Source organism: Podarcis vaucheri (assembly GCF_965113315.1).
Source record: "Podarcis vaucheri genome assembly, chromosome: 6".
Lineage (NCBI taxonomy): Eukaryota > Metazoa > Chordata > Lepidosauria > Squamata > Lacertidae > Podarcis > Podarcis vaucheri.
Window position 1 is genome coordinate 25,079,044 of NC_138764.1, and position 137,402 is coordinate 25,216,445.

The 137,402-nt window shown below is 42.1% G+C and overlaps 1 long non-coding RNA gene across 1 annotated transcript; it reads right to left on the reverse strand.

Annotated features, from left to right (window-relative positions):
* Positions 1-3,898: 3,898 nt before the first annotated feature.
* LOC309533931 lies at positions 3,899-101,018 on the reverse strand. The gene is made up of 4 exons (XR_014220542.1): positions 100,741-101,018; positions 54,207-54,365; positions 16,880-16,979; positions 3,899-5,533 (listed from the first exon to the last, which is right to left on the reverse strand). It is a non-coding gene; the product is annotated as an uncharacterized lncRNA (long non-coding RNA).
* Between the last annotated feature and the right edge of the window lie 36,384 nt (positions 101,019-137,402).

A 137,402-nucleotide genomic window follows, 5' to 3' on the forward strand; every position in this document is an offset into this window, starting at 1 on the left:
CCATACTCCTGAATGAGTTTTATGAAGGGGGTAATTTACACAGTGCTACAGAGCTGGTTCTGCCATTAGGCAAGCTGAGGCAGTTGCCTCAGCAGGCAGAAGCCCCCAAGACGACAGCTCTGTGGGCATCTCACCTGCCCTGCCGCTTCTGCTGCTGGCCCAAAGTGGCACCACTATCGGTGCCTTTCGGTGAATTGCATCCAAAATCATACGAGATTTGATTTGGGCAAGATCTCACCTGAAATTGGCACTGATGCCAATAGCGCTTCTCCACTAGCAGTGGAGGTGGCAGGGTGGGAAATGACAATGACAATGACAGTAGCAGGTATGGTGGGGGTGGCAGGGCTAGGCTAACTATGGTATTTTATTTTGCTGCAGCTGTTAGTGACCTTGGCTTCCAGTCCAAATTCTGGTTGGGGACAGACTCATCCCTACACCCTTACCTTATTTGAATTTGCTTAGTGACAAGAAGATATATAGAAGCGACTGCTGATGAGCTAGGTCTGGTAAGTAGAATATTAGCATTGTAGATTCACTTCTAGACAACAAGAAGAATCTTTGTTCAAAGCTACTGAAGCCAGTTTGTACCTTACCTGTGATAGAACTTCAACTGTTTGTGGATTCCTCACTCCACAATCCGCCACAACTTCCAGAGAGTATTGCTACCCTGAAACCTTTTTGAGCCTTCATCCACCTGAGAATGTGCATATATTGAGTTGTTTCCAGTCCACCCCCAGTAGGAAAATGTGACCACCAGCTGTTATGAACTTCAATGCAGGAAGGATTTTAGTATAATTTTTCAGATGTAAATGTTTAAGAATGGTTTGGACTTGCTGGAATACAGCAAAGGGGAATATGTAGAAAGCTTCCTATTTATACTTACTTTTTGCCAGTTCTGTGGGAATACTTCTGCACCTGGCTGAAGAACACCAGAGGCTATTCACCTCAGTGAGGGCGTTTAAATGTGACAATTTTTTATTTTGAGAAATCTTTTACACACCATACTGACCAAAATTTCAGAGTAGAGAGAAATGAGTGAATTGTGTGTCAAGGCCCCCAAACCACCTGCGGGAGAATAAAAGACACAAGGACACAGAATTTCGCCTGGCAAACTGAGGTGGCCGGGGTCTTCCCCAGCGGGATGTGGGATGCCATCCTGCCCCAATGCTGAGGGGAGTGGCTAGGCAGCCGGGCCACAACCCGGCCCCACCAGGAAGTGGACCCAATTTTTTTGAAGGCCGTTTCAAGACTGTTGTCATTTTGAAAGTGGGATTCAACTGCCTCCTGGAAAATTCAGGCGGTGCATTAAAGTGGGTTTGGTTCCCTTGTACAACAAACCCCAACTGGATTTTTGTGGTAAATTATGGAATGTGTAGCATAACAATTGCTAGATGTGACTTTATATAACCTCTGCACAAGCAAATTGAAATGAACGCTCAGTAAGCAGTAGTTGTTGTACAACCTCCTCATAAACCTTGCAGATTGAGGTTGATTCCGCAAAAGCCTGCACCGTATTTCAAATATATTGGACTCCACAATATGTCTCTAGGAACGCACTTTCTAATACAGACAGATGCCGGATAAACGCTCAGTAAACAGGTCATCTGGAAGCGACCTAATTCCTTGAACTTTTTGCCTGTATCATGTCACTAGTACGGGGGGGGGGCAGAAATACTTGTACAATGTGTAACAATTGCAAACAGAACCATGGTAAGTGTACGATTAAAGACTTTGGTTCTGTATTTACTAATACTGCAAGAGGTGCTAGCTTGTTTCTGTGTCTTGAGACATACTCTGTCTCTACATTTTTCCAAATCCTATAACAATAGTTGCCGTTTGGGTTTCTATCTCTCTCTATTTTACTCTTTTCTTTGAACATGCTACTTTGAAAAGAGATAGAGAAAATACCAATGCAAATTCATTTACCATATTGCACCAAAATCTGGTACGAATTATTTTTGAAATAGCTTCATGATTGAAAAATGTTTATCATCAATTATCCTTATTTATTTAAACACACACACACACACACACACACACACTCTCCCAAACCATTAATCCTGTATCCAGAATTATGTGCACAAAGCGTACAGTTAATGAGTTCAATTTAAAAAATAATACATCAAGAATATTTTGCTGTACTCTGTCTAGAAAGTGTGACCTCAATTTTGAAATATCTGTGATGTATCTATGTGGCATGATATTCTCATAAATTCCTGTATCTCACTAAAAATGGTCTATAAAATAAAGGCGGGGTGGAATCCTAAGGCAAGGAGAAGGTAGACCCTTGGTAACATACGATGCACTGAGGATGGGTGAATTTGTCATTTTCTGTTTTTACCAATTTTCTACATTTCCATCATATACATTTTTGCAAAGCAAATTCCCCTGTTTCACTGATACATTCATTTTGGTTTCTTCAGATTCAGTGTGATTTATTAACAGTGGCTGTAAGTGGCAAATAACAAGGATGAAATAGTGATACAAGCTGGAGATCTGATGCTGGAGTAGTTGCAATATATATATGAAAGAACACACACACACAACCCACACTCTCCATCCTCAAATATTACTAGAATATGGGAGCAGCCAATGAAGTTGATTGGCAACAGGTTCGGGACTGAGTGTGAACTAAAGACCTACACTGGCTCCCAGTACGTTTCCGAGCACAATTCAAAATGTTGGTTCTGACCTTTAAACCCCTAAACGGCCCCAGTCCAGTATACCTGAAGTCTCATCTCCACCCCCATCATTCTGCCCGGACACTGAGGTCCAGCGCTGAGGACCTTCTGGCAGTTCCCTCGCTGCGAGAAGCCAAGTTACAGGGAACCAGGCAGAGGGCCTTTTTGGTAGTGGCGCCCGCCCTGTGGAACGTCCTCCCACCAGATATTAAAGAGAAAAACAACTACCAGACTTTTAGAAGACATCTGAAGGCAGCCCTGTTTAGGGAAGCTTTTAATGTTTAATAGAGAGTTGTATTTTAATATTCTGTTGGAAGCCGCCCACAGTAGCTGGGGAAACCCGGCCAGATGGGCGGGGTATAAATAATAAATTATCATCATCATCATCATCATTATTAATGCTTCTTCACAAAGTGAACTTAGTAACTTATGGAATCCAAAGTTGTGGTGATATCTGAGCTGACTTTAAAAAAAGGATTGTGCAAATCCACAGTGGAAGATATGTTTATCAGTGGTTAACTCATTATAGCTAAATGCCACCTGCATATTCAGAAGCATTGTCTTAAGGAAGTGATTCTGAGAATTGTTTTCATATATGCATGATACTGATTGAAGGAGGAGGTATAACCTCCAGAAGTTCTGTGATTTGTAGTTATTGTGTATGACAGCAGACTGTTCCTTTTTTGCTTGCGTAGGCCACAGGGCAACTGGTAGTTGTGGCAGACTTCTCTTTGGGAGGGAAGAAGGCAACCAGATCTTCCTTTTGTTGGGAAGAGTTTGCATGTACGCATGTACAACTTCTCAACAGACATTGGTCTTCTGGCCAGTGTGCCTGTGGCCAGCTTGCCTTTTCTCTTGCTTCTTTAATAATGCATATTTATTAAAACTTTTCAAACACTGTGAGAAAAGCAGCACAACTCCGAAATGAATTACTTGAAATAGTGATAATTTTAAATACTTAGACAACCAAATATTATAAAAGAACAGGCAACTAATATAACACTTTTCATCATAAAAGAAATTCGTTTTCATCTGGAGCTGTCGTTCTGATGCATTAACCAATTACTGCTAAATACCAATGATGCATTCATTAAAAATTCCACTTAAACAGCAGGATATTTGTCTTCTCAATACCTGACATTCTTCATTCCGGTAAGTATCAAAAATATTTGAAAAGAATGTAATACATAATGAAAATAATTCTCAACACTTGAAAATGCAACAGAGTTAAGCAATTTATAATAACAGGCTCAAAAATCAAGTTGTTACAATTATTTGAACAGCACCTTCTGCAATGGATCGCTCTTTCCATCTGGAAAATATTACCTGAATTCTTTTAAAAATAAAAATACCTAGTGATGCTTTTTTTATGAGGAGGGAGTGGCTTACAATACTTTTGAAAAAGGGAGTGTTGGTGTCAATTGTATAGAACCTTACTGTCAGGAAACTACCCTTAAAACAAATTATGTACAAATAAAAATATCCATCTGATATAAAAAGAAAACACCCAGACACAAGCTTCTGAAGCATAACATATGCAAATTAAAACACGAAATCACAAGAATACTCTTGTTCTAGGACAAAATTAAAATGAGCTGTTGTCACAGTAGCACACGTGGATTGCCTTTCACCTCTAAAGTAGTTTAGGGATATGAGACAACCTCCTGGAAGAAAACAAAGACTCCTTCCTCCCTTCTGTTTTGATGTAAACTGTGCATGAATGTGTATCTAGGAGAGGACCAAAGCTTCATGGTAAAGCACAGATTTGAATGTAAAAGGGTTGAGGTTGAATCCCTGGCATTTTCAGGTAGGACCAGGAAACAAGCTATACTGAGCTACACATAGATGTACTAGTGTCTGTTTTGTTATAAAGCAGTATGTTTCTACTTTTTCTCAGGGGCTTAGGCAAGACCTCCATAGGAGGGATAAGCTCCTCCCTAATCCCTCCCGTCATGTGTCCTGATTGGTCATTGTGATCCTACGTTAGGTCCAATCAGCACAATAAAGAAAGTTGTGTTCATTCGTTCACTGAATTTTCCTTTGTGCCCCCCTTCCACCACACATCTTAAAACATGGTACGTTCCCTTGGGGTCCTGTTCCTCCTTCTTTTGTTTGACCTTCTTTTTCCGAGGTAAGGGCAGTAATGAGTTTTGCTGTGAGTGTTACTAGCCTTAATTACATTGAAGGTCCTTTAGGACAGCAAATCAGTGTTGTTGTTGTTTTTTAAAAAATATTCATGGTAAAACAAGGTCAAGAACCTCCAATCTAGGTAATAAACAGTAGATAAAAAGCAAAGACTTTTATTTGACATAATCATGAAATTCAATGAAGTGACATCCTCGGAGGTCTTCCTGGCCCTACACGACACAGACAAGCGACCAATTTGAAATTATCTGAGCCTCTTGATTTAAGAAGTGTAGGTTTTCAGCCAAAGAGATCCACCTTGGGTGCTAGTTTCAAAGGCAATATTCCTCTTGACTGCGATTGTAAAAAGTGGGGCCACAGTTGCATTCATTGTTCAGTGAGCTTGTCCACATAGTTAAACCCACCGACAGCAATGAATGTTAATTGTGACCTTTTGTGTTTGCAAAACCCTGCAAGGGAAGATGGGCTCCCTCATCTCTTCCCCTCCCCCACCGAGAAACCCAAATATCTTGTGTGCTGGTTTTGTGGCTGTCTTCAGCGAAAGGTCTGCACGCATGAAGCAAAGAGGAGGATGGTTAGCTGGAGGGTACAATCAACGGTCGATGGTTTTCACTTTAATCCCAAACTCACCGACAGCGTTGAATGTTCACTGAAGCAACCACAAGAAGCAGAACTCCACAGACTTCACAGTATCCATCCGCAAATGTCTGAAAGTAGGGGAGGGGGGAAAGAGACATTTTAAGAAAACGCAATGATTCCAGTTCCATAGAAAACTCAGTTTTAATTTGGTGGTCCCGCAACACTTGACCATTGGCCCACCCCGTTAAATTGTTCCGTCAAACAATTCTCAGTAAACAATTCCTGTGAGCCATTTAATGTAATTTCAGGGACTGCGGGTACCGGAATAGTGGGCGACACAGCCCTCAAATCCTGGGAGGAAAGTCTAACATCAGATCAAAACGTCCCCCCTGGTTTATCTTTTCTTCAAAACAAAACAAAATCTGGGAAGGAAATTGTGCAGAATAGTATCAGCTTTAGTCCATTGTTCAGATCCAAAAATGCCTAGCATTTATATAGCACTTTGCTGTTCTAAGAGCATAACATACATGATCTAATAGACCCTTACAACAACCGTATAAGGCAGGTCATTATTATTTTTCCCAAGTTAGAGAACTGAGCTTGCCTCAGGCTACTGAATGAAGTCAGGATAGAGACAGAGACAGAGATTTGGAATGGGGACATCCCTGTGCACAACTCAGTCTCTCAGCTTCCGAGTTCCCAACTGTGTTATCTCTCCCCCCTTCCCCATACTCCTATCCTGGAGTTTCAGGCAATTCATTGCATCGTTTGTGCTCCCAAATGTAACAATAATTCTTTAAATATCCCATATAAAATAGCACAATTTCAATGTTAAACATTAAATATATATCAATATTAATTTGAGATACACATGGCCCCAACTGCCTCAGTTCAGACTTATCCCTGATCACAAAAAAAAAACAACATAATAGAAAGCATAACATCTTTCAGCAAATCTCCAGGCTTGGTCTGAGATGAGTTTCTAAGTGAAGGAATTCCATAATTGTGGGAAACATAATTGAATACTTTCTACCTTCTGGTCCCTGCCTTCATACGTCCCTGTTTCCTCCATTGTGTTGATATTTGGATTGTAAGCGCATTAAGGGTGTAAACCTGTCCTCTCATGTTGTTGTTGTTAAGAACTATTTATATGGAGGGGACTATCTTACTAATTATACTTGGTTGTTGTATGCAAGGATAGGGTGATGAAGATTAGCTTCTCAAGTAGTTTTCGATCACAATGGGTCATGGGAGAAGAGGAGCAGCCCAATTCCACACCTGGTTATTTAAGTCCTGTTGAGTTTATTGGGACTTACTCCCAAGCAAGCACGCCTAGGTTTTGACCAAAGTTTCCTACAAATGTTGGGAAGTTTAAGCAAGAGCTGTTTTTAATGCCTCAGGGCATTATTTCAATTTTGGACTTTCTGAGTTAGTTCGCATTTATTTTTAATTTATAAAGTGATTTATGTGCTGTCCTTTGGGGCATAGCCCACCCAAGCCTACAACTTTATAAAAATAATGCAGTATAAAAACTAACAATGGCAGGGGTGTTAACAGTTTTCTGAAAAACAAAGGCCAGTTAAAACAAATAACCACCAAATGTATAAGCTGAAGCCCAAATAGCTTCAACAATAACATTCTTAATAAAATAATGCATGCTACTACACACAAGAAGGTGATTCAAGCAGCAAAGGAACTGCTCCTAGTATGTCCTTCCCATACGGCTACATTGGATTATTGCTTTTAATTCTATTTCTAAGCCAAAACTTTAGTAGACATCTCGGCCTAACTAGAAGAATAAAACAACTGTAGACTGCTCGGCATAGACCAGGTTCAAATACTCAGCCATTAAGTCACTGGTGGCAGTGTTTCTCACCCTAACCTACATCACACGATTGTTATGAGAATCAAATGGGTTAGGGGGCTATTGTAAATTAACCACAAGTGTCATGTGAACAGTTCAGTCATCTGACTCCACTCATTGAGCTGGGGTGGTATGGCTGGTGTGGGAAATGCTGCTGAAAATTGCCTTCTTGTTGAAGCCATCTCCAGCCCTGCTGCAACGTATAGGATTGTTACCAGAGAGAATTTGTTGCTGTTCTGAGTAGATTAAGACATACCTTTCCTCGTCAAAATAAAACAAAACAAAACCGTGCTGGTAGCTTTTCCTCTTTCTGGTTGCTTGAGACTTCTGAGTAGTTTCAGCTCAGCCAGACTTATTCAGTATTCACATCACTGCAAGTCTTTTGTGCCTTATAGCCTTTTGAACGCATCTGCATGTGTTCACCATTGTCCCAATAAAGAGAGCAGACTTCATAGTTTGGGACCAGTCATGTTTAACGTCTTCCAGTTATTCCCTTCCTTTCTGTATTTATTTTTCAGTAGCTGTCTTCTTCCTGTGACTCTATTCCCCACCACCACCTAATTCTGTATCTTACTTCCTTGGTATCAAACAGGCAAATGTGTCCCTTAGTTATGTCGGTTCCATTTCATTCAGTCTTCAAACAATAGAGCTTCACATTTCCATTTTGCCTCCCCAATAAAGTACTGGAAAGCTCAGTACTACCATTCATTCTCCTGTTATTTCTCACCTTGAGTGCAATTCGAAAATCCCTATTCTCTCCTAAACTTTCAGTTCTGTGGTCTGCCTTTCACATTATGCACTGGGTAACAATGACTTCTCCCCCTGCCTCTTCCATCATCTGGTTTCCATCTTCTTCTTTTTAAGAAACCCTGTGGATTGGCCATGTGTGCCTTTGCTGGTCTGCACTACAAATGCCAGATTTATTTTATGTTCATTTCATATCTCCGGGCTTCTGAGAACATTCAGATTGGCTGAAACTTTTTTTTTTGTTCTTTATTTAAGGTTAGTAGGTCATAAATAAACCAAAACACTTTTCCTTGCTCTGAGCAATATGGTCATAAGCGTACATGAAATATCACTTCTAAAAAAGAAGGAACCTAACATGACTTGACAGGAGTACACGAGGAAGTAGTTCATTGTGTTGCTTTAAAGGCCATGGGGATTTCGGCTGTGGAAGTTGTCTGTCTTAGGAATAGATAAAATATCTTGTCTGATGACCTGTACTTAATTTAAGTGGCTGCTTTTGCCAGCTCTTCCAGAGGGCGAATATGTGAAATAGAGCATCTCATCTTCCGTCTTCAATCCTTTGCATCGCCTTTGATGGCTTGACCTAAATTGAAAATATGGGCGCTGTGTTGCAGAGAACATTTGCTTTACTGCTAGGCCAAGCGACATCTTTTAAATGGTTAATTAAAATGAAACAATGTTGTTCATTCATTCATCTATCTATCTGGAGGCCAAGAAGAACTTAAGGCCATTAATTTACTCAAATATATGTTTTGTGTTTACTTTAATAAGCAGATCCTATGCATAATATATATAATGAAAACCTTTCTCCAACGAATTGGGGTGGGGTGCTGTCAACCTTGGGTGTACTTTTCACTGTAGAACTGACACAAAAGTAGACCTAAAACATAATCCTTTATATGCTACTGGCACTCTCACAGTAGTAAACATAATCTTCCCGATTTCAGTCATTTCCCCCTCCCCAAGTAGATAAAAAGCACCTGAGACATAATAAGTCCATCAATCAAATCCTGGGTTCGGGGTCTTTCTTTTGTCCCAAGTGGTATGATATGTTGGGGTAAAAAAAAATCCAACTGGCATAAAATATATCCAGAAAATCCCAATTGATTCTTGTGTTTTGGGTTCCCTTTTTTTGCCCCAGGTGGTGAAATGTCTTAGGCAAAAGAATGTTCCACATGGCTTTTCAAACAAAAACTGATCTAGAGAAGTAAAATTAAGTGTCCTTCTTCTGAAACAACACATTGCTTTTTTGCAGGGGGAGGGGCATATTTGCCACCCCAATAGGTATGGGAATTTGCCTTGGGAGAGTAAAATTGTCTGACAAACCATCTAGGTAGGTTTATTTGTTCCTGTAGAAGAAATCAAATAAAACAGGACACTGATGACACCATAATTTCCAGAAATCAGGAGCTCCTTTGCTTATCATGAAAAGTACCAGGTACATGAATGCATAGCACTGTTTACATAAAAATAATTGGCATGACTCAGGCAACGTTAAGCACTATCAAGCCTTGCTGATTTCAAGGGCAATGACATGCATGTAATTGAATCACTCAAGTTGAAATAAATTAGACGTAAAGGTGGTTAGCAATGGCTGCAATGGGCCTACCGTTTTGGAGAGATCTAATAGTTTCTCTGGCTATAAAGAAATAATCATGAAGGATTTGCTCTATCAAGAGTTAATTGCGGTGATTGTTGACATTAATGACTTTCACAGTGAAGCTGATTCCCAGAGGACACTACCAATTAGCACTGTTATCTCTGACACTATTGGGTTTCCACATGCAGACTTTGCTTCGTAACTGAACATGATAGCTTCTGCAGAGAAGGAAACTATTTCATTATTACTTCTGTAAGTTTGGGATGTTTCACACCCCGTCTTTTTTCTTTGCTTTCTCACCTCTATGTAATTCACTTGTAGAAAGATTAATAAGTTATGTTAACAGAGCGCTGGACCACACATTGTTCTTTCCATGGGAATGCTACCCAAAATAGGATAGCTGTGACAAGTTCTCCACTTCCTCGCTCTGCTGCCTGTTTATACGCAATTACTCACTTATGATGGTTACACCCCATGTGAAATCTCAGCACCACATTCCTGTTGGCTGCTAGAAGGGTGGAGAATATACTGGGTGATAGCTGTACTCCACACAGTAAAAACTTGCAAATGTAACTGTGAAAGGTTTAGACGGCATCCCTGAGGCAACAGTAATTTAAGCTTAGCTCTTAAGTTACAATTCCACAAAACCCAAACTTGGCAAATTCAGAGCACATTACAGCTGCCCACGAGGTAATGTGAGTGTTGAGCTTCCTTCGTTGCATGGCTAGATGAATAGTTTTTGATCGACCGGATGATTGCATTTGTATTCCACCTTGCTCAAGGTGGCAAACATGGTTCACCCGCTCCATTTAATTCTCATAGGAACCGTCTGAGGTAGGGCAGGCTGAGAGACAAAGTCTGGGCCAAGGTCACCCAGTGATCACCCTGGAACTTTGCTGCTAATGGTGGCTAGACTAAAGCAGGCCATCAAAGCTAATGACGTTCACTTGCTCAGCACGAAGCATTCAACACTAGTGTACAATTTAGTAGTTCCATTTCGCTAAATGCCCATCCTTCACGAATTTGTCTACTCCTTCATAAAAGGCATCTCAGCTAGTGGCCATAATAACTTGTGGTAATGAATTCTGTATGTTAATTAAATGTTGTTTGAATAACTGCTTCATTTTGTCCATGCTGAACTTTGTGCCAATCCATTACATTTGGTGACACTAACTACTACTATTAGAAAGGCAGGAGATTTTTCCTCCGTCCAAAATTCTGTCATACTCTAATATGACCATGAAATAAATCTCAGACCAGAGCTATACTGGTGAAGAGGCTGGGTATTTAAAACAGGAGAATTATTTTTCAAAGCTGGGATCATCAGGCAGAGTAAGTAGGATTATCTTCATCCCAATTGTTTTCCATGCAAGTGAATGGCTGCCACATGGCTGAAATATGTTCTCCAACAGTTTGCGTGGGAGCAAAAAAATAAAATCAGCAGAAAATTTCTAAGAACTATCACATCAAAAACTCATCCGTACCAACACCAGTCACCAACATGGTTAACAAACAGTTAACCAGTTAAGCTTATTACAGGTAGTGGGAAATGGGGAGGAAGCTTCCTTTAGAAAATGTAAGTCTTGCCTGAGATTAAGGGTCTCATGCTCTACGGACTGAACTAAAGAACTGGGCCAAAGCATACCACAGAGGGGAGGATTCAGGGACACCCCACCCCCGGCAAAGGAATTAATCAGATAATTTATCAGAATATTATTTTCCAAGAAATTTCAACTCAACCCTAAAATTAATTTCCATCCATATGTTTGCGGCAGTTATTCACAGTACTTAAACTAACTATTGGAAATGCAGTGCTTTCAGGTTTTAGAGTCGGTGGTTTGGTGGTTTCTTCCTACACTTTAATATAAATATGCTATTAAACTTAATACTTTTGTGGCTGAGGGAAAGACATAACAAAGTATAACTTCATAAATGCAACTGCCCATGCTGTGCTTCAAACAGTCGATTTGCACAAGAAATAGCACCCAAAGCAACTGTCTGCTGCACATCAAAGATGGAAGTTAATTTGCAACCAGTAGAAGTATTGGGATTTGGTTCAAATGTAGCTTTCTGCCTGCTGATGACAAATTGGCATAGAATCAATTCTAATTTATAACAGCTTTGCTGATATTTATTGCATTGGTTTTATATTATTCATTTCAAAGTGCTTGGTTTCTTAATTATTATTAATTTATTTGCAATTTTAGTTTGTGATTAAATTAGTGTTTTTAATTAGTAGGCAATGTTAGTCGATCTTCAAGGTTCCCTTTTCTGACGTAAGGGGTCAAAGTTAAACGGACAAAAGCACTGAGGTTCAATCTTAAATATCGAGTCTGAAAGGTTATGACAGAGTTGAGGGTACAGATGGACAAATATGCCATTGCCAATTTCTCTCGTTTTCTCATTTTGCCAACCTCAAGTACAGTTCACTGCATTAGCTTGTGATTTTCTTTAAAGCCCTCATGAAAATCACCAGCATTTTAGTACACTTTTCTCCTAATATGTACACTTTTGCATGCTGTTTTGCCTGATATGCACATTTTGGAAAACAATTTCCCCTGATATAATGCACTTTATATGTTATCTTCACTAACACATGTATTTTATCTATCACTTTCTCCTCTAATATAACATTTTTTTTCCAGCATTGCATTTACTCCCCACCTAGCTGAGGGACATCAAAGTTCCCATCAGGTTGGAATTAGTGGCAAATCGTGCCATTTATCATCTTGTCTGCATTACAAAATTCTATAGAGATGTCATACGTCTCAAACAATGGACACAGAAATGGCACTTTATGTGGCCAGTCTTGGGGGGGGGGGAGTCCAGTTCAAAGAACAAGGTGTGGACAGGATAAGCAACTACAATGCTATGTATTACAAGAATAAACTAATTTCAATTATTCCTGGTTTGCTGCACAGTTTCAAATATGGTATGTGTTCTTGGTATCTGTGATATTGGGGAAACAATCTCAAACGTGTGTGTGAACAGGAAGCCCGGCATCTAGCAGAAACTGAAAAAAACAGTGTGTTGTGATGCTTGTCCAAAACTCCTTTAGTGATCCATTTTTACTAGCCTCCTCTAAGCAGGTGTGTTCCAAATATAATTGGAAGTCAACTTCCATCTTTCCTGACGTTGGTGGTTGGGGCTGATGGGAGTTTCAGCTGCAGCACAAAGCACCACCAAGTTGGGGAAAGATGATTTATACCAGACTGTGGAAATACACTGTATTCACAGCTCTCATAGAGATGGCTTTGTAAGGCGTGAGTAGTATCACAGACGATGCTTCTTGGTGTTCAGCATTCATCATTTTGCAGTGCCTATGATTCAACTGTGCGATGCAGAGAAAGCACAGCAGCGTCGCGTCTGAAGTTGCATCAATAGAGGCAAGTGGTGGTTTATCTAACAATGAAACCAGTGTGGTGTAGTGGTTAAGAGCGGTAGACTCGTAATCTGGGGAACCGGGTTCGCGTCTCCGCTCCTCCACATGCAGCTGCTGGGTGACCTTGGGCCAGTCACACTTCTTTGAAGTCTCTCAGCCCCACTCACCTCACAGCGTGTTTGTTGTGGGGGAGGAAGGGAAAGGAGAATGTTAGCCGCTTTGAGACTCCTTCAGGGGAGTGAAAGGCGGGATATCAAGTCCAAACTCTTCTTCTTATCTAACAATGAAACCTTGTACCAAAATAAGAAACCACAAACCGATTGATATAACGAGCATTCACACTTTACATTGTGGGTGCCCTTTGCGGGATTGCGCATGGTGCTACAGTTCCCAGGGAGCTTACTGGCAAACGGGGGCTGGCTTGCCTCTCAGTGTTAATTTTTGGAGGTTCACGCCCAGCCTCAGTAATCAAGTTTCTTGCTGGGAGGTGGGGCCAGCCCCATTTATAAATAGGGGGTGGAGCCAACAATAGCCAGGCAGTTGACTCTGGAGATTCCTCCTCCCTACCTTACCTTTGTTTAATGTTTCTTGTTTGCAGGTTAACTTTTTCTTCCTGTTTAGCAGGCGCTGCTATGGTCTTTGACTGGTTGCTGTTGAAGGACCAGGAAGAAATTTTCCTGCATTGGCAGCTTTTGTCTGCCCCGTAGCAATTCGTCACAACTTTGGCAGTTATGGCCTTGGGTGGAATCCTTCAGTCTTTTCTTCCCTATAGGGGGGGCATGAAGTGGAGACTCACCCCCCAGCGGCGGCGATTCCAGGGTCCCCTTCTTAAAGGGGTTATATATATATATTGGTGTCACTGGCCATACACTGAAAGATCATCAGTGAACTACCTTGGCTGCCTGCTATACTTACATTTTGCAGAGCACTCCCATATCCCATTTACCCTGTTGAGCCCCAGCAGTCATTGACAAGTCATGGAAAGAATATGCAATTACCAGTAAAGACAGCAGAGATCACCACCTATTTTAGTATTTGGAGAACTCAAGTTTAGGCTGATGGTAAAGTGTCTTTGTTTTTCAAACATGGATAACACTTGCCCTGATGTTAATGCAGTAGCTATTGATGGTCCTGGATAGATAAGTGTACTCAATGCTGGGACTGCTCTTCAGTGTCAGGGGTATGATGAACTGGTTTTCTAGTCATGCATACTAGTCAACCGATGTTGCATGGAATGTGATGCGAGTATGAGACACCTCTGTCCATCAACTGCTATGGATTTTGAAAACAAGACTGAATTGTTCAAAGTTCTTGTAGAGATTATCTCAAGGCGTATCTACAAAATAATCTTGATTAGCCAGCAATTTCCACCATCCATCATTTTGACATTAGTACTGTCACCCCATACAACCATGAAGAAATCAAGAATAATGTTCCTCATGTAAGATGCTGCTTTCACTGATAATTGCTTGAGAAAACAGATCAGGACTCTTGAATCTTACACTGAAGCCCTCACCATTTTATTCTTTTTGCAGATTTCTGTTAAACTGTGGCTTTGGTCTGGCAAAGCACTTTACACACAGAGATGTTTGTGATATGGCTATGAAACTTGGTGAGAAGATGACCAAGGCATTGATTCTCTTTCATGAATCCATAGTTTGAGACGCCACGTCATCATTTGCAGGAAGCAGGACCTCACAGCATGGGACATGTAGTCAGTCTTCAGGATTTCAGACACACTCAGATTTTCAGTGTTGAAACTCATGGAGTTCAATACATATTTTTAGGTAGGATTGAAAGGTACTTTGCACTGATGTACAACTGTGTTGAATATATATCACTGAATGAAGAGAGGCAAGTGCTGCTTTTTACATGGTAAAAAAGGTAAAGGACCCCTGACCATTAGGTCCAGTCGTGGCCGACTCTGGGGTCATCTCGCTTTATTGGCCGAGGGAGCCGGCGTACAGCTTCCGGGTCATGTGGCCAGCAGGACTAAGCCGCTTCTGGTGAACCAGAGCAGCGCACAGAAACGCCGTTTGCCTTCCCGCTGAAGCGGTACCTATTTATCTACTTGCACTTTGACGTGCTTTCGAACTGCTAGGTTGGCAGGAGCAGGGACCGAGCAACAGGAGCTCACCCCGTCGCAGGGATTCGAACCGCCGACCTTCTGATCAGCAAGTCCTAGGCTCTGTGGTTTAACCCACAGCGCCACCCGCGTCCCTTTTCACATGGTAGTTCCATCAAATACATTCAATCAATAAAAGAAATGTTGCAATAACATATCATGCACTGCCGTCTACTAGGCTATTCATGTATGGGCATAGCTGTCAACTTTTCCCTTTTCTTGCGAGGAATCCTATTTGGAATAAGGGAATTTCCCTTAAAAAGGGGGGAATGTTGACAGCTATGTGTATGGGGGTGAAGACGTGGTTACTTGCAGCCCCTGTCAGCACAGGGGTTATAATTGGAGCAACGGGATGGAAACCACATTGGATTACTCTTTCACAGGTTTAGGATTACTGTGGATGTAAAACAGACTGTTCTGGAAAATGTCCGTGTCAGAAGAATGAATTGCAATGAAGACATCTGTGGTCATGTACATGTCAATGTCACTGATGAAATTTTGGTATGCAGTGCACTCATGCGAATACACCCTCAAAGCATAAAGCACCAAAAGAACATATGTTATTATTCTACATCTTGTTACATCTGAAAGCTGGTATTACATTGGAATAACTTCATTTATAAATTTTACATGTTTTTAGATGCTCCTAATGTCTTTATATTATTATAAAATGTATTGTTTTGCTAGTTTGTTGTTTGCCGCCCCGGGGCTCTTTTATATATATAGCATTTTTGCAGTTTCCATCACTGAAGCAGCCATTTTGGAAAAAGGCCACTGCTGCCCAGCAAGGCTGAAACTGGGTTGCTCCTAAATATTATTTTGATCAGTTTGGAAACCATGCACTTGAACTATTTTTGTTTGTTTAAAGGTAAAGGTAAAGGGACCCCTGACCATTAGGTCCAGTCGCGGACGACTCTGGGGTTGCAATGCTCATCTCGCTTTATTGGTCGAGGGAGCCAGCGTATAGCTTCCGGATCATGTGGCCAGCATGACTAAGTCGCTTCTGGCGAACCAGAGCAGCGCACGGAAACGCCGTTTACCTTCCCGCCGGAGCGGTACCTATTTATCTACTTGCACTTTGACGTGCTTTCGAACTGCTAGGTTGGCAGGAGCAGGGACCGAGTAACGGGAGCTCACCCCGTTGCGGGGATTCGAACTGCCGATCTTCTGATCGGCAAGTCCTAGGCTCTGTAGTTTAACCCACAGCGCCACCCATGTCCCCTTTTCTTTGTTTCTATTACAATGTGTAAGACTCTCCCAGTTGCTGGGAATCACAGGTGAGGAGGGTGATGTTGAGCTCATGTCCTGCTTCTGTACTTCCCATGGGCATCTGGTTGGCTTCCATGAGAACAAGATGGTGGACTCAAAGGACCATTGGCCTGACCCAGCAGTGCTTTTCTTATGTTTATATTCTCGCACAAAAACCCCCAACAACATTAACATCTGCACTACTACAACTGGTTTCAAAATTTCCATTCACTCAGTTACACATCTCTTTTTCAAGAATGGTGTCTATTCTGTTCTACATATCAGATTGATTTGTTGTTGGCTGCTGCGTTCAGTTTTCAAAGATGCCGATGAAAAATCCAGGTATCGGATATTGCCAAGGTTTTGACCAAGTGAATGGCCATAGGCAAATGTAGGAATAGGTAGAAAAGTAAAAGAGAATGGAAAGTGTTTTGCAAGCCCTTTTGTTTTTCATTCAGCTGACATCAGTCTACACCAACCTCACCTTTAGTGGCAGGTAGAGACGTACCTCAGATTTTCCTTATTTAATATTTGCCATTTTTCCTGGTTTCAACTTCATGCCGTCTTGAAGATTCTCTTGCACTGCACATTCATCATATTGCTGCAATCTGAGAAAATAAATGCAACTTGTTATATCAGCAACCAAAGGACCAAATAATTACACCTGCCATTTCCTAATTTGCAAACAGTGTAGGATTTTGCAAATAAAATCTTTTGTAAGAAATTTTGTTATCCAAATGTAATATGTAATATTCTGCAGGGAAGACCATAGGTAGGAAGATGGTGCATTTCAATATGAAATACCACTGTATCTCACTGGATGAATTCTATGTCCCCAGTACATTTCCAAGCACAATTCAAAGTGTTGGTGCTGACCTTTAAAGCCCCAAACGACCTCAGTCCTGTATATCTGAAGGAACTTCTCCACCCCCATCGTCCAGTTTGGACACTGAGGTTCAGCTCCGAGGGCCTTCTGGCAGTTCCCCCTTGTGAGAAACAAAGCTACAGGGAAGAAGACCTTTTTGGTAGTGGCGTCCACCCTGTGGAATGCCTTCCCATCAGATGTCAAGGAGATAAACAACAATTTGACTTTTACAAGGCATCTGAAGGCAGCCCTGTACAGGGAAGTTTTGAATGGTTAATGTTTTATTGTGCTTTTAATATTTTATTGGGAGCCGTCCAGAACGGCTGGAACAACCCAGTCAGATGGGTGGCATATTATTATTATTATTATTAATTATTATTATTATTATTATTATTATTATTATTATTATTTGTTGTTGTTGTTGTTGTTGTTGTTAAGCAATAAATAAAATGTGTAGAAGAGCAGTGCAGTTTAGTCGCATTAACTCTTTATGTTGTTACCACCATTAATTTTTTAAAAAAATCTGAATTCTGAAGGAAGCTGGCAATTGTGCACCAGATGTGAAAGTGCTTGACATGAATATGCACTGATCAAGTAGGATCAGCAAATCAGTATGCATGTTCATCGTTTCCTACTGCCGGGGAGCCTATTATTGACCCAAAAGATTATTCTGGTGGCACTTGAAGTACGTTTACTTGCTCTCTGAAAATGGAGTGCACTGTTGAAATAAAGCTCTCCAACTAATAATGCACGTGTGCACGGCAATCCTACAGAGATGGGATGCTGGGGATCCATGCTAATTTCAGAGCAAGCACATGCGTGGGGGCTACTGCTAACCAACCTGCCCGAGGAAGTGCAAAGATTGCAAACAGAACAAAATTATCCACAGAGATTCCAGTGGGTCTGGCTGATCTAATCTTGCATCCCGGAGGAATTTTCTCTAACGAGCAATTCCAAATGGGCAGTACAGTATATAAATAATGATTATCCTCTTATCTCTTCTAGGTCACAAACTCCAATGCATGCACAGAAGTTTATTGTTTGCGACATCTTTCGCGTTAATTTCAGCAGACATGCCAGAGCACACATGCCTCTCTAGCTTAATTCATTAAACAATATATGTATTCTGCCTTTTATCGCAGGGTAGGATACGGAGCATAAATAATAAAACACACAATAGTAAAATAATAAAATAAACTGTTTAAAAAGCAAACAGATGTGCCTAAAAACAACAGAGAATGGCCTTAATATTGACAATCCCACAATCTCTACATTGTGATCTGCCGCTTTATGTGCCAACAGGACACACATTTGGGTTTACAAAAAGTTAAAGCACCAACGTCAAACCAAAAAGTAATGGGTTACTTAAAGCATACTTTCTCCTCACTTCTGGACTGCAAGATCTCCACTGTTTTGCTAATGGAACAATCTCTTATTTCTAGAAGAGAGGTACCTAGTTTGGTTTTTATAAATCGTAATGCCTTCATCTGTTCTGTAAATCAACCACACAGGAGTGCAACTGCTTTCCTCATTATTATCCCTGAAGCAAATATTCTCATCCTGACTTCATGTTTAGGTTCGGATGATTTAACAAATATCTTGGCAATCCCATTTTCTAGACAGTGGGAACTGGAATCAGATTCTGGGAAAGAGTGAGTAGGCGAAGACACAGGAGCAACCTAGCAGAAATAATACTGTAGGAAACAGGATGGAAACGTGAAAACCAGCACACAACAAACTTAAGGCATCACACAGTGTCCTGTGTGCAGTTTCCCATGCACATTAATTTCCTTTTGTGAGGATTTTCTTTTTTTTATGGTTAACAGTTGTCCTGATTTGGCTTGGAATGGCATTTGTTTTCTTTTTTTCATTGTGTGTGGGAGAGAATATACAGAGACCTCCTTTTTAAGTTGAGACGAGACTGCCGTACCTCAAATTTCCTGGATGAGTTCGCACAAGACTGTTAAACGGATTTCCAAAGTCTGTTTTCTCCTTCTCTACAGTCATGGCCAGGATAAACTTGGCCTTATTTAGTGCAATAAGAAATATATCTATACACGTGTGTTTAATACAGGATGCAATTTCCCCTTTCCAATAGCAAAACAAAGCATTTGCAAATCAGTTTAGTGCGGACATTTCCCTGGGTTAAAAAAACCTGCTCAAGGGGCTGAGACTACATATTACTGATCATCTGTTCAGGAGGAGCTCTCTTCTCTCTCTTTCCTTCCCCCTGAACAGATGATTGGTAGTACAGAACACAATCTAATCCAACTTCTTCATCAGGCTTTCTTTCCCACCCTCCACCCCCAAGGGAAATGCAAGCACTCATCTTCCCATCAGATCAGAACAAAGCGTGTTCTCCTTCATGGAAAGCACGTGTTGTGGTGGGGTCTGCTGAGCCACCCCTCTGTTACCAGGTAGGGTCTCTAAAGATGGCCTGGGGCAGTGATTGGTTCACTGGGTTGCTGGGGTAAAAGTTATGTTGCAATTTTGGTGGGAGGGGCAAAATGTTTAAATACTCTGCAGGCAGCCGGGAGCTTTCTCTTTGCTGCGTGCAACGGATCACCCGCCCACCCACCCTTGAGTAAGGGGTTGTTGCATTGACCTTGCTATGCCTGTCATGGGGTCGTCTGCCGTTGGGGCAGGGGCCTGGTAGGAATTTTGTCCATCTGGCTGATTGGCTGGGCCATTTGGTTTTTGCCTACTGCATAGCAAATCATCACAACTTGTAAGGTTGTGGTTAGGTATTGGTTATAAATTGGTGTAGGAGGGGTTAGGATAGGCTGGGCCTGCCCCTCCATGGTTGCTGCGGAAAGGGAATTCCGTTAAAGGAATCCTGGGGCTTGCCATCTTTTCGTCCAATCCCTGGAATGGGACTAAGGCCGGCAAGCCTTCGGGGAGCATGCGGATGAGAATTGAGGGTCTGTGACTCAGCTCCATTTCTCCCCGACTTGCTTTCCCCCGCACTGTCTTTTGGTGGTGCCCGGAAGTCAGTTCTGTCCCCAGGCGGGGGGACAGATAGTCTTAACCAATGCCTAAACAACCACTCACAGTTTTGTATTTAAATAAAGTTGTGGCCAAAATTATGCCAAAAACCTTAAACAAAAATTAAGTGTGCGTTGTGAGTTATTTGGGGGGTGGCTTGGGGACCTCGACACGCAAATGGCAGCATCAAGGAAGTTCAAAATATGACTATTGCAATTCTATCATGCAAAAGAAACATATGGTGCAGATTTGAAGATGTGTGGAGAATTTTTGCTATTTCAGCTAAATCTGTTGACCTGTCAAATGTTCAGCAAATAGCTATTAACTGAGTTAATGTTTCTATTCAGCTTGCATTCTTTTGATGAAGAAGTTTATGTTTGGGCAGAATTGGGTTTTGGCTGGAGACATTCTCAGGGCTGCGCCATTATTGTCTTCAATAAGCAGGAAGTGACCTCAGCACAGCAGCCTTTGAGAGATTCTGTTAAGGAAACTGCAAGCTGAACTCAACCCAATGCATGCAAAAGAAACAAACAACAACAAAAGGGCTATGCACTGCATCCCTAGAACCGGGACTGCTGTGAGGCAATTCAAGTTTGTTAGAGCCACCCCATTGTTTCACGGGGAAAGAGGGTGTCATGAGTGAGCATGTTAGTAGCTCTCATCCTAAATGTTTCCTAATTCAGAGAGTGAAAAGAGAGACGCTAAGGAACCCTATAGCATTTTCTAATGACAGTGCTTTTTTTCTGGAGGGACGCAGGGGTACGCATACCCCTAAAGATTTTGTGAATCTAAGTTTGGCCTCATTGAGTGGCAGTATTTCGATATGAGTAGGAAAATGAGAGTAGCCCTAAACATTTATTTATTTATTTTAGAAAAAAGCACTGGTACAGGATGTAATACTCCTCCTGCTTATGTTGACATGGGAAACCCTATTGCAGGACACATCCTGCACATCATGCCCAATTTCATCAACTGATGGCAGTGGGACCAGCTTAGGACGCACAGAATCCCCACACCCAGAATGCCCCATTGCAGGGCTTTCTGTAGGAAGAGCAAATAAACTGTATTGTACTTTGGTGGTGGTGGACTTCCAAAAGATATGCAGCCTTATGCTTTTCAGTTCCCTCTTTAGCCTGCTGAAACCCTTGCTTTGTCAGGCTGTGCACAGGACTGCAACCACCCCACTCCCGTCCTCCCAATTCTGTGGTTCAGCAACTGCATTCAGCTCTTGTACACTGTTGAATGTTCTAATCTGAGCTCTGAGCTGCCTCCACCCCCATCCATACCTTCTTCAATGGAAAGTGTGGAAAGTGGTCACTGGACCATGGATCTCTGTTGAAAATAGAGAGGTGTTATTTTTTTATGGAGACTCAAACGGCATGGCACAGCCAGATGTTAGTTAACATTTGTTTTAAATTCATCTTAGTGCTACAGCACCATGTAAACTCGCTTCTTGACTTTTTGCTGCCTTTTCCATTCATTTCCTCTGCAGACTTCTAAAACCTCAAGTCCATTGGCAAATCTATTCCCAAAACTAATTTCTGAATGAAAGACTGAGTTCCAGAGCTACTGCGAGTGTAGTGGTTCTGAGGTTTGTGCATGTCTGTGTGCACACCTGTTTGTAAACAGGTCCATCTTCAAAAGCCAGTGGAGAGCCAATACAGATTTAAAACTTTTAAAAAAGCTTCCCGGCTAGGGATTTGACCTGCAATCACCACCCACTGGTGTAGGGGAAAGAGCTGTGGCTCAGGGGTAGAGCACATGCTTTGCTATACAAAAAGTCCCAGGTTTGGATGTCCCTACCAATTTCCCCAAATATATTATTCTTACATGATGATGGCTTGGCTTGGATGTCTGAATTAATTAGATATTTGACAATAATATTTGTATTTTTCTTTTTAAACTCTTAATAAAACTACACAGTCAGAAAGCACAGGCTTCTGATCATAACGGATAACTAAAGAGAAATGTAACGAAGAAACAGGGATCAGGTGCGCACATGTACACGTTTTGTGTGCAATTCCCCAGCCCAAACAGAACATAGGGATCTGCATTATGCGGAGCCAGGGCACTGTTCCACCATCTACCTGGGTGGCAGCAAATCTCCATGGTTGCTGATTGCTCCATGGTCAGGCATGAGACATTCCCAGCCGTACCAGGAGATGCCTGGGATTGAGTCTGGGACCTTCTGTGCGCAAATCAGTTGCTCTACAACTGAGCTAGAGCCCTTCCCCAGCCAGAGCTGCGCATACATAGCCTTGATCAGACTGATGGTCTTTAGGATGGGAAGATGGAGGCTGACTTAGTCTCCCTCCTGTCCCCTGCCAAACAACTGATTAGTGCTGTTGCTGAGTATCTGGCTGGAACAACCTGTATCCAGCCTTTGTCGCTGTGCACGCATGGAGCTGAAACAGGGCCAGGGCGAGCAAGGCATTTCCCACAGCATGTTTCTTGCCCAAGGACTGGATATATAATACCTAATGAACCAGGAACTAAAAAGCACTGTCTGGAAAGTATTACAGTAAAAGCAGTGAGATACATCACATGGGTATGTCTAATGGGTTTCTGTTGAAAGTTAGCTCTTTCCATAACCCTGCTGATTTACTGCTGTTCTCTAAGACTACACTGGAAGGTGAAAAAAGCCTATCTAAGCATTTCCAAGCACATGGGAAAATTACCGTAGGGTGGTTTGGGGTGTTGTTTTTTTTAACCTAGGCAACTAATTAGCCCCGAAAGCTACTTAGCGCTGCTTTGGACAAAAGAAACATCCCCAGCATTTTCATTTATGTTTTGGAAAATGACCTGAGGGTGTATCAGAAAGCGCAAATGGCTTTCCTGATGTTGTCTTAGCATACTCCTTGTTTTGTTTTTGTTTTAATTTTAAAATGTGATATTTACCAGTAATAGGCTTTCTATACTGACTGGGTATCGTGGAAAAGGAAGGTTCTCCTTCTGCTTCCTCCTAGTGGAATAATACCAACTAGCACTTCCTGAAGTCTTGAAGTTTCCAGATTAGGTAGACCAGGGGACGCTGCTGGACTCTCGGCTCTTATCATCCAGGACCATTGGCTACGCTGACTGGGGCTGATGGGAGTTGGAGTCCAGCAACACCTGGAGGTCCACAGCCAGGTTTACTACCCCTGGTGTAGTAGATGACATTGCACCTGTCCTTAAGTGATTGTGCTATGAAGACAAAGTGGTTTTCTCCTTCTGTTAGTGGTTCTGCCTTTGTATCGCGACACTGTGGAATCTCTCCTCCCCATGAATGGGAATCCTGTCTCATCACCCTCCATTACCTCATCAGTAGGGATGGGGGAGAAATTTGGTTCACCTGACATCTAAAGGCAAGCCTATCAAATTCACGTGCATATATAGTTGTCTCTGTCCATTAAAACAAATAGCCCTTGGCAGTACGGTAAAGCCTAATGGAGACTTGAGCCATAAGCTCTCACTGTTGCTAGTTAAGTGCGGGTCAGGGAAAGAATCAGCACTGGCAACCAGCTCTTATGGCTGGGAACACAAATGAACTCATGCTAAGCTGTGTCTGATCTCTGGAGATGCCTGGGCTTGACTTGGCATGGGCTCGGGGAGGGGCAAAAGTCTGTATTTCATGTCCTACCCATTCCAGCTGGAGACTCGGACATCAGCCCTCCTCTCCTCGCATTTATTTTCTTCTCCTGCCACTGCTCTTGCTGTCGTAATATGGCTGCGGAGCTTCTCATTAGGCACTTTTAGCAATTACATTGAGCCTGATTGGCTATGTGCAGCCAGTGATGTGATTGGACTGACTGTGTTTTTTTAGCATCAGACTGAATCCTTTATGGTTCTATGAGATTATCAGAACAGTATGTCTGGAAGCTATATGTATTCGGATATGCTATTTGGCAGAGTTCTGGTTATGAAATAATCTTTCTCTTGGCAAAGGAAAATGCCGGTGATCTTCTGCTGTACTGAAACACTTTGTTGAGGGGAATTATGGACCTTGATTGCCAACAGATGTAATCTTGTCAAACTAGGACATGGAGAAAAATATGCCTCAAGGTGAAAAACCTGTCTGTAGAGAGATGTCAAAGCTGTCACCTGTCCATCCAAACCTTTCTTAGCACCTCTGTCTTTGAGAAATGAAGCAAGCTCCTTTCAACTGGGCATGTTGCCATTGCAACAGATGGTTACAAGTATAGGCAGCCAAGAGACCATGCTTGTGTTTGTAGCACAAACTGGAGAGGGGAACATCTTAATATGACAGCTAGTGAGAAAAAAGGAAGCATAGTGGATGGAAAGATTTTGAGTTCTGTTTAATTGGATTTTTTTAATTCGGAGGAAGTACATTTGCATTAGCACATAAGAAACCTGAGACAAACTTGGAAGGTATTTTTTGTCTTGCTCTTTAGGAAAGATGGGAGTAAATACGGAACAGAATCTAAATTGAGGCTGCAATCCTGTACCAACTTACCTGGGAGTAAGCACCATTGAGTGGCACTTATGTTTGAGTAGACATGGTTAGAATTGTGCTGCCATGCTTTAAATCTTGCTCAGCAACTTTGGACAGGTAACATACCTATATTTTTAAAAAATCACTGTCCAGCCAGAGGAAAATGAACATTAAATAACAATTATCTTGAGGATGTAGACATCTGTACAGTGTAGTAAGTTTACTGTGATCACGAGAGAATGATATTTTATTTGCAAAGAACTCTTTAGTCAAGTCTCACGCATGTTTACTGAGAAGTAAGCATTGCTTTACTCAGTGGCGTTTACTCTTTATGTTTCTTGACTTGAAATGGAACGATAACTCATTTTAGTGTGTGTGTGTGTGTGTGTGTGTGTGTGTGAACTTTCCCTCAAAGAATTTTACTAGTCTTATCCGAACTCATTCTGGCTTCAAAAACCCTTTGTTCTTCACCCGGGTATGTATTTCCAAGTTTGCTTTTACGCCAGTTGGTGAGCAGGCCAAAATTCCTACTCAGCCCTGAAGCAACTGGTTAATTTTATCCTAAATCTGAGTGAGGGTGGAGTGGGCTTAAAGAATAGAATCCCTTCAAGTTTTGCCTCTGCATGTATGAATGCAGCAGCACACATCCATCTGCTAGCACCACGTACATTGCCTGCTTCTCCTGACCTGGGTACAACATTGCTTTTGCCTTGAACCCTTATGGTCTGTTGGCAAATGAATTAACCATTGCAATGATACTGCTTATTTTAGAAAAACAAAACAAAACATGTACATGGCAAGTACAAAAGCTACTTTGGAAATAATTTGGTTTCCCCTTAATAGCCATCACATGATTCACTACCTAGGTAGGAACCCAGAGGTTATTCCAAAAGTCCCTTTCAATTATCATACTCATTTATTTATTTCATTTTGGGCGGTTGTTAAGTTGTATAGACAGTTTGATTCTGTAAGAGAAAGATAAACTTTAGCCGCTCTTCTGTCAAAACCTTGTTTACATATGATCAGGCACAAGGAACGAAAGGGCACCGTCTCACAGATTCCTATAATTTAATTAATGAAGAGAAATGAACCTTTCTTAAGATATGGTTTCCTTCAAAGGCAATACAGACCCAACTATCAGACTGAAGAAATAGAAATAGGCAATGCACTCATTTCCTGTTTTGAAGTTGGGTTCAAAAATAAAAACTGAATTTTTGCTTTGGCCAGTCATTTTCATTCTATTTTGTACCCAAAACCTGCAGTGGTTGTAGGCATTGTGAACCACTTGCACAGCTAGCCTTGAGCATTCATGTTGCATCTGATTTGTGTTGTCAAACTGCAATAGCATGCACGTGCTTGAGACCAAGCAAACCGAAGACATCTTCATTGCAACTTTTGAAGGGAAGGGTCTATTGTGGGGGGAGGCTGCTGCTGCTCAGTGGTACATCATCAGCTTTGCATTCAGAATGTCCCAGGTTCTACCCCACATCTTCAGGTAGCACTGGGAATGCACAGTCTGAAACCTGGATAGCAGCTTCCAATCAACGTAGATAATACCGCATGCCTCTTGCTCAGTCTAAGACAGCTCTCTGTCTTCCTATGTTTTAGTCTCTCAACCCAAATCTGAATATCCACAAGCCACAATAAAATCCAAATATCACAAGCGAGGCCAATTCCCCCCCCCCCCGGTCTCCCCAGTTTACAAACCACATTTTACTTTAATAGTGCTGAGGGTCAGCAGGTAGGTGATACAATCTGCTTCAGGAAACACTTGGCTGGGGAAAGCGAACAGATAAAAGTAGGATGTGTTTGAATAGTGCAGCAATACTTTTACAAGCATTGGCCCTTGTTATTTGGGGGTGGGGAGGGGCTTTGCTGCAGGCAGCAGAATGCCTTGGGCCAGCAATAATAGCACCCAAACACACATTCCAGTCCAAAGCCTGTTTCTCATTTTCTTGTTCTTGGAAGGGAGAATGTGAGAGTTAGCTGCACATGATGGATGTTAGTCACTTGGCTGAAGGTATTATTGGGATGTGCTCACAGAAGATATCAGAGCCAGTAGGAAACTGCACGGATTAACACTTATCTGATCTTTCCATTGCTTCAAAGTTTCTGGGACATCTTGCTGTCAGACCCTACTTAGAAGCAATATGCTTCTGAATACCAAGGACCTTAAATATATACTTTTGAAAATGAGCATTGCTCTGAGCTCCACTTGCAGGTGTGATTCCCCCCCCCCCCCGTTTGTGTTAGTTAGTGCCAAAAAATTTAGTGAATGTGACATTCACATGTGAATTTTGATTATGCCAGATGAATTTCACTGTGTCCAACACTAGATATGTTTCCCCACATTTGGGACATACACCAGTAATTTCTGATAATCCCATTTAAATGATGATGATTTATTAAATTTGTATACTGCTCTTCATCCACAGATCTCAGGGCGATCAGCAAAATAAAACTACAATATACACAGTAAAAGTAAGAACAACAAACCAATAACCCCCCCCCACAACACATTTAAAATGACTGTCACTATTCACTGACATATCTCTGAGTTTTCAGGCATTCACAAAATTCGATACGAATATGGACATTCATGAACTGTCAATATTAGAATCATAGAACCACAAAATTGTTGAGTTAGGAGGGACCATGGGGGTCATCTAGTCTAGTGTTTCCCAACCTTGGATCTCCAGCTGTTTTTGGACTACAACTCCCATCATCCCTAGCGAGACCAGTGGTCACGGATTATGAGAATTGTAGTCTGAAAACAACTGGAGACCAAAAGTTGGGAAACACTGAGTCCAACCCTCTGCAATGCAGGGATCTCAACTTACTCATTGTAATGTATATGATGTTATCTTACCTCTGACATTCAAGACTGATTTACACAGCCTTTCGGTTATCTGGATAGAGGACAGAGAGGGTTGTGTGATTGTGTGTAGAAAACTAGCACATTTTACAAAGTTGATATTTACATTCCACTGACTTTTGCCTCTTGCCCCACCTGCCACTGGGAAACTGCCCTTGCAAAGTTACCCAGGAGGGAATGTGACTTTCAAGCTGGAAAAAATGCTCAGCTCCTGATCTACAGGAAGACTTAATCCTCTTTTCACATGGCGGTGATTCCTATGTGGACATTAGATCATGTTTGAAGACACCCCCTTAGTGTTTCTCAGTCTTAGACCCCCCTCCAGCTGTTGTTGGACTACAACTCCCATCATCTCTGACCACTGGTCTTGCGAGTGAGGGATGATGGGAGTTGTAGTCCAAAGAGAGCTGGGGGCACAAGTTTGAGAAAAACTGTGAGTGGAGAGATGCTTCTTAGTTATAATTACAGCGGGCAACCAACAGTGCATCTAGCAGAAGCACTCGCTTTTAAATAATACTCTCCCCATTTTCTTAATCTCATTATCCAATTTCTGAAAATGCAATTCAAGACAAAACCTCTTGTCTTGGGAGTTCAATAGGATCCTAAAGGCTTTACATTAGCTGCGTAATGCCTGGCCCCTTTCAGAGTTGCCTTGTCGTGGTGAATAGAAAAGCAGGCTGCCATTCAGCAGGCAGAAAGCGTTGCCTCATTGTGTAAATAATCATCATTCTGGCACACAGGAGAATGGCTGTCACAGAAGTCTAGTTAGGAACTCTCCCCCCCCCCATTCTGTTTGTTCACGGACCATTTTTATATCTTCTTCAGTTTGAAGTGGCATCTCCCAGGTGACGTGGATGAGAGCCAAGCTGAGTGACTAGCTCTCAGGAACATGCATGGTCCTCACTCATCCAGAGAAATCAGGGCACGGATGCTTGCCTGCACAAGTAAAGGTCTTGGCTGTGACATGTCACTTCAGGGGCCCCTGGTAAACAGCTTTCATTTCGTTTTCTTACCTAGGAAAACCTGCATTTTTTTAAAGATTCAAGTAACAAACAAACTCCAGTTCAGAGAGGCGTCATAAAATCATAGAACTGTAGAGTTGAAAGGGACCCCGAGGTTTATTCAGTCCAACCCCTGCATTGAAGGCATCTAAACTAAAGCACCCATCCAACCTCTCACTTATCATCCTTCTCCTGCATACATACCCTCAGCAATTCCATTTGATCCATTTCCATGTTTCCGGATAGCCACTTCCGACCTCGGGAGGAGGTGGTGTTGTGGGCTTCACATCCCCAACATGCGCGCGGAGGCTGGCTCCCAGCCCCGTGCGATCAGGGGAATCCTCTGCCAATCGGCTGGCTTGCCGCATTTAAGGCAAGCACAGCAGAGGAGCTTCCTCTTTGCCGCTGATCAGCTGGGGAATTTCCCACCCAACCACCCTTCAAGGTTTCTCCTTTGACTGTGCTATGGACTTCGGTTGGTCGCCGTTAAAGGGCCTGGTAGGAATTTTCCCACTTGACAAATGGGCACCAGCCATTTGGTTTTTTCGCCTACCTCGTAGCAAATCGTCACAACTTCCTTGGTTTGGCAGTTAGACATTGGATGGGGTATTGTTATGTAGATGAATGGGGGGGAGGAGTGCCATCACCTCCCCCAGTTACTGAAGGGTAGTCCGGTAAAGGATTCTGGGGGGCGTGGCCCCGTCCAAAGCCTTTGGAGGCCAGGGCCCAAGGCACACCCCTGAGCGGTGACTCCAGGGGAGTGCCTAGTTGATGTGCATCAGCAGGGCTCTTCCTGCTGGTGTTAACCCTTCCCGACCTTCAGGCAGACAGACCGAAGCCGGATAGTCGATTAGCACCAATGCCTAAGCCAATACCTCTCATCACCTGTAACCAATAAAGTTGTGGCCAATTTTAGCCCATGAACCTAAATAATGGTGTCTTGTGTCTTCATTTCTACTGGTGGGAGGCAGGAACTCACCATGCAAATCCTCCTTCTCATACACACCTTCCTACAATTCCTTTGCACATTATTATCTGCCTTCAGCTGCTGGGTCAAAGACCCCTACTGGATCACAGCCTGATCTAAGGCAGGTAGCACTACTACCATACAAATAAGAGATTTAAAAAAATCAAATAAGAAATAGGTCCCCAAATGCATGTTTGGGTCATGAAAGGTTGAGGACTACTGTATTAGGTAAATTGCTACATCATTTGTTCAAGCAGCAGAGCTCATTAACAAGTAACATATCTAGCCTTGTTATGTGCTTGTCATTAACACCTCGAGCTTTTTATACACCTACAAACTTAGATAATCCATCATTCCATTTCCAAAGAGAACTTGCTTCCTGGGAGCATTTTAAAACAGCAACAGAACACAGCCACAGTGGAGGTATTAACTGTGCTAAGCAATTGTAAAACGTTTAAGTAAAAAGAGGCAGTCTTTGCACTGCCTCATAAGTACAGTACAGATCTATGCACAAATTGGTTTGTTGATTATTTGGCTTATTCCACAGATCTATATCAATCTGCACTAACATCAGCGTTGATGTTTTCAGTAACCGCCTTCAAGTATGTGAATTTTCTTTTGGACTGTGTATATTTTTGGAAAAAACCTATTATTAAAGAAATACTTACTTCTCACAGTTTGGGATGCCTGCATGTTTATTTAGTTTAGAGATGACTATTTACCAAATGGTATTTTCTCACAGTGTAATAACTTGGTAAACCAATCTGCAATAACTGTAAAACAGAGAGGAGAATTACACCACACCCACCCAATTGATGCAAATTCTAGAGAGGCAAGAGTGGTGAAATTCTCCTCATAATAGATAGGCTTGGATGATATCAATTGGTTATGTGCACTCTCTCATAATCTACCTCTTGGTAAGTGGTGTATGTTTTCACCCTTCAAAATGAAGGTAAAATCCGTCTTCCCACAGTGTGTGTGTACAGTATTTCTAATGGTGGCTATTTTAAATGTTCCAGTAGATTCTCATGGGTACTGAAAAGTATCTTCAGTTGCATAAAATGCTTAATCCCAAGCATATTGGTCCCATTAGTTGCACTTTCCAGTATAAATATTGTAATGAAAATAGCTTTTCAACTGTGTGTATATTTAGGATGTTAATGCCACTCTCTGGGGTAATTCCTCTGTTTTCTTGGGGGCCCTGTTCTACAAAATTCTGGCTAGTACTAGTTATTACCTCTGTTATATGTGAGACACCTGAAATATTTTGTTTTAAACTTCTCATGTCTGCATAGACACTGATTATGTCTGCTAGAAGTCTAGATCTATGGAATATAAGAATTACTATGGCAATTTTACCGGTCAGGCAATTGTCAACAACTTTTGGTGTACAGACCTGCCTTTTTTCATTTCTTCTTCTCTTGTTTACAAAAATTTCTAAAGCCTAATGTATATTGTATATTATCAATGTATATTGATGATGTCTTGGTCCTAATATACTTTTCCATCTTATTATTTCACAGTTATACCCTACACAACCATCCCAAGCTCAGGGATGGACAAATTAGGGATCACATTAGGGATGAATGACTCCGTTAATTTTGATTTCTACAAGCTTTTCATTTCTGTATCAGTTTGCAGTTTATTTTTTAAAAAATTGCCATCACCCCTGATTTGGCTCTGGTGGCTGAAGCTGTGAATATGCGACTATCCATCAGGATCAAAGTCCTCCAGATATGAGCTCTGTAGCCTGTTTCTCTTAACATTTACTCAGAAGTAAGTATAAGTCCACAAGTTTACTTGAAATTAAGCCCAATCCTATGAGGTTACACTCAGACAAATTAGTACAAAGTTGTGGTCTCAGTCTTAAAAAAAATCAGTGTGATTTATTTGGGCTTCTTTATCCCGAGGCTACTCTGTACACAACGGTGAACATAACATGCACTATTGCATGTCCTATGTTCAATAGGAATAGCTCTGTGTACTTCATGCTTTAAAATACATAAGTCAGAATGCATAAACCTTAGTGCTTGAGCAAGAAAAACTAGATTCATCATATACCATTAAACAAATTTCCATGATTTCTCCTATTTTACACAATTCTGCTGGTGTTAATATTTTCCGTAATGCATTCTGCAGGCTCCCCTCTCTCTCCTTTGAAAGAGGTGATGTGTGAGCATGGCAAAGACCAATGCCATGCCAATCACACTCTCCTCCAAGAAGCTCAAGGCAGTGGTGTAGCGTGGGGGGTGCAGGGGGGCCCGGCCGCACCGGGTGCAACATCTGGGGGTTAGGGTTAGGGGGCGCAAATCCACGGGTTAGGGGGCGCAAATTACTTGCCTTGCCCCGGGTGCTGACAACCCACGCTACGCCACTGGCTCAAGGTAACACACAATGCTGTTCCTAATGCCATTCTCAACAGAGGCACCCACATTGTGGGGTCCCTTCCTTCACAGATCTAGCCTGCACCCGTCCTGGTGGGTTTCTGGCATGAGTTTAAAATGTATCTGTTCTCTCAGGTCTTTGGTTTAAGTTGATGGTGGGGCTTGCAGCCTGCCCTTGCTAACCTTATCTAGTGCTGTATATGATGCAGACTTGGTTTGTTTTATTGCATATTGTACTGCATGATTTATGTTGGATTTTATTTTATTTTATTAATGATGTGAACCGCTTTAGGAGGCCTGCATAGTTCCAAAACGTGGCATACACCCATAAAGGCTGGCATTATTAGGAAACTGAATTCTCCAGGCAGTCTTGCATCCTGTAGCTTTTCAGTCCTGCAGAATTGTAGCAAGCTCTCACAGCCTTGATAAGGGGAAAATAGCTCTGGATTAACGCTTCAGAATTAACATTAGGATCCTTGATTTGTCATTTTGAGGCGGGAGGAATGTGGGGTGAAAGACTGGATAGTGTGTTATATTTTAAGCAATCCTTTTTTTTTTAAATGACTCATATTAAAACAAATGTCAGGCTTTGAGTAAAATGTAGGTTGATCTTTTTCATGGGCGATATGGGATACCCAAGTTTAATCCCATTAGGCCCATAAAAAAAACCCTGACGGGGAAAAAAAGTCTGGCCTCGATGAGAAGCTCAATATTAGTTTACAACTTGAGTCCATCTAGAAATGTAACTGTTCAAGGGTAGGGGGGAACCGAACAAAGGAAGCATTTAAAGCCATCTTCTGTAGCATCATCATGGTTAGTCATGGAAAAACAGTTGAGCTATGCTCAGATTATTTTCATTTGTAAAATTTCTCTTCATGGACATATGGAAATAATAGCTAGTTGCTTTAATGGTGAGCTGTGTCTATAAATAAAAAGGGTTACAAATACAGTTTGTGGGTTTAAATGTATATAAATCAACTGCTGCCTTCACTCCTGCTTTTGACACGGATCTCTGTGTACATTCTGCTCTCGATTTTCAATAATGGGATCAGGCAATCTTCCATGAAAGCCGTGATTCTCAAAAAACCCACACAGATAGCCTTTTCTTTACTTTGATGGGAATATGCATGTTCCAAATGAGTTGACGATGGGGCACAGAGCATCTGAAATTACCAATACAATTAGGAAACAAAGGGCTTTGTGGAAAACGCTCATCAAGGAGGTGGGACAAGGTGGTTTTGGTTATGGAATAGAGAAATTATATTTATGTCCCAATTACTTATACTGTGTATGGCGATGCTTGTGTTACCAGGCATATAGTCAAGAAACCCACAGGCGCTTGTAATTGGATCTCCCTATCTGCGGCATCCTGGAATTGTTCTGCAGATGTTAGATCAGATGAGAAAGTTCATTATGGTCCTGCACAAATATGTTCCTCAAGAGCTGCAGCTGCAGCCTTTGCTCTGTAAAGGAATCTTCATAGGAATGTTTAAGATTTGCCTTGCTGGATCAGATCAAAGGACCATCTATTTCCAATGTTCTGCTTTCACCAGAGGCCAGGCAGATGCTTGCTGGTTGCTCTGCAGCATCTGGCGCTCACAGATATACGCTGCCTCACTCCACTTGGGGCTCTTATTTGCCTCTCATGATGTGTTCATATACTTATCTTCCTTGACTCTGTCTACTTGTATTTAAAACCTTCTAAATTGGTGGTCAGTCTCGAATCTTCTGGTACTGGGTTTCAAAAAGGTTAATTAGGTGTTGTGTGAGGAATTGCTTTGGTTTCTTAGCCCTGCGCAGTATAATGGTGAGAGAGGGGAGAAAATGTCTCTGTTGCCACACGGTTTATAAATTTTTTTGATCTTGCTAACGTCTCTCTATCACTCATCTTTTCCCACTGAACTAGAAAGCCCCAGATGCCTTTTATCAGACAGAGCCCCCCAAGGCCATGATCATTCCAGTTGACCTTATCTGTGCAAATTTTATTTGTGTTGAGAGGGGGCAACCAGAAAGGCATGCTATATTCCAAATGCGTTGAACCATAGATTTATATAATGGCAGAATACTTGTGCATTTTCTAGCTTTCCTAGTAATCTCTCCAGTGATCCTGTCAGGGCAAATAATATATATATATATATATATATATATATATATATATATATATATATATGCTTTCGTAGATTTTCACGGGTATAGGAATGCAGGTTTTGGTGTCTTCGGGTGTCTTCCCGTGTAAGAGTCGGGGTGTCTGTGCGACGTTTCGACGAGGTCTCACTCGTCATCTTCAGGCTGGTGCTTTCGGCTTCTTGTTACTGGAACAGAGCAGAATCTGGTGTTTGAGTTCCTATAAATACTGTTGAGGGGTGTGGAGGCTATACACCACACCCCTCAACAGTATTTATAGGAACTCAAACACCAGATTCTGCTCTGTTCCAGTAACAAGAAGCCGAAAGCACCAGCCTGAAGATGACGAGTGAGACCTCGTCGAAACGTCGCACAGACACCCCGACTCTTACACGGGAAGACACCCGAAGACACCAAAACCTGCATATATATATATATATATATATATATATATATATATATATATATATATATATTTCTGTGGTGTCATATCAGTATACATACCAGGGTGGTGTCCAATGTTAAAACACAAACAACCATTAAATAAAAATTAAAATACAGTTCTTCTTGTACACTGACTTTTGATATTGTAGTATTAAGACTATGCCTGGCTTTGATGGATCTCTGTAACCTTCCCTGTGACCTTAGCATATAAACAGCAGTATATAAATCTTAAGAATAAACAAACAAGCCTGGACCATTAAACCAAAACTAGGATCAGAAGAGCTGAAATTGAACCCAACCTTTGCTTAACCTTGAGGAAAAACTTGGAGCACACTACTGGATTGGCACCATTCCTTGAATGGTGGTAATACTAGCCTGATGAAGGAAAGCAAACACAGTAGAGTAGCCTCCAGCAACTATGAATCATGTCTTTCATTTGTGAAGAATCTTAGTGGATATTGCTCAGTGGCTCTATTTTATAGTAGTTTATTGGAGCAGTGCAGAAAGATTAATGTGGTGTAGTGGTTAAGAGTGTTAGACTCAGACCTGGGAGACCAGGGTTCGAATCACCAATCAGCCTTGATGCTCACATGGTGATCTTGGGCCAGCCACCATCTCTCAGCCTAAAGTACTGCACAGGTTTCTGTGTGAGGATAAAATGGGGAGGGGAAACCCAGGGCCAGCCCAAGACAAAATGGGCCCCACTCCCTGCCAGGGAAAAAGGGGGGAGTGAAGACCAACAGGAGCAAGGGGAGAATAAACATCTACATCGGGATCTGCTACCCCTATGGATTCTGCCGCCTGAGGAGCTTGCCTCTCCTTGTCTCATGGATGGGCTGGGCCTGGGGAAACCCATATATGCCACCATGAGGTTTTTTTTTTTTTTTTTAGGAAAGGAGGTATATAACTGTAATGAATCTATTGCAGAATAAGTTTTCAAAGGCAAGGACACTCTTTATGAGATGTATGAAGTGGCCAGTCAGTTTCAAATAAACTGGAAGTGGAGAGATGGTTTAGCAAACTTGTGAAGGTAGGAGAGAGATAAAGGAACACCACATCCTGACAGCAAGGAGGTCATAGACAGATCATTCAGTGGATTAACCAGACCATTTGGAGGCACAGGCCTATATATTTTGACAGGGGATTTGTTTCAGTGATGTAATAGCAAGCAGAAAAAGTGTATGCTTGTTGTGTCTGGGTGCCCCTTGCTCAGAGTGGATGTTAGCAATGAGGAAAGTTATCCCAAATGCTGAGGCGACTAAGTCATTGTTCTCTTTTTTTAGTACACTAGGCTGCAGCAAGTAACATCAATCAGTGATGCTTTACATTGCCCAATCTGATAGGCTGCATGACATTATAGCATCACCACACTCATACAGAATCCCTGATTGGCTGGGATCACATGGTGTGGAAAAATAAAGAATCCTTAAAACTCTATCCCAAAGAATGACAATTGGGGATTCTGAACATTCAGAAAAAATATGACCTGGAACAAAGGTTTCAGCTAATCAAGGACTTTTTTTTTTCACCCTTGAGAGCCCACTCCCTGTCCCCTGCTCTGGAAATATTAGCAGCCGTTTAGTGCAATCTTGATCAGGCATGCTCAGTCATTGCAGAAGGGTAGCATGTTCAGTTTCTGCTCTTGATGATGATGATCTAATTTAGCTGACTTTATTCCCCAATTTTAATAAGACTTGTCTTTAATTACTGATAGTCGCTTCTGAAAATTTCAGCTCTGCTAGAACTCTTTGACTTTGAGCCCAAGTTGCACAAGGCACTAGCAATTTTTGAATGGCCTTTAGAAAGAAAGCTTTTTTCAAAATCCACCAATAAAAATATGCAAAATACAGAGGGAAAATGTCATGGACAAGAACAGTAGCTGCCTGTGCAGAAATAATTTTCCCCCTCCATTTCCAGGACATAATGGTTGTGTCCAGATGATCATATCTTGGCTTAATAAACTGAGATGCTGAAGAAGCCTTTTGCCCATTTATGACATTTTATCCAAAATATGGTTACCAACTTTGGAGCAATGGAGTGCCTTAAACCACATTTAGAACTTAGTTTGAACTTCTGCATCAAATTTCTGTCCTGACAACATCACTGGTGAGGTGTGTGCCCTGGTGGGATTGGAATATCTCTTCTTGGGTTTGGGACTGGTGGAGTGAGGTGAAGGGTCCTCCTGGACTAAATATAATTTAGGGGAGGAATTGTGAGATTCAGAAGACAGGGGCTACCTGAAGCACAGGGGCTGAATGCCTTCTTGGGGCATGGATATCCCTAGTATATCACCTGTCTACAGTGGTAAAGAAACCTAGTCCTCTGAGTCTTTGGAGCTCTTCTCTGACAGGGCTGTGATTTGGGGACCTGGGTTCATACATGGCCTGGGCATGTTATGCATATATATATATATGATGGACCCTCAGACTAGGCATATGTCTGTGAGAAGCTGCTGGTCATGTGATCAACCCACCCCCTCTTTCATGATAGGCTGTCCAAATGGGACTTAATCACACAGACAGCTCAGGGTAGACAATACTAAGCTAGATGGAATAATGGCCTGGTTACCAGTTGCAGTTTCTTATATTCCTGGTGTTGGATAATGAAGTCCTTAACACTGGATTTGAGTGGTGGTCAGCTGAGCATTATGGTTATTGACTCTGTGGCTTCTTACAGTTTCCTATACTCCTGCAATATCCTGCTTACAATATTCAAGAAAGCTGATGTAACTCCTTTCTTTCTCTCCCTCTCCCTCAAGAGTTCTAATTGATTTATGTTTTCTTCTGATTGCCCTTGGCTTTGAAGTGAGCCTTCCTGAACTCTTTTGATAGAAGATATGACGGCGTGTACTTCAATTTGCTGCAACTGTCTGCAAATGCTAGATCCTACTCTTACTAGAAGTAATTTATCTAACTAAAACTCATGCAGATAGCTTATGGTATTGTATTTGTGAATTTTGGGATAAATTTGTATTCCCCCACCCACTCACCCACAACATGTGGGAGATTATCATAATAGGTGCATTAAAGTATAAAGTGAAACAAAAGAACAAGGAACTTGCTCACGCTTGTCAAACACAATGTCATTGTATACACAGATTGGATTGATAGTAAAATCTTGATGCTGCTATAATTTTATTTTTGGTCACATGTATTTTAAAATATGTTTTTTTCCCCCTGCCATTTTTGACTTAAAACATCTTCTATCATCAAAAAGAAACATGTAAAACATATAAGTACTTGTGATTGAATGCTCTTAGTGCAGCCATTTTAAAACTTGGTAGCAGAAAGTATTCTGAATCACAGAGCACACTTTTCTCCGTTGAAGAATGTTCATTATCATAATTTTGTTCACATCCAAAATGGTTCCAAGCCTATTTACATTTCATTGCAACTAAGCCCCACTGAAACCATCTGAACAAGTTAGTCAAGCTAACCAATTTAAGTACCAATACTTTTAAAATAATAATAATAATAATAATCAGGTGCAACTAAATTCTGCTGCTTTGGGTTTCAAGTGTTAGGTTGTACATTTTTATCCATAGATAGATCAACTGACACTTTAGATTATTAATCTGTGGTGCTCATTTCCATCACTTGAGTTTATTAATCACTAGAGTTTATTTATTTACCATTTACCATTTAAAAGATTTATATACTGCCTCTCAGCAGAGCTGTGAGTAATGGGCATTCTTGTTTACTTTCTGAATAACTATTCACTTTAGTTATAATAGGAGGGTTTTTTAAAAATGTCCTTTCATTTTTATATGTTGCAACTTAACTTTTATAAGTTGTAACTACGATACCCTCACACTTCCTTTACTATCTCCAAATAGAACATACATTGTGGTTTTGTTAATTTGCAGGTGTACTTACACTTACCTGGTCAAAGTTCTTAATCAAACTGCAACCCTGATAATATAAAATCTGTGTGGTTTAATAGCTAAATTGAACAACAAGATAATGTAATCAAACAGAAGGAAACTGATGTTCTAAGCAACTGCTACACTGTGTGGGGTATTCTGATACCTTGTTGTTTTTAGTTATCGTAATTGTTCTCCATACTTGCCTTCTTCAAACTTGAAACATCTGGACTATATTGGAGTAATCTACTCATGTGAGCAATGAAACATCAGAAGAGGTACTCTGGTAAAATTACAGTGATTACTTCCGTGAAGAGGATGTGCTAGAAACCGGAAACCCCTTTCCATAGAGGCACTTTCTGTGATCTTTTGTGAATATATTCTCTGATGTCACACTGCTCGCGTGAGGAGACGTCTGGCACAAGTTCTTATTTGTGTGTTTCTTCTGCACACATACACATTTCTATATGAACTCAGTGTGCATATGAATGCAAGAAAGAAAGTTCTCCCCCCCCCCAAAAAAAAAGCCATAATGGAATTTACTGTCACTGGATGTGGTGATGATGGCTGACTTAGGTAACTTAATACAAAGAGATTTGGACAAATTCACCAAAGATAGATCTATCAGTAGTGATGCTTACTACAGGGATCCTCTATATTCAGAGGCAGTTTCTATAGAGCATCAGCAGATGGGGACTTAATGCTCAGTTTGACGGGTCAGTCCTACCACTAGGAAGAGTGAGATGGCAACTCCAGGCAAATGCTGGGGGGCAGAAGGGGAAGTGGCCTGAGCAGAGGTTGTTATGTGCTGGAAAACTAGGGATGTCAGAGAGTTCCAGTGAAAATGAAAATTACTAATGTTGGCTTATTACTCCATGTCCAGATTTGAAATCAATTCAGTAAATACAATTGGTTGTTCACTGTTATTTCTGCTTTCAGTCTGCAAACGAAATTTAATTGATGATGTGGTCGTCCCCCGCCTTTGCGATGTTTCCCCTTTGCACTGAAATGAATGATGTAGAATATTGTCGTGCTAATTAAAATAATTAAAATTATGCCACAGCAGACTGCAAGACAAATAATGTAGGGTTTTGTTTTTTTTCCAGAAGTCAAATTGCAGCAGAATGGAAACAGTGCAATGACCATGGGTCAGAATAGAAGCCAATACCTTCTTACTTCCCTATGAGAACAGAGCAGTGTATAACATATATCCCATGCAGCACCCCCAGTAGCGGAGCGCAATGGGTGCAGCCAGCCTAAGTGCCTTCCCTGACGGGGGTGACATCGCCATTGGCGGTGCCCCCCAGGATGCTCCCCACAGCTGGCGCACTCCCCTGGGATGCACACTGACACCGACACACCCCACGGCAGCTAGCCCCACCCCGCAGGCTGCTAGCCCCACCCCCGGGGGCCACTCTGGGTGTTGGAGCAGCTAGCTCCACCTCTGAGCACCCCTAGCATCCTGCTTTTACATGCCACAGAGGAGACTTTCCCACTGCCAATGCTGCAGTGAGATCCATAACATTCCTATAGGCTTTAGTACATGAAATGTGGGGCATTGCTTTGTCCTTCGCTTCAGGAAGCAAAATGTATTTGACCATGTCTGTCTGCTTGTGACGATCCCAGAGCCATCCAGTTGACTACTTCAGAAAGTAGGACCCTGGGCTAGATCAAGGCTGTTCTTACATTTAAGGCTTGGCCACTCAGCCCATACAGAAGTGAGTGGGCTTCCAAACCCAAAAGGCTTGTGGTACACAACGCCTGAGGCTAATATGCTTGATTCCCTCCGCGATCATCAGTTGGAATGTGTGTTGGAAAATTGTAGCTGTATGAACAGCTCTCGCTGTGTGGGTTGTCCTTTAAAAGCACCCGAACTGGGGCTTGGGCACTTGTGTACCAGAAATATATAAAAAACACAAATGCACACAAAATAACTTTTACATGGAGGATGCTTTGCATTTTCTTAAGGAGGTTTGTGGTGTCATGGAGAGAAATCCTTCCCCAAAACCCCCCGTTTGGCATCGCAATCCACCGCACACAAACAGTTTGCTGCATGGAGACAGTTGCCACAGGGAGCACTTTAAAGTGGCCTCCAGGTGGAGGTTGCTTTCATGAGCTCCGGCCCCTAAGCTGTACAACTCAGCGCAGAATAAAAGATCACAATGGGGGAGCCGCGTTGGTGCGTCAATCAAGAGAAAGACTTTCGGTGTGCTTTAGGGAGAAAATGAATCCTGTGGTTGAAATCCACACATCTGGATATCCTCAAATGAGACGTTTTCCCCACTAAAATATGTCCATAAATTTCAGGTTTCTCCTCCCTGGAAATTTTGCTTTTTCAGTTTGTGGTAGAATACACCACCTTTTGATGAATACAAGCAACATGGGACACTTCTACCATGTCACAGAGGATGCTACACTGTTGTGTTTAAACTTGAAAAATGCAGCTATTATTTAATATTATGGCTCCCGTTTAATATTTTAATTAATACACACGATGGTGGTGATATGTAATGGGAGGCTTTCTTGCACCTGCTGTAATCATCCATTACAAGTCCTGCAAATAAAGTTGTGGCCTCTTCCTTCGACTCATTTATTTCATTTATTTCAGCAGGACTTTTCTTCTGAGTGTAGACGCGTGTAGAGCTGAGCTGTAAATCTCTTCCAGTGGCTGAGCAGTGATTACAAAACTGGTTAAAAGAGAAAAGTAATCTGTCCTCATTTAATTCTGTTTCTTTACGAAATCAGGGTGATTTTTGGTTACTATCTTTTATTTAACATTTTTGCCCATCAGTGTATGACGACACATTCCTTATATTAATTACACTCTGCTTGAATTTTTGCCCCGGCCTTTTCAAAAGCTGGAGGTAATGGTGGCTAACAAAATTATCAAAATTGATGTTTGTACACTGAACATATTTTAAATAAATAAATAATGGATGCAACATATTGCAAAACCTTCTAAAGTGCAAGGAAAAGTCAGGCTATAACTCTCTCTGATTCTGTTTTCACAGATGAAATTAGCAAATAGTTATTATACCTCTAAAGTTACAAAAAATGGTTTGTAACAAAACCAGGGGGAAACCCAGTTGACTTCCTAATTTAGCACAGGAACCACAGCTGCTACTTATGCAGTAGGTTTTCCAGATGTCTGTCTGTTCTGTGGAATAGTGGTGTAATTTCAGGAAGGAAGGGATACAATTATGCTATCAGATGATGTTGTCAAACACTCCACATTTCACTGCACTGATGTAGATTGAGTCTGTACTGCAAGTCTTTAGATAATGCATTATATACCGAGTCATAGTCTGCCTGCCTTCATTAACATTGTGTATCTTATTTTAAAAGCAAGGGCATATTCTCTCAAATCATTCCCATATCTGAACACACACACACACAAATGCTAATGTTCTGTTTTGGAGTCTTCTCTCACTGCATGTTTGAGGGAGGAACCAGATGTAGCTGCCAATGAAAAGTCAGCCCATGTTCACCTCCTCTCTCCCATTAGGCAAGCTTACTCGTGTTGTTCCTCTGCGCCTGACAATGATGCGGTTATGAGGTCCAGAAATGAAAAATGTGAATGGAGACCACACCCCACCCCATCCATGAGGCAAGGTAAGGTGACCGCCTCAGGTGGCAGGATTCACAGGGGCAGCAGATACGGCCTCCAGGGAATGTTTTTGTTATGGTGGCAGCGACATCTGTGGTGTGCTCCTTGAAGGCCAGGTCTGCTGCCTCCTCAGCATCCCTCCCAATGCCATCTCTATAGCAGCTTCTTGGTGAATAGGAGAAGCTGCTGGTCCCCTCCCCCTTGCTCCCAATGCAGATATTAATTCTCCCCTGGTTCCTGATGTAGATCTTCACTCACCCCCTCCTCACTCACCCTAGCACAGAGGAGAAGTGCCATTTTATGGTCTGCCTCAGGTGGCAAAACACCAGCTCTGGATAAGAACATAAGAAAGAGCCTTGCTGCATCACACAAAAAAGCCCATCCTGTTCTCACCTACCTGGTGGATGAATCTGTTTCTAACCCATCTGACTTCCATCACACCTTTTTTAATAATTCTGTTCCACTTCAGCATTAATTTATGCTTAAACAAAATTCCTCTCAAGATATGATGTATTTCAACGCTTATTTCCCTCCTCAAAATATGTATTTGAACTGTTACTTTTCACCCACCTGAAATACGTATTTGAATGTGGGCATCAATACATTTAGACCACTAAGAACTGTGCCACAGCATCTGGAGATGTGTGAAATTTGGTGTCTATCTAAATTCCAATCCGCATCGGAATTCCGTAAGGGAATTCAGAAAGATCAAATTTCTCAACTATCTGAAGTTGCAGAAAACCTAGCCAGATGGGCAGGGTAATAATAATAATAATAATAATAATAATAATAATTTTTTCATGCAGAAGAGCTCAGGTTCAATCTCAAGCATTTCTAGGTTTGCTGGTGTGTGTTTTAAGTGTCAAGTGGCAGTGAACAGCAAAGGCCACAGTCTGAGACCACAACACTGAGTTAGCTAGGCAAAGGGTCTTGGAACAAAAATAACTTTACTAGGGATGAGAAGAACTCAAATGGAACTTGTGCTTTTGGCAGCAACCCCAAGTTCAGCAGTGAGACCCCTCCAGCCAAGGTTTGTTTCCAAAGTTAGTTTCCTGTCTTTCTGCTCTCATAAGTATGCTTCGCTTTCATATCCCTGAGACTCAAGGGAGCATCCATGCCTCTCCTACAGTGTAATGTGAGAAAGCAATGGAGGGTACTTCTTTTTTATGTTTTTGAGTCACAGTCCTGTGTTTGAAAATATGCACAGTTAATCTTCCACACAGCAGCTGTTTCTATAGGATAATGCAACAACGCATGGTATGTAGCACGGATAGGAATGTTTCCCCCACCCCCAAGAAAATCCTTAAGGTCAAACTTTTTAAGTTGATGAAAACCAACAAATTGAGGTCAAAAACTGCCTTTCTGAGCCTCATTTAATTGCCACAGAGTACTGGAGCATACAGGAAAAGCTTATGCAACAGGCAGAGATTTTAGCAATGCAGAAATTCAACAGACTGAATGGAGATTGTAATGGCAGATCGAGCCCTGGCTGTCCTTTCTGTTGTCAGACTATATATTATTTTAGTAGAGAAATAGGCCATGGTTGAATGATTTGATTAACTCCTACTCAAATCCCCCACATACATATCTGCACTATTTAACAATGGCTTCTTCTTAGACTCCCAACGCATCCGAACCATTTTAGTGATCGTGGCAGTAATGCAGAGTGTTGTGTTTGTTTTTTCAAAGCCCATGATGTTCAAAATCAAGAGGGCAAGTGCTGCTAAAAGTGCTTTCAAGAACTTGGTCTATCTTTGGATCTGATCGCCTTTCCATATTTATTAGATTAAACCCTAGCCTGCCCTTGCCAATTAACGACAGTATAATTAAATTCTGCTGATAATGAAAAGTGCAAATAATTTTGGCAACTGAGGTTTTATTCAAACATTTGATCTGTGATGAGTTTGATGCCTAAAATGCCATTGCCCAGGTCTTCCACTAGAGCTAACTTCACACATTAGTCATCTGAAGTGGGCATCATTCAAGAACCAGGGAGCAGGAATCCACACACAGCCCAACCCTGCTAGCTAGCTCTGACTTTCCCCAGTTGCTGAGTGGAGAGAATGCTGTTGTACCCATGCCCCACTTCCGGGCTTCCCGAAAAGCATTTCGTTGGACCTTTGGTTTGCATTTAAAAAGCTATTCTTATGCTCTTATGTTGACATCCATCTGTACACAAAAAAAAGCCTGTTCATGACCTGAATACATTTTTGGATATGTTACAGCAAACGCATGAAATGTGGTGAAAGTGATTGATTACCAGCAGTCTTGTGTTTTCAAAAAGTGAGAAAATGCATTTCAACGTGAATGTCATCATTCGCCAAATTTTATATGGTCACGGAGCCTCGTTCAGTGCTGCTCAAATTGGGGTCCCCAGCTGTCCTTGGACTACAACTCTCATCATCCCTAGCTAGCAGGGATCATGGGAGCTGTAATTCAACAACAGCTGGGGACCCCAGTTTGAGAAACACTGGCCCAGTTCCTCTAGCTACAGAAGTAGTTCATCAAGTATGACAAATCGAGGCTACCATTAAAAGGTAGAAAATCATCAGCAGTTTAGTTATTGCTGTATTATTATTATTATTATTATTATTATTATTATTATTAGCAGCACGCGGTGCCATTTTAATGCTCTGCCTTAGGCTCCAAAATGTCTTATGCCAAAGGAGGAGAACCTAAAGCCTTTCAGTATTCTATGCCTGGCTGCTGAGATGCTCCCAAGTCCACACCCCCTTCCCAGACCACACCCATCTCCAGCCCTGCTCTGCATCCCCCTTCAGCGCTTTTGCCTGGCTATAATGCATCCTCTTGCTTGCCTAGGTGGAAGATGAAGAGATGTACGATTTTTGTGTGGCTGCAATGCAAATGCAAGAGTAGCATCTGTTGTTCCTCTAACTTTTTGCCTCTGGCGCCACCCACCACTGGCATGCGGCCCTTGAAAGTTTGTCTATGAGGAATTGTGGTCTTGGGCTGAAAAGCATTTCCCACCTCTGTCTAAGGCTGTCTGCATCATTGGCTGTAACATATATTAATCTTCAGCAGAGTAACTCTTTTGACTTTAAAGAGAACTTGCAAATTGCAGTGATGACTATAATATTTTCATGCGTGAGAGAGATAGTAAGTTAAAAACATACCACCTTTACATAGCAATTTTGGTTTGCTCCTCTAAAAAATCAACCCCTAAATTTGTCTATGGCAAAATGCAAATTAATCTACATGCACTTCTCTGCTTTAGCTTAATTAAATAGATCTGTAAATGTAAATCAGAGAAATCAACTGCACAGAGAAATGGGGAGAAAAGGCTAGATGTGGCATATCAGAATTGATAGGTACATATATCAATAGCTGCATAGGTTTCCCACAAATTACAGCACCTATTTAAATATGCTACGACTGTTTTCAATTGTTTGACTCATGGGTAACATATTTCTAATAGATGAAAGGATAGCAAGTCACGGATTGCATTAGTCCGTTGTAAATAAAACCAAAAGTAACCTGGGATTTTGAACTAGGAAAAAACTACATTTTGTAATAGAAAAGCACATATTCCACAGCTGAGATTACAAAACTGTATATTTACTTAATTTGCACATTTCAGTTTGAAATTGTATTTACAGTCTGGAAGGCATACTTCAACACTCAGAAAATTGGAGATCAAATGCTGTGTAGAAACAGAGGGACAAGGTGGTGGCTGGGCTAGTGGACATCCCATTCATATGTTCTAAATGTTCCTAAATGTGCACACATTTTTGCATTTTTCAGCCATGAGATGGCTTTCCATTTTATTATATACACATGCACCACATCAGTGGTCCACGTAGCTATCAGAATTATACTTCTTTATTCAGCTCTCTGATCACTGCTTACAGATTTCTACATTCTTCAAATAATATCTTATGTTAGCCTATGGCAATTTTCTGTTCTATCTGCAGGTTTCATCCATTTTGCTTCTAAAGACTGGAAGCTGCAATCCTAAAAACAGTGGGCTTTGCTTCTGAGCAAATATGCTTAGAATCATGGTTGCAATTCTACATCCACTTACCTTGAAGTAAATAACACTGTACTCAATGAGACTTCCATGCAGACTTGTATAAGATTCCACTCTGAGCCTACTAGAGCTAAAATCCTGGAGTATGGATGCAGAAAGAGACACATAGCTCATATGCAACTATTGTCTATATTGTGTAAGGCATAGTAATATCTAAGCCTGAATATCCAACTTTTTTTCAAGGAGGTGATTGATTGAGAAATCTAAGTATTCTAAAAATATTTTTACCCCTTCCACCGAAATACAATCTGCCTACAATTCTCTTTCTCAGCCACTGCTACTTTATCACCTGCTGTACATGTCCCGTTTTCTTTTCAGCTAAAAAGAATAATCCAATAATGTGGCTTTAAAAAAGGTGAAATGGCTTACTGAAAAATGACACAAACCCAAAAGTCATATAACCTGGTGCGGGGGAACTAGTGATCAAAACAAATGAATCACGCAATGTAAGAAATCTTATTTTTAAGGTTTTCAAGTAGCACAAAGTCCACTCAGAGATCAGTCCCATAGAGTTAAAAAGGACTTAGTCCCATGTAAGTGGCTACAGGATTGCAGTTTCAGATTATCATTTAGTAGTCTCTCAAGTGAGCATTATGGAGATGCTAGTTTATACTTTAGATACACAATGCTCTTTGAAGATTATGTTCTTCTTTCTCAGTTCAAATTATTGCTGTCGCTTCTACACAGACTTGCACATATTTAGGATAGTGTTCCAGCAGAAAAACAAGGGATTCCATCCCATAATATCTGCTGATGCTTATAAAGTTCATGCACAGCAAGTGAGTCAACTGAACTATTTTTTTTTAATAACAGTAGAAATACTTACTGTAATTTTTTTATTATTATTATTTAACATACTTAATGGATGAAGGAATATTTTACAGTTTTAAGATGGAGGTTTCAAATGAATTCCATTTTAAGATTTGATGTAATTTTCTATTAACCTGGCTAATCCTCAAAAATTCAAACAACTAGTCTTTGTAATGTTGGTTAAATCTTTTGGAAAATTTGTGTCCCCCCCCCATACACACGCAACTAAGAAACAACAGCACAATCAATATAAAGTTAAGCCCTCTTTAGTTCCATTGATTTCAATGGGAAACAAGTGCTCAAATTCGATTGATTGAAATCAATAGGACTTCAGCTGCATAACTCTGACCATATCATGCCCCAGGTGTGCAATAATTCTACATACTTTGATTCTAAAGCTTTGTAAGCTGCTGGCTGCCTGCTGGCTTACCAAACAATTCACACTCTTTTGATTGTGTTGCACAAAGTCGCTGCTCTCCTAGTAATGTGAACTTCCTTCTGTTCACATCTGGAAATCTTTGATCCATTAACAAAGCTAAACAAAAGAGCTTTGCCGCTGCAGCCGTGAATAAATGCTGAAGGACTGGTGACAATCACACCCCAAGTATGATTCATTACAGTCTTAGGACACTAATAAAAGCATTCTTAATGCACATTAAAATGAACTGCTGATAATAATAAAAAATAGCATTTGAGACCGGTGGGTTGAATCCACTGAAGTCACTGCATAAGCGGAATAAGTTCCACTTAGGCAATGAAACTTCTGCCATGTTTGCATTCTCCATACCCACCTCCACAGACCCTATAACTTAGTATATAGAGTACATACTTTGCATTTAGAAGGGTTAATGTTCAATTCCTGACATCTTGTAAGACAGGCATAGGCAAACTCGGCCCTCCAGATGTTTTGGGACTACAATTCCCATCATCCCCGACCACTGGTCCTGTTAGCTAGGGATCATGGGAATTGTAGTCCCAAAACATCTGGAGGGCTGAGTTTGCCTATGCCTGTTGTAAGACCTATCCAAGTAGTTGCCCCCCCCCATGAAATTAAAATTCAGTGAGGGAGACTGAGGGAATGCTGTCCACATTGTCATTGCTGTGCTCACTGCCATCCACATCTTCAGCACAGAGCCTGTGGTCTAAATCAAGTGAGGATCAGGGGGTCTGAATCAAGTGAGGAGCTTGTGTAAGTGCTGTAGGCTCCCTACTGCACCTGTTTGTTATCCCATGCACATAGTGTGCCGGGGATGAGCATACTGACACAATGGGAGAAGTAGCTGCCAATGCATTCCCACCCTCCCTAATCACAAGGGAAACTTGGAGAAGCATCAATGTCATGCTTTCCAGTAGCCCAAGGGAGCAATCTCCCACACTCCATCCATGTGGTGTTCTGTGGGTTCTCAAGAGCCAATCTGGGGAAACACAGAGTGGGCAAGAGAGGAGAGGGGAAAGTCACATTGCACAAGCAGGACCACCTGCACTGGCTCCCACTAGCACACCTCCTTAGTGGAACCTGGTCCTAATGTGCATGGGAGTCCAGAGATGGGCATGGTGACATGATGGAACAAGGGAACACACAGTGGACCCACACTCTCCCTAATCACAAAGGAAACTAGTGCCTGAACTAATCTAGTTTAAAAAAGTGGTGCTAGTGATCCATAGAGCCACCACCAGTCAGTCAGAGAAGACAATACTGACCTGGTATGAGGCCTCTTTCCATGCTCCACTTCTTTGCTTTCAACCTATAGCCCCCTTTGTTATGGGACTTCTCATTAACCGCCCTGGGCACCTTTGAGAGGAATTATAAAATTATATGCACAACCTGAGTTGGCTGTTCCATTGAGGCTGAGGGGGGAGGGGGGAAAGTCACTATGAACTGAGTGTGTGGGGTGGGGTGAATATGTAATACGCAAACACTGTTCCTCAGTGGAGGACAGTATGAGTTAGAGTATGTATAATATGAATGAATAAGGGGAAATCACAGGCTATTTATGAATTTATTCCCCACCTTTCTACAATGGTACACGAGATGAAATAGGATGAAAAGTACTAGCTAAAAGCAAGACGAAATGAAATCTAAAAACAAAATTGAGCCGACAAGCAAAATCAACGGCAGTTAAAAATAGACATGCAGCAGTTTTAAAAGCAGATCACACAACAGACGATTGGGAGCCATTGGAATGCGATACCCTAAACTTACGAAACATCTTAGACCACAATGCTGCGAAGTGATAGACACTAACAGTGCCATCGAATCTACAACGGCTTCCAGGTAAGCTCCATGGAACTTCCTGGCTCTTACTTCTAAGTAAAGTTATGCAGGATTAGCTGTGCAAGTCATAGCTTTATCAAATCACTGAATGAACACATGAGAAGATATTCAACAAAGTAATTGTACTAGCGCAAAGATTAGCACTAGGGCAGCAGGACTTCCGCCCATCAAACCTACATCTTGCGCTGCCTGCCCCAATCTGCAGCAGAGGGCAGGGGGAACCCCCAGAATCAATGGAAGAAGCAAGTGGGAGGTGGAATGGAGAAGACCGGTTCATTGAACAAGGAGAAGTCCTTGCACTGATGGAACCAGGAACTACCTTGAATACAACTCAGGATGTAATAAAGGCTGTTCCGTAATGCAACACCAAATTAACTTTGAATTGAATTCGTAGCCTCCATTTTTGGATTATCTAGATAAATTGTCTCCCTCTGCGCTGGGTTCTCTGCTTTGCAGATATGACATGCAGGATCAAATCTTTGATGTTTTCTTTCTGGCAGTGCAAAATGGAAATGTGGATACAATTTAGCCTTTCTTGATGTTGGGGAGCACCATTTGCACATGTGCAAGACAGAAAGACAGAGCCAATCGGAGAATGACAAGAGCAGTCACTAACCCACCCTTTGCAAATAGCATTTGATGAAGGCTGAAACTGGGTGCTGAACATGACCAAGTATTTCAGAGTGCAACCTATGTAAGTAACTAGTAGGCCTCTTGACATTAACCTATCTTCCTAGAACTGCCATCTGTCTTCAGCCTACCCATGGAGCTTATAGATGTAAGCTCTTTCCAAACAAGATTTCCATATAAAATATCTAAGTCCATTTGAGATATAGCCTGCACAATATGAAGTTGCCAGATTGGGAATAAAAGAGTCAGCAACCTATCACTTTTCCACAGGCCCACTCAGAACATCTGTCTGGCTTTCCTCATACATCACTGTTGCCATCATCTTCATGATATGTTAAGATCAGCAAGAAGCAGCTCTCCTGGTAGTTCCACTGCCCTCAGAAGGGTGGTGGAGAGGGAAATTCTCTGTGGCAGCACCTAAGTAGTGAGATTTCCTTCCCACAGAGTTGTGTTTGGCATATCCACTCCACTATACAGCTTTTGGTGAATGCTGAAGATTCCTTTGTCACTTGAGATGTGTGTTTTGAAGACCCACCCTATTCTTGTGGCTACAATTTGTTTTAAATATTCTAAATTGTCATTTAAATTGTGGTGAATGGCAGGTAAGAAACCAAATAAATCATCTTCATCTGCACATCAAGGAATAATAAGCCACATGAATCATTGTTCCTCAGTTTCCCTGTTCCAAACTGGGTGCATTTCTGAGCCTCTCTTAAGAGGAATTGGATATGCTTCCTGAAACGCTTTCAAAAGTCTTCTGAGATTTGTGTGTGTGTGTGTGTGTGGCGGGGGGCATAATTGAAGAGGCAAGCAATATCATGAAAGACAGCAACCACACACACACACACACACACACACACACACACACATCACGCAAGAGCAATGCTGTAATCCTGGCTCCTAGGCAACCCACCACTAGCAAATCTGGGTTGACGGATTTGTTTTGACTGCAGAACCACACGGACAAATGGAACAGACAGATGGTATGATGCACATTCATGATGCATACCCTTGTATCACAGTCTAGTCCATAGTGTGTGTGTTAAAAACAAAAAACAAAACCCAGCCATAAATGGAGCCAGAGCTTAAATCTCAGCAGTCTGAAGGGGCCTTAATTCTACCTTAATCAGGGTGTGGGGGCTCTCTTTTTACTTGAAAGAATTCATAGAAGAAGGATCTGTGCAAAAATGCCGACTCCCCTCGCCTCCTCTAGTAGTTCTCTTTTGTAAAGGTGGAGTGTAGAGCTTTTAACAAACTCACCACCAAATAATATATATGAGACGGCTGAAGAAGGCCAATGTTAGCATTCACACCTAGCATGTGTAGACATGGCAAGAAGTGAGGGGGGGGATATAAACAGCAACAAAACTTTTACTAGAGATATTCAGCTCAGTCCTTGCTTAAGCAACGGACAAGGCACAAATACTGTGGCTGTTTTGTCTCTCCTCACTGCAGGGGAAAGAAAACCCACCCCCTCTTCTTTCCAAACTTCTTTTATCTGGAAGCCTGGTTGACTAAACAGAGAGAAAGCAATTGCTTGTCAGCGAATGTGGTAAGCATTGTTCAACATAAAAGCAGCTATTTATCCTCTAGTGTAGAAACAGCCGGCATACGAAGGGGGCAAACAAATCACCAACTCCCCCCCACCCCGCCGCTTGAACGAATATGTTTTTTTTCTCTTTGTTTCACTTTCCCTGCTTTGTAAAACATTCCTCACGATCTGCTAAAACGTACAAGCACAGAACGGTTAGCGAGACGTTGCATCGTGTTCCGCTACCATGCTGAATAGCTAGCTGCTCATTTTGGACAAGGACGATGTGGTGTTATGGCTAAGGGTGGGGGCTGTGAGACAGAACCCCCGCCATCCCATTGGTTCAAATCTCCCCTTGGCCATGAATGCACTAGGAGGGGGCCTCAGGAAAGTCTTTATCTAGCCTTAGGTCATTTACAACATGGGAATACTAGCTGCTGCAAAACCAGGTTAGCCAACACGAGGCATGTCCATGAATCTGCCTCATCCTCTGAATGCTGCATTTGTGGATGGGAGGCAGATGTGCATATTCAAGACCCAACCCTAAAATCTCTCTGTGTGTGTTGCCATGTGCACTAAGTCTGCAACTTTACCTGTGTTGAGCACAGGGGTTGAGACCGTAGGGGTTGTTTTTTGTTTTTTTTAAATTCATGTTTGCTTGAATGTGAATAGACTACCTCACACATTGTTGAACTCTGCTTTATCAGGGTTGCTCTGCACAGAGGACTATATTCATTTCCTAACTCGATATGGGAACAGTCAGGGACTAAACATTTGGGGTGCCACACATACAGGTATTCCCCCCCCTTTATTCAGGCTTTTTTGACCCTTAATTTGAAGACCTCTTTTGGTTGGGCAGGAGCTGTCAAGCTATGTTTTTAGGTTTTTTACTAGGTTTTTAGGTTTTCACTAGGTTTTTACTAGGTTGTTTTTAATTGCTTTCAATGTAAGTCCCTTTGGGTCACTTTGTGAGAAAAGGGACTAATAAATATTGATATTGATAACGCACATACATGCTATACTATGCTGCTCCATTCTGTTTTGACTGAAATGGTTTTACTGGTTATTGTCTGCCGGTTGTTTTTATACTACAATGATACATTAAGAGTATTTATAGATTATATATACCGGGAGATTATGATGAAAGGTGGATCAGAAATCTTATAAACAAGCAAATAAATAACGATAATTGCATGGGGGGGGGGACACTGGGAGGAGCGCAGCAGAGGCAAATTGCTTTTGGGATGGGACAAGCTTTGCCCTACGTGTCAGGAATCTGATACAGAAATAGCAGTATATTTCCCATTAATGCTGCAACCCTGAATATACAGTGGTACCTCTGGTTACAAACTTAATTCATTCCAGAGGTCCGTTCTTAACCTGAAACCATTCTTAACCTGAAGTACCACTTTAGCTAATAGGGCCGGCGGCGGCATGATTTCTGTTCTTATCCTGAGGTAAAGTTCTTAACCCTAGGTACTACTTCCGGGTTAGTGAAGTCTGTAACTCAAAGTGTTTGTAACCTGAGGTACCACTGTATTCCCCTTGGCGAAGTCCTGTTGATCTTGATGGAGTTTACTTTAAAGTACGCAGACTTGGGATTTCGGCTTTATATAATTTCCAGTTTATGAGGCAGTTACAATTTGTATGTAAAAAAAATGTTTTTTCCTTCAAGTAACCTCAGTGGTTCCCCCCTCCCCCAAAAAGGTAGGGCAGATGTTAGGTAACCACCACAGAGACACTCCATAGTGCTACCTAGAAATGCTAAGCGTTGTGCATGGGCACTTTGTATGTAAGCAGCCTGTCACATGCCATTGAAAAGCAGCCCAGTGAACTTTAAGATGGTGACAGCACTGGGGGCCAAGCCTTTGCTTCTCATTGCTTCTTACTGTAGTAGTACTTGGATGGAGTGTGTGTGGGGGGAATAGTATAGGGTTGCAATCTGTGGCCATACATGGGGAGCAGTGTAGCCAGAGGAACAGATAAGATGAGAAGAAAACAAACCAAGCAGGTCAAAAGACCCTGAAGTTTTTTGGGATAGGCACAAATTGTTTGTTCTTTTCAGTAGTTTTCCGTTCCTGAGCTAGCTGTCCGAGGAAGCCTAAATCTTTAATTTGCCTGCCTCTAACAGCTGCTTCTGATGACACCACAAAAAGATAAATTATAGCTTTCAGGCCTTCATTTCATTCCTTTCACCTATAATTCTTGAGTTCCAGACTGCCTGTCTGACCACTCAGTGAGGCTTTTTGAAACGAGTAGATCCCTTCCTCCCTTTTGATGAAGTAGGATGGGATGGAGAGGAAACTTCCTAAATATGCTTTGTATATATGCAGAAAAAGTAGATAGTCTCAGAGACTTTCAATCACACGAAGCACAACCTGCTGGGAATATAAAATGGCACAAAGCAGCCTTCTCAAGGATAAAGCTATCACCACCCCTGATTGTTGACCATGCTGGCTGTGGGCTAATAGGACCTGTAGCTCAAAACATCTGAAGTGCAAGAGGTTGGAGAAGGATGGCTCCTTATTAGAATAAGCAATGTACCAAAAATACATCGTTCTTGTACCAGGCTATCCTCAGCTGCTCAGTGATGTAGTGCTCATGCTGTTCCTAGGTTTTGAGATGGCTGAAGGGAGGTTAGATCAAATATGTGTAACTAGAGACTGCAAACACATTGAAGGACATGGTTAGCCTGTTTGTTTTCAATCTCTTTTGCTAATGCAACATTTATTGCTTTTTATTGTGAGGGTTTTAAACTTTGTTTTGGTGGCTTTTATTCTAAGTTCCTTTGAGGGTGTTTAAAAACAAACAGCTACTCCTGTATGCCCAAACAAATGGATCTCTGCAGCACCAAGAACTAGAAATGCCATTGTAAAAACAAAATCCTGAAATTGCAATATCAAATTCAGCATTAAAAAATCAAGCATGGTGTCTTTAGTGATGAATATTCCTCGCCACTCGTGCATTTGGGATACAGTTCACAGAAACAACTTACCTGTGCCTTTTTCTAAGAATGTAATGGCAGAAGAGGCCATTGCATTGCATCTTGAAGGACTGATAACATGCCTCATCGGCTCCTTGTGAGCAGACACAGAAGATGCTGGACCAACTGCCTTGAGCCAACTTTGTCACTCGTCTGCCTCTTCCAATTCATCTGGGAAAAGAAAGAAAACATAATTATTACACATCTCTCTGTGTATTAACAGAAGCAGTGTGGATGAAGGAACATCATGAAATAGTTATTTGTTATTTTTATGCTCTACCCTTTATTTTGGAGCACAGGGTGGCTTCACATAATTTATTGTCAAAACAGCCATATACAGTAAGGCATAAATATAAATTACTCCACTATAATAAAATACAGCAGAGCAGCAGTATAGTTAACTAAGGGACTACACCCACAGCACAAAATAATTAAGAACCAAACAACAGTGCAAACAAAAAAGTCTTCAGATTGCATTTAAATATATTGACAGTGGGGGCAAACTGAATAGTGTGGTAAACAAGATAGGTTTGTGTAAATGTAGTTTGATGTAGTGTGTTTGTGTGTGAGAGGGCGGGGAGAGAGATGAGGAAGATGCGGAAGATGAGGATGAAGAGGATGATGATGCTCTGCATGTGACAGACTTAACCGTTCAGGGGTCCCTTTTAAAGAAACTTCATTCCCACCCCCACCCCCCCAAAAAAACAACTTTTTACAGGCACTCCTGCAGGTCCTGCAACTAAGTCACATTTTGTTTGTTCTGAATTCTGAACATTCTATCACACTCAAGTTGAGAGAACTCCTGGTGGGGCCACTCAGAACAGAGCAGGCTTGATTCCCAAGGCGTTTGGTAGTTATATATTTTGTGCAGCACTATGTTTTGTACATCACCTTAAGATATGTACATGGAAATTAATTCATTAATCACCATTTCACCATAGCAAGGAAGACGGCTAGTAGATGGAGGAGAAAGTCATTGTAGGGATGCTCAACCCCAACTTAATTCTTGGGACATCTTACAGCAAGAATAGCCAGCGTGGTGCCATCCAGATGTGGCAGGCTGCAACCTCCATCAGCTGCTGCCATTGTTAAGGACAGGAGCTGAATTTCACAACATCTGGAGGACACCGCAGGAGTGCTTGCTTGAACATGCAACCTCTGTATCTGTCTCTTTCCTATGTATTTATTTAGTTTGGATGATTTATATTCTGCTGTATGAACAAACCACAGGGCGATTTACAACAAAGTCAAATTAGATAAAAAGAATCTATAAACTCCATAAATAACACAGCCCTTAAGATACAAAACACAACTCACTAAAGGAGCACTTTACTAAAAACCAACAGCAGCAATGAATTCATTTATCTAAACAAGTCTCTTCTCCTCCAAGTGCTTGCCCCAAAAGATACATCTTCTCCAGCCACACAAAACTACAAAGTGATGGGACCAGATGCACCTCAGCAGGGAGAAAGTTCTACATGTGAGGAGCCTCTACTGAAAAGGCTGTTCCCCCTGGTTCCAACACTACATTCTTTGTTCTGTAAAGGGACTACCCAGTGGGCCTGAACTTAAGAGCACATGCAAGCTGATGTGAAAGAAGGTATCTTTGCAGATATTTGGGTCCTGGACCATTTAAACATCAGAGCAAGTAACTTAAATTGGACAATCGCAACCAGTATATGTGTATGAGCTCGTCTTCAAGAGCAGCCCCACATACAGCACATTGCAGTAGTCCAGCTTGAAGGTCACAAGAGGATGAGTACCAAAATAGCCAGCCTATCCTTTAGAAATGGCCAAAGGTTGGCACAGGCACTTCCAGCCTCCAAGGCCACTTGGGCCTCGAGTGATAACAGTGGTTCCAGGAATACCTCTGAACTGCACACCTGCTCCTTCAAGGAGAGAGGAACCCCATTAAGAGCTTGTAATATTTGTTTATTTGTTTATTTAAACTACAAAAAACTTACATACTGCTTGATTGTAAAAGAATCTCAAAGTGGTTAACCAAAAACAAACAAACAAACAAACAAACCCACAGTAAAACAATAACATTTCCACTAAAAAGAGGGGGGGGGACAACCCACAGCTCTAATTTAAAACATTAAGAAGGTTAAAAATGTAGTAAGATAGTCTGCCTGATATCAATAGGTAGGAAGGTCCAAAGTGTTTGTGATCATCACACCAAATGATCGAGTTCTTACAGATGCATTGCAGGTACTATGTGACATGTGTAAAAGTGCCAGTTCCACCAACTGAAGCAGTCTAGTTGGCACATTTGGGGTAAGCTGACCCAAGTTGTTAAAGGCTTTGTATACTAGCAGTAACACAGTGAGGTCAGCCCAGTAATATAAAGGACTGTTCTCTGTAGAGAGGGCTCCATGGCCACTCTAACAAAGAACAAGCTTTGCCCACCTAATTCCAATGGTTTCCTCAAGTGTACCTTTTCTTTATCTCATATCTGTGAATAATTCCCACTCCTTCCTATGGGGAAAAATATAAGCATTTAGGGAGCCTGTAGTAAAAAAAAGACAAAACCTAGTCTTCACAGGGGGTGCAATGGGAGTGGAGTGATGCTGCCTACACCTCCAGAGGAATTTATAGCACAGAAACATGCTTTTTCTCCTTTTCCTTGCATCAGATGTCACAATGATGACTATTTTCCTAGTTGTATGCTATAGCACAATAGCAGATTGAACATTGAATGAATTGTGATGCAAATTATGATGCAAATAATCTGTCACGCCACAGTCATATTTCACCGTATTATTTCACGTCTATCTTTTATTTTAATAATTGCAAAAACGGGTTGTTGTTTTTTTAAAAAAATCAAAATAAAACTTGGCTTGTCAGGCACACTATATCTACTTACTTACTTACTATTGTAATCTACTTCCCTTTCTTTGAAGTGGTTTTTTCTTTTCTTTTAAGCATTGCTGTTGCTTCTTGGAAGTATGTTAAGCCATGATTTACCATGATACGTAAACCCAGTGTGTACACATATCAGGGTTTAGTTGTTTACTCTTGTAATGGGTCAGTGTGTCTGGCTGTTAACCAGAAGGTTGGTGGTTCGAGCCTACCTAGGGAGCTGCAGATAGCTTTGGAGTTGAACACCTCTCTCAGCATTGTGGCCAGTAGGAGGACTTTGTAAGCTCTTGCATTCATTTTCCCTTAAAGTCAGCTCATTGTTGCTGGGAGAAAAAGCTTCCAAGCTCCACCCAGCCACATGGGAAGAAGAGAAGGGAGTGAAAATTTTGTGAGCCTGGGAGTCACTGGAGCTCTTTCCTGCTTGTGTATTTCTTGCTTAAACATAGGTCAGCATGATGTGCAGCTGCGGCCAATGCCTCTGCCAAAGAGATTGGCCCATTATGAAATCCACTGGTATGCTCTCATAGAAAAAACAGGTGCCTGCAGGAACACACTGGCAAAACAGTATCTAGCAGGATTGAGTATTCTGTGTCCTCCTGCCCATCAGCTGACATCACCAAGCAAACAGGTGGCTGTGGTTTGGGGGGAAATGACCTCAACTTCAACCACCCCTGGAAAGCCAAGATTGACCATAGCACTGGATGTTCCTTATCCCTGATATAAAACCTAGTTTGTAACACCCGCCTGTACCATACATGGGTTGTGAGCTTTGCGTGTTTTGATGGGTTGCAAGTTGTATAGGCTAGCATTATGCCAACATTTCCAAATCTCCATCTGAGTGACAGGAAAGCAGAAGGATCTGTGACCTGGAGAGATGAGGACGTATGAAACCCCTGCAACATTTTATACATTACATTTTGAAATGTATGTTTATTTAAGCTACTCAGTAACACAACTTAAAACTGTGAATATAACCAACCTGCAACATTTTACACATTATATTTTCACATTATATTTTCACTTTTATGCTTAAGATGTTCAGAAGTCCAACTAAAAACTGTGAATGTTATAACGCTGTTTCAACGGATTGTTCTCATGGTTAATTTTAGCTGTACTGGAGCCACATGTTGAAAAAAATTAAATAGAAGTTTTCCTGCTTATCCCACCCTTTAAGTCTGCAATTAAAATGCCTCAGTACGTATAATAACATATACCCTGGGGCTTACTTCAGAGTGGACACTTCTAGAATTGCACTAAAATAAATACTACTTGACATTAGAACATCAGGAGCAAAATATTCCATGTCGTAATTTATATAGAGATTCAAAGAACTTCCAGATGTCAATCAAATTTGCAAATACTTAACAAAAGGGCCTCCTTTCAAAACCAAAGCTAGTAGTAGTATGCTCAACACACTTACACCATTGACTTTTTAAAAAGTAACTGTTCATATCAAACATTATTCAATACGCCATTTTTACCAAGTTTATTTCGTTGGATCAAGATATGATCCAAGATATGAACTTGGGCTTCACAATGTTAATGCATGACCTTAATTAGCTTACAAGATTATACATACATACATCTATGTGAACACTGCCTATAAACCAGTGTTTGTGTGTGTGTGTGCATGTGATTTTCTTAATCTGCAACAAAATCTGAGTTTGTGATATGACTTGTATACAAAACCTACAGTTCTAAAATCAATGGAACACTTCCCTGTGTGTTTTGAACCATGGCCTTAATCTGCAGCACGGTAACATAGCATGGAAGCCCAGTGGAACTTTTTCTGGGTAGCACTCCAGCTTCTTTCTGAATTTCCACATTCCATATATATTTATATATATAATGGTTACAGTCATCAAGGCCGCAATGCCTTCCATTTACACTGTGTAAGGAAGATTTTGGGCATCACATGACAGGACAGAGGCTGAAACAAAGATGTGTTCTTCCAAGCCCAGATTCCCAGCATGTTCGCACTTCTGTCTCAGCGATGTCTACACTTGCTTGGTCATGTACATGGGGGGGGGGGAGGCAGGATCCCGCAGGACATCCTTTACAGGGAGCTGGCCTCAGGCACCAGGCTTGTTGGCAGACCAACTCTGTGTTAAAAAGATGTCTGTAAATGTGACATGAAGGCTGAAAACATTAACCCTTCTATGTAGGAATCCTTTGCATACGACCGCAGTGCCTGCAGACAGACAGTCAGGTAGTGTATCCACAGCAATGACCAGAGGAGAAATGTCTACTGGGAGGAGCATAGAAAGAAGAAATACCATGGTGAATCTGCACCAGCCAAACCAGACTCCTTCATCTGCCCCAGCTGCAATAAAACATGTCTCTCCCGTTTTGGTCTCTACAGCCCCAGCAAGTGCTATAACTGAAACAGTTTTGACTTTACCCCTGATGGTGCACTCTTCCATTGTCTCTCAAGACAGATGGATGCCAACAACAGTCTTCAAAACTGAGCAACTAAAAACTCTTGTCATGAAAGGTGCATTTAAATTTCTGATATGAAGCAACTCGGCAAATGTAATCTTACAATAAAAAACAACAGTTGTATGAGGAAGACATACAATAAATACAAATATTTTGAGATTTATGAACACCCCAGTCCCAAGAAATTTTGTGGACCTGAATTGAAACTTGGAATTCTTATATTTTGTTCAAGCAGAATTACCCGGATTTCACTGTTGTTGTTAATATAAGAAAAACAGATACACATTTATATTATGGAAAGGAAAATGAGAAAATTAACAAAAGGGAGAAAAATATTTATACGTTAGAAACTAGTTCTTGCAAAACATTGCAAATAAAGTCATTTCCCCCATACCAAATGCATTATGCTGTCCATAGTGAAATAAATAAATAGTTAAATTTGATAAAATAGCAATATTTCAAAATTTGATGTGCTGTTTTGAAAATGGAGGGTCAGCCATCTTTCTTTCAACTAGTTGTGATACACGTCTTGGTGGCAGTAAGTAGATTAACAGTCAGTAGGTCAAAAGCTTTTAAAAAGAACTTGCAGGTTAGTCTCACTGACAAAATCCTTTAAATAGACGACTCCTGTAACTAGCTATGGAAAACTTGTGGCTGCTCAAATGTTGTAGGACTGCAACTCCCCCTACCCTAACAACTGGCCATGCTGATTGGAGCAGCAACAACATCTGAGTAGAAAAACACCTGGAGGCCCCTGATTACTGTCTCACAAAGCATATAGTCTAGGAACTATATGTCAAAAACAACAACAACTTCACTAAGCTAAAATGGGCATCTAAGTAGAAATAGTGGTGAAAAGAAGAACTGGTTATCTGTGGGCAAGGGCTATGGCTAGGGGGACTGGGAAGGAAGGAGATGTGGTAAACCTCTAGGGCTTTTCAGCCAGATATTTATGAAATTTATGGCCATCCTCAGATTTGCCTTATTTGTATAACAAGTACCAGTCTTCATCTTTTGATATTCCATTACGGAAAATCTGTAGTATCATACAGGAAGTGTTTTATGACACTGACATCTTCATTCTCTTTTTCCCCCAATCCCCATTGCCTCATCTCTGTTCTCTGTGATCTTCCTTTCCAGCCCTGCTTTGCCATCTTAACTGCAGAAACCACCACAAATTCTAAGAGCCTAACAATGCAATCTTAAGCATGTCTACTTAGAAGTAAATCTCACCGAGATCAATGAGATTTAGCTAAGATAGTGTGTACAGGATTGCTGCCTCCACCTCTGCTTTGTAAAGGAATCAACTGAGTTCTGGAAATATATGCAAAATTATTTTATCTGCATAATTCATATATTGAGTTTCCTTGTTGCATGCTTGAAAAATATTTATTTGGCGAAGATCATGAACAGCCTGAAGTAAAAGGTTAGAGTGTGCTCTATAAAACTCTATTCAGTCTTTCTTCATGGAAGCTATCATGCCTGTAAAGTGTCCCTCTTTGCAGCTATTTTGTTGAGCTTAGTATATACAATTCTCATCTTCCTAAGAATGCTTTCCCCTGCATTTTGCCTCTGAAGCCTTGGACATCTTGCCAGCTCTGTATTCTTCTTGCTGGTGTTTTACACATGAAGTCTATTTTCCTCGAGCAAATGGGATCTTTGTGCCTTTGTCTCCTTCGCTAGCTTTCAGGCATGTTTTGGCAGAAGCTTTGACTGTCGAGGCACTGGAAAGGCAGGGAGGAGGAGGGACCGAGCAGTCATTTGTCAGCTTTTCCCGCATCTGTAATTTTTTGTCCACTCAGCACTATTAGAGGGGCTTAGAAAAGGGGAACTCTCATAGCTGGAGAGAGTCAAAAGCTTTTAAAAAGAACTGCCAGACAGTAATAGTCAAAGTGGGGAGGGGAGTGGGCTGGATTTAGGAGAAAATCCACTAAACGAACTGCAAGCTATAGGATAAGTATTCACACAGTTCTTTGAATTCAGACAAATGTGTGCTATATCTGCAGACTGCAGTAGACAAAGTTGCTGTAACCTTTTTTTACAAATATTGTTCGGAATCTTAGATTCCCATATCTTCTCCACAGAAAGGACGGCTCTTCAGGGCATTAGAGCAAAGATGCCTTTTTCTTTTTACTCAAATTATCTTCACCTACCATCCAGGAATCTTTAGGAAAGCATGGGTGACTTTAGAATGGTCACATGAAAGCAAAGAATGCTCAGAACACTGTTCCTTCCTTTCTACATGGGGATCTATTCCAATATATTATGAACTAGTAATGCTGATCTTTTACAATTTCTGTAGGTTGTTCAGTTCTGAGCTCCTGCTGTGAGCCATTAATTAATCAGTCTGACAAACTGAGGAAGTATCCAACTATGTAAGAAATTATTGCTCCAGTGACTAATAAGGAGGGTAGGAGTTGCAGTGATATATTTTTTTGGCAAGAAATAATGAGGCTTTACATTGTTTGCACTAAAACACATTGTTATCTCAATCTCTGGTTTAGCAGAAACATGAAAGGGCTCATCAATATTTCCCTTGAAAAGTCTAGACAGGAGTTAAAAGAGCTACTTCTCTAGCCTGAAAGGATCCTGTTCCCAATAATTAATAACAGGAAGCAAGTAAACAAGGTTTTAGTGACAAATGAAATGACAACAGTAACATGTGTCGAGTAATGTTAGATCCCAGTTGAGCAGCGCAGCTTAGTGTTAAGTGTATAGGAGCAGATTATGCTGTAGACATATTAAAATTCTGCCCGAGCCTAATGGAGGTAGGCGATAGCAGAAGACTTTGGGTTCAGTGATAAAGATAATGCATGTTAATTACAGCATGAGATTCTTGACCTTTCAAAACTCTTAAACTGTTATAATCCAAGCACACTTCCTCCTTTGTAATTATTTAAAATACTGTGTCTTGCAAGGGAGTCTTTCATGTTTATTCAAAAGCAACCAGAAGGCATTCCTGACATTTCCTGGAACAAAAAATGTATATGTTGGAAGATAAGGAACAACAGGAAAACACACACACACATATAGTTATTAAAATCAAACTACAAAAACCTATGGAGAGGGCCACTTGCACAACTCTTGTTTGTGTTCTGACCTTTTAAATCCGACAGATGTATACAGATGACTGGGCATCCAATGACACAGTGCATAGCGGTGCTTGAGGAATTATATCTCTGTGAGCAGACCTGATCCATACCACCGGAACTAATGTGCAGCTTGGAATGCAATTGGACAGTTTAGATGTACCCGAAATGCATTAAGATTAATATTTTAGCACAAAGTTAGTTTAGAATAGAATAGAATGCACATAAAATAGTTACTTAAATATGATTTTGATTTTTTAAAAAACAGATTAATGTGGAAACAGGAATGAATGGACACATGAATACATGTGAAATGTTGCACGGACCTGGGATAGCTCAGTCAGTAGAGCGTGAGACTCAATGTCAGGATCATGGGTTCGAGCCCCAGGTTGGGCAAAAGATTCCTGCAGGGGGTTGGACTAGATGACCCTCCTGATCCCTTCCAACCCTGCAATTCTATGATTCGATAGACTGACTCATCCAGTCCTAGCATATGGTGACTTTTCACTCAACCTCCAGGGTCTGTCTAGTGACCCTCATCACTCTGGTGCCTTAATGCCAAGTCACAAGTATCAGATTCTGCGTTAAATCTGTTCTTGTACTGAATTACCGCAAAGCAGGCTATAGGTGGGGCTGCATGTTTGTGGGTTCCTCATTTGTGAAATGCTCTTCTTGGGGAAACTTGCCTAGTGCCTTCATTGCATATCCTAGCGGCAGGCGAAAACATTCTATTCACGCAGGCTACTGGCTAATTAAACAGCCTATGGCCTTTTAAACTAGGTTGTGGGAGTATTATTTCATTTGATATTATGTTATGCATTTTTGTGTTTTTATACTGTAAACCACCTTGTGATCCTCATATGAAATGTGGTGCATTCATTAAATGAATGAATGAAGTTTTGTTTTTTTAAAAAAAGCAGATTTAACAACAAAGTTTTCCTTTTTCGGATATTTTGTCAATCTTTTGTTCCTTTTAAAAGCGAAAGGGAACAATGGAATCAATATGTTTCTGTTCTTTTAACTATCTGTCAAAGACGTTTGTCCATAGTCAATGGGCTTCTCCAAAACGTCTGTCTTGACACCCCGCTCCCAGGTTCAAGACTGCGGAAAATTACCTTTCTTTACTCTCTCTTCTGCAGGTTTAAACAGTCTAAAAAAGGTTCCCCCCTCTTCTCCTGCTTCCAAGGGGGGTTCAGTAGTTTTAAATGATGAAAACTTAGTCCTTTATAAGCGACTTTCTGAACTCTAGCTTGCCGTGTCTTTGCTTCAATCTATCTACAAAAGCAGAAGACGGACTTCCTTTTTAGACCTTCCCGCTTTCGGTGCCTAATTAAGAAATTTCACAGTCCAATTTTCCGTTCTACTCACGGGCAGTTGTTTGAAATCCAATTGTCGACAGGAAAAAGTCGGCGCTCTCCGGCAACAGCAATGCCGGAAAGAAATGAAAGAAGCAGTCAATTGAAAGCACCCCGCCACTCACCCCACGTCGCTCCGGATCCCCAAAACCGGGTTTCCCCGTGAGTGGAGGGGGCGCAAAGGTGCCAGCCGAATCCCACATCCACAGGCTTCTCCTGCCTGTGGTTTTTGATGGGTCTCCGCCTCGCCATGGCGGTTCAGACCCTGTTTTCCACGGAGCGGATTCCTCCCGATCGGAGGAAATCCGCCATTGCCAGAGGCGCCATCCCGGAAGTCCAATGAATGAATGAAGTTTGAAAGCTCCCACATTTTTAAAAAAACAAACAAATCCTGCACCATAAAACTTGCATGCAAAGATGATAGCGTAGAACCCTGCTAACTGATATGATTTTAATTTTCTCTAGAGAAGTGTTTTTATTATTTGGAGGAGAACAGAGCATTCAATAATTTCACCCGTCTGCAGTCTTTAGTAGTACAGACCAGAAACCGTTTTACCCCACACACTAGTTTTTGTTTGAATTAATTTTAAGTACAAGTGACCAGGCAGGTGATTCACAACGGTTTCCTTCCACTGCCTGCTCAGAAATTGTGGTGTCTGCATTTTACCTTGGTGGGGGGGGGGGAGAAGGAAAATGAGCTCGAGGTGCACTCTTCTGATCTAAATGACACAAAGATAAATATGGAGGAACAATGTTTATTTCATTGCTGAAGAGTTCCCTCAGTAGAGTTCCCTTGGATTGCGATAAGTGAGTTCAGAACTGGGGCCCTAACTATTTTCTTTCCTGCTTGCAGAAAGGCTGGTATTTATGGAAATTGAAAGTCAAATGTATGAAGGCAAGCCACGGGGGGGGGGGGGAATAGTTTGATATTAGTTGGTTGCATAGGGCTTGGCTTACTGAATTATGGCTCCATCTGCTCCCATGCCTCCTATACAAATTACACTGTGTGCCACACACGGCATGTTGTTTTGGCAGTGACCTTGAAAAACAGAACAGCAGGGATGAGGTATTTCTGTTGATTCTCAAGTGTACAAAGTTGCAAATACGTAGATCTTTACAGGCTTGGACATTTAATATATAGTTGCTAAATTATATGTCTGTTCTCCCACCTCTCTATACAAGAAACAGATAAGAGTTAACTCTGAGAAGACAGGTAAAAATATACCTACGGTACATTCCTACTCAACCTCTCCCCCCCCCAAACTCTTTTGTACATGGGAGATTAACAGCTACACTGTACATGGGTATTGAGATGAATGCTAAGTAAGAACCTCTCTGTAAGGCGGGCTGGAATGAACTTGACTGATTTGAAAATATATATACCTGAGTATAGCATGAAATTGTATGTCTGTGCAGGGGGAGGTGCTAATATAATCTACCCTAATTTAAGCAAATAACAAAAAGTGCTAAGTTAAAGTTTTTGCTGCAAAATACAGGCAATTGGGGGGGGGGGTTGTCCTAGTTGCTTTTTGAATGTTTCACTAATAACTTATGAAAAATGATATCTTGTTAAGCAATTTGCTCCACTTCAGTCAACCATGTAACATCTCCAATCCATTCAATGGGGCCATCTGCCTTTGGCTGACACTGAAAAACCCTTGCGGGTGCTCACGATTTGCATTTGGGAGAGCAATAGTTGAACCACTTTCTCCCATTTTGTTGTCTGACCACATGCAACATTTAGAGACTCTCCACCTGAGGGGGTCCCGAAACAAAATGATGGGCCCCTAGTGGACCATTGTGAGATTAGCCGGCTGAAGTGGCTACATATCAAGCAGCTCCAGGTAGGTGCTGTTAAACCCCTTTTCATTCCATACCACGCTCCAGAACGACATGAGCTTGTAAGAAATGAAAGAGGTGGTAGAAGTCGACTTCAGTATCACTCCCCAAGTGTGGAGCACCAACACAAACAAGGATTTCCAACAGCAAGTTTGAACTTATCTCCCTTTGCATGGATTGCCGTTGCCAATAAGAGCTTTCTGGCAGCAGCCCACGCGCAGGCTGAGCACCTGTTCAAACCCTCCCAACTTGTGACATGCAAGGCAATGGAATAACTGATGGATGCAACATTAAGGACTTCAAGAACACTGTTGAATTGGAAGTTGGAGCACTGTGAATGATTACATGTATTTATTAAGAATTCAAGGAGGATAGCGATGCTAGTCTCGTGCTGCCAAAGAAACAATGAGTTCTATAGTAACGTAGAGTCAAACAAATGGATTGCAGCACGTGCTCTTGTACACAACACCCCACAACACGAGTTTGATAAAGCAGAATGTTGTTGACACAGCATGCCTCTGCACGATCACTACTTTGATCGTGCAGTTCAAGCACACGCCAGAACTTTGTGCAGTTAAAAGTGAACTTGAGAGCTCTGTTGCCTTCAAAACTCATCATCATCATAACCATCCCACAAACAAATCAGAACAAATGCACAACAAAGAGCAAATACAATCTAACTTTTGTGTAAGCTTTCTGCAAGCAAATCAGGAAGAATGCTCAATAAACAACACCTCAGGAGGGGTCCCAAAGCTCACACCACAATAAATTTGTTGGGCATTGAGGTGCCGCTGGCTTGCCCATGAAGTGGGGTGAAGCAGCCATCTTGGGTGGCAGAAGCCCCCAAACTGTTGCCCCCATGAGTGCCCCACCCACCCACTTTCAATTTTCATCAAGATCTCACGAAAATCTTCTGAAATCTTGCCAGAACTGACCACCGCCACTTAATACCACCAGCAAAGGATGCTTCGGAGGGGGATGGCAGAGCAGGGTGGCACTTTTTGATTTTCCTCAAGAAGCGAAATGGGATACACCACCCCTCCCTAGGACTTCACTATTGCTGGATCAGTTCTATTGCTTGCATTTCACAGCTCCAAATACAGGATAGATCCAAATAAACGTAGAGCTTGCTCATAGAGAGTGCTTAGTTTGAAAGCATTTAATAGGGCCCTGCTTACTTTTTCCACCTTTTCTTATAAAAGGAGCAAGAGAACACAAAGGAGGTCTTTGATTTTACTATTATGGCAGCTACCCTTTGGAACTCACTGCCAATGGAAGTTTGATTGGCTCTCCTACTTCACTGCCAGAAAAAAAAAAAACATGTTTATTCTATCTGGCATCCACTGGCTCCTTCTTGAAATTATCTGCATAGCTTTCTGCTTTCTATTGTGGTTTTAATGTTCTAATTTAACCCTCTTTTAAAAAAAAAGTATGTCACTATGAGTGATTGCCTAATCTTAAAAATGCAACTCAGACATTCTATAAATAGACAGACAAATACTACACGTAACATTCTCTCATATGCAAGGGAAGCCAGAGTTTCTTTCATCTCTCTTCAGGAATGTTACTTTAGCCGCATGCAACCCCATAAATTGTAAGCACATCCATCCCTTCCCCAAAGAATCCCAGGAACTACATGCTATAGTTCCTAGCACCCTTAACGAACAACAGTTCCCAGGTTGGTTGGGGATGTGCTTTAAATGCATGGCATGTACACAGCCTCTTTGTGGAAGTCACATTTCCGTTGACATAACCTAGAGGGAAGCAACCTGAACCAACTCTCACCAAGGGGGTGAATTTTCAGCTACCTGTGAGCAGTCACAGCTGGTGTGGTGGGGCAGAGCTACGGAGAAAGCGTCCACACTGGGAGAGCATGCTGTATTCCTTACACAATTTAGAACTCTCAGCAACCACGGGGAGCCTACAAGAGGAAAGCAGGCTCGCCTCTGAAGAAATTACACCTTGAATTCATGCGAGCGGTGGTGGGGGAAGGAGTCATGGATCCAAGTGATGGGAATGCAAACCATGCACCTACCTTCCCCCTCATGCAGTTCTAATGTCTTGGGGAGTGGAGGGTGTGGGAAGAAGATAGATTTAAACAAAAAGGATTTGTGTGCTTAGTCTTTGATGCCAGTAAAATCTAATCAAGTACTCCTAGAGTTCAAAAGGCTTAGTGATTAGTGAATGCTTTTTAAACTACTACCGCCACTAACTGCTGTTGTTGCTGATGCAATTTTAATTTATCATCACCAAACTGTACTTGCACTCTTCTATCGGTTTTGCTTTATGCAAATGCTTCAAGGGCTGTGATTTCAGGAATGCAAAGGGGTGATTTCTTTTCTTTCTTTTTTAACTCCGCTTTAGTTATGGCCAAGGGCCAATGTAAATAAATTTCACTACATTTCTTCTCCAGCTGCATGAGGCTTAAATCACTGCTCAGCCACAAATGGAAGCTGGACTCAGATGAGGTAGGGTCTTTTCTATTCTTTCCTTTTGCTCCTGACCGTGAGGTGTCCCCGCCACCACCCCGCTATGGTTACCACACGTATGTGTCAAGGTTGCTGGAATGGCGCAGCATGTCTTTCCTGGCTGCGCTCCTCCTTTGCCTCCACAAATACACAGGAGGAGGAGAAGGAAAACTCAAGGCACACAGACCCACTGCTGGGCAACAAGCTTTCCTAACATCTCGGGAAAGGAAGGTCAATCACCCCTCCCCAAAGAGGCTCTCCAAAAAAGCTAGCTGCTGACCATAGCTATCTGAAAACCAAGGGGATAATTCAAACTCAAGATCTACCAGCATGAGAAAGTTAGGATCTAGTAGATCTCTGGTTCAATCAGGACTATGCTAGTGTAAGTTCCCTGTTCAGCTAGAAATATGCTGTAAGGCTAGTGTTAAGTCCCACAAAAGGGGCATGAGCAGGAGGGAACCTACGCTGTGTTCTAACTCCATTCAGCTCACTCATGTAACCTGGCAACCTGGCAGAACTTCCACTGCCAACAAAAGTGGTGCAAGTCAAACACTATTTTAAAATTCTAGTCTTCTTTCTGCCTGGTTTGGGCTGGTTCAGCCAGCAATAGGCTTGCTCTGGAACAGGGTCTGGATCTGGTGTGCTTCGCACTAGCTTAACTTAAACTGCTTGAAAATCATGCTGTTCTCCTATAGTTAGGGTTGCTGCTTAAGAGAATTTGTTCTGGATTATATAGCTCCTCCTGGTTTTCTTAGCAGGGAGGGCAAGGAACTACACAGAGGAACGAAACCTCATTCAGCTGCCACACTGGAAATTCTGCTCTGCTCCAGTGTTGCTTGACCTGCTGCCCACATGTTCTGTAGCTTATTTCCACAGCCATGAAGGCAAATGTCTTGTTTACATAGGACAGCCACTACAGGGATGCATGCCCCCTTTAAATGCCTCCACCAGCAAACTGTTCTCTTGTGGAAAAGTATTCTTGCACACTGCATGACTTGCACCACACCAGGTAAAAATCAGGTGCTAGCACTCATACCTTGATAGAAGTGCTGTGGGTGCAAGCATACTATAGCTGCCAGGGTAAGAGGTGACAGTACTCTGTACCATTGATTACCACCACACACAAAAAAGCACTCATGCTTCTCTTTCCCAGGATTGGTGGTGATGGTGTGGCAAAGATCACCTGCTGCATGCTGGGAGGTGCTGCAACAACAGGTCATAAAAACTGTCATATGGTATGATGTCAGACCCTCCAAGTGTCCCTATTTTCCAAGGACAGTCTCGGATTTAAAAAAGCCATCCTAGTTTCTGATTTGATCCCAAATTGTCCTGCTTTTCCTTAGGACATCCCTATTTTCACTGGAGAAATTCTTGAGGGTATGGAGTTATGCAAACCCCAAGCCAAGGAGATAAGTAATTGTTCAACCTTTAGAAGACATCTGAAGGCAGCCCTGTATAGGGAAGTTTTTTTAAGATTTAATGTTTTATTATGTTTTTATATATGTTGGAAGCTGCCCAGAGTGGCTGGGGCAGCCCAGTCAGATGGGCAGAGTATAATAATAATAATAATAATAATAATAATAGGACATCCCTATTTTCATTGGAGAAATAGCGGAGGGTCCATGAAAGATGGTTTCCATTACTATAAAATATAAACTTACCCTAAAATATAAAATATATTTTTATATACACAGATACTCTATAAAAATAATAAATAAATATTGTTTACCACAAGTAAAACAACAATTATTCCTCATACCGATGTAACAGAAACAGTAACACTGATAAACAAGCTCAAGACTACAAGGAGGATGTTGATTCTTCCTTGTATGTATGCATGCGTTAATAATATATCTGCACAAGATGCATTATAAGGTTGTGCCGGGGTGGGGTATTAAATCTACTTTTAGGGTCAGATGTAAACAACCTCCTGAGTCCCTCACCCCCAGTGACAAACTAGGTGCTGGGTATAATGTGGAAGACTGAGAATCTAAATCAGAAAAAAGGTTCCAGAAGAATGGGGAAGTGGAATTAAACGTATCCATAAACCTCTCAGTCACAAAGAAGACTAAAGGACGGGTGAGCAGAGAGGGTCTAATGAGGAAATGCATTGCCCTTGCCTGCAAGTAATTTAATAACTGCTAACCTCTATCTTTAAAGACTTGGTGAGCGTTTATTGACCCATCTGGGATCTATGAATAGAGGTCAGTGAAGGAGGACCAGAAGTTTTGTCAGCATCATTGCAGTGTCTTCCTTATACATTCTTGTACAAGTAGTCAGTTCTTTTATAAAGAGTACACAGTCGTGCTCAGGCGGACTGAGCGGACGAGACCAGTAGTGGGTCCAATGATTGAGAAGGCAGTTTCTGCACGTGCTGTGGAGGGAGGTGAGGGGCAGATGGGGCTCCTCAACCTGGGAAGGTAGCCCATCTAGGAGAAGGAAAACTCTGATCCTAAAGCTCCACTGCCTTGTGGAATATCTTCAGGAGAAGAAAGGATTAAAGAGTAAACCCTACACAAATCCAGAGTGGAGTCCCTAAGATGGTTGGCTGGTGCTTTCTACACCTCCTTCCAGCAACACCTGTAGTTGGTGCCACACTTATTGCCCTGCTTTCCTTTGAACTGCAAGACTGAGATGAGGACCTTGTTGTCTGGGCAGCCCAAAACTTCCATACACAATGCCTAGGCTTGCACCCCAGGCAGGTCACCTCAGTTTGACTTCTCCCTTGGACAGACAGATGCCAACAACAACAAACATTGCATAACTGAAGGAGGCAGAATTGGCTCCAGGTCTTGATAACTAAGAAGACGCAGGTGACGCTGTGGTCTAACCACAGAGCCTAGGGCTTGCCGATCAGAAGGTCGGTGGTTCGAATCCCTGCGATGGGGTGAGTCCCTGCTCCTGCCAACCTAGCAGTTCGAAAGCACATCAAAGTGCTAGTAGATAAATAGGTACCGCTCCGGTGGGAAGGTAAACGGCGTCTCCGTGCGCTGCTCTGGCTCACCAGAAGCGGCTTAGTCATGCTGGCCACATGACCCGGAAGCTGTATATCGGCTCCCTCAGCCAGTAAAGCGAGATGAGCGCTGCAACCCCAGAGTCATCCGCGACTGGACCTAACGGTCAGGGGTCCCTTTACCTTTACCTTGTTAACTAAAAGTGAGGGTGCTGGATTATTTACCAAATTTATGTGATCCATTTCACAGAACTGCACTTCTCAAATCTCCTTAGGAAAAGAGAATGGCTATGAAACGAGTTTCAAGGATGGAACAATAAGTAACAAATTTCTTGTGGTTTCGCTTTTCATCCCTCCTGCGGACAAACAAATGCCACCACCCCAAATCTGCTCTGAACATTTCAGCCCAGTACTATTTGGAAAAGTGTGTTCCTGTCCCCATATATAAGGTTTTAACTCATCCAAGGCCCAAATCATAGCAAGGCATTCCATTTGTGCCACTGAAAGTACTTATTTCCCCACACTGATAACTTCCCAGTAAAGTACACTATGGGCTGCTTTACTCCTTCTCTATCTTACAGTAGGGAATGTAGCGTGCGCCTCCAGGCTATGCTGTCTTGCTGTCCTTCCCTCAGCTCATTCTGCTCTCTCGGCATCTAATGGCTCTTTTATTATCTTCTTATTGCAATACAGTGGTACCTAGGGTTAAGAACTTAATTTGTTCTGGAGGTCTATTCTTAACCTGAAACTGTTCTTAACCTGAAGCACCACTTAAGGTAATGGGGCCTCCCACTGCCACCGTGCCACCGCTGCACAATTTCTGTTCTCATCCTGAAGCAAAGTTCTTAACCCAAGGTACTATTTCTGGGTTACCGGAGTCTGTAACCTGAAGCGTCTGTAACCTGAGGTACCACTGTGCCTGCCTCAGTCCTTTAACAATGAGGCCTTCCCACAAGAAGTCCTAAGCTATGTTGTGTCCAATAAGCTCTACCTTAGGCACGTCTAACTCCCAGCGACTGCGATCTACTCCCAGTATTAAAAAAACTGGCAGTGATCTACCCATTGTCATTGCCAAGAGTTGTCAAGCTTTGGGGGGGGGGCAGTGACCAAAGTTGTTGAGCTTGTCTACTCAAGTGTTACTACCATTCAAGTGTTCTTTACTGTGCTTGCAAGAAAATATGTCTCTCTTCTAACAGTCTCTGCAGCTTCAGCAGGTGCTGTAACATCACAACAGTTTGACTTCATCCCCCAAAAGTGCACTCCTCCATTGCCTCCTGAGAAAGAAGCCTGGGTAGTTGGATAGTTGGTTAGGCTGTGGTACTGATAACACCAAGCTTGCAGGTTCAATTCCCATATGGGGCAGCTGCTTATTCCTGCCTTGCAGGGGGTTGAACTAGAGTATCCTTGGGGTCCCTTCCAACTATACTGTACATTTCTATGATCCTGTGATTCTAGCCCACCCACTGCAACCACCCGTAAAAGGCCATTTTGTTGAAATAAATAGACTAGAACATTGGCTATGATAACAGAAGAAAAGCAAAAAATACTTTCACTGAAAAATTCTGTTGAAATCTAGCAGTTTTTAGTCTTTGTTAAAAGAGCTCAGGGCAATTGATAATTAACGTGTGTGTGTGTGTGTGTGTGTGTGTGTGAATTGTCTTTCTGTCCATTTGTTCTCTACACATTCGGACGCCTCTTGAGATATCATTGTCAAATGTGGTGTAAGTGTTCCAGGGGTGGGAGTCTTGGTTCATATTTGAGTGCCAGGTGCTATTTTTAATCGTGATGACAGGCTCAAATGTGAATTTGGCATGACTTCTCTCAATTTTTGGTGAGATGGGCCCAAACTCACAAATTACAATTTTTGTTTAAAAAACATTTTTTGTTGTTCTATAAATAATAATAAAAATACCAGGCAGCACCTGGCACTCCCTACTACTAAAGTTATATTGTGGCACAAGGTGTAAAATGTACATAAAGGTAGCATAGTAAACAGAAACTGTATGCCCCTCTCCATGAAATTTCCATTATTATCCTCAAAGATTGAGTAATTAAACCAAGCAAATTGTGTTTGTGTTAAATTGGTTTAATGGATGGTGACATTTATGCAGCAATAAAGGAACACATTAAAATGGCCTTTATTGTTAATAGATTTCTTAGATGTGTTTTTGCAGCTTGAAAATGAGTCATTCATAAACTGAGCATCTTGCACACTTGTCCAGGACAGTGAGCACAAAGGCATTTATGCGTTAATAAACAGAGCAGCCAAATACTGTGTTATGTAAAATACCTCCTGACAGTAAAACTTCCAACAATGCTTTGATGCTGGGAAAACTCAGGCTATTATTTATCTCCAAAGCTGGAAATCAATGTGCTTCTAAAAATTATCTTCAAAGAGAATTTGATCACCAATATACACTGGATATTTGCTAAATTTTCATATTTTATATTAGCCATTGGTGTCTAGACATCTGATAATTTATTTTTATGTATGATTTCAATTTTCCAGATTTTACAATTGATGTTTGGCTTTTTTAAAAAAAAATGTATATCATTTAGCCATCTTTGTTGAGGAAAAGATTCAAATTCTAATTGCTGCAGAACAGGATACATAAACTTGTCTATGCTACTTTGTGAGTTATTCTCTGACCTGCAACATGTGATCCTTTTAACTGGGAATGGTTGAGAACTGAGCATGGGTTCTCTGAGGGCAGAGTCCAAAATAACATGTTCACAAATGTAGGATTAGATGTGGACATCTTAGCTGAAAATATGCATTGTTTTATGCATTTTGAGCTGAGAACTGCATCGCAAAATTTAGAAAACTGCATAAACCAAAAGGTAAGTACATCCTAATCCATTTATTAGTTCAGCAAGTGTGAACTGGGCCAATTTGCTTCTGCGTAAGCTGAACAAATTCCTTGAACATCCTCATTCATACCACGGTATGAAAAGAAATGTGAGAATCAGACCTAACACTGTGTGGTAGGTCACCATAACTCACTTTGCTAACAGATAGGCTGAAGCTGAGAAATAGTGACCTTGCCCAGAATTCTCAGTCCCAAACTACATGTTGCCACCAATAGCACCTTCTCTCACACAGCAAACAGCTGCTCTGAGAAGAAATTACTTTTGTCAGGATCGCAGCATGAGGAAAAGGTTAACACCGCTCCTCATGTGTCATCATCCGTATCAACCTTCTCCCCAATAATTAAAACAAATAAAGGCTCAAATATATGTCTTAAATGTAATCACATAATTTATATAACACACATCTTGGCCCACCAACTGAAGCCACACTTTCCATGCAATAGACCACATTGCCTCTTAGCTTCAGTTGCTGTGTCTCTGAGCTTCCATTTGATCTTGCCAACAGATAGATCCTCCAAAACAGTCTTTGCCAACATGGTAGTATGTGGCATAGCCATGCTCACTGGAGCTGAAGGGAGTCCTAGGCATCTTGAGGGCACCAGTTTGGCAAAGGCTGCTCCAATGTTCTTGTCTTTCTTTGGGTGGAGAACACAGACATGAACCAAGAAGGTCACTTGGACATCACTTGGGCCATCACAAAGGGGAACTGCACATCAGTGCTTTTCAAGTGTTTTTCTATAAGCAGGCAGAAATGTGGTATGGATTGTGCGGACTTAGTATAACAGTTAATAAGATCTCTAATAATATTTACAGTGACATTGTTATGATGAGAAGTCAAAGGTGGGAAGAAGTATATTCTTTCAGTTTCCGAAAAGGCCATTTAAGTCTATGAATTTGCAGAATATCCTATTTAGATTTAAGATGCCTGCACAACCAAAGGAGATCAGCTGGAAGGAGTGATGCCAAAATTTTGAACGCTTTTTGAACGCTTCAGCAATTCAGTCTTTCTGGATTCCTACATGAAATTACCTGAACCACATTTCTTGGATTCATGTGAAGATCGGGACTTGGAGATCTCTGTTATGCTGCAATACAGTTATATCAAAATGCCAATTTTCAACAGGTATTTTTTAGAGAAAATACACATATGATGTGTTTTAAAATACAAACCGTAATTAAATACACATTTTGGGAGGAATTTTTAAAATGCAGATTTAATTCTGGAGATGGAAGAAAACTGAATTATGGGTTTAAAAAAAATTAAAAATGACCCAGGCCCTTTCAACTTCTTGGCTTCTAATCAGTAGCGCCCCCCCTTTTAAAAAAGCAGGCTCTATTTTAAATTGGGGGGGGTTAGCTTCATAGTTTAGAAGTGACTCTTTAATCTTTGCAAGACATGCTACAAATACAAGAAAATACCATGCTAATTTTTATAAAGGTTGAAATGTATTATTATTTCCATCACCATAAACAGAAGTTCAAATCTACTACTGCATTCAGTAAGCTGATTTTCAAGGCACAAAAAACTGTTCTCCAAAACACACTGAGAAATCTTAATGGTGAAGATTGAATGATATTACCATGACACTAAAGAATTCAGTGACTACTTCTTCTACATTTTGTATTAAACTTCCTGGAAACAGATGTGCTATTCATACATTTCATTCAGTCTTATCCAGATGTTGTGCTCATTAAAAAAAATGCACAGGAGAGAGAGAGAGAGAAAATTGCTTTCATTGTCTCACTTGCTTACTTCTAAAGAAATGTTAAAATATCTTAGTGCTATCCAATTTGAGTAACGAATACAGAACATATTCCACTGTCACTTATCTTCATTTGGTTTAGCCCATGTAATTGCTGCTCCTAGTTCCAACATGCACATAAATCATAAACACATCATCCAAAATTGCAATAAGTGCATCCTTCTGAGTTCAATGTCCCTCTCTGGTCATTATGATCTAATTGCATGGGCACATAAAACATAAATCAAACTGGAGGCTAAGTGATTGTTTTACCACACATATTTTGAGGAAGCAGAAACAAAGGGAGAACAATGGATTTGCTTGTGGCGGACAACAAAATGGAAGAATCACAACAACATTTTTTTGACGGGCAGCGGCTTCCAAAGAGGAAGGAAAAGTTATAGGAATAAATTTAAAAAATTTCATTTTTTTAACCTCTCTTCTTTTAAAATATGGCCACAAATTGCCACAAAAACCTGATCTGTTGAGCTCACATTTACTGACAATGGCAAACACAAACGTTCTGAGGAAGGGTTAGGTTCCCCAAGACAATGTGTAGTCTCCGTGGACAAGGAATAAGTGTCAGACTTCATAATTACATGGATAGTCTTAATGAGCTACTGATTTGCATTTATTAATTACTGTATTACAGAGTCAGGAAAAACAGAAGGTGATCTCTAAATATTAGAGCATGTTAACACTGGGAAGGGAAGATCATTTCAGCAAGTTTCCTTATATTTTATGTTGTTCGCCGGGAAGCATTTTTCTGCTAGAAATTGTAGTCTGCGGATGTGTTAGTCAAATAATAAAACAAACCCTGTAGTCTCTATAAAGGCCACTCTGAGAGATGCACTGAAAGGAAAAGAGATGATACAAAACCCAATCAAGCACTGAAATATTAGGTTCAGTGGTCTCGGGGAATGTGGCTTGGCCCAGATCCCCCAGGGGAGGATCTTTAGCATGCCTGAGTAAACCCCTGTCCTGCCCCAGCATGGCTGATTGTGCAGTCCCCCACCACTTCTGGGTGTTGTGGTCTAGCCTTGCGTTCCCTGACATAAGGCAAGAGCACGAGGATGGGGAAGCCTTTCCCAGGCTGGATCGGGTGCGGAGGGCACCCAGCCTGCATGCCTGATAAGATGTAAGAAGCAAAATTTAATTAAAAAACACATATGTATACAGTCATACCTCATGTTACGGACGCTTCAGGTTACATGTTTTCGGGTTGCGGACCACAGGAAACCTGGAAGTACCGGAACGGGTTACTTCTGGGTTTCGCTGCTCATGCATGCACAGAAGTGCCAAATCGTGCCAGCGCCTGCACAGACGTGCTTGCAGACGTGCCTCTGTCACAGATTACGTCCACAACCCGAGGTTCCACTATGTGTGTGTAGATGACGTCCTGGTCTGCACTAAAGGCCCCACATTTCCGTTACTAAAAACCATCATTCAAGTATCTTCACAACTGGCCTAAATAACGAGCAAAAGTGTGTATTTTTTTCAAATTGCCACGTCAAGTTTAAAATGTGCTTTGGATTATGTATTGGGCACAAGGAGAAGAAACGTCTTTCAGTATTATTATTTGTAAATTTCCAAAGCTCAGGACAGCTGAAAGAAATGCACGGTGGAATTGTGTGTATGGTAACTTAGAAGTCGTATCACTATGTTCAGTGGAGCTTACTCCCAAGTAAGATTTGTACAGGACTGCAGCCTTCTACTTCTGTGTATGTTTACTTGGAAGTAAAGCCTGCTGTTAGAAAATTACTTTTAGTCTTCTGCACACCCTTCGAAGAGCTGCCAGTGCTGGAGAAGATTTAGAAAGGGAGAATATAGTTGTTATCACTCTGATTTGTAAAAATGCTTTGTAAATGTCATATAAGCCTTAAATTGGAATATACATTGAGTAGTAAACTTGTAAGCATTTCAAAACTAGGAATGGAAATGTTCTCCCTGCTGCAGTCTTCCACCTTAAATAGAATTAAAATACATAAAATGTGTATTATTGTCTATAATAAAATCGTCATTGGGTTATACGGTGTGGCATGCTGCAGAGTAAGATGCACAAAACACATTGGCCTAAATATGTATAAATACTCCAGTAAGCATGATGCACCAACCGTGTTCTAAGCACTGTTCAAATAATAAAATCTGCAACTCAAAATCGGATAGGCAGGGACCGAAAGAAAAGAATGTTAACAAAATGCAAACACAGGAGCAAATCCACCTTTGTTGGGAAACTGATGGACCTTAGTGGATATTGTCATGATGCCCCGCAACTCCTGGACTCCTGGAAAGGTTGGAAAGCACTTCCCTTGCAGTCCCTAATATAATTAGGAGTTGGGACCAAGTGGAAATTTCCCTTACCCCTATCAGAAATAGAGCAAATAATGTGTAGCTATGTTCTTTTTCATATTCAGTAGATCTTGCAGTTAAACTTACTTTTGACCCTAAAATGAAGCTCCAATTCAGCAGCACTGGGATGGAACACGGAGTGATTGAAAAATATGTTTGGACAGCTGGTACAGTCAGCAGCTTTCTTGAAGAAACAGTTTTCAGTCAAGAAAGTCTTCGTTCAAAAATGTGTCTGTGTAATGGAGCAGGAGTGGGGAGAGCTCCATTATCTTCGTAATGTTGGATAGCATTCTTCAGGAGTTGCATGGCATGAAATAAAACATAGAACAGGCTGATTTATGGGAGTTTTTAAAAAGAAAGACTTTAGGGTATAAGGAGCTTTCTTTTTTGTTAAATCAGTCAGTGGGTACCCTTGCACAGTACTGCAAATCCTGACCACTTCTTTTGTGTCTGTGGGTTGATCTTACAACGCCTACTCCCTTCCTTTCATAACTGTACGCAAGCTATCCTTTGCCAATAGAATGTTGGTGTTGGGCACACAAATTCAGCTCCTGCAAGCTTCAGCTTTCATAATCTCACCTTTCTATTGTTTTTTTTAGCCCATCTGGCAGTGGCTATGAAGATGGGTTTGAAACTGTGTGGGCAATGGCTGCTGAAACTGCGGAAGCCCAGCTAAACAGCACTAACATCAGGGCTGGCTTGCCTTGCATAACTTCTTACTCATCGTTGCCCATATTGATGCCGAGCATAATTTTTTGGAATGAATTTGAACAGTTCTACTTATCTTTCTTATAGCCCACTGGTTTGGGGGTACCATTGAAGGGCAGCAAAAGGTCAACTACTGGCTGAGCAAAGTGAGACCTTAGGTTTTACTCCTGGCTTGTCATTCTTCTTGTGAATCTTTTGTTTGTTTGTAATACAGCAAGCACGTTGCTTTAAGTCCATCCCAAGATACCAGAATTAGTCTTGGTGCACAAGCTGAGAACACAATGCTACATTCAAGTGCAAATACAAGCTTGGCTTCCCACTGACGACAGCCGATTTCAGTGGGGAAAAGAGAATGAAAAATGTAATACAATGCGTGATTATCTTTCTTGAGGACTGAGAGCAAAACTACTCGTGATTTTAAAAATAAATTGCCTCTTTGTTTTTAATGTGCAGCTTTTTCAAAGTGCAAATAACATCAGCTGGGAATGCTGATCATTACTGGGATCACAGCAGGCATGGAGGTGTGGTTAACCCTTCCCTTCTCTGTGGTAGTTCCTGTGGGAGATTAGCTGCCAACCCTAACAAATGCATATTCTTGCTAGCTAGCATGAAAAGGAGCTAACACCGCAGAGCTGTATTGCTGACTCAGACCATAGAAATACAATTGGTAGAGTGGGCTCTGCCTGATGTCATTTCCTCTCCTCTCCTGGAGAGGAAGGAACATATAGTACTTCCTGTCATCGTCCCCCCTTTGACCAACATTGGATACAGACATGCCTCTGCTTGTTCCAGCTTTAGGCACATGAAGCTGGTTATACTTTAAATATAAGTATTTTGCTAGCATAGTTTTTACTGGTACTTGAACCAATGCATGAGTATAAAGTAAGTAAATCTTATTTTAAACTTACTTTACAAGTTGTTGCCCGTTTCTTTGTTAAGCAAGGTAAGAAGTGGGATACAAACTTATTTCATAACGGGGCTTACTCAAAACAAGGTTTTACAGCCCAATTCCCATGCTTTTAATTTTGCTGCCAATGATGGATTGTGAAACTGTTCATCCCAGACACGTAAGCACCTGGAGGGTTAAATCGCAACTGAGATATCCTTTCCTACTCATTAAAACCCATCCCACAATTCCATCCACTGAAGCTTGTAGTATTTCCTTTGGGGGAAGGCAATCTCCCTTTGGTGCCGAGGAAATTTCCATCCAACATGTATGCTAGCCCACAATTTAAAGTTTGAAAACTTTCAATAACAACATCCGTTTTCAAAGAAGGTAGGGGGAAATGCAAAGTGTGTTGTAAATTTCATGCTGGCTTTGGAGACTGAGATATCAGGCTCAAAGCTGGCACTCATGTTTAGAAGATAGCTCTACACTTCATGGACAAACCTAAGTTTGACCTCCCCAACTGTCCTCAAGAGAGCCAGCAGCAAGCAAGTTCTCTCAAACACTGAGGCTATTATATTTTAATCACCAAGGGAAATGAACTATGTTGTTTCTGTGTCAGGAGCCAACATGTACTGAGATGTCACTAAATCTAAATCTTCATTGCTGCTTGTTGGACTATGGTTCTTTAAAAGAGGAAGAAAAAACAACCCTCACTTGCTGCTAGTTGTCTGCATCTTTGCCTGCAGCAGCATGTGAGGGGGTGGGATGGGGGTGGAGCAGCAGCTGTGCTTTTTGGGATGGAGATGGGGCAGGGCGAGGTGGTAGCAAGGTTGGGGAAGCTAGTGTTGGCATTGTCCTTGCAGGAGTTTTTCATAAAGCCTGTGACGTTTCCTTTCCTTTCTTGCACAACTCTAACCTGAGCCTCTAAATTTTGAGGAGGCATTATTCAGTGTCTGATCTCTAAAAGGAGAGGTGTTGGGCCCCATGCCTCTCCAATGACAGAACCTATTGACTCGATGTGAAAATGGATGAATATATTATTTATTTATTTAATTTATTTACTTATTTACTTATTTATTTATTTATTTATTTATTTATTAAATTTGTATACTGCCCTTCATCTGTAGATCTCAGGATAGTTTATTTTCTACCAACAGTAATATGGGGCTTTTTCTAATTTTACATCTATGCGTATAAATTAGCACATGCAAATGTGCTCTCCTTTGCCCCCCCCCCTTTTTGGCAATGTGCAATGGCCACTTTAAACCTGGGATCTTTCTCATGGGAAGCACTGTGCTCTATCACTGAGTGACTTTGGAGCCTCCCGTGTCAATTGCTCACTACTAGTAGTGAGGAAAGGCACTGGAAGCTTCTATTAGGCTACCAACAACGCAGAGAATAATATTTCGGCTTTTGTTCTTCCTTAAGAAGTATTTGGAGGAGCTTGTGCAGGGGCATTCTAACTCACAGTAATGGGTAAGAGAAATGTTGGTAGATGTCTTATGTCTGTGTGTGTGTGTGTGTGTGTGTGTGCATAGGCCTCTCTCTCCCTCCCTCAGCACAGTTTGTGAATTGCTTGGCTAGAATCACATCAGAAGTAGGTCCTCAATGCAAGCCAATGTATCACCAACCACTAACAATGATTAAATATGTTTGAAACTGTGTCTTGGTTTAGATTTTCAGCAGTTGTTTTGGCAGAGTTACTGTACAGTAGAGTTACTGGCTAATCAGTAAATAATCAATTGGGCAAGTTCGTGTCGTTTTAATTTCCCAGTTGGATGAGTAATCATTTTTTGCTTCTAAAAGCTATAGATTTTTGCAGGCAAGAGTTCTTTAACTTTACAATTCAGCTGGATTTTTGGAAGATGTTTGCTGGGTATTCCACTGTTGATGTCGGAAGAGCATCGGAACTGAACAATATTCATCTTCTGAATTCAGTCAATGGGGTTAATTAAAAGTAAGGCACGCCCTATACTACAAAACTGGAAATATCACAGTGATGTGAAGGTCAGCCTAAGCAGAACCCTGCACTGAAGCAATATTTATCCATGTGGCCAAATTATGGCCATGCAATCATCCCCTCCAAATTCTTAAAAACAAAAGCAAAGAACTGATGCCCATCAAATATCTGATGGTCGTTCTCATAGTTCACAATGTCTGGTGGGTGGCCTCTCTCCTGTTTACAGAGAACTATTTGAAAGGCTGCCCTCTGCTTCAAGGCAAACACCATTTCAAGGGTTGCCCAGCCAAAGTCCAGTTTGAAGAGAAAGAACCCTAAGAAGAGACGGCAGCTGGGGCCTTGAAGTTGCCCATCAGAACAGCAAGTGCCTCCACAGCAGATGGAGCTCAATTCGATCAGTTTTCCTGTGGTTGTGAGATGTACTATATCCCTATTAAAATTATATCAATTGTTTCTAAATTTGCAGCTAACATATATAACATTTATATAACATTTATAAAACTGTGCCTTCTTCTCTCCCTCCCCCCTTTTTGGTGCATTTTATGGGTGTTATAGGAAATGATGCATTTCCTATAACACCCATAATATGATACAATACCTATTCTTCCACTCCAGATATGAAGATAGATTCAGGTAGGTAGCCGTGTTGGTTTGATGCAGTCGAAATAAAATAAAAATAAAAAAATTGTCTAGTAGCACCTTATAGACCAACTAAGTTTGTTCTGGTATAAGCTTTCGTGTGCATGCACACTTCTTCAGACACACTAAAGCAGAAGTCACCAGACCCTTATATATAGTGGGAGGGTGGGGTGGGGTATTTCTCAGAAGGGTATGAAGCATAGTTCAGCTCACACAGAATGCAACACCAATAGGAATAGGTATGCGCATCAAGATAATCATAGACCAAGCACATTCATAGAAATGAGGCAGAATAAGAGTGAATTCCCTAGCAATATTTTCACCTTGGTGTACAATAACTTTTTTTCTTACAGTGGAATTGACTTTCCAGGTGCTTGTGGCAGACATCCCCCAATCAAGCAAGGAAGATTTATCTAAGGGTAAGCAACCTCCTACTGTGCATCTGGATACACAGCCCCTTTTTTCTATTGCAATGTTCATCTGAGCTCTAATGAACTCACTAATTGTGTTGTTTGAAGCAAAGAGGAAATTTTCATTCAAGGCCACCAGGTGTTACACGTCACTATTTTCCTATAATTACAGCTGGATCAGGACCAAGATGGTAAAGGACATTCCCCCAAGCTTCAGTCATTCTTAGCTATTTACTTGTGGAAGAATTTTGGCAAAAATCAGTTCACTGTAGTAATCTGCCTCCTTTGATAATTGTAGGGCATGAGTTCATGAGAGGGTATTCTGAATAGGGAAGTCCCTAAATCAGACACAGTTATACTGTGTTGCTTTTGAAAAAGAAAGCAGGGGGAAATCACAGGAAAATATCACTAGATATCCATGACTGCCTCAATCCCTCTCCCACTCTGAACAGCGAAGAGCCTCTATTACCATCCACCACTGGTGAGGAAAATACAGTGGTGCCTCGCAAGACGAAATTAATCCGTTCCACGAGTCTCTTCGTCTAGCGGTTTTTTCGTCTTGCGAAGCAACCCTATTAGCGGCTTAGCAGATTAGCGCTATTAGCGGCTTAGCAGCTATTAAAGGCTTAGCGGCTTAGCAGCTAAAAGGCTATTAGCAGCTTAGCGGCTTAGAAAAAAGGGGGAGCGGAAAAAAATTGCAACACTTGCAAGACGTTTTCGTCTTGCGAAGCAAGCCCATAGGGAAATTTGTCTTGCGAAGCAGCTCAAAAACGGAAAACCCTTTCGTCTAGCGGGTTTTCCGTCTTGCGAGGCATTCGTCTTGCGGGGCACCACTATAGTAGAAGTTCAAACAGGAATCAAATAGAGGACTTCTGTTGCAAGACTAAAGTCAGCCAGGATAAGGTATTCTGTAGTGGGGCAACTACAGAGATATCATCACTCTACAATTTTTTGTTCTGCACTCACCAGGATAGAAGATTTCTTTAAACAAGCAAAACATCAAATTATTCTGTTGTTTTCCAGGATATGGCATCATCATCATCATCATTTATACCCTGCACATCTGGCTGGGCTTTCCCAGCCACTCTAGAGGCCCGGATCTGCTGCTTTTTAGAACTGTCCCAAACCTCTTGCTCTGATGCAACTGCTTCACCTCGACCCTGATTCTGACAGATTTGACTATGGCAACAGAGCGTTTCCTGGACTATCCTAATTCAGGCTACTAATGAATGGTTGCAGGTCTGATTGTTTACCCATGGAAAATAGCCCTCATGAACAGTGATCCCCCGACACAGAGAAAGACAAAGGTTCTGCAGGGTTGAATTGATTGCAGACAAACCCACACAAACCCACACAGCAGCCTCAGTTGTTATTGTCAGGATAGGGTTGTTGTTGTTTTTTACCTTATTCTACAGATTGCAATATACTGGGCCTTGGTTAACCTGGAGCAGAGAGAATAATGGCTCTTATGTGTGTGACAGAAATACCACAATATCTGGCCACAAGGTGCAGCCAAGTCGGGGTTGGCGGGAACTGCTGCTGCTTATGTTAGTTTGGTTTTTGTTAATTTAATAGGATTGTGGGAATGGAAACCTTAAGCAAACAAATTTGGACATGCACTAAAAGACACACTTTGAGGAGGTCATGTTTGTGAAACAGGGTCTGTGCTGTGTTAAATAGCCTGTACTTTGCAAAATGCATGTGTAACAGGCACATACTAATTAGTTGTTGGGGGGAGTGTTGCACCTGGGGTAGGGAAGCATGACAAGGTGAAAGGTCAGCGTTAGGCATGAAGGCACTGACTAAACAGACTTTACACTCAGTTAAAAGTCCAGACAACCCCTGCAGTGTCACCTTATAGCTCTGAGGGTGTTTTCTTTTCAAAGCATAAGTAATCCATAAACAGAAATGAAATCACTAGTAGTTTAGCAATCCTTTTAAAAAAAATAAAAATCTGATTTCCCTCACCTTTACTTGCTCCTTAAGGATCAAAGCATTTAATCCTTATTCTTTTAATGTCAGAAGATGTCTCTCCCCCCCCCATTATTATGCTCTGGCTTCACCTTTCTGGAACATGGTTACATTTCGATTTCAGATCGGTCAACACATTTTGGAAAACACACATCGCAATGGCGTGGGAGGAAAGGACGTCAGGCAACGGAGTAATTTTATTCAAGAGCAATTTGCAAACTTTGCTTTTAGCATTCTCTTGGGAAATGCATCTTTGGGGAGGGGAGGGAATAGAAAACTGCCTTTATAGAATCGCCAACATTTTTCTGGCAAGGCTCCTCTGCCTTCAGCTGCTAGGGGACGAGTACAAATACAGCAGGTTGCTTTTCTACTGGAAGAGAGACACAGTAAAAGGAAAACTGCTAAATTTCTCCCTTTCCATGCAGTAATTAAAGGAAACATGAGGCCACCAGGGGAGGAGGTGGCAGTGTTAATCCACCTGGAATGCATCTGGCTCCTCTTGGTTGATTGTGTGTAAGTGAGAGACAGACAGACAGACAGACAGACAGACAAGGAGAGACTTGCAGTGCTATGGCAAAGACACTAAGGACAGCACAGGAGCATTACAGCACCAGGATCATAGAAGGTCCAACTCCAGTCACTCAGCCTCTCATCTGGGGCATAGCTGCTGAGCATGACTCCTCCCACTCTGCCTTTAGCCAGTAAAAAGACCCTGAATCCCTGGGAAAGGGGAGAACTGCTGCTCAGACAGCAGCGGCACCATCAGGGAATGACTTTGGAGCAGAAGTCCAGAGTTCAGCTGAGCAGAGAGAGCAGGGGACCCGCAAATGCAGCAGCAGCACAGGCTTACCACGTTTTGAAGTAAGTGAAGCAATGCAAGTTGCTATCTAAAGAGAGGATGAACTCAGGCCATTAAGCCCAGAAGCTCAAACTACCTGGCTGAATAACTACTAGATGCTGTAGAAGTAGCCACCCCATGTAATTGTATTGTGCTGTTTGTTACAAGCCACTGTGGGGATTATTTTGGATCAAAATACATGAGCATGTCAAATAATCACATAAAACAATTATCTAATGCCAACTGTCCTAATTACAGCATTATACAAGATGGCAGAAATACTATGAAATACGTCTCTGAACTCTGGATTGGGCAATGGCTGCAATCAGCTGTACATAATTTCTCCATGCTGGCTAAGTTATAATGAGCTCCAGAAACCCATGGGGTGCTTCCCACACCCCATCGTCAATGGTACAGTCCCACTGCGGAAGGACGTGTGGATCCAGAATTGGCCTCCACAGTCACTTACGGACTGTGTTAAAACCATGTTTATGGAAGACAATCTTACTCGGCTACGAGTGATAGCCAAAGAAGAAGAAGAAGAAGTCGTCGTCTATTTGCATGTCTGGGGCCAACACTGTGAGACTGCGCCAAAGCACTTCTCAACATTGGTTTTATGAGCCCAAATCAAATTTGAGGCAGTCCCATTGCCCCCCACCCTATCTCAAAGGACCAGCTCAAATGTTAATACATTCGGGTGCCTTGTCGCTAAAATTAAGCTGGCCAAAGTAAGCCCCATCCCTACTTACTTTGCAAGGAAACAATATCCTTTCTCTCCCATTCTCCAGCTTATGCATGGTTTGTGGCTAAGGTTTCACACAGGTCAAAGCACATCATAACTTGTCTGTTTTCCCACCTCAACCATGCTAGAATGTGAAAGGAGAAAGAGGCATTTCACTTCCTTAATGCACTTTTGTACAGCTCTGAAGCCAACAAGAAGGCAATGGGAAATGCCCAGTGGAAGTTAACGCAACCTGCTTAGCAGGCGGAAGGAAGCTTTTCTTGTCTTATCCAGGGTGTCGGGATTAGGGAGAAATTTGATTAAGTTAACATTTAAAGGCAAACCTACCTGATTCACACTTTCTGCAGTAATATGCGAACCAGAACACAATCAACTTTCAACATGTTCACTTCTCTGAATTTTGCAATGCAGCCCAGTAATGCATTCGAAAATGCATTCGAAATATGCAGGGCTGGAGTGTGCATTAAAATGCATATATTAGTGTAAGTAACATAGAGAAGTGCACTGTATTAGAGGCGATTGCTTTGCAAAAATGTCTTTAGGCAAAACTGCATACCAAGGATGTGAAGAAATTCACACTAAAATGCTGATGAATTTTCATGTCTTTTTTTAAAAACAAAAATGCAAACTGATACGGAAATAAGGAGAACTCACCTTAATATTGGGAAAATGAGAAACAGAGAAACCTAAATTAACAGATTCGCTCATGCATAGAAGGGTGCCATTGTGTTTTCATCAAAGTGGGGGTGGGGGAATAGCAAAAACCTAATTTTTTTTCTTCTTTCTCTTTCTCTTTTTTTTGTTTCAGTCCCACATATGTGAGTCAGAAAGCAATTTTCTGTCCCTACAAAATGGCAGGCACAGACGCGAAATGTTATTTAAGACTTCAACCTCTGCTCATCCACTAAACTTCTGTTATGAATCCAGATGTTTTCTGTTATCTGGTCCTTGTCAAAAGCCAACTCAAAACATACCAAAATATGCTTCTAGCCACACCTGTGCAACTGGGCTCCCCCCTCCCCCCCCCCCGCTCTTCTACCCCAGCAGCTATTTAATCTATTAGCTTCACAAGTTACATATATCACTTGATCGTAATAAAAGCACAAAGTGGATTGCATTAATAATACAATCCTAGGCATGTGTAATGCTCACTGTGTTCAACAGGGCTTACTCCCTAGTAAGTCTGTTTAGGATTGCAGCCTAAGGTCCAAAAAAAGGTTAAAACTATATCTCTATTCAGGCATTCCAATAACTTATTGATTGCTGATCTGTATGTGGAGTAAGGGCCAGTATGTCGCAAGAGCTTAGAAGGATACAGGGCCTGATCTGCAGTCAGAGGCACATGGTGCTACTGCAGGATCCCTGTTACTGCTGGGCTAGTCAATCTGTGTCAGGGTACTGGTCTCACTGCAATAGTGTCCCCAAATGAAGGTGGGCTTTCACTGAAAAAAGTGGGTTGCATTGGCAAAGTTTTGAATTTCACAGAACTCTTCTTTAGGTGGAATAACAAGCTTTCCATTCTGTCTAATAAAGAAAACTGTCAAATACCCTAAACCATCTCATTCTGTTTTAAACCATCAGACCTTCAGGACCAACTCCTAGGGAAGACCAGAGGCTTTCTCACTTCACCATCCACTGTGAATCAATGCAGTTTTATCCCAAAGCATTTTCAAGATCTCTGTTTTGCTCCCTTTGTTTACAAGGGTTAATTCTGCAGCTATTACATAGACAAATTCAATTGAAAGTCTCAGGGAACATGGTATATGTGCTCTGATTATGAATTCTGCCCTGCATGTTAGAATCACCCCCCCCCCCTTTGGTGTCCTTTACTGTGGTTACAGTTGTGGGGGTTCATGGGCAAGCAGAAAAATTAGGAGATCCCAAAATACGCTTTCATTGTCTGAGTTTCCATGCACAAATTCTTGCATTACTTGGCAGGTAAGCAGTATATATACAGTGCATAATTCTACCCAATTGGTACATGCCGTTTTATTGGTGCATGAAAGTTGACAGTATACCCAGCTTAATTTTGCTCATTATTTTTCCCATTTGAGTAATGCTTTTAGGCGTGTAGCATTCCAAGGCAGTTTCTAAAATGTGAAACAATTGTCTCAATTAAGATTTATATGGTACAGCCGAAGAACACTGTTTCGTAACCGCAGTTTAAAGAAAAGCCATACAGACCTATCCGTCAGATCAAGAATCATAAAAAGTTTGGGTGAAAAGAAATGTATTCACTTCAAACTAAAAGGGTAACAGAAACGGAAGCCAGGTGAACTTTGCTGGAGGAGCAAGTTCTGTTATGGCAGGGTGCCATAAGAAAAAGGACTATATTTCGTGCCATCCCCACCTCATCACAGCAACCCACAATAGGGTCTCTTACCCATGGTCAGGCTGGTATGGAAAGAGATTGGCTTTGTGGCATCTCTGTCATGAGTCTTGTAGGATTTTTAAAGTTCAAACCAGCATTCCAAATTAGGCCAAGAAACAGACTGGGAGCCAGTGGAGCTCTTTGAAAATGGGTAACATGTGTTCCACTTGCCTATCTGCCATATTTTGTATTAACTGTGCAGAGACCTACCTAGGGTCCCTTGCACCCTCGGCAAGGAGCTGTATTGCCCCCTTCCCCCCAAAAAAAAATCACTTTACCCCACAATAGCCACATTAGAAATTACTACATTTTATGTGACCCAAGTACTCAAAGAGTCTAAAGTGAGGGTAAGGCGAGGAAGATGGAAGGGGGAAAAAATCACATGCCTTTGTGCTGCAGTGCGAGGACAATAAGTTTCTCCTCCTTTTGATCTTTCTGTAACACCGTTGCTACAAACATATATGTCCATGCGCTCCATAGTCTCCAATGGTCTACCTTCATACTGCCTTGCCATTTCTCCTACAGGTAAGCTCCCAGCTCCTGTCTAAACTCACAACCTTACACAGATAACTAGAGGCAAATTTCTGGGGTGATTATTTCAGTGTGGGGGAGGCCTGCACACCTGGCAGGGTCCAGTATCACCAATCCCTAGGTGTGCCTCTGTAACAGTGGGTTGTCACCCGCTAAGTTATATTCACAGTAGACCTACTGAAATTAATTGGCCCATGTTAGTCATGCCCATTAATTTCAGTGGGTATATTCTGAGTAGAACCAGCACTGGGTAGAACTCAAGCATAGCTCCACCAATTTTTATTTTAAAAGTATTACAATAGTCCAAAATGGGCATTGCTTTCCTAGGCACTAGTTCTCCTGCATATCTGCAAATTCAGTGTATGCATAGATAGTGAAAAGAAATGGGAAAGGGAACAGCATTAACAGCCTATCAAACCTCAGATATGCAAGAAGTATACAGTGATGAACTATACCAGTTGGTAAAGAAAATGTATCTCCTACATGAAAGTGCACAAAGAGAACCTTTCCGATTGCACAGTGCAGCAAAAACATCTTGGCCCATTGCCTGACTGTAACTACCTGGCTATTGCACAACCTGTTATTGGTCAAACTAGGCTACCTAATGATATTCACATGACAAACTTAAAACAAGTGTGAACTACGGTTTGGGGGACTTTTTTTGGACTGCACAATCAACTTTTGCAATTCCTGGCCATCAAACGTGACATTTGTTCAGGAGGAGAAATATGTTTTCAGAAGGGCTAGGCAAATTAATGGAAGGTCTATTCCTCAAATAAAGAATGTTGTTGCTGTTGTTGTTTCTATATCACCTTTCATCTGAGGATTACAGGGTGGCTTACAATACAGAAACAGAAAAATACATAAAATAGTAACAAACGAAACAATAATGTCCCCCACCCCCAGTTTAAAAGACCATAGATTGTTTAATTAGCCAAAGCCACGAGAGAAGAGGAATGTTTTTGCCTGGTGCCTAAAGATATGTAACAAAGGTGCCAGGCGAGCCTCCCTGGGGAGAACATCCCACAAATGGGAGCCACCACAGAAAAGGCCTGTTCTCATCTTGCTGCCCTCTGGAACTCTTATGGAGAAGGCACATAAAGAAGGGCCTCAGATGATGATCTCAGGGTCTGGGTTGGTTCATACAAGGAGTGGAAGTCCTTCAATTAATAAGGTATTACTGTCCTGAGCCGTTTAAGGCTTTATAGGACAAAACCAGAACTTTTAATTGGGCCTGGAAACTAATTGGCAGCCAATGCAATTGGGCCAGGATTGGTGTTATATGCTCAAACCACCTTACCCAGGTGAGCAACCTGGCGACCAAAGCAGTTTCTGTGCCAAAACCAAGCCTAGAGCATCAGTTTCCTCCAAGAGCACCTGGATCTGGTCCACAATCCAATATTACCATCTACTGAAAGACAGAAATACTACTTATGCTATTAAATCTCCGAAAGCCTTCAGATTGGGCCACTATGGGTCACTTAAGTTGATTCGTGATTTACAAACTTTCTACCTTTCCACATTGACTCCTCTCTTCCATATCTTCCATACAGCAACAATAAATTCCAGAGTGCAGACTCAAGTCATGTGGGGCACTTCCCAAAGTTAGTGGGCCTCACCGTAGCCCAACACAAACACAATGCACAACCTAGACTTTGCACAACCCCAAACTTTCCTCTGGCAACAGACTGCAGGGAAGGTAATGGTGAGGACGCTCGTTTTTGGAGAAACCCACGCATCCTTACTAATCTGAGGAATCCCTGAGAAGCTTCCAAGGAACCCCATGGCTTTCCTAGAAAATGGACTGAAAACCACTGGGCTAGATGTCTTAGAATCTTTAATAACTCTTATACATCTCCATGGGATGGAAAGCCACAGCCAGTTGTGGTTTTTCAGCACACGTACATACCGTGAAATGTACACACATGCAGCTTTGATTACTGTTGATGATGGTATGACCAGAGAATCAGAGGAATTTTCTGATTCAGACATTTGATGATCAGCTTGTTTAACTCAAGCAATGCTCCTTTTAGATACAACGACTAAAGTAAAATTTCAGCTTGTGGTGAGATATCGTGATTTTCTTGAAGCAAGCGAGAACTCTAGGAGTCCTATACTGTGATTTCAACTACATTCTGAGACTGTTTCAGTTCCTCCTGAAGCAAACAACATACCTTCATGACGAGCTTATAAAATTTAAAAAGGGAACTATTAAAATGCATGGCATGATCCAGCAACATTTACAGCACACACTCCTGATGGTTATGTTCAGAATACAGACAAATATCTCCCATTCAGATAATTGGGGCTTAACTGGATTGTACTCGCAGCGTTAGTTCATGGTTATTTTTAAACATTGGTAATGATACTGCCATTTTAATAATTCCAGCTCTTTTACTCAATTTTTAGATGGCAGTGTTGTGGTGAAAACTATTTTAAAGTATTATGATTTGCATCTTCTAGTTATTTGTCACATCTAGAACATGCCTGTAGATTATTGCACAGCACAGCAAGAAAGTACTGCATACATTTCAGTGTATGCAGTTATAAATTACATATCACAGCCACTTTTCTCCAGCCACGCTCACCCTACAGTTAACAATGACAAGGAATCAAGCATGCTATAATTTGCTCCCTCCCTCCCTTATAATGTCTGTGGGGGTTTTTTCTCTCTCTCATATCCAGTGAGAATAAGCAGTGTTTGCCTGCGTGCAGGATGACACTAAGGATGCCTGAAGAACCCGATTGTTGTGAATTCTGATACCAACTGATTCACAACCTCCCAGAACCCAAGTTACCCAAGGCTTTTCACACTTTCCAAATGTTCTAACAGAGGTGTTGGTGCAAAATAAAACTATCGAAATGTTTTTGAAGTGTGGGTTTTCAAAGAAAGTACATTTAGCAATTTGTGATTTGGAAGGAAATGCATTTAGAAACACACCTTTTGAGGGAAAGCAAGTATGTTAAAGTTTTGTGAATTTTCAAGCACATTTTGTTTTAAATGCACCGAATGTGAATGAATGCATTGCAGACACCCTAGATAACCATGCCTTCTTGGGCACCACCTCATTCTAGAAAAAGGAGTCCACCTACATCCTCCACACACAGACACATAAAAACAGTTAACATAGCAATTCTAGTCCAACCCATATACATCAAATATTCCTAATTATTTCAGCTCTGGCTAGCAAGGATGCAAGACAAAGGCGAGATTGATGTAGTATGTCTCACAATGGCTCTACTGATTTCTCCACTGGCCCTTCCTCTGCACATGGTCAATTAGAATTGAAAATCCTGTGCTGATTTCATTCTCTGGAATTTTTAAGCAGGTCAGGAAGAAAGATGTTATTGAAAGGAAAACTCTCATCTAAATAAGAAAAGAGCACGTGGCCATCTGGTTCAGTTCTAGCGTACAGAAAAGTCGTTGAAACTCAGACTCTCTCTCTCTCCACCCCCCCCCCCCTCGTCTCTTTTTCTGTGCAACAGTATGCCAAGGAATCAAAGAGGAGTATGTTTACATTTAGGTTCCCTTAACATATTTTTATCTCCAAAAATGCTCTGTGCAGCTCGTTTCCTTTCTAAAGATGCATATGTTCGCTTACTCATGTCCCGTGCTTAGCAGAATTGTAGGCTCAGTCGCCAGCAACAGGCTTGATAAAGGTAGGGGCAATCCAAGCAGTCCTTTTAACGTTCTAAGAATGTCTCTGATATAATTTTTTCCCTCAAGGCTGTAAGGGTAGCTTCACGTACTAAGCCTTTCCTACATGGGAAGGGCTACTGCACTGGAAACAGCATGAAATCTGGGTGTAGACCATAACACATTTGACCTTAAGTAGGCACCCTGGAAAGCCACAACTCACGCTATGCTAAACTTTCATTTCTGACATGGGGAAGTTTATACCCCATTAAATGAGGTACAAACATTTCTGGGTTCCTGACAGATGTGTTGACCCATTTCTTTTTCCTTTCTGCTGTCCTGCCTCCCCTTCTGCATTACCAGATGCTTTACAAAATGCATAATGTAGATTTCTACCTTTGCACTTGCGTGCTGTCCATGTGTCAATTTATTTTTGGATGAACGAAACCAGGTTACCTCCTGATCCACAGTCCAGCTATTTACAATATTTGGAATTCTATGCCTCCTCTGCTGCCACTGCCCTTTTCTGACTGCATGGGCACAATAACATAAATCTGACAGTTCGCTAATTGGGGCGGGGGTTATTTGTATGTGGACGAAGTTAAAAAAAACAACCTGCTGGAAATACAAGAGTAGTGATGGACAAAAGTGGACGGAAATTAAACAGAACAATGTGTATTGTCTAAGTCTAAGTGTATACTTAATGTGCAAATTATTTTGGAAATGTGCACAAGCCATTTGTGTAAGTGTGCAGGCATTTGTAAGCATTTTTAAATTTATCCTCAATTACTACTGTTCCTTTTCTTTTACCAAATGCAGCCAGACAGGCTGCAAGCTACAGGGGAAGACTAGCTAAGGAGGAGCTTTTCTCCTTGGTGACTTTACCATTAAGGTGATTTACACACAATTTTTTAAAAAAAAATAATACAGAGGGTATAGGGTTAGTAAGCACCTTCCCTACCCCACACCCCATCAACTTATCCCAGCCACACAATATTCCGTCTGTAAATTTCATAGCTACAAATTAACTACACACAACTAAGCATCACACGACACTGGACAGCATGTTTATGAATCAAAGTTTCGTAGCATTTTTCCACCGAAATTTGGGGTGCTGAGATCAGACCATATCCTAAAGGCTTGCCAAATTATCTCCTCCACCACACTTTGGCATAGCACACCACAAATGTGAATGGTTCCAAAGCCTACAGATCTGCAGGTGGCTGGCCACAGACCACTACCACTAGTCAAGGCACAGGGAGCAAGTTCGCTACAGACACATCAGCTACAGTCCCACTGAAACAGCAGCTGCAACACTGAAGCACTGCAATAAGAAGTGCTTCTTTAATGATCTGCATCCCCCTTTATGGCTCCTACCACCAGGCAGAACACCAAGTGGAAGCATTGTTCAAATTCTAATTATTTCCAATAACCATGATTTCTACTCCAGCTTGTTACAAAAGCCGATCTGTTAAAAAAGGTGTTATTGCTAAGTTCATTCAGAGGTGACGGTTATAGGGAAAGGGTGCGGTGCTGAGTGTATTTCTTGCATCGATTTACAGGTGTTGGTGGCAACGCTGGAAGCAGTGGGGGGTTGAAGAAGGCATGCAGCAATGACCTTTGTTTCCTGCACATGCAACCCTGTCCTTTTTGGTAGGCTCAGAATGGCTCCTGTCCTTGGGTTCTCCTTCTGGCACTTCTGGCATCTATTCTTTGCATGCAGTCACCTAAATGATGTACCCTGTTCGCTACAGTCTGGAAGCGAAGATGGAGACGAAGACATTCCGGTAGTGGAAGTAGGAGGTCCTGCTTCAGCAATGGTTGCCTAATTAGCACCATGTGAGAATACCCAACGCGTAATTTGAGAAGATGTGGGTAAGGGCTGATGCAAACTTCATGCAGTAATTAGAGCAGTCAATGCCTTGAATATATAAATCAGGACATGTATTTAAAGTAGTGCTGGATGCATGGTATTGAGTCATGCTGAATTTGCTATTCCCAGTATAGGTCTACTGCTTGTTCCTGTGCAAAGGCAAATCTTAGAATTTATGGTCCTGTTTCTATGAACACTGGTTTCGTCCATAGAAGAAACGAGCTTGCTGCATAATGTCTGAATGGGTTCTTCTAGCCAAGGAATAGGAGAGGCTGATCAGTAGAGGGAAACTCAACTGCAGGTATGTATGTGTAAGTGCACGAACATGTGTGTGCACCTAGATAGATAGGGCACAGGTGTACAACGCTGGATTCTTCAGCAGACTGTGAGTATACATTTTCACAGTTATTTTGGAAATACAGAAGAACCAGATTTCTGAATCAGGCTCCACAATGTCACACCATAAATTTAAAGAACCATTCTGGGCTAGTGGTAATAACAAACGAACTCTCGAAATTATCCACTCTGTCTGTGGACAGAGAAATTAGTGGGTAGGTGGGTGTTTTCACCAAATTGCTTATGGGAGAGGAGAAATTATTCAACAATTAACATATAGGATTAGGAATATAGGAAGGTGCTTTCTACCAAATCAGACCATTGGTCCATGAAGTTCCTTATTGTCTGACTGGCAACAACTTGCGAGGGTTTCAGATGGGGAAATTCCCAACCTTATCAGGACCTGCCGGAGACTGAAGCTGGGATTTTCTACATGCAAATCATACGCTCCACCACTGAGTTACAGCTCTTCCCCTTGCTTGGGGAGACCATTTGCACTGGCAATAGCACGGCTTCCTTCTTTTCTCCCTAAGGTTCTTTTTGTTGTTGCTGCTGCTGCCGTCTTGTTGCAACGCAGGTGCAAAAACTGTGCCGGCAACCCAGCCACCATTTTTGCATCCTCCACAATGCCCTAGACCAAGCGCCATTCCAGGACATGGTGTGGGGGGGGGGAATGACGACTGCCACACACAAACACAAAATGAATAAGAGAGAATATCTTGATTTTTGATACGCCTTCAGAATGAACTTACACAACTGTGCAACAAACTATTTATCAGATGTAGCTACTGTTCAGAAGATTATACCAAGTATCAGTATCGTAATGAATCCCACTTAAAAGTGGGCGAACTGTACAGCAAGGGTGTTTGATCCTGGATAAATTTAATTCAGTTGCAGGTTCCCATTTCCAAAGGCTAGAGCAGCAGTCCTGTAACTAAAAGGTTTACTGTATTTTTTGCACCATAACACTCACTTTTCTCCTCCTAAAAAGTAAGGGGAAATGTCTGTGCGTGTTATGGAGGGAATGCCTATGGGTGGCATGCCTACGGATTTTCCTCCTCTAAAAACTATGTGCGTGTTATGGTCGGGTGCGTGTTATAGAGCGAAAAATACGGTAAGTTTAAAACTTTTTGTACTAATGAATGTATATTGACTCAGAAGTGGGGATGAAGCTGTACATTGTGCATGTTTCTGACTGTGATTCTTCTTCTTTTTTCTTCCCTTTTTATATATTTCTTTTGTTTTACAAAGCCACAAAGGCTGTGATTTGAAACACAAGTGGATTTTTGAGCCCTCTCCCATTCCACCATTACTCCGCTGAAATCAACTGAAATCCAGCTGTTTTCACCCCAATGAAGAAACTGTATGAGTGCCCATATAATTTCCACTGAGGAAGTCAAAACAGCGAACAGTTTTCAACCTTTCTCTTCACACTTTGAAGGAGACCAGTACTGTACATTTTTTTTTAATAAATCACAAGATCACTTACCGCCATTGAAGGCTGTTATTGCCCATTGTGGTGAAGTTCTGGTCATTTACAGGTAAGATTTGAAGTAACACACTGGGATTATGAAATCTCTTTAAGTAAGTATTGAATATATATTAACATCTGTTGGTGCATTAAATAGGTAGAAATCAGAGATAAATGCATCTTTGGAGATGCTGTAACCTCTCTACTTATTTGAAGTAATTAAAAAAACTGCTTTAAGAGGTAAGTAAACTGAATAAATGACAGTGATAATGAAAATAGAGCACATTAAGAACACTAGAATGAATGTGTTTTCATGAACAACCTTTCAATTCCTTACCCACTCACGTTGGAAAAAACCCTATTGGGCTTAATGGGACTTAATTTTAAGTACTTCAATACACACTTACAAGGAAGTAAGTCCATTTGAACTCTAGGTATACATTTATAGTATAGTGCTCTTACATACTGAGAACTTAGACTGCTGGAATTCCACTACCCTATCAGAACTAAGTATGGAGTTTTAAATGTTGTTTTGTTGTATGGATGGTATTTTCATACACATGCAATAGTCTGCATTACAGTGCAGATGGACAACATTATAGGTCTCCTCTTTAAATAGAAATTTTAAGGAAATGTTTTGTTACACTATATCAGTTAACATGTTACTCAAGTTACTTTGCCATATGTGTGCAGACAATGTTTCCATTGGAATTATTTAGAGAATGCCATTACTCCCGCCCCCTGCCCAACACACATACTTTCTCTCATAAAAATGCCTTCAGTGGGTCAGGGGAACTTTTAGAAAGAAAGTTACTAGTTGAATGCACCACTGAAAACAAAAACAAATGAATAGAAAATCAATTTACTCAGTGGAGTAAACCTAAAGCACTTCACAAAATTACAGATGTATCTTTTTTAAAAAAAAAAAACAACAACAACACTTTATTTGCATTCCTCCCTCACTGCATAGGTTTCACTCTCAATAACAGTGTTTGCTATAAATGTATTATAATGGCCATATCCATTTCTATATTGCATGGCTGGGTACAGAATACTGGTTGGTATGTGAAACTAGCTTTGAATGAGAGATGTGTGACCTTCCCACCCTTTCACCTAAGAGATTTCACTAATATTATTTTAGAACAACGTCAACGTTCTCTTTAACTGGCCAGATTTCAGGCAAAAGTTGCTATTGTTTTCAAACATCATTAGTGAAATTTATCAGGTGATAAGGTCACAACACATCCCTATTCAAAGCCAGTTTCATTGCTTTTGCACCAGGTTTCCATAACCTGGCACATTTTAGGCTGGTAAAAGCAGTTCTACACCAACCAGTACCCTGCGCTAAGCTATGCCATAAAAGAATCAACCCGCACGCATATGGCCATTATAATGCATTCATAACAAACACGTACCATGCAAAAGCCGCAGGAAATATTTTCCTAATCTTTATCAACATTTTGTTAACTTCCTGCAAAACTCATACCTATGCATCACCTGTTCAGGATCATCCAAAACCGCTTTGAATTTGGTTTCGGGCAAAATTTCCTAGTGACTCGACTCTAAATATTTCTTGTCTTTAAGGCTACAGTCCTGTACATACTTACCTGGGAGTAAACCATTGAACTGCACATCATCAGACTTACTTCCAAGTAAACAAATGTAGAATTGCACAGTTACTCATCTCCTTTTAACTATTTCACAGGCCACATCGAAATTTTAAGTGCAGCTCTGAAGGCATAAGCACCTCAGTGTTTCACCCCAAAGTCCAACTTTATGAAAGTGTTGTTTCTCAAAACAATGCAATAGCTGCCTAACAAGGGGGATAACAGCAAAGTAAATGGCTTGATGCTTCTTACAAATAGGTTATTGAATTACCTTGACATTTTTATGTATGTTCATCTAAACACGGTAATCTTTTTTTTCAAAGGGAGGGGGAGAAGCACCATGCAAGACACATGTGTGCAATGCCTTTCTATACACTCCACACTTTCTAAAAATAATACCTGTGGGAACTGTCACATAACTGTCATAGTATATGAAATGCACAGCACATGAATGCTAAAGTAAACTGTGAGCCTGACAAAACTGCAATGAGAGGCAGATAGTGGTGCTTGCAAATGCATTGCGAGGGACAGAGAGAAAATACGTGTCAAAACGGATCCTCGCCTGGCTAGAGAAAGGGGATATTGTTTGCTTGGGTCTTGCCACGGTGTGAGGAGCAAGACTCCCACCCTTCTTCTGCATGCAGTTGAAGAATAAGCCTGGCGTGCATTGCGTGCAGGCTCCTTGATTGGAGAATGGGGAAAGGGGGGGGGGGACCTGGCTGGAATCCAGACAGGCTGGAGTAAAGCGCTCTGTTGATCATTATGTCTGGCCTTCAGGTGTCTCAGCTCACAGTGGGCGGTGGTTGGGGGAGGTGTAGATAACAGTACGGCAGACAAAGAAGAGGAAAAAATAAAGACTGTTGCTTTGTGTGTGCGTTTAAAAAAGGTTATGAGATATTTTCATGCCGAGTCCTCCTTTTAGAAAATGCATTCCTTGGGTTCCTTTCCCAACAAACCACAGCAAGCGTAGGCTCTGCCCGCGAAGATTTATTTCCAACTGTAATTAGGAACGTCTGGAGTCTCACTAAACCATTTTCTTATTTTAATTGAAATTCATATTTCAAGGGGCGTTGTTTTGTTTCGCTGTGGGTGAACCTAGAAACAGTTTGCATGTCTCTCTGTGTGTTAGGTTTCGCTCTGCACTTTCTTACAGACTCTGCTTAGCTGGGTCTGAATCAGATTTCTATTGTCCTGCTCGCCCTCCCCTCCTCCCCTCCCCTCCGTCCCAAACCGCTCCCCTGTGAAGCTAGTTTCAGAATGCAACTTTCTCATAAAGGGTCGCATTTTTCCACTCTTTAGTGCCTGGTGAGAATTCTTTATGCGAGCATAAGCTGTAAATCAAAGTGCCTTGCTATACTCCGAGACTCTTGAATTCATTTTCCCCCCTTCTCGGGAGGAGGGGAGAAAAAGGGGGCAAAGAAGGAGAAGAAGAAGAAGAAGGAGTAGAAACTACACCCCCTTATGCTTTGTCTGTTGCTCCTGCTTAAGAACTCGTAAATCTCACGCAGCAAAAGCAACTTGAATCTCTCGTGGTGTGTGTGTGTGTGAAAAGCACCAGGGAAAGGCTCCTTATTATGAATGTCTTCTGATCGCCTTGTCTTCTCTTCCCTCTGATCTTGTGCTATGAAGAGAGTCCCACACCCCTTTCATTTTTCTTCTTTTCTTCTTCTTCTTCCTTCTTCTTCTCCCAAGCCCGTTGGGAATTCAAGCAAATTCAAAATCAAAGGCGAGAGAATTCCAATGCGTGTCTATGTGTGTTGGGGTTTCTTTTTTTTGGGGGGGGGGGAAGCAGCCTCTCTGCCCTAGGTGCAATTAAATTACCCTAGGCGGGCAAATAAATAAATAAATGGCTGGAAAGAGATTTATTTATTTATATGTCAAGAAAGAAAGAAAGAAAGAAAGACATTCTACTCGAAAGAGGGGGGGTGAGAGTGGAGTGGGGAGGGTCTCTTGCCCCACAGAACCTTGTCCAGAAGAACCTGCGAGGCGTTTTGTCCCCGAAGTGTCTCCGGGCGGCCTCATTATCATAACTGTCAGATGCCTGCAAAGTGTGGCGCGTCCTCCCCTCGCCAGCTGACTTGGCAAAGTTTGTCCCTCGCTTCCCCGACGCCCCACCCGGAGCGCCGCACCTCACTCAAGACCCCCCGAGAAAGGAAGACGCGGAGGAAAATCAATAAGGAGCCGAGCGTCCTCGTCGTCCGCCCCCCCCCCTCAGAGCCTCTTTCCTCGTCGCCGCCGTTCCCCCCCCCCCACCCAGCCAGCCAGCCACCCCACCTTCCCCCTCCTCGTTTTCCCTCACGAACAAAGCAGGACACTGTCTATGATAAGCAGCGGCGTGGCTTCGCAGACTTTTGCCCTGAGGGAATAACTCTGCACATTTTACATATATATATATAATGAAGTTGAGGGCTTTCTCGGAAAACCGGCAGGCGACCCTCTCCCCCCCCCACCCCCGCAAAGTCTTCTCCTCAGGAATGCCCCCACCTGCGCGCCAAAGGAGGCTCCGCCGAGAGCGAGGGGAAGCGTTTTTTGACACATGCCCGGGACCGAAGAAAGAAGGGGATGGGGGGGGGGAGCGACGAGGGACGGGACTCACCGTTTCCCGCTGAAGCGAAGTCCCTCTGGCGTCGTCCGCGAGCCGGACGCGGCGTGAGAAGCATACCAAAGATGCAGAATTCCCAGGGGTTGGTTGCGCTGGGGGGCCGGGGCAGGGGCTGTGTCGGGCCGGGCCGAAGAAGAAGAAGAAGAAACGGAAAGGAGGGCGGTGGTGGGAAAGTCTCCCTTGTCCAGCAGCTGCCGCCGCCGCCGCCGCCTCTGCGAACTGGGCGCTCCCCTTTGGCGCGCGCAGAGACATCCCACCGCCGGCGCGAGCTCGCCGACCTGAATTGAAGAACTAAATAGCGCCCGTGTGAAGAGACAGGGTGATGGTGATTGTTGGAGGTGGGCGGGCGGGCGGGCAGGCGGGGTGGGGTGGGGAGGGAAGGGAAGGGGGGGTCTAAGCATCGTCACGTGAGGCGCGACGCGCTCCCCCATTGGCGGCGAAAGCATAACTTGGGCACCCCTTCGCCTTTCTCCGACGCGTCGCTCGGCGAGAGTTGGGAGTGCGCGCGCCGAGGGAGAGCTCGTCTGTCTTGTCTGTCTGGGTCCTCCTCCTCCTCCTCACCGCCGCCGCCGCCGCCGCCACAGTCCGTGTGGAAGAATGACTGTAGGGTTTCCGAAAGGGACGTGATTAGTAGAGGCGCGAGGCGGCGAGCGTGAAGTCATTCTCCGGCTGAGGCGGGAGGGTGGGTGGGGATTGGGAGGCGGCAGGCCACCGCCCCTACACGCACACGGGGACACACATACACATACACCACGCGCGTGTGTGTATTGTGTGGTGAGGAAAGCGAGCCCCGTCGAGGCGCGTTCGTAGCGCGCGCGCTTTCCACACGGGGCTTCGTTTGGGGTCTGAGGGAAAGTGTTTGAAGAAGAAAGAAAGAAAGAGGGGTGGGGAGAAAGAAAGAAAGAAAGAAAGAAAGAAAGAAAGAAAGAAAGAAAGAAAGAAAGAAAGAAAGAAAGAAAGAAAGAAAGAAAGAAAGAAGCTTCCGTTCAGGGTTCACTTAAGGATTTGGGGGTTTTGGTCGACACACCATGAACAAGGGCTTCGCTTCACGCTGAGGAATTTCTCCCTCAGAAGAGCGTCTGCGCGTTTCATAGCCTGTTGAACAAAAGGAATGCGCTTCCGCACTGTTCATATTTTCTCACTCCCTTTCAAAAAAAATAAAAAAATCGTATCGTAGTGTAACCACGAATCGCTCAGACGTGTTTTTCCCCCTCCCAATGAATGGAAAGTACGTCCAACTTTGGGCTCCACTTTCTTTTAGGAAAGCTGGCAAACGTGGTCTCGACCTTTTTAACCAACTCAGTCTTTTGTCTTCCCTCTTTCCTCACACATGACCTGTTATCTTCCACATTTTCGCCCATATCTGCCTGGAATTTCACTTTGTCGCCTGTCTCTTTGTAGCACATCCGTTTCTGGCCACTGCAATCATAGAAACTATGATTTCCTTACCCTGAAAGAATTCCTTATACGTTTTGTATTGGCTGACAAGAAGCAAGAAGAGTCTCGCTGAACTGCCTATGTATTTATCAACCATGAAATATTTTTTTTCCAATATTCCTTTACACTTGGATAATAAACCACGAATTGATACTGGTTTTGACACGTGCCTCACATTTTCAATACACCAAAAGGTAGCACTGATGAATTTTGTCATTCATTTGAAACTGTTTTCTCTCATATTTACACACATTCTTTTCAAAGGTGCTCGCAGACCTCAAAAGGGATTCATTTCTGGGGCTCCCTTTATCATTGAGTTTTCATTAAGTCAGAGAAACAGCCTTGGTTTTACATTAACGTGACATCCAGGAGACATAAATCCATCACATTAATTATGGTTTTGTATTAGCTACTGGCTAAAAACATTAGCCCCTTTTACTGGGTCACAGACGAAAGAGTATGTGTCATCTGACTACCTATGTAAAATTCAACCTCACCATTATTCTGTGTAGCACAAAAGTCTCATGGTTGGACAAACACAAATTCAATCCGCAAGAGGTTTGTAAAACATAATAATGGCATGATTGCAATAACGAAGCATTTATTAAGATGCTAATTGGGGCTGCAAATGGTATTCAGCTCCAGTTCAAAATCTGCCTGTCTCAATTTCTTATGCTGGCATTGACCGTAACTTGAAATAGCACATAGTCAAGTGTGGCTGCCTCAGATTAACTCTCGCCATAAATGCCAATAACTGGAAGCATTGAAAAAAGAGAGAGAGAAGGGATATGCTGCTGGAGGTGTCTCTTAAGTGAGGCACTTTGTTTATGAGGTGAGAGGTTGGGGTGGAAAGACTAGCAAGTGTAAAAGGAGCAGCTGTGGGGGCTGGGAAAGCAGAATAGGATGGCCACAGAAATCTGCCTTACACCAAGTCAGGCCATTAGTTCATCCAATTCAGTATTGCCTACACTGGCAGGCAGCTCTCCCAGTCCTACTTGGGGGTTGAATACATGCAAAGCAAGGGCTCTAGCACTGAGCAGCTGTCCTTCTCCATCTGCCAAAGCACCCACTTAATGCCCCCAATACAGTCAGTAGACTGAATTCCTCAGGGAAAGGGAAATGCCCTGAATTTAAGCCAGACCCAGGCGGAGAGCTAGTATTCTGTAGGCGCAGTAGCTGGACAGCAGGGAAGTCCTTGGATCAGCTCTCGCCAACAGCTGAAATTGGGAGTTAGAATGTACAAGCTAAATAACTTAAACAATGGAGAAATGCTTTAGGATCCACACATGAGATTCATTTAGATTCAAATCTGAGATTGATTCAGCAATATATATATATGATATTTTGAGTATGTTGGACTCAACAATGTCTTCTGTGGAGGTGACAGCTGAGACAGCTCAGTTGGTAGAACATGAGACACTTGATTTCAAGATCATGGGTTTGAGCCCCACGTTGGGCAAAAGATTCCTGCATTGCTGGAGGTTGAAATAGATTACCCTTGGGGTCCCTTCCAATTCTATGATTCTCTACAATAAGGTGTTGTTTAACTCAGATATATGCTGGAGGTGAAATGCCTCCTTGACACTTGTCCTTATGATAATCTGCTCTTTGGTCTGAAGTTGTTGTCTGTATTAATATTGTCTTGGCAAATTCCTATATTCATGGACAGTCATGTACTTTTAAATGGCACACCTGTAGTATGGGGACAGGGCAACAAAAATGGATTTTTATTAGAAACTTATACTTGAAGCCTGGGAGGATAAATTCTCATCATCTATTATGCAATGGTCTGAAGGCATCACTGCCCTTGCCACATTTGAATATACGTACTTTATATAAGCATCAGCTTCATTTCGATAGCTACGTGGACATTAGGAAGGCATATCTGTATGTCTAAATTAAGAAGGATGTTTCTTGTATTGTGCCTGTGAACTGATGGCTTTGTTTTGTTTTGTTCTGTTGTTGTTGTGTGTTTGTTTTCCATACTTTTGGGTTCCCCCCTTTTCCCTTTAATAATTTTGCAATAATAAATAAAAACACAACCAGTAACATGCATTAGGTGGCCTTAGGCTGTTGTTTCCCTTGCACACAAATACACACATCTGCAGCATGGGGTTAATAACTCTGACCTATTTTACAAGGTTGCTGGAAGGTTTACTGGGATAATGTACTGAAGCAATCTAAACACTCTGAATCACTATGTATTATTTATATTATTATTAAGAACCATGGAATGATAAAATTCCTCAGAAATGTGCGTTTTTGTCCAATGTGCAGATACTATACCACCTGCACATGAGCAGCTAGAAACATTATATGTGCTTACATTGTGTATTTGGGGCCTCCCAGATGCCCTTAGAGGTATAGGTCACTTTTAGCTTTTGAGACTCCTAGCCATAATAATAATATTTTTAAAAAATAGCAACACAGAAAAGCAAAATAAGGCATGCAAAAAAGTGAATGGTTTATTTATACAATCAGCTGATCGGAGAGGACATGCTCGTCAAGGCGTAATCTTGTGCCATCAGACCCGATATATCTTTCTTATTACTTGTTGACATCTTAAAGGGTACTGGTTGTTTGAATTTTGTTCTGATCTTTACATTCTTAACCTTGAAAAATGTACAGTTAATGGGTTTTCTTGCAGTTTTCAGTTTCTTTTCCATTCATTGTATGGAATAAAACACGTGTTGTTGTTTTACATTTGAAACTCTGTGGACTACTGATAAATAGCAAACTTGAATATTGGAAGTTGATTGGAATTAATTTTAAAATGAAATGATTTTATAATGTTTTGCCATTTTACTGTTGTTAGCCACTCTGAGCCCGGCTTCGGCTGGGGAGGGCGGGATATAAATAAAATTTATTTTTATTGTTATTATTATTCGCTCTAAAGGTCCAGTTGTAAACAATAGGAAGTGGCTATGTGGTTCTGTACAATGCAGTAGATTATATTATTGGAGGTGAGTTTTTACGCATATACACACACCTTCTGTCTCTATGCTCCTCCTAGACAAGCAAAAGGAGTCATCAGAATTCTAGGAAACATTCCAGCTGAGTAAAAAACCTCAAGGAAGGTATGGAGCAAGCCAGTGAGGGATATTGCCCAGGGAGAGTTCTGACAGTCAGATAGAGAGGTGGAGGGTGGGTGGGTGTAAATTTGGTCCTTGGACCTGAAGTCCACCACCACTCTGGTGAAAATGGATTCAAAGTGCTGGTGTTGTCCTATAAAACCTTACATGGCTCAGAACCTCAACACGTTAAGGATTGCCTCTCCCCATACAAACCGACCCGGACTCTGCACTTGTCATCTGAGGACCTTCTTGATGTCCCCCATCCTGGAGAGATTAGAGGGCCTTTTCTATGGTGGCTCCCCAGTTGTAGAATGCTCTCCCCAGAGGGGCTTGCCTGGCACCATCACTACATGCGTTTAGGCACCAATTCCTCTTTACCCAGGTCTATGGCTATTAGATAATTTATGACCTGTGAAAGTGTCAGGGAGAAGACTGTTATTATGATGACTATTTTATTGTTAGGCTGTCTGCCAGTATACTTTTTATTATGCTTTTTATTATGTTTTTATCATTGATGTTCTGTAATGTGTTTTAAATGGGATCTTCTGATAAAGGTTGGTATAATAATAATAATAATAATAATAATAATAATAATAATAATGGATTCCACCAATCCCATATTAACATTCATTACCAGTGTCCCAAGGCAATGGTGGCATGAAATGTAACGATGTGATCAGGGTTATTTGTGAGGCAGGAATTTTCATGTTGCCAAGGTTGATATGGGACCAGCCCATGGAGGTAAGGTTTTTCAATAGCCACTCACTGCCTCAGGCATATATGAACCGTGCTTGTGACTGTTTTAGTGATATTCGCTTAAAACATGCTCTTAAAAAGAAAAGAAAAATCCTCCCTATCATGACTTGCTAAGACTGATTGTACTGGTTTTGAGAGTTTCCCTCCCTCCTTGATGTTTACCTCTGAAAGTATTTATAGACTTTATCCTCTGTGCTCTTGTCATCACTTCAGCTGGGCATAGTTTTCCAGGTATAATTGCACAAGAGGCATGTTGCAGAGCTTTTATGTTCTTAGCTTGTGACCTAATGCCTCTGCAGCTAATTGCTTAGTTCACTATGTCACTATGCTTTTGCATTGATAGTTGGTCTGATTATATATATATATATATATATATATATATATATATATATATATATATATATTTCTTTATTGCTTTACATGGAGAAGTTATGTTCTTATTCAAAATATGTAAAGAAAACATTAAAAACTGTCAACCTGGTACTACCCAGTTCTCACTCCTTATAACCCTTTAATCCTGTACTTTTTGTCCAGTTTCTTTAATCAACCTCAACAAATAATTTTTAAAGAGAAGGTAGCAAACATAAAAATCCTCCTCCTACAGGCCCATTTCTGAATGAAAGCTACGCGACTGATGGATTCGAGGGGCAATAAAGGGGAAGCCAGATTAATGACTGCTGTAATTCATAGCAAACTTTTCATCCATTTCCTCTCTCAGAATGCCTGCTTGTCTCAAGGACTTAGCTGGAAGTATGCCTTTATTAACAGTAGATGTATAATGTGATTTCTGATTGATTAGCAGTAATATTGCTAGTCCATGTGTGACACCATGGTAGGTGTTATGTCCTGGATAAAGTAACATTGGGCAGGTATCACCAGCTCGGACACAACGGCAGCATTTATTGCGGGGCTTATTTCCTTTGGCTATTTTAGTCTTCCAGAAACAGGGGTGAATAATGGCATTCCACATTTCTGTGCCTTCAGCAGGAGTACCAGGAGAAGGAGGATGGGATGGAGGAAAGCAAGTGAAGATCCCGGGTGGGTCATCTGCAGAAGCCATGCAAGACTGGCCAGCCTGTGTAAGAGATGCAGGAGACAAACAAAGGCAGCCATCTGCTTTCAACTCATGGAACACTTCATGGTCGGCCATTTTGTTGCTTCCCTTCCTCATGTTCACAGTTTTCCCATGTGTGTTCCCCTCTTCTCTTTCACTCTCTACCCCACCCGCCTAACAATCTTTCCACGTGGATCCATTTCTGCCATGGTTTTAATTTTTTAAGTAAAGGATTTGTTATATAACGTATTTGTCATTGTGAAGTCACTTTGATGACTGGGATCAAAAGGTGGGATACATTTCGAATCAATAAATATAATGCACTCACACATACACTTTGGTGGTTTTTAGGCATTTGGGAGGAAAGGCTGCTGTTGCTTTTCCTAGAAGACTGGGATTCTTTAAAAAAAATGATTAAATAAAATTTGCTATTGGTTGGTTGTTTATTGCAGAGACTGAAGACTAGGATTCTGATACTACTTCATGTTACGACGACTTACATGTAGGAATAGGAGAAATTCAGTAGTTCCACATTAAACTGCAAACTCCAGGGGGGCATCAGGTTGGTGAATTTTTACTTTCATAGAATCATAGTGTTTGCTTTGGACTGCTCCATTCTTCAGCTTGCAGCTCCAAAGCCCAAGCCCCAAATCCTCAGCCTGCACCTCTTCCACCATACTATAGTTTTTGGATCTGGAAAACTCGTTCTCTTCCTACATGTTGTGTGTGTGTGTGTGTGTGTGTGTGTGTGTGTGGTTGCACTCTCTGCCACTCTAGCAACGTACTTTCCATATGGAAAACAAAGCTGGCCTTCCCACTGTTTCTCTTCACTTTGCCAGGAGAGCAGCTTAGAACAGCAATTTGAGCCAATCACCATATGCCTCTCTGAGCCTTTGGTGGAGGGGAAAGAGGGAAAACGTAAGGGGGTGGGCATGGGAAGCATGTCACTGATTTTTTAGCTTTGGTAGGGGATGTAAATTGCTTCTGTTATTAATTTTGATAAAATGAACATTTGGGTGGGCCATGAATCAATTGATTCTGTGATACCTTATTAAGAAGCTGGTGGTGGCAAGAAGAATGGATGAAGCAGTCCAGGATGGAATCAATTTTGTTTTCAGTGAATTTTGCAGTGGCGGGCAGAACAGATGACTTCCAGAAAATATTGAGGGGTTGAAAAGCAAGAGAATTACAGAATCACAGGGAGGCAGGTTCCCAGCACCTAAAAAGTTGGAAACTGGCAGCTCTCATTTCCCCCCTCCCCCCCAAAAAAATTGCCTTGAAATGATGCTATGTTTAGGGAATCCGGTGTGTGTGTGTGTGTAATGGAGCCTGTCTATCAATGACCCACAGAAGCCCCACCACCTGCAACTCTGGTGGGGTCAGTGAAAAAAAAAGTTAAGAAAGAAAAAAGTGCCACTATCAAAATGAATGGCACCTGACTAACTGCCCACGAACCTCTCTAATCTTTTTGCCCCATTCTCGTCTCTCCTTTCTAATTTCAAGCCCAGGGTTCTGAGGTGAAAATGTTCAGCTCAGCTTAGTCCTCTCAAAATTCCAACAGGTGTTTCAGATGAGCTGAATCTTCCTCCAGCTTTGCCTCCACCTTATCAGCCGTTGTGAGGCTCAAGCCAGGAGAGCCTTCTGCTTCATGAGCCACCAGTCAGAAGATGGAATCGTGGGGACACAGAAAGGCCCAGAATCTTCCATGCCCAGGTAATCGCATGATGCCAGATGGCCAATCCCAGGCCACCATGTGAAAAATATCCTCACATTTGCTGAGCTCTGTCTGTCTGGGCAACTTGCTTGATGGAAAGAAGCCTCTGAGTTCTCTCTTTGCATTGTCCTCTTCCTGCCTGCTGTTTGTATCGTTGGACCTGACTATCTAACAGAACCTTGCCATAGGTCAAACTTGAAGGCAGCTTTACATAATAAAACATTTTCCATTTCTTACAAGCCCTGGGATGGTCCTATTGCATGGACAGTTGCTGATATGGTTACAGTGAAGTATAGATGGGTCAGTAGCAAGCAGACTTTCTCGTCCCTCCCTGTCACTGTATCCTGATCTAATGGGCTTTCCACATCTGGGCTCCAGAACACAGAGGGAGCAGAATTACAAAGTCTGAGAAGTGTTCGCTTTCTCTTTTGGTCATGGCTGGTGGTCTTTAATTTTTCTTCTCTCTCTTTCATTCAATTAAAGTGGAAAGAAATCGTAATAAAAGAAACCTCACTCTAAAGAACAGTCATTTCTGTTTTATTTTCTTGCTGCTGTTTTTTTTTTTTTAAATGTGTGATCTCATTCTAAATCGCCAGTCTGAATGTCAGCATTTGCCAGGATTAGGAACAAACTGGGTATATTGTTTTACAAATATTATATAGGTAAGGAGATATGTGTATAATATATTTTTTCCAGTGCAAGGGGTGTGTGTGTGAATGAGAGAAAGTGATACACATTCAGCATCTTCCCCTACAAAGCAAGCTGCCTTCAAAATAAAGTACCGTATTTTTTGCTCTATAAGACTCACTTTTTCCTTCCTAAAAAGTAAGGGGAAATGTGTGTGCGTCTTATGGAGCGAATGCAGGCTGTGCAGCTATCACAGAAGCCAGAACAGCAAGAGGGATTGCTGCTTTCACTGTGCAGTGATCCCTCTTGCTGTTCTGGCTTCTGGGATTCAGAATTTCCCCCCCTTGTTTTCCTCCTCCCAAAACTAGGTGCGTCTTGTGGTCTGTGGTGCGTCTTATAGAGCGAAAAATACGGTAGTTTATGTCTCATTGCAAAGAGCTGAGAAATGGTGTGGCTCAGCCCCTGTGCCATTGCTGATGCACCATGTGATTTTCTAGCTAAAGTTTATGCCAGAACATAGCAAAATATTATGGAAGGGACATACTGTGTAAATTAAAGGTTATGCTCAGCAGGAGCTTAGTGGTGGTGGCACCATGGGTAGGTCCTTCCAGAGGAGGTTTACTGGACCACATGTTCTCTGGCTTTCAGGGGCTGTAAGACCTACCAGTGGTAATATGCATGTGCTCTATAGAGCCAGTGTGGTGTAATGGTTAAGAGCGGTAGGCTCGTAATCTGGCGAACCGGGTTCCATTCACCGCTCCTCCACATGCAGCTGCTGGGTGACCCTGGGCTAGTCACACTTCTCTGAAGTCTCTCAGCCTCACTCACTCACCTCACAGAATGTTTGTTGTGGGGGAGGAAGGGAAAGGAGATTGTTAGTCGCTTTGAGACTCCTTAGGGTAGTGAAAAAGCGGGATATCAAATCCAAAAAAACAACAACACAAAAAACCTCTATGGCTATAGGAAGAATTGTTATCAGGGAGGTTTCCCTTCCGTTACTGATGTCTTCAATAGTTTTATTTGTTCTGTTGCTGTGATGGTGGTTTTCGATTGTGCTGTTCCCATGATAAAAGCTATTTCATAGAGTTTATGCATAGCTGTTTTAGGCCAGGGCCAGTGGTTTGCTGAGGATAATGAACTGATCTCCTAGCAAATAATTCCCGCACAAGAGACTTACACGATCAAAGAACTTTGGTCTTCTACTTAAAAAAAAAAAAAAAAAAGGAAGGGGAAAATACACCCCTAGGATAGAAAGAATGTTGCACATGGTCAGAGGCACTTGATTCAAAGTATCGGAATTCTGCAAAACAAAAGGGGGCAAATCTAACAGAATCTGGAGCTATCTTGCTTTTGTTTATAATATCTCACTTCTAATTGAAATCCATGAGTGACCCTAAGGTCGGTTAGGATTGCATGTGCTGTGTTTAGAAAAAGCCTCTGCACATTTTAAAAGCATCCATGCTTCTGTCTTTTGAAAGCCTGTTACTTGTTAAACTGTGTGCAACACCCTGTTTTGACATGCTTACCCTTCAGCGGATAGACAGACTGTTTCCATACGTTTAAGCAAATATTTCATCATGCTAATATTGTCATTTTATGGATCACTTGCATGAAAATGAGAAATTTTGTTGATTCTTGCCTGGAGGGAAGTCACTCGTTACTTCGAGACATTTCTACAGCTGTGGGTTTTGGGGGGTTTGTGTGTGTGTTTTAAAAAGAAATTCAGCACCTTGCACCTGCCAACATGATTTTTCCAACTGAAGCTTGGGAAAACATAGCTTCTTGGGATATGGTTTCCTGTTGTCAAATTCAGGCAAACTTTAACAAATACATTAAAAATCTGCCTGAAAATTTCCACTAGGCCGTTTACTCTTAAATGATGTCCATTAGGCTTCCCCAACCTGGTGCCCTCCAAATGATTTGGATTACAGCTTCCATCATGGTTCAGAACAACAGCCTATCACACGCCTGTATGAGGTTGTTTTCCTAGCAAGAACAGCCAATTGCCAAGTATGATGGGAGTTGTAGCTCAGCCACTTCAAGAGCTTCAAAGGTTCCCCACTCCTGCCGTAGACAATTCTGGCCCACCACACCCTCCATTTTTTTATGGTCTCCATGAATACATTGTTCCCAAAAAGTGTCCTGATTTTCCAGGGACAGTCCCAGAATTATGAAAGTTTTTGACAAATGAAGAGAACAAAACAGAAATACAACAAAACAGAAAATAGTTGGCACCCATCTGTCTCAAGGGACAATGGAGTGCACCTCTGGGGGTGAAGTCAAACCATTGCATTAGCATCACCAAAGCAACCTCCCCCAGGCACAAGGCTGGGCAGTGTGTATGGAGCTCCTGGGCTGTTCACATGAAAAGACTCCCCCTCTCAGCCTCGCTGATATGGTCCAAAGGAAAGCAGAGAAACATGTTTGGCACTAGCTTGGCTGCAGGAGTTGCTGGAAGGAGACATACGAGGCGCCATCCAACCGTCTTAGGAACTCCACACTGGATCTGTGTGTGGTTTGCTCCTTTGTCTTTTCTTCTCTCAAAAATATCCAGCAAGGCAGTGGAGGTTTAGGATCAGATTTTTCCTTCTCCTTTAGATTACGGCCAACAAGACTTCTTCCACATATCTGGGACTACAAATCCCATTAGCCTCAGCCAGTATAGCCAATGGTCAGGGAGGATAGGAGCTGGAGTACAGCAATACCATGTTGGCTACCCTTGCAGCATTCTCTCAAATATCCCTCAAGTAGCGTCAGCTTCTTATTATGTTCCTTCTTGGTCTTCCCCCATACAAGGATACCCATCTAGCATGTGACACCAGATGTTGAAATGTCCTTTGGATCTCCCTTTGGAACACCTCCAGAGCCAAGGAGGTGCTAAATGGTAATCTTATACAATTTGAGTGTACAGAGCTTGGAACTCTTGTCATCCACCTGAATCTGCCAATATCTGCTACTGATATCACAGACTACAAGTACCATTACTATGTGTCCTTGTCCACACATGTCCACAGGAGAAAAACTCTCCTTTTCTATACAATGTGGTTCCTTTTGAAGCCTATCTCTTAGTGTTCCTATACTCACCTGAGGTACATACATTATAGGTGAGTGAGACTTGCAGATTTATGCTTGTTCTCTAGAAAGCCTTGTAGCACAGCTCTGTCATCTGCAAGGACACTTTCAGGGTCTCTTTCTTAAAATTAATTCTTTGTATCAAATTCGACCCTTAGAACAGTATATTTTTATCTACTACCTGGAATTCTAGGTCAGATGTTTTGTCTTTAGCGCAGTAATTTAAATTGCATTTAACAAACACTTGCAGTCCTGAATGGGAGTTGAAAAGGTTCTGTGTACAACTACTTTTGAAGTGCCAAAGACAGCAAAATGTACCCTTTTGTGATATTTATGAGGAAACACTATTCATTGTCAAGAGCCCAAGAAGTTGGTTTACAATGAAGAAATCCTGTGGGTATTCATTTGTTTCCAACAGTATATAAACAGTATCTTAGCCCTGATTTTCAGCCGTGTTAGTCTGTCGCAGCAAAACAAAGAGTCCTGGGGAACCTTAAACACTTAGCAAATTATTATGGCATAAGCCTTCGGGGACTAAAATCCACTTCATCAGATGCATGAAGTGTTGTCCAGAGTTAGCTGTATGGAATGGAAACTCATCAATCTCAAGAAGAAACACACGCAGGTAACTCAGGATAACAATTTGATGTAGCAGAATGTAGCCCACAAAAACTGAATGCCATACTCAATTTGTGGCACCTGAAAAACTTACAAGACTTTCCCTTGAGGCACCTCTCTCTCCCCCTTTTTTAAAGCTCTCTCTGATTAAATTTGCCACATACTTTTATTTAGAGAACATGCACTCCACTGGTGGAGAAATGAAAGCCACACTCCCTCTTTCGATGAAATAAGGAAGACTTAGGAGGAAGAGGAGGAGGAGGAGACAAATTTAACTACTACTAGTAGTAGACATATTTTATTCCACCCTTCAGTCATATTCCCAGGGCAGTTTACAAGAATAATAAAACAATTAAAATGTAAATACGCAAAATGCAATAATCTGAAAGATACAAAAAAAGTAAAGCATCATAGAACAGACACCAGGATTAAAACGACTTCAAAGAAGCTCATAATAATAAATGTCTTTGCCTGAGACCGAAAGGAGAATGATGTAAATTCTCTCTGAGGGTAGCATTACACAACAGGGAGTTGTGCTTCGAGCCCCAAAACCCATCCCGAATGGAAATAAAGACACAGTGGAGACAGAATTTAGTTTAAATGTTAATGGGCAAATTTTGGCCACAACTTTATTAAAATATATCAAACTATATCTGGCTCCTGCCCCACCCTGCAGGAAGCCTGTAAGGGTAAACAGCCAGCAGGGGGATCTCCGTCAGTGTATATTGACTGGTGCTCACCCCTGGGGTTCCCTGGGGTCCTGGCATGGCCCTAGTCCCTCTCCGTGCTTTGGACTAGATCCAGACCCCCAGATTCCTTTAACGGAATACCCTGTTCATTGGAGGGACAGGTGATGGCCGCACCTCCCCTCCCCACATTCCCCTAAACCAATGCCTAACCGCCTAACCTTACAAAATTGTGACGATTGCTAAGAGGTAGGCAAAAACCAAGTGGCCACAGCCAATCTGCCACATTGGGAAAAAATTCCTACCTGGCCCCCATTCCAAAAACAGGCGACCAACCGAAGTCTCTCCTTGCCATCCAGACATCTAAAGCACATTTAAAGCAATAGCTTTGCCCAAAGAACCCTAGGAGCTGTGGCTTGTTAAGGGTGTGGAGAAGTTTAGCTCTGTGAGGGGTAAACTGCAGTTCCTGAGATTCTTTGAGGCATGAGCCATGCATCTTAAATTTATGGTGTGGATAGCAGAGGCACCCACAGGAGGCCAGTTACAGAAGACCCTAATGCACAAGTAGGAACATTTGAAGACAGTCCTTCAAGTCCTCAGAGCTTAAGCCACGAAAGGCTTTCAAAAGTTCAAGCCAGGTCTGCAAATGGGGCCTGCAAACTGAGTTGAGCTGGATAGATATGGAGGTCACATTTCTGCAATCTCTTTTTAAAATTGCCAAATGAACACAGATGTGCAGGATGGCATTATCGGGGGGTAGGGTGGAATTCTGCCTCTGATTTATGTACATCCATTGGAACATACATTGAGAGCCTAATGCAAATGCACCTGTGCATGTGGTGGGACTCTGTGCACAGGTTCTAGTGAAAGTACAAAGGCCATGGATGGAGCTTATCATAGAATCATCCAATTGTAGAGTTGGAAGGGACAACTGGGACGAGGGTGGTGCTATGGGTTAAACCACAGAGCCTAGGGCTTGCAGATCAGAAGGTCGGTGGTTCGAATCCCCATGACGGGGTGAGCTCCCGTTGCTCGGTCCCAGCTCCTGCCAACCAAGCAGTTCGAAAGCACATCAAAGTGCAAGTCGATAAATAGGTACCGCTCTGGCGGGAAGGTAAACAGCGTTTCCATGCGCTGCTTTGGTTCGCCAGAAGCGGCCTAGTCATGCTGGCCACATGACCCGGAAGCTGTACGCCGGCTCCCTCGACCAATGAAGCGAGATGAGCGCCGCAACCCCAGAGTCGGCCACAACTGGACCTAATGGTCAGGGGTCCCCTTTACCCTTTAAGGGACAACTAGTGTCATCTAGTCCAACCCACTGCAATTGGGAAATCTTTTGCCCAATATGATTACCCTGAGATTAAGAGTCTCTACTAACTGTACAGTACTGTATTGATCTCCCTTCCCCTTCCCTGTCTCTCGTTCTCTCCCACCCAGCCATATATAGCCCATTCATGATGTTAGGAGAGGAACAGACAGTATGAGATATGGGGAGAATAAAAGCATCTTGTACATATGAAGAGTTTGGTGTGTGGCTTAGAGACTTTGACTGCCCCTACTTTACACGGTCAGCATCTGTTAAAAAGATTTTCCAAATAACATGTAGGTAGGAAATTGAAATCACCTGGAAACCAGCTTAAAGTCATTTTCTCAAGTCAAGGTAGACTCTCTTGGTATGGCAGGCTGCTTAGGGAAAGTTCAGCCATAGGAAATAATACCCTGCACTGGCTATTTAAGAGCTTTCCTGTACTGTTTATATCCTGTTTAAGCTTCAGTCAGCAAGGCTGCAGAGCCAACACTTTAGCATCAGACTCTGTTACAGACGTTAAGTTATATTTGCTGCTGTTTTTAAAAAAGTGTAGTGGAAGTTTAGTGCCTTCTGGTGTACCTCCTGACCTAAAATCTGGGAATTCTTCAAATGTTGGTTTTAAATTGAACTATTTAGTTAAATTTAGTTAAATTTCAAATAATTCTGTTTTCAAAGTTCCTTTTGTCCCATCATAATATATGATTGTCCTTCTAGTTCTGCTTTGGGCTTCTGGAGACTTCTAAGTCATATTTCTCTCCCTCCACACACCCCGTCCATAATTTTTTTTCCTGCTGTCACATGTTCTGTCTAGAACTAAACAGGGTCTCTTAAATTGCCAAGATTCTTTGCAGGGATGCATGTGCTTTTACTGCATTGTGTGTATGTGACCTTATTCTTGTTTAGGAATAGGAAACCTGTGAGTCCTCCAGATCAGTGTTCCCCAACCTTGGGCCTCCAGCTGTTTTTGGACTACAATTCCCATCATCCTTGACCACTGGTCTTGCTAGCGAGGGATGATGGGAGTTGTAGTCCAAAAACAGCTGGAGGCCCAAGGTTGGGGAACACTGCTCCAGATATTGTTGGATTCCACTGTTTATTTGATTGATTGATTGATTGATTGATTGGTTGGTTGATTGACTGATACACTGCCCTTCATCATAAGATCTCAGGGCAGTTCACAGAATAAAGTACAGGATAAAAACATGAAAATAAGTAAAACAAAACAGCAGAGCAATAACCTCGCTTCCCACAGACACATTTAAAAGGTTGCAATGTATTTATCAGCCCAAGGCTATAATTACATCTCACAAAACTACAGTCTCTGGGATTCATAGGGGGCTTAGAATGACTCCCACAGTTTAAGTCTTCATTGTTCATATGCCATTGAATTTCACATAAAACAAGAGCAGAGAACCTGTGACCCTTCTGATGTTGCTGGACTACAACTCCCATAATCCCTCACCACTAGCCATGCCCCAATGGGAGTTGGAGTACAACAACATCTGAAAGGCCACAGATCCTCCAACCCTGACCAACAGCAAATCATGGGAGTAATTTAAGTGGCTGGTGCTTGGGCAAACTATCAAAGGATTTTGAGGAAGCATCTAAAATGCTTTCAGTGAAATTAGTGAGCATTCTTGGGAGGGTGGTCCATACATCTCTAGTTATTACACCGAATCCCAGTTTCAGATACGCAAAAACTTAAGTATCTTTCTGTTCCCTTGTCGAGGGTACCAAGCTGGGAGAGAACTGCATATTTCTTTGATAATTTAAGCTCTTACAGTTTCCTGTCCATATTTTGACATTGGCAGACCTTTCTTGGATCAGTCTTCTTTTCTTCATAATATCATATTTCAATAGTACAAAACTGATGCCCCAATACGATAAGTGCCCCTTTTACTTCCAACATTTAAATTTTGGTGCGGGGGGGGGGAGTAGTCTTACTAATGAGCTTAGGTAGTTGGCCCTTCTCCACTCTTGTTCCACTTTTTGGGTGGTCTCAGATCAACAAGGTGTTCATTAAAACATCCATCTGAATCCCATCTGCCCTGCAGATTTCTTTCACACTCCACCCATAGCTTACTGCTAAAGAAATGGCTTTAAACTTTATATATGAGATATTAATACCATAAAGATATTTCTGCCCACATCACTGGCTTTCTTTGTGGGAAGCAAAGCCCAGTGCATGGCCTCATCATAGATGCATTATTTTGAAAGCGCATGAAACTGCAAATTGCAGAGTTTTAATCATTTAAGGTAGCTGCCTAGCAAGCACACGCTAGAATTCAGATGTTTTCAAGATGGCTTGTTAAATATGAAACACTTTTCTAAGAGGCTGTTGATTCTTTGCTGTTATAAGTGGCTGTCCTTGGTAATTTATAGAATCCTAGAATTGCAGGGGTGGAACAAGACCTGAGAGCATCTTAAACGGTACTCCAGCCTAAAGTGCCCTGCCCACTAACCATTATGGCACACTACAAGTGGATAGCATGCATGGTGAAAGCCCAGCCCGCCAAAGCAGTCTGCACAAAAAGGGGTCATCAGTGCATAAGTCAGTTCCCTAAGTCTACTCACATTCACAGATGATCGGGAAACAATAAGTTGAAATGGGAATCTACCTTATACTGTGTCAGAGAATTGTTCTATACAGGCATCTCCCCCTCCCCTTATGGGCCCCCTCATGTAAGTGAAATCGCGTAAGTGGGGAGCAGCCTCTAAATGCCTATTTTGCCCTGCTCTCCAGCTCACTCTCACCCACTCTCTCTCCATACAACTCTCTCTTCCGCTACAGTTGTAGCCCCGGCATCAGCTGGTGGGTGGAGGACAAAAGGGGAAAGTGGCAGCAGCTGCTGCGCTACCCCACACATCAGCTGTTAGGTGGGGAGGCTGAGGAGCCTAAGCAAAGCCCTGATCTGCCTCAGGTCTCTTCGGGGCTTCCTCTGTCCTCACTGACATCGTCTTCCTTCTGTTGCTGAGGTGCAGCCCTGTGGAGTTGGTTGGCTCTCAGTGGTTGGGGTCACACAGGGCAGGGACTTTCTAATCCCACCTCGTTGGTGTCCCCAAGTGCCACTTTGTTTTGCCCTTGGGGTGAATAGTTGGCATTTATGCATCAGCAGTAAGGCAGGGGTGAGGAACCTCTGGCCCATGGGCATAAATGTGTCCCATGAGGCTGTTTCTACAAAACTTCCACCCCTCGCTACACCTATCATCATATGAGCAGGTGGGAACATGACAACTAATGCACAATTGGGGGCCTTAAAGTGTGCTTCTCTCTGGCAAGGGAGGTTTCCCTCTGATACAATGTATTTTTGTGCATCATTTCCCCTAAGCACACTTTGCCCTAGTATATACATTGTTGTACACATTACTCGTCCCTTGCAAAGTTCAGAGAACTGCAAATTTCAAAGAATTCTGTGTTTCGGTTCACGTAATGTTTCAGAAAGTGCAAATCAGGCAGGTTTGCTTTTAAATGTGAACTGAATCAAATACTTCTCCCATCCCTAAGCCTTAATTTAGGATTTGAGAAAGTGCATCTGTCTTACAGAGGGTGAGCTGAACAGGAACTCCATTTTGTCTCTGTGGCAAAGAGCAATGCCTCAGATAGAATCAATTCATGTAGAAATATGTGTGTGTTCCTTTGAGAGAAGTGAATAGATAAACTGTCCAAGTTATAGGGAAATAGAGCATGGATAATGTTGGTTTGAGATATTCTGTTGCTTAAGTGATGCATTAAATCAATATTCTGCAAAGCCTTTCCTTGCTACGTTGTTTTCTTGGTCGCTGTCAGGATTCGCCATTTAGGTCATCTGGCTTGAGAAAGCAAATTTCATTTTTCATGGCCTAATTTATCTAAATGAATTTATTTTTAGATTACTTCTCAAGGTGGAAGCATTTTGGTGGGAGGGGGGGAATGTTTTCCCCATACTGACAATTTTCGATTCAGTTGGTTGGCTACTAATTTAGGGAGATAAATAACTTTTTTAGTAAATTACTGCTCTGTGAGCTGTATAGTCTGTAACTGTTTCTGAATGTGTTGCATGTGTATCTGAGCAATGGAACAGAGTTGTGAAATGAGGAGACACAAAGCTACAGGGACCATAGATCTGTGGAAGGGCACATGCATAGGAACTGAGTCAGACCACTAGTCTAACTCAGGAGTGTCTACACTGACTGCCAGCAACTTTCCATGGTTTCAGGAAGAGACCTCACCCAGCCATACCTAGAGAAGCCAGAAATTGAACCAGGGACCTTTTGAATGTGTGCTCTACCAGTAAGTTACAATCCTACTGGTCACAATATGGTGTAGTCAGCTATATGTGGGGGGCAATGTGGATTGGCTAGGATTTACCAGTGACTAGTGCGAAATCATATGGCCAGTGGCAGAGAAACTATGGTCAATGGCCATGTTACAGATCCCTGTGATGAACCTAATAGGTAGGCTGGTAATGAATAAGCTTGAGGACTAGAATTTTGAGTCACACCAACAGCAGTTCGGTACAAAATTGTGTAAGGATTTACACTCAGAATTAGGAACCGAGTTTTTCCAAACACATTCTTTGTGTGAGAATTCATTTCCAGTATCATAACTGAGCTCACCATTCTTTCACTCAAAAATCTAGCCCTGGTTTATCCCCACACCCAACTTCCTTTGTTTCAGCAGCATTTTTTTGGGGTGTTGCTATTGTTGAACAGTTGGGAGACAGAAAGCTTTGTGGGTCTACTGCCTGCCCTAACGTACCGCATCTCAGAAACACATATTTTCCACAATCCGGCTCTAATTGCAGCTGACTAGTCATGTGCAACAGCTAGCGGATCCGTATGAAGATTTGCATCATTCCCCATTCTGCATTAAAATATGCACCCATCCTTTTCAGTGGAGCTTGGATAAGCACCACGTTTGCATTCCCTTCCGCATCAGCTGTGCACAACGAAGCCTATTTCTACATGTGAGTCTCTCCTCTTAGATCAGGGTAATCATCCTACATTTAAATTTTGATTCCATCCTCCTAGTGCTTATGTAACCAAACGCCAATAGCCGTACCCAAGAGGGAGGTATGAGCAGAGTCTGGGTAACCCTGAGTTTTGCCGTAATACAAATAGACTTTTGGAGAGATGACGGGGTGGATGAGAATCTGTAAGGGAGGGGCACTCTGGTCAGTGACCGAAATAATGATGTAGGGGGGGGTGAAACCGAAAACAGCTCAATGAGGACTGAGAATGCATGATGCCCACAGAATTATAACTAATTGTTAAGAGAGAGAGAAAACTGAAAACCAAGTAGAAGGAGGAACGGAAAAGGATTGGTGGGAAGATGAGGATGTGTGTGCTGGTCCCGTGGGTTTCCGTGAGGCGGTGTCCGAGTCCAGTCCGAAGTCGAGGGAGCAGTATTGAGGCCGTCCGTCAAAGCTGAAGCTGGGTCCAAGGCAGGGAGTTGGGCGAGGTCAGGAGATCCGGCAGGACAGGGTGCAGGCAGGAACTGGCTACCAACAATGTTGCTCCCGCAACTTGGGACTGGGGCTGGCTGGCTTTTATCTGCCCCGAGGCATAGGGCGGCCCCAGTCCACAGGTGACCCGCCTCACCTGGCCTGGAGGCAAGCACTCCTCCTGCAGGAACTTAGTTCCCTCCGCCTCTCTGCCCTGAGCCTCTGCAGCTCAGGAGAGGCTGGAGGGTTACTGGACCCAGAGGCAACCTTAGACTCCCCTGACGGGCTGAGAGTGGAGCACCTGCAGGCAATGGGTCCTCCATCACCTCAGGGGCCAAAGCAGACTCAGCTGATGCCTGCACCTGAGGATCCAGCACAGGTGAGGACCCTTCAGGCTCAAGCCCCAGCCCCGGCTCAGCTGGTTCTGGAGGCAGGGAATCCTGCGCAGTCCGAATCCCAGGCCATCACAAAGAGACACATAGAGGAAGGAGCTCTGGGAAAGGAGAGCTTTAAAGCAACATTGTCTTAAGAGCTCCCCTTGTATACAGCAATCACTATTCTTTGAGCACCAGTCATTATTTTGCCAGAATGGCACCATCCAGATGCAAACAGGTAGAATCAGCCCAGCAAGAAAAGAATGGGGGAAAGTTTTTGCATGTGAACCTCAAACAGCCAAGTGAAGACTGCATAGGAATAGGGGAGGAATTTGATTCAATTCACATTTAAAGGTGAACCTGCCTAATTAGCACCTTCCAAAATAATGCAGGAACTGAAACAGCCATCCTTCAAAAGTTGCACTCTCCCGAATTTTTCAAGGGAGTTTGACAGCAAGGTATTATGTACAAAAATGCATGTACCAGGGTAAAGTGTGCATAATACTGATGAAAATACATGCATTGCATTAGGGGAAATTGCTTTGCAAAAATGTGTATAGTGTATAGTAGGCACAATTGCACACAAACATTAGGAGAAATTGACATGAAAATATTGGTGAATTTTCGCAAAGAATTCTTTTTAAAATTGCACATGAAAGTGGGAATGTGGAGAACTGAATTTAAGATTGGAAGAATGGTAAGTGGAGATTTACCAAAACTGACTGGTTTGCCTTTCTGCAGGACTGGGCATGCTCACTGGGGACGGAATAGTAATTGACTACTTGAAAGAAGTGAGTGGGAATGGAGTATCTTGAGCAGGAGCATTCCACACAGTAACATTTCGTTGTTATGTCTTGTTTATAATGCTGTTTCTGCCTCGATATTATAATTTGCTAAAGCTGAAGATTAAAGTTTATCTTTGTTGTACAGGTGCTGTTTATTTTTAGGTTCTCTTTTTAAAAAAATAAATGGAAAGGATTATTTAAACTGGAGCTTGAGGAGAATGTGCATTCGGCAGCTGTAATGATACCATGGGGAAGCTTTCATCCAACCGTCACTAAATGGCTGAGATGTCAAATAAATGCCACAGAACTTCAGCACACTGAGGTACTTCAGTTCGCCCAAAATACATAGATGTCTCCTTGGCCATAAATCACCTCGGCTGCGCTACGAATCTTGCAAACCTTGAGATAACAAAAACCCAGCTGAAAACGTGCAATTTATGCAATTAATTTTTTCCCTTTAATCAAGACTTAAAAGGCCAAGATCACACACTTCCTACTGTAAACTATGGCTTAGGGTCTCTCATATTTCCAGTGCTGCTTGAGGTACCATCCGTATGCACCATATAATTAATCACAGGGCTCTAAACTCTTGTTGCCAAGTCTGCATTTAAGCTTCTGAGGCTCCCCTTTAAAAGAGTTTTAGGAGTGCATTTAATTACAAATGACAGACATAGGGGCTCGCACTGAAAATAGATCCTTTTATTTTGCAACTGGACCAGGAGGTCTTCTTTCTCAAAATGGAAACTCTTTCCCCCTAGGACTCAATACAGGCAGAATCAGATCACTTAGGGTTTACCCACATGGCATTTGTTTATTTATTTATTCATTATTAATTTATATACCACTTACACCCCCCAAACAGCTTCAAAGTGGTTCACAGCTATAAAATCAATACACAATTAAAAAATATACAATAACAATTGCGTCGGGGCACCAAAACACCTTTAACTGATATATACAATAAAACAAGCAATTAAAAAGCGTGACAATTAAAACAGATACACCATCTTAAAACATACACGCACCGGCTCAGTTAAAAAATAAATAAATTGGAAGTTAGTTCAGTTCAGGGGAATGCTTGACTAAGGAGGCTTGTCTCCAGGATGTTCATCCTCTTCATGCATTTAATATAGAAAAAAGAAAGAGAAAATCACAAGTAACAATTGCTTGAAAGAAAAGGAAAGAGAAAAGAAAAAGAAAAAATACATATTTGATAGTGTTATCTATCTGTCTGTCTATGGTAAAATCTCATGAGACTCATAAGGTTGTGGGATTGAGCCCCAGGTTGAGGTGATGATGATGATGATGATTAATCTGGATTCAGTTTAGCAGGAAGCCACAAGAACAAGGCTTCCCTGCCAACCCACATGACCCTAGGCCAGTTACATTTCCTTTTCAAGTGGGAACAAGTGGGAATGGGAGCACCCTAAATTTGGGGCAGCTCAGCCAATTTCCCCACACTGGGCACCAAGCCAAGGCGGTGCCACAGGGCACTGCAACGATGATGTAGTGCTTGCGCAGAACGGAAGGAGAGAGGCGGGGTGCCAAATTTTGGGCTCGCACAGGGCGCTGCTGTAAAGTGAAAGACCGAAGTCTGCCCCGATTCTGAAGGATGAGGCAGAAATACTTACCCCGGCACATTTTGCAGACCAATGCCTACAGCCCCAGAAAACCCTTGTTTAAGGATAATTTCCTGGAATATTGGAGGCCGGGAGGAATCCTTTTTATGTCATTTTGACTAAAGACTGTTACAGGAAGCCTGGGCCACAGAAAGCATTGCCTTGAATGGATTTGCCGTCCTCCCTCTCTCTGAGAGCAATCCGGACAAATATGAAGGGCCATCCTAGTCCAGGCCTTGGAGTTTGAACTTCAACTTCATTGGCCGCTGAGATTCATCTGAATCTAGCCGTCTCCTGATTATTAACGTTAATATAGCTCCAGTCAAACCATTTCCCCCTTTATGTTGTGCTATCAGCAACACCAAAATGGAACCCAGTTTCCGTAACAGAAGTCTGATCTATAATTTAGACTCCAGCGATTGATTATATCCCCACAGAGCTTACAAAAGTAAAACAACACTTGTAGCCGCATTGTTGGCTACGCTTTCTTACTACAATAAATAATTCTGGTATGATCCCATCTTGTACAATTTTTTAGAAAAGGTCAGGCTGGTGAACCAGGAAACTATAGATGTATTAGCCTGCTATCAGTTGTGGGGAAGTTGTATATTCAGTTCTTCAGCAATAGATGTCTTTGTTTCTTGGGTTCTGAGAATATACTTACAGATTCTCACGTGGCATTTTGAGGGAATCATTGCACCCTTGATCACTCTCTAGTCCTTTCCCACCTACAAGACACTTGCAAGGGAAACGGTTTACTGCCTTCATAAATTCAAAGGCAGCTTTTGATTCTATCTGCAGGGTCAAATTATGGCAGTAGGCTGCTGAATGTTCGTTGCTGGCTCTTGTCCTTAGGTGCAGTTTGCAGACTTTTTTCACCATCACCTGGCTGGCCACTGTGAGACCAGGACTTTTCTTATGCTATTATGGTCCTCCTTTTCCCTTTATGGAAGTCTATACTGGAAAGGGCCCTGAAGCTGCAACGAGAGACCATATTCTTGGAAACAATGGGCTTTGATCATGAACTTAGCTCAGGCTGAAGACCTATGCTGGTAGTTTGGCCACTGATGAATAAGCCACAGTTTACTTTAGCTCGAGAGTGAAACATTCTGCCTGTATGAAACCTGAACACCCCATAAAACACTTGCTGACTTGCTACATATATGCAAAGTGGAAACAGACCTATAGTGCAGTAATTGCTCAATTAATTGCAAGTGGGTGCAGAGTCATGCCTAACCCCCATTCCTGGCTTCCCTGTTTACAGTGGTTTTTATTTTATTTTATTTTTTAAAACAAAGCAGCATACTTGAATGAAATGTAAGAGGGATTAAAACAAGCATCCATTCATTAATCCATCTTTAAGAGGGAACATTTGAAGATTGTTATCTATTTTCTGAAGAAAGCACCTATTATGTTTTCCTTCATCTCGGAGTACAAGAGGGAAGAGAGCTACAATAAAAGACTCAAAGCTGCAAATACAAACGCCTGGAATTAGATTCATAAAAGTTTTGCTGTGCTTTTTACTCCTTTTAAAAAAATACATTTTCAACTCACGATTTTGAAGACAGCGATCAAAACTCTGCTCAGCACACAGTGTTGAAAGGCAATTAGTGTCTCATCCTTTCAAAATAGTCGCCCCCCCCCCAATCAAAAGCAACAGATAATCTTTATGTTTGGCCTTTTGTTTGATGGGGAAGGGAACCATATCAAAATGCTACCACCAGAAATTATTTGAGGGTTCCGCTGGCCTCAGCTTCATTTTTTTCCCCCATTTTGAACCTCCCCTTTTTGTGACTGTACGCTGTTTAAGTTATTTTAATGCTGTATTTTAAATTGTTGCAACCTGTTCTAGGACCTAAGAATGAAAAATGGGTTAACAACAACAACAACAACAATATTGAAGGATGGGTGGCTGTAAACTGTTTAAATAAAAAATTGTCCAGTAGCACCTTAAAGACCAACTAAATTTGTTCTGGCTGTAAGCTTTCGTGTGTATGCACACTTCTTAAGATACACAGTGTACATGCACACGACAGCTTATACCCAGAACAAACTTAGTTGGTCTCTAAGGTGCTACTGAACAATTTTTCATTTATTTTGACTGCGTCAGACCAACACGGCTACCTGTAAACTGTTTGCTAACCTTTACTGTTAGCTAGTACAGCTAATTAATGTGGCTGCCACAAAAAAAGTCAAAGCACACATTGGCAACTACCAGTTTTGGTGGCAATCAGCAGCTACCAGTGAGGTGGAGCCAGTGGTGTAGCATGGAGGCTGGGGTGAGCATGGCCCCGGGAGCAAATTTCTGCCCCCACGACAGACTTCCTCATCAAGGCCAAAGCCTGGGGGAGGCAAGCCATGCCTGGGCTGGGCCTTCGGGGCTGGGGCAGCAGGGCCACCTCCTCCTCCTTGTGGTTGGTGAAGGGACATTGGAGCACACCCCACCCTTGTGCTGGCTGAGAGGTAGGGAGGGTACTGTCAGCATCTGGTGATTGACAGTCCAGCTGGATCGTCTCCATCTCAGCCTTCGCGCTGCGGAGATTCGTCGACCTCTAGCTCCCACGTAAATCAGTGACTCAATCCTGCTGACTTGAGCACACTTTACTTAGCAGAGAAAACTGCACAACAGAAGAGGCTTGAGGCTGTGGATACATACTAAAACTACGGATTTATTTTACATAAATCAGGACAAAGAAACATGTCGTCTCTCCTGGCCATCTTCTCGGAGAGAGACTCAAAACACAAGCAATACACAGAGCGGAAGTTCCGCTCACGGGACCCAGCAGTCTGTGCTGGAATGTTAAAAGACATGTGGCATGTAACAATCCCACATATCTGCAACAAAAGGTGGAATGGAATCTCCCAACAGGTGATGCAGCTGCCTCCCACCAAGGAGAGAGGGGAAGGCAGGAAAGCACTTCTGGGGCCACATGTATTGCCCAGAGTGCCACACTGCAAGGACAGGATGGTGAGGCGACACAGCAGCGCTCCTGGCTTCGTGATTCTCTGATTTATCTGCTTCTAGGTTGGGGCTAGTTTACAAGGAGAGACTCCCTTGATTAGATGTTGGTTGGCGAAGGGACTGACCGCTACTCAGTCCACCAGTGGGGTGCAACACTTGCTTGGTCCCAGGCACCAGCAACCCATGCTATGCCCCTAGGTAGAGCAGCTGGGGCAACATTGCTCTCCTGGCTTCCCAACACAGCAGTGTGCTAGCATTTACCAAGAGGGAGAGGGGAGATGTGGGGAGCATGGCACTGTGCAACATGTCATTGCAGGAGCATCAGATTGGCTCCACCCTATTTTGTGGCAAATGACGTCAGAAAATGGGGGTGGGGAGGGAGAGAGACATTCATCCTTCGACATTCCAGAAACCCACCCACATGCCACCCCCTGCACAAAAAGGATTGCAGTTGAGCCTCTGCCTTTGAAGGCATTATACCCATTGGTAGCAATCCAGAGAAAAACCACACTCAGTGCCCACTGAATTCATGGGGCAATTAAAAGTTGGTTGAGATAATAGGAATCCCATTGATTTCAATAGGAATCCTTCCCCCCCCCCCATGGTTCGAGGCCACAGTTTTGGGCAGCAACTTGTCAGGGGAAACCAGAGCTCAAGAAGAACTTTGCTTCATGAAGAAGTGGTATTTATGCTGAAAAGTCATTTTGTACTCTGCTGCTTAATTACATGCCCCCCGTAGTCTTTCTGCTTACACGTCAATTATTTTATTGTCGGTAGATAGTAGAAAGCGCCAATCTGACTGCCTGCATACAATTCTTGCTGTCATATAGCCTTTGAGTGTGTGTGTGTGTGTGTGTGTTAAAAAAATCGAAACCCTGCTGTATGCTGTTACAAATCCATTAATTTCAAACTCTGATATATTTGAATGATTCCAACGTTCTCCTCTATTCACATTAAACAAAACTCACTGTGGTGCAAGCCAGAAGGAGTCGAGTTAACTTTAAAAGCCAATTAGTTGCATATAGCTTATCCTCATGTAAGAAAACAAAGGGTGAAACCCAGCCAAAGTTCAGCATTTTTATTTTTATTTTATAGAATTTTTATTGGTTTTTCACAATTTTTATAAACACAAACATTACACAATAGAAACAAACAAACACATAAACAAACATGTATAAGTTCAGCATTTTTAGGTCCAATTGAAACACACAGTTAACCCTTTCATTGTCAGTGGGACTTAGAAGTGCCGAACTTTGAGTGAATGGTGGCCAAGCACAGAACATTGTTCTGTGAAAATTATGGAAGTGAGAGGAAAGAGGAGTTAAACCTCTAACAGGCCCAGGAGGTGGGAGCGGGGAGAGTCAGTGTATCTGCCTGACATATTTTGAGATGGCCTCTAAGCTACCTCTGCAACCTCTTTAAATGTTATTTTGAAAGTTGTATTGACACCACACAAATACTTTGGCAAATACTTCGGAAGCAGTTTCCTTCTTGCCATTGCTGCCCTTAAGGAGTATTTTGTCTAAACATGGGACTGGGAATCTGTGGGCCTCTAGATCAGGCATAGGCAAACTCGGCCCTCCAGATGTTTTGGGACTACAATTCCCATCATCCCTGACCACTGGTCCTGTTAGCTGGGGATGATGGGATTTGTAGTCCCCAAAAAGTCTGGAGGGCTGCTGAAGGTACTTTTTATCACCTTTGGTGGACGTGCCCGAAGATTAAGGCTTTCTGGGAAATGATATATAATGAAATGAAAAAGGTACTTAAATGTACTTTCCCTAAGAAACCAGAGGCCTTTCTCTTGGGCATTGTCGGCCAATTGGTGCCAAAGAAAGACAGAACTTTTTTTATGTATGCTACAACAGCAGCAAGAATACTCATCGCAAAGCATTGGAAGACACAAGATCTACCCACTCTGGAAGAATGGCAGATGAAAGTGATAGACTACATGGGACTGGCTGAAATGACTGGCAGAATCCGTGACCAGGGGAAAGAGACGGCGGATGAAGACTGGAAGAAATTTAAAATTTATCTTAAGAAACATTGTAAAATTAAGGAATGCTAAAATGTTGAGGTTTTAGAAAAAAGGGGATTACAGCTGTAAAAGATTAAGTAAAAGAAAAGAATACGGGAAAATTTGATAAAACCAAGGGGCAGGATTTGCTGAAACAAATTTGGAAACTGGGATGCAGAAAGGGGAGGTATGGGGAAGTCGGTGAAGTAAGGTTTAAGAAAAAAGGATTCGAAATTATACATGTTTGTTTATGTGTTTGTTTGTTTGTTTGTATTGTGTAATGTTTGTGTTTATAAAAATTGTGAAAAACCAATAAAAATTTTATAAAAAAGAAGAAAAAAAGTCTGGAGGGCTGAGTTTGCCGATGCCTGCTCTGGATGTTGGGCCCATTGGCATGAGCTGGCACTGCCAATTGTCAGGAATGGTGGGAGTGGATAGTCCAACACATGAAGCACCAGTGTTTCTCCATCCAGGTTCTAGTGGATAGGAAGTAGAATTACCCCACCACCACCACCAGTGCACCTCAATTAGGTTTGCTTTCACTTTTTATGGTTATTTTGTTTTCTTATTCCTTCTCCTTGCATTTATAGGACAGCCTGCCAGATAACATAAGTGAGCTGGTCTTCCTTAGAGAAAGTCAGTCAATATAGAATAATATATTCATTCAGCCCAGACACTGAGATCTAGCTTTGAGGGCTTCTGGCAGTTCTCTCTCTGCGAGAAGTGAGGTTACAGGAAACCAGGCAGAAGTGGGTGCCAGGGAACCAAGCAGAGGGGCTTCTTGGTAGTGGCGCCTGCCCTGTGGAATGCCCCCCACCCCATCAGACGTCAAGGAGATAAGCAACTTTATAACCTTTAGAAGACATCTGAAGACAGCTCTGTATAGGGAAGTTTTTAGTGTTTTATTATGTTTTTATATGTGCTGGAAGCCACCGAGGGTGGCTGGGGCAACCCAGTCAGATGGACGGGGTATTATCATCATCAGCAACAACATCATTATCGTGATTATGTAACTTTAGGTGCCTAGGCAGGTGCCTAGGCCAGAAGGGTATGGAAAGAACCTCCAGTGCATTTAGCACCTCAAGGAGATGAGTGTAGTGAAGAGGCTGTGAAGACGCAAGTAGATAGCAAGGAAAGCAATCTTACAGATATCTATGTTTATTGTTTGTTGTTTGTTGTTGTCGTTGTCATTATTTTTATTTTACACAAACAGTAGAACTTTACATCTGGCCTGCATACTGGATTTTGTTTTGTTTTGTTTTGTTATTTTATTTTATTATTTTATTTTATTTGGTGGGGGAGGGGAAATCCTCTTGTACAATGTTGGATACAAACTGCTGTTCTTTATTTCCCCCCCATAATGCAATATCTTGAAGTTGTTAGCCCTTGCAAGAATGGGATGCTGGAGTCGGGGGCTGATCCAGCCTCGCTGAACACACAAACACACACTTTCTCCTTCCACTTCTTACCTAATTCTCTTTCCCCATTGATTATTTCCTCCCTTATTTTTTTAAGTCACTGGTTGTGTTTGATAAGTATTTTTAGTCCAGTGAGGTCCCCTTTAAGTGAAGGCAATGACAATCGAGGCTGCAAAAGCCATATGGCAGTACAAACTGGGAACTGTGCCCTAAACTTTCACACTTATTGCACATATAGGATCTTTTGGCTACCGGCCTGTTGTGCCCATCTGTTCCAGTGGCAAGGGACCAGCTTCAGACCTTCGCTCCTCACCCCCCTCTGCCCAGCTTAGATGCCAAACACAATTGTGTTTCTAGGGGTAACACTTAAAATAGCTCCGAGAGGAAAAAGATATATGGTTTCCATCAGAAGGCTTTTTCTCTGCACTAATATTATATGATTAACGTTTATCTTATGGCACCTTGGACTTATTTGACTCCTAAGACATTTCATACTTAATGAATTCTATGAGAAAACACTGGTAAAATGAATATGGGGCATCCACAAGACTTTCTGTCCTTGAATCATACATTGAATGAAGGAGAACCCAATCAAGTGCTTTGAGGGCAAACAGTAGGCAATTCTTTGCTAGATCCCCAGTGTCCTGTAGATAGGAATCTGGCTTTTTGAGAAGAAATTGTCCTTCTTATTTATTAGCCTGGGATTTTATTTTTTTAATTGAAACTTTTGTATCTAGAGACATGTGTATCAAGTGATTTCTGGATCAACATCAGGATACTGAGGCCGAATGTCATTTATTTATTTATATTCCATTTACGAATTGCTTCCCATAAAATCCCTCAAGCCATGTCACATTAAGGACATCATCATCAACAACAAAAACACAATTAAAAGCCATTCTCTGTATCAGCACTATTTCAAATCCAAAGACTGGGATAAAAGGTCAGAGCCATGCAACCACTCTGACCAAATCTGAGTCAACGCAAGATTCAGATGGAGCGTGGTAAAGGCAGCTGTAGCATCGCCCTGGGTCAGATGGGGTTCACCCGGAGTGATCCAAGGCTGTCAAAAGGGGTGATCAGCTGGTAAGGAGTGGGAAGAGATACAGGCTGCCTGCATCCCCACCAACACATGTGGTTGGTGGGGGGGGGGTTTAAAACCCTAATTAATCACTATGCAAGGCCCCCAATTTGGTTCAGAGCCAATCTGCATTGAGTTGGCCCTAGATCATCCCAGGTCCGTATAGTTAAAGCTATGGTTTTCCCAGTAGTGATGTATGGAAGTGAGAGCTGGACCATAAAGAAGGCTGATCGCCAAAGAATTGATGCTTTTGAATTATGGTGCTGGAGGAGACTCTTGAGAGTCCCATGGACTGCAAATCTATCCATTCTTAAGGAAATCAGCCCTGAGTGCACACTGGAAGGACAGATCCTGCAGCTGAAGCTCCAATACTTTGACCACCTCATGTGAAGAGAAGACTCCCTGGAAAAGACCCTGATGTTGGGAAAGATGGAGGGCACAAGGAGAAGGGGACGACAGCAGACGAGGTGGTTCGACAGTGTTCTTGAAGCTACCAGCATGAGTTTGACCTAACTGGGGGAAGCAGTGGAAGACAGGAGTGCCTGGCGTGCTCTGGTCCATGGGGTCACGAAGAGTCGGACACGACTAAACGACTAAACAACAACAACAAGATCATCCCATGCCAGATAGTGGTTGCTCTGAAGCACCAGATCAGAGCCCAGATCAGATTGGGGGGGCTGCACACAGTCCTAATAAAGATCTTCACTTAAAAGGTTTACAGAAAAAGGAAATGTTCAACAGACGCCAAAAAGACAATAGAGGTGGTGCCTGTCTAATGATGGAGGGAGTTCCAAAGGGATGGAATTGCCCTTCTGGTAAGATGGTATCTGCAGGATCCCTGCAGAGCACAATGACTGGTTGGGCATTTACTGGGTATCTTGTAGATGTGCTTCTGTATCTGCAGCCCTGAAGGACTAAGATGCCTGTTCCCCAGCACATTTTCATAGCCATTACTGCACACATAATATCCAGGGCTCTGAAGAGGCTAGGAATTTTTACACCTGTAAAAACACATGGCAGTTCCCAGTAATTTTAAAAGAAAATCATGGTGAAAAGAAAACATAACAATCCCTACTCATCTATCTGTGTTGGTTTCCCCTTTATCTCTCATTTCCCATCCTTAAATTTGGGTAACCTATTTTCTGCCTCAGTTTGAGGTTTACTTATTTTTGTAGGAAAAAGTAATCAGAAAAAATAAAAAATCACTGGGATGCTAGCACACATGTTCCCCAATATATACTGTTTTGCAAACAAAAAATATATATAACAATGCATTTGAATTCTGTATCCACCAATACGTGCACTTTATGTACTCTTTGATCTCATACAATACATGCATTTTTCCATACAGTTATGTGTTTGCAAAACTGCATCACAACTTTTGGAGAAGTGTGAATTCTTCAAAGCACAGGTACAATTCAGTTCATGTATAATTTCAGGAAGAGTGAATTAGGTAGGTTCATGAAATCATATTTCTCCTATATCTCTAATTCTTCCCTTGACCTTCTTCTTGCCTTCTCATTTCTTGTTCCAGCTTTGGCATTTCAGTCCTGATATTTTTAAAACTAGAGTTCCCTTTTACTTACAAAATGGGAGCTCTAATGTCCATATACAGTTCATGATCTTAAATGAGAAACAAATGTGACTGAGATCCTGGTTAAGTAACTGACATTAAACTAGCATTTCCTGACTTAGATATCATGGAGAACACTGTGTGACTGAACAGCTGAAGCCAGTGTTCAAATGGATGATATTTTGGGTTAGAATGGGCCTGCCACTCATTCTTGGCTTGTTTTGCATCCTAGGATTGTTGCATCTGAACTGGCATGTTGTACTGGCTGTTAAGCTTTCATATCAAAGCTGAGCAGGAATGAAGGAGTACTTTTCCATAAGTTTTTGTAGCTTCGGATATTCTAGGGGGAGCTATCAACAGAGGATTAAGTGTTTACCTATTCAGAGCAAGTGCAGCGAGGATTTCCCTCACTTAATTGAACTGACATCATGATGCCATCACAAAGCTGTCTGATTATGTGACGACATTATGATATCATACTTCTAATTACTTGATCCCTAATTGGCTGAAACAAAGAAGTATGAAGAACTCCTTCCATTCTATAATGGCTTTGTTTTGAAAATACACCGGAGCAGCTGCTGAATGGTTTTCACTAAGAAAGAAACAAAAAAGGGGAGCAATTGATTGGAATCAGAGAACATTTCATTCCCCAGCACTTATTCACTGTGACAATAGGAAACAGTCAATGTAAACTGCTTGATATGTAGTCAAGTAAGCTCTGCACAATTCTTTGCAACTTTGCAAGCAGATCTAAAAACCAGCTCTTCTTAGATTTCTGATAACCGAGACACACTTCCAGTCTTCAGTTAAATGGGAGATGCATTCTTGTACCTGAAAAGATTTTGTTGTAGAATCATGTAAGTGTAAGGATCATGGTTACTTGTCTGCAGCTGAGCCCGTTCTCTGTGTTTCTGACTGAGCTTTCTGCATCTTAGGTCTGGATAGATCTTCTGACTTACTCTGCAAGAGATGTTGTTTCTTCCTCCCTTCCTGCTAGCAGGTCTTAAAGGTAAAGGGACCCCTGACCATTAGGTCCAGTTGTGACTGACTCTGGGGTTGCGCCACTCATCTCACTTTATTGGCCAAGGGAGCTGGCGTACAGCTTCCGGGTCATGTGGCCAGCATGACTAAGCTACTTCTGGCGAACCAGAGCAGCGCACGGAAACGCCATTTACCTTCCCGCCAGAGCGGTACCTATTTATCTACTTGCACTTGACGTGCTTTCGAACTGCTAAGTTGGCAGGATGCAGGGACCGAGCAACGGGAGCTCACCCCGTTGCGGGGATTCGAACCACCAACCTTCTGATCGGCAAGTCCTAGGCTCTGTGGTTTAACCCACAGTGCCACCCGCGTCCCAAGATAGGTCCCAAGGTGCATGCCCTAAAGAGGGCTGTGCACCCATCGTACATTCAAACCACATATAAAGTTCATGGCTTCCTCTAAAGAATGCTGGGAACTGAAGTTCACCCCTCCCAGTACTCTTTGTGGGAAGTCGTGTGTTTTAAATGTATGCTATACTCTGTAAAGCTACAAAAAAAAAAAATCAACTCCACAGGGGGAATGTGGAGAAGGGCCTTCTGATTCTGGCATCTCATTTATGTAATTGATAAAGAATAAGCATTTGCTTGAGTCAGACATGCCCTGTATGATGTTGTCCAGTTTCCCTCTTGTCTGTGTCTCTGTCTCCCATGCTTCCATGCAAATTCTGCACCTCTGCTTTTAGCCCTCTAGAAGATTATGCTCTCTATCCCCCCCATCCATGCTCCCCAAAGGGAGGGGGAAAGAAAGACACCCCCACACCCCACAGATACACTCTCTTCCCCAATCTATCACTGTTTTTGAGGATTCCATTTTGGTTGCTTTTCTCCCCCCCCCCCGGCCCACGTCCCTTTTGCTGGATTAAGGCCCCCCCACCTCCCGCTTCTTCCGCGCTCCAAATAAGCTTCCAGAAACGCTAACCTAGTTTGATCTGACAAGCCACATCACACAGCTCAGACTCAAATGGCTTGGACAGGGGTCAGAGTCAATCCAGTTGGGAGACAGTTGAGCAGTACTGACTGGCTGCCAAACGAACCCTTTCTCGCTAGCATCAAGCCCATACCACAGTAGAGAAGAGCCAGGGCGTTGGGATGGCGGCGAACAAACCAAAGTACCTTTGTCCAGGCTTTGGTAGGTGTTAGAAGGCTGAGGTATCTTCTCCCCATAGTATCTGCCAGTTTTCTACTAGTAATATTCCAGAGCCTTCATGGTAAGATGGAACCTTATATAACATTTTGAATTTTTTCCTTCTCTTCTTGTATATGGAAGCAAGGTGCTCAATTCCAAATGGAGAAATCTGTGGTAAATGACATGATGCTCTCTTTACAAGGGACATCACTGTGTGTGTTGTACACATTTTCCTGACCTGTGAAAGGAGGTGTGGAGGGCAGGGTTGGTATTTGGGCTTAAAACACTGACTTGTGTCCTGAATATATACTCTATATTCTAATAGTGAACTCATTGTGTGGATGTGGATGTAGCTAAAATGGCTGCACCGAAGAACAAGAGATACCAGCAAACATGGGAAAGTTCAAAGGTTTCTAAGATTACCACAAAAAAATCCTGCAAAAAACCCCCAAAAACCAACCTTCACCCATCCTAGGTGAGGAGGGAACCTCGAAAGCAGTCCAGTGAGGACTGAGCATGCTCAGTGACCATGGTATGCTGATGGGCTGTTGTGGCAGGAAGTGAGGTAGTAGAATGGAAAGAAATGTCTAGAAAAGGTTGGCTGAGCCCATAACGTTGTGTTGCACATTCCAGTTGTACGACAAACAGCTCAATATCCAAGGGAGATGCTATACTGCGAACAGTAATGTAAGAAACACCAACCAAGCCCAGCTTTCTTCAGTCATTTGATTCTCATACAGAAGATTTTAGCAGTGTTCTGAATTTCCTCGCAGCAAGAAACATAGCGAAAGCTCTATTGTCATGATTTGGGAAGGACACTGCTGTCTAAGTTGTGGGGAATTCTACAGTAGTCTTAATGCCTGTAGAAAGGTAGGGACAAGTTCTTCAGGTTGTTTGGCTACTTAAAAATTAGGCCATGGAAGCAATGTGAACTGCCCTCTTAGTAAACAATGATTAATCCACTATTTCCCAAATATCTGTTAGCTGAGGAACACTTCTTTCTGAAGTAATCGGAGGTGCTCTTTACTTTTACATCTCCTAATTTTTACTTTTAAAGCAGTGGTTTCCAATCTTTTTAAACACAAATGTTTTTGCAGACTCCCACATGCTAATTGTTGCAATTTTAGGCTCTGTTAACTGAGAAAATACAGAAGGGAGGGGAACCCATTACGAGCTCAGTGGCAATTTTAAATGAACTTGTTTTTTATTAATCACAGCAACAAACTGTGAAAACGCATACATCTGAAAAATAGTTGTACCTATATGTCCGAGACATATTATTTATTTCAGTCAGTCTACAGAAGAAGGGCATTGTCCCATCACCAGCGTTGGAATAAAACTCAACTATCTGTCAGTATGTCAGGCTTCTGAAGGTGGAGCTGGGTGCTGCAGACGCCATTTTGTTCTTTGCCTGAGGCAGCAAAATACTGTATTTTTCGCTCTATAAGACGCACCAGACCACAAGACGCACCTAGTTTTTGGAGGAGGAAAACAAGAAAAAAAATATTCTGAATCTCAGAAGCCAGAACAGCAAGAGGGATCGCTACGCAGTGAAAGCAGCAATCCCTCTTTCTTTTCTGGCTTCTGGGATAGCTGCGCAGCCTGCATTCGCTCCATAAGAAGCACACACATTTCCCCTTACTTTTTAGGAGGGAAAAAGTGAGTCTTATAGAGCAAAAAATACGGTATCTTCAGCCAACCCTATAACCAGGAGCGGACTTTTCTGCAAAAGGACCATGACCTCCATTCAGTTCTGGTACTGGAAACAAATTCCTGCATGTGCCCTTGTTCTCTAATTCTGTGCCCTGAGACAACTTATATTACAGTTTAAACAACTGCACACAAGGAAATTCTGTGGAGAGTTTGGAGCTCTTTTATGCATTTCCCTTGATTATTTCCATAGGGTACATTTCCCCATGGCTACGGCTCTTGTTTTCGTAGGGGCCAATATTGTGTGAGATGCAGATCTTCCTCCTGGCAGACAAGGGATGTTTCCTGGAGTCTGTGTGTGTGTCAGACTTGTGCACAGGGTTAGCCATAGCCCCAGAAACGTGTCTGCATTCTTTTTGGAGCTGGCCGACCTGACTGGAAGAATCCGTGATCAGAAAGAGGAGGGACATCAAGAAGATTGGAAGAAATGTAAGGACTATTTAGCTAGATATTCTAATATAACATAAGTAGAATTATTTATAAGTACCAAACCGGCCTAGGAGTAAAATATGTGGAATTGTATAACATTATGGATTTAAAACATTATGAAAAGAAAGTAAGATGGCTCAAATAAGTTAAATTTATTTGAACGTGGATATTGGAAAACTGCTACAATGTGATCAGTTTGGGGGATCGAAGGAAGTCACCTAACAATGATAACTAAATTGAGACTTTAACAGGATAAATGTTTTTTTGCTTGTCTTTTTAATAGTGTAATGTTTTCCTTTATGTTTGTTAAAAATTTGGAAAATCAATAAAAAAATGATTAAAAAAAAGAAACGTGTCTGCATTGGCTGCAATTGTCATCAGGGAGAAATTGGGACAAAGGGCAGAAGGTGAGCCACTCACACACCACTGTTACCATGGTGTGTGAGTGAGCATTTGAGTGCTTTGTGCTGTGGTTTGGGACTGTTGCTGTGGTAACTACAGTGTCGTTATACATAGTACACCTAGTCATATGCCTGCCACATGTCCTGGGATTGTGCCCAAAATGAAGTGGGCTCAAACTCCTTGAGGGAAAGGGCCCCACTTTGCTCATAATCTGATAGTGGGGAAAGGTCAGACAACCTTTCTTCACACTGATTATGTGTGAGACGTGTTAAAAGGTGTTAAGGAGAAAGCAACTAACAGGCTGAGAGTCCCATGGACTGCAAAGAAGATCAAACCTACCCATTCTGAAG